General features: G+C 36.0%; 1 protein-coding gene across 1 annotated transcript; it reads left to right on the forward strand.

Annotated features, from left to right (window-relative positions):
* The first annotated feature begins 33,684 nt into the window (after window positions 1-33,684).
* efnb1 (ephrin-B1) lies at window positions 33,685-76,923 on the forward strand. The gene is made up of 5 exons (XM_051109513.1): window positions 33,685-34,723; window positions 52,088-52,365; window positions 70,020-70,112; window positions 70,472-70,633; window positions 73,698-76,923. The coding sequence occupies exons 1-5, from the start codon at window positions 34,605-34,607 to the stop codon at window positions 74,081-74,083; spliced, it is 1,038 nt and encodes a 345-aa protein (XP_050965470.1). The 5' UTR covers window positions 33,685-34,604; the 3' UTR covers window positions 74,084-76,923.
* Window positions 76,924-144,179: the final 67,256 nt, after the last annotated feature.

The raw sequence follows: 144,179 nt of genomic DNA on the forward strand, positions 1-144,179 counted from the left end.
GATGTTTACATATAGTCCACAAGACAAAAAAAATAGCTGAAATTATTAATATAACCCCCTTCAAAAGTTAGTGCTGTGTGTGGTTACCTGGATGATCTACGACTGTTTTTTTGTTTTGTGATGTTGTTCATGAGTTTTCCAGCATCTTTTGCATATTTGAACCCTTTCCAGCAGTGACTGTATGATTTTGAGATCCATCTTTTCACGCTGAGGACAACTGAGGGACTCAAACACAACTATTCAAAAAAGGTTCAAACATTTACTGATGCTCCAGAAGGAAACATGGTGCATTAAAAGCCGGGGGGTGAAAACTTTTGAACAGGATGAAGATGTCCAAATTTTTTCTTATTTTGTTGAAATATAATTTTTTTCCATTTAGTACTGGAAGATACAGAAGATACTTGCATGTTTTCTGGAAGACAAATTAAGTTCAATTTACCTTGATCTTAAAATTCAAAAGTTTTCACCCCCGGCTCTTAATGCATCCATCACAAAACAAACAACAACAACAACAACAACAACAAAAACAGACATAGATCATCCAGGTAACCACACACAGTATTAAGAACCAAGGGTTCCCAAACTTTTGAAGGGGATTATTTGAATAATTCCAGCTATTTTTTTGTCTTGTGGACTATATGTAACGTTTTTTTTTTATGTAAAATATTTTACTCAGGACAGTACTAAATAAAAAATAACATGCATTTTGTATGATCTCTCTTATTTTGTAAAAATTATTCATATTTTCACAGATTATGCAAGGGGTTCCCAAACGTTCGCACACCACTGTATAAAGATATAATATTTTCAGGTCCTCAGTGTTTAAATGAATGCAATATTTGAGCATGATGGAAAATGAGGTTGATTATACATAAAGAGTTTATGGCCTTTTTTCTCATGCTGAGCTATCATATGGTTTCTGATGACTTGGAATATAACGCACAAGTATATGGATTCCATTTATGGTCGTTTTATGGAGTGTTTGTCATTTTTATAGTTGCAGCTGTCCCATAGAAAACAAAATGATTATTCAGTGACGATTAAATTAAATCATGACAGAATTTCCATTCATTATCGCATTTTAAAGTTCAAACTTGTGTAAAATCCTTTGAAATGACATGAATATGGCACCAGAAATGAAACAAAACAGAATTAAACTGTTATACTGTAAAGTCAAATTAGGTAAAGGGGTTACATATGATGGCACTGAATATTAAATTAACAGCATAGTTAAAAACAATGAAATCAAGCTATTCACTCTATGAATGCAATATTCTAAGAACCTAAAAGTATTGCTTATACATTTTAGATGTTGACAATATCTTTTATTAATGCTTTTATTTGGTAAGGATGCATTAAACTGATCAAAAATGAAAGTTAATTTATAATGTCACAAAAGATTTCTAACTTAAAAGTTCTCATGGTTTCTATAAAAATATTTATCAGTACAACTGAAGAGTTACTTGGACATAAAATCAACATATTATAATGATTTCACAAGGATCATGTGGTACTGAAGACTGGAGTGATGACTGCTGAAAAATCAGCTTTGCATCACAGGAATAAATTACATATAAAATATGTGACCCTGGCCCACAAAACCAGTCATAAAGGTCATAATTTTTTTTAAATTGAAATTTATACATCATCTGAAAGCTAAATAAATAAGCTTTCCATTAATGTATGACTTGTTAGGATAGATACAACTATTTGAAAATCTGGAATCTGAGAGTGCAAAAAGATCTAAATATTGAGAAAAGCTGTCCAAGTTCTTAGCAATGCATATTACTAATCAAAAATGAAATTGATATATTTACGGTAGGAAATTTACAAAATATCCTCATGGAACATGATCTTTAGCTAATATCCTAATGATTTTGGGTATAAAAGAAAAATCGATCATTTTGACCCATACAATGTATTTTTGACTATTGCTACAAATATACCCATGCTACTTATGACTGATTTTGTGGTCCAGGGGCCACATATTCAACTACAAAACAGTTATTTTATATGTCAATAATATTTCACAGCATTACTGTTTTTACTGTATTTTTGATTAAACAAATGCAGCCTCAGTAAGAAACTTTGCTCAAATACATAAAAAACCTTATCAACCCCAAATATTTGAACAGTATTCTAAATTTCTGTGTGTGTGTAAACTTGTTCACTCCGAACAGGGTTGAAGGTTTCAACAGGGGCAGGTATACTAATAGACTAGCATCAGATATCTTGAATTAATCCAGTCCTAACACAACAGCCAAACATTTCAGCAGAGAGTACAGCCAGACATGAAGCCAGAGACCATAGCCAACAGAATCGGGAGCCAAAGCGAGGCCGGGCCGAGCCCTGTTGCAAACCCACACTCAAAGAGCTGGCTTACAATTCCCTGCGCTGTCAAGTCCCTGTTGGACGGGGAAAAAGAGGCTCGGTGACAGCGAGACAGCAGCACATGTATGCAAGTGAGAATGGGTATGCTGTGAAAAATATCATTTAATTTCCAAAGCAAACAGTCATCAAGTTCATGTACAAGGCAACACCCACACATACACAAAACACAAAGACGGAGAACTATCTGCGGCCACAAAAACAATATGGTCCGGTATATAATGTGGTTAACTGATTGAAGGCCTTTTTGTGCGTCCTTTCACTGTTCGCTCAACTGTAAAATGATTTGAAATAAACAGAAAGCAATCCTTTTTTGTGGTTATTTAGATTCGCACAAACAAACTGCTTTTTTCTCTCCGTTTCTGTCCCTCTTGTGTGAAGCTCCAGCTAAAGAGACAGGAGAAGGGTGTGCGAGTCTTTCCCGGAAGTGGTTGGCCGCTGGGTTGTGTCTCTGATTCCAACCCCAAGGAACAATCAGCGGGAACTTTTACACAGACACAGGAAATGAAGGGGTCAGGCGACACACACACACACACACACACATAACATGTCATGCTGTACTGCATGCAGCTGTTTGTAATTCACACTCTTGGATAAATAAAAAGGTTGGTTTTGGGATGTTTGGGAAATCTAAAGGAGCAGCTGTATCCTCTCAATATGAACAGAGGAATAAAGGTACACACACACACACACACACACACACACAAATGCTTTCTGGGTAATGAATATGAGAGACATGAAGAATGAAAATGTGTATGTTGCTCCTTTGATGAAAGAACTGAGAAAAACCACCAGATGAAGGAAATGTCCAGCGATGTGTTTTCTTTCTAAATGATCTATTTCATCCTAGCTCTCTTAATGAAGGTCTGAAACATGATTTCATCAGCCACGATAAAGAGAGAGCATTTAGAAATGAGTGCACTATGTGTGTGTGTGTGAGTGCGTGGTTATATGAGATGTTCGGCGTGCACGCTGCTCTTGTCTCAGAGCCACTTAGCTCTGAAAACGGAGAAGAAAATCTATCCGCCCCTTTCTTCTCCGGCAACCCTGAAATCAATCTTTTGTGCAATGAGAAATTTGCATTTATTTGCTTGGTTACCTTCACTAAACAAGTCCTAGGAAAACATGGGATACTGATCATGCAAATGCTGGAAGTGTCAACATAAAACACACATCATGTTGATACACTACATGCAAACAGTCATTTGCTCACACACTCTAATTCTGGGGTTTCAGAGAGACTGAAAAGCAATAACAAAGTGGTCAGTTCTTGTAATCAGACGAACAAATAGAGAGGCTTATTTATTTTCTGAGTAAAATTCCCAATGCAACACATGCCACATTTTGTGAAACACTATAGCCATAACAATATGTACAGTTTTCAGATGCTAAATACACTGAGTTGACGTCAACATGAAACAGTATTCACAACCTATTTAACACAGCAATGTGATGTACACTACCGTTTAAGCATTCTTAAAAGTTTTTTCTAAAGTAAGTCTTTAAATATTTTGAAATACAGTAAGCAGTAATATTATGAAATATTATTACAATTTCAAATATCTACTTTCTAAATTCAAATAAAAAAAATTAGCAGCCAATACTCCAGTATTCAGTGTAACATAATCCTTCAGAAATCATCAACGTGCTCATTTTCAAAAGAACAGCACTTATTTAAAATAAAAATATTTTGTATCTTTATAAATGTCTTTACTATCACTTTTACTTTTCATAAATAAATAAATAAACCTTACTGACCCCAAACATTTAAAAGGTGGTCTATTTCCAAGTAAAAATAACTAAATATTCTGTGAGAAAAAAAAAGGGAAGAAACAGATTTTATCCAAAGAGGACTTCATATACCAAGATGTAGCCAGACATGAATTACAGTAGGGGGAGCACAGGGCACAACCTAACACTTTTTGACTTTCTCAGTTTGTGTAAATCTACGTGGGGTTCAGAGTATAATTTTTTGTCTGGTACAAATATGCAGCTTTGTTTTACAGTGTATACATTTTTCATTATTTACCTCAAATGAATGGAAGTGAAATGTGACAACCTGTAGGTGGGGTACATTGTAACATGTGAGGGGCACGTTGTAATATGACCAAATGACAGCTAAAAATATTATATGATCTGATGAAAAAATATACAAGACAAACTAAAATATTTTGTCCATAAAATAAATATAAAATAATGTCATTTTTTAAGAATTAAAAATAATCTAATTTTGGTGAACACATTGCAATCATGCTTGGGACAGACCTGATCGCAACACACAGCTATACAGTATAGTTCAAAACAATGTGTGCAAATGAAGAAACACACTCCCCTCCCTCCACACACAGCTCTCATAGAACACTAGACACATAAACGAGCCAAAATGCTTTAAATTTCTTGAAATAATCATTTCTGAACATTAACCATTGATTGTCAGTCTTTATTCACCTGTTTCTTGTGGTTTCTTATTAAAACTCATAAAAGTAGATGGTGTAAATGACCTTGCTAATGTCATAGAATATAGTTCTAATAATAGCGGGGCAGATTGTAATGCAGTGTTACAACGTTCCCCATCTGCGCAACTGGAATTTAAAACTGGTTAGTGTCTTCTGTTAGTCAGCGAAACATTACAAAACTATCTAAACTGATACATAACAGATTGGAGATTAAAATAAAAGCAGATTTGTCTCATTTTAAATTAATACTAAAAATTTACTTCAGCCAGAAATTTACTTTTACTATAGTAAAATAAATATTGGGCAGTATCTCTGAAAGATTTTTGAATTTTGGCACAGTTTTTTTTTCGATATAGTGTTGATATGACCACGTGTTTTCTAAAAAAGTTACATATTTTTAAAACGTGTTAAAACTAACGCCACGTTAGTTTGTGCACCGCACTCCCCTATATGCAGTTATTAGTTAATTAGTTCATTATTTAGATTATTTTAAAGACCATACTTAAGAAACTTCTAAAATGTTCATTTAAAATAATCAAGAACTTGGCGGAAAGCAGCAGGATCGGCATTTACACTATATCAGCTAATGTGTCTGCTGCTTTTTGATTCTCCAGCACAGGCAACAGAAAACGCAACACGAGCTGAATGCAATGACATTTGTAAAGCCTACGACACTGAGGCGCCATTTCATTTACACAGAATCACTTCAGAACTTTTAAAAGCCACAAAAGCAAAAGGAAACACTCACACTCACAAAATGTACAGTGCTTGGTCTCAGCATGACTGTGCACTCATGCTAAAATATAAAATGGTCTAAAAATGAATCAAAAAAAGGAGTACCTTTTATAACAGAATGAAAAGTGCACTGCTGTTGCCTTCCAGACACTGCGATTTCATTTGTGTCCATCTTTGTCATCAGTATCAGTGTCCTTACTGCCATTACACACCATATGGCCTGTGGGATGTCTTCTCCCACACACGCAGGTCAGATTATTCCATCATGTGATGAGTCGATGACTACTAAAACAATCATTCAAATGATATTTTATAGTCGATTATTTTAGTTTGATTTATTTCACTTCCATTCCATCTGATACCAATTTTTTTTGCAATAACTCTGTTCTAAACTAAAAGCATGCATGTGAATTTTAAATCTAAGTTGTCTCAAAGGATCAGTTCACTCATGAATTAAAATTTCCTGATAATTTACTCACCCCATGTCATCCAAGATGTTCATGTCTTTCGAAAAGATAAGAAATTAAGGTTTTTGAGGAAAACATTCTAGGATTTTTCAGTGGACTTCATTGGTGGCCAACAAGTTGAAGCTCCAAATTGCAGTTTCAATGCAGCTTCAAAGGGCTGAGGAATAAGGGTCTTACCTAGTAAAACAATTGGTCATTTTCTAAAAAAAAAAATACAATTTATACTTTTTAACCACAAATGCTCATCTTGCACTAGCTCTGTGATGCGCGTCTATGACTTGACGCATTACGTTAGCTCTTTGTCTGTGTTCTCTGGTTCAAAATGGTGGGGTAGAGTGAAACGCTGAGGAACTTTTCTACTGACATACTTTTGTAGGCTATTTGTCCGTCACAGACGCGTCTCTCTCTGATCACTTAAAACTTTAAATTAACAAGGCTTAAAAACACGTGCAAATTATAAACTTTCGTGACGATGCAGCAGTGGTCACGAAAGTAACAAATTGGTCAACTGTCCCAAGCGTCTTTCATGCTGGCCCTAGGCCATCGGGCACTCCTTATTGTTGAGCCCTGAACTCCATGTCATTTTCTTCTCCAACTTCAAAATTGCTTGGCATTGTTGTTTTACCTTTATTTGTAAAGGGCATTTGAATTTCTTTGCACATTCGCTTTGTAAACACTGGATCTGTACTTTCACCTATGTCACGCTTGACCTTTCCAGCTTGACTACTTAATCCGTAACATCGAGCTAGTGCAAGATGAGCATTTGTGGTTAAAAAGTATATACATTTTTATTTTATTTAGGAAATGATCTATTATTTTCCTTGTCGTAGATCCCTTTGAATCGTGTAGAGTCCTTTGAAGCTGCACTAAAGATCCAATTTTGACCTTCACCCCGCTGATCCCCATTGACATCCACTATATGAAAAACCCTAATTTCTTTTTGACTGAAGAAAGAAAGACATGATCATCTTGGATGACAACTGGGGTGAGTAAATTATCAGGAAATGTTAATTCTGGATTGAACTAATCCTTTAAGCTTCATTATAGCATGTTAGCTCACTTATTAATTTAAAAAATACACTATATTAAAAACACAACTATCCTTTTACAGGTACACCAAATGGTAAAATAAAACTCCATGGCTTATTTTTCTAGAATGTGATACTCAAGCTGTCTCTCCATTACCTCATCCATCTTATCAGTGCCTCACCGCTTGTCTAAGTGCATAAATTGGAACAGACATGTGACAGACAACATTTAGTAACACAGCAAATTCCATTTAAAGACTTATCTGAGAGAGATCATAAGAGTATGTTATGTCTCAAGACAGTTAAGTCAAAACTAATTTGAGGTGGGAAGGACTATGAGGGGAATTTACGATCACATGAAATAAACTTAACAGCCTCTCCTCTCTAGATACAAACCTCAGTCTGCCTGTTTGGGCATGGCTTGATGTTCACTCTTATGGCAGACACAATTGGAGCAAATGTCAAACAATATCTGAAATCACACATGAGTATGCAGGCAACAAATTCTACATGTTTAAAAGGGCTGCAGCTTGTAAGTCATCTCCAGTCTACGAAAAAACATGTACAGACACAACACACACAAATAGAAGAGAACTCATATCCCCAGTCAAATTCGGTGTCAGCCCAGTGATGAAATACAGTTTTATGTGAACGTTTGGGAACCCCTTGCAGAATCTGTGAAAATGTTAGAAAGATCATACAAAATGGATGTTATTTTTTATTTAGTACTGTCCTGAGTAAGATATTTTACGTAAAAGATGTTTACTTATAGTCCACAAGACAACTGAGGGACTCAAACACAACTATTAAAAAAGGTTCAAACATTCACTGATGCTCCAGAAGGAAACACTATGTATTAAGAGCCAGGGGGTGAAAACATTTGTAATTTGAAGATCAAGGTAAATTGTACTTAATTTATTTTGCAGAAAACATGCAAGTATCTTCTGCTGTTTCCGAAGGGCAGTGCTAAATAGAAAAAAAAAAAAGATATTTCAACAAAATAAGAAAATTTTTGACATTTTCATCCTGTGCAAAAGTTTTTACCCCTTAAAGCATCATGTTTCCTTCTGAAGCATCAGTGAATGTTTGAACCTTTTTTTAGTAGTTGTGTTTGAGTCCCTCAATTATCCTCAGTGTGAAAAGACTGATCTCAAAATCATACAGTCCTTGCTGGAAAGGGTTCAAATATGCAAAAGATAAAAAAACTGAAAACTGAAGACTCTGCAGGACCTGGAGGATTTATCTGAAGAGCAGTGCTCAGTTTAACTCTTCAGAACAAACAAGGGACTCTTCAACAACCACCACAAAACAGATCATCCAGGTAACCACATACAGTATTAAGAACCAAAGGTTCCCAGACTTTTAAAGGGGTTTATTTTAATAATTTCAGCTATTTTTTGTCTTGTGGACTATATGTAAACATCTTTTATGTAAAATATCTTACACAGGACAGAACTAAACAAAAAATAACATGCATTTTGTATGATCTCTCTTATTTTGTTAAAATTATGAACATTTTCACAGATTCTGCAAGGGGTTCCTAAACTTTCGCATAAAACTGTAACTGCTGTTAAAAAAACAAAACAAACGACTAAAACATCAATACATTCTATTGTAATCACTAATGTCCACTTTAAAATGTATAATTCTGAAACATTTTGAAACAGACTATTTTCCTTTCGGAATCTTTTATATTCTAATCTGACCTAGTCAAACGTAGAAAACACATATCACTGATGTTTTATCGCTCTGTTTTGTACCACAGTAGGCTTGTTGAAGAAAACAATAAAAGACATCACAGCGAAGCACTGAAAGGAGTGTGCTTTTACAGTGTGTGCAACAATCTGTGCATGGGAAAATTCGTCACGGTTACTTCTTCATCTTTTTATACAGTCTTTAAGACTCCAGAGACATTTTTCATGGAGGATGTTTAAAGCATGATAGCAGATTGAAATTTACTGTATAATCAGTTCTCATAAGGTTAGAAAAAAAAGCATTAAGTCTCAACCTGATACTTCAATGGTAAGCGTATTTTAAGCTATTAAAAGGCCCCATAGGGATCCCCCAGACTCCGAAGAGAAAACGAAGGTTTAGCGGTTTCACAGAAACAATGAAAAGTTTTGTGTTACGCTATACTTCCTAATAACGTTCATAATCCCTTTAGCTGGCTGATATCATCACATCTACTGAAATGAAAGGGATCCTGGAGAGTGAATGAGAAGTTATCACTGATTAAATTCATTTAGGCATATATGGTATAGTAAAACCTCTTTTAAGCCAAAGGATCTGGAGATCCTTGAATTATGTATATATAAATTTGTTTTTAAAGTAAACAGCACAGGAACCTGAACTGCATGAGAATTTAATCAGCGTGCCAACACCAGTCATACTTCAGACAGAAAAACATGTCTGTTTTTCTGCTAAATATGATCTATTTTGATTAAAAACGGATTTTGATTCCAGATGTGTGTGAGTTCCAATTCACATGCCAGTGTGTCCCATTGGCTCATTGGGAAATTTTCTTAGTAGTTAGTGTCAGACAAATTAGCCTGTCTCAGGATATCTGGCTTTGAACTGTAGTGTTGGAGAGTTGCCCTCATAAGTAATAGTATAATGTGCATGAAATATACTGAACAAGCAGACTATTAATATAGAAAATGGATAAATGCAAAATATGTGACTCTATATAACTTTTTTTATACAAAAAAAAAAAAAAAAAATCCAGCTGCAGTAGAGTAGAGAACACTGAATTTATCATTACTATTTATCATTTGTGATGTATTAAAAACAGAAACCCTTGAGTGTGACATAAGTCTGACTACCAGCTGTGTCCAGTGGCTCATCACTGATGTTTGATGGGATGTACAGCTGCTGGCCTGCAACTGAACCTGTGTTTATATTTACAGCCATTTTATGTCTTTAATGGACAGAACAGGAGACAGACAGTAAAGTAGAAGGAAAGAATGGAGGAAATGTGATCAGGAAATGACACAATGTCCCCAACGAATGCCACGTGTCACAAACGTGCCATCGTTTGCTACCACTGTATCTCTAAATCTCTAAATATAAAATGTAAACGTAAAGTGACATTACAGGTGGAAAAAAACACAAAAACAGAACACCCAAAACCCTTTCCCCGAAGTCCTGCCATGGAAAGGTTAATCAGCACTGATTTTTCCCAGGCGGGGATAAATCAAGTTGTTTATCCTAGTTTACTAGCTGGGTTTTACTCTTATGAGACATTTATTCCACTGCTGGCTGTTTATTTATTTGTATATCAGACACGAAACTCTGTAATCAACGTGATTCAAATGGATAACGGCTCACAGAAGCCGAACGAGGCGAGTCTGTACATGTGCGTGCATGTTTGCATTTGGCCTTTGTATTCATGTTTTTATGTATGCGTGAGGTTAGTTAATCAGTAACGCTTCATACGCAGATAAGCTTCCACCCTCGGGATCTTAATCTACTTCTGCACCTTTCACACAGGAAACAGTTACACTCTCTCTGTCTCTCAACATCCCTCCAATCACATCTGCCATCCCACTGTGTTATTTAAGTCTTTACATTACGTCAGAGATTCGAAAATGCAGAAAACGTCCAACTTAAACAACACAGAGCCAGACAGATGTGTGTAAGCCACAGAACTTGAGGTATTTACTGTTTTCGTACATAATGAGCTTGTCCAAAAGCAAATGTTACTGTCTATGTGAAAAAGCTTGTTGATTTTTGAAAGCATGATTAAAGACAAGAAGAATTTGGCAGTAAAAATGATCTTTTTATCTTTCTTTCTCTAATGTTCAGTTATAAAGCAAAGCTCATTGGGTCTGATAAGGGTTCTAAATACATTTAACAGCGAAGATTACATTACACAACACAGACTAAGCAAACACTGTAAAAAAATGTACTATCTACTTTTAAAAAAAAATTGGTAACAATATTATGCATAGTATATTCTGAGTAGTTTTTAAGGCTTGATTTCTTTAATGGAATCTATCTAAATATAATCATGTAAAATCTCCTAAATTATTTATTCTATGACACAACACATTTAATATTATTAGTGAAATGTGCTCATTTATTTTAAATTGATTCTCAAAAATCTGTGATTTTGAGTAAGGCCTATTTGTATTTGACTTTGGGTTATCTCGTACAATTGAAAGACCGCATACAGCTAGACAGATCAAGTAGGAACAAACTGGCATTAGCAAAGCTACTGCCCTGTGAACAAAGCATCATGTCTCATAGTGTTAGTACATGCAGTTCTCCACAACCTAATCATAAGCTCTACTCTTCTGCACAATAGAAACGACAGAAACTTTAACATATAACAGAAACTCTTTCAAATGTCAAACTAACTGAACATTAAACATTAACAGATGTTTCCTTTCGCTCAAAAACATAAAACACTTAATTTCAATATTTACTCTCCATATCCAGCCACATGCAAAGCATGAGGGGAACTAACAATCACCGCCAAAACAAAACTGTGTAATTGAACTAATTCTCCTAAAATAAATAACCTTTCTTCCTTAATTTCATCATCTTAATCAGTTCCTCAATTCGAGCCTCAAAACTGCCTAAGTTTCCTTAAAAAAGGAGGGAAACATCTTTTTAACAGTGTTGGGCGTAACGCATTACAAGTAACACGAGTTACGTAATATTATTACTTTTTCCAAGTAACTCGTAAAGACACATTACTTTTTAATTGACAAGAAAAAGAGTTACTTTTTTCAAATAAGTAACGCCAGTTACTTTTCCCCCCATTTATTGTTTAAAAGCTCTCCTGTCCCCATGTTAAGATAAATCGGGAGTAAGATGTTCTAAAATAAATGTGAACATGCATTAATTCATCTCACTTACAAAAAACAGATTCAGTATTCCTCAAAATGAATAAAAACAGTGAAATTCAACCCAGAATATGACGCAAACCTGCAATAATTAAATATGTTAAATAATGCAAGTATCCTTTATGCATTTAATATCATTTTATTAACCGATGTCTTCGCTGCTGACCTTCGATGATCCAATTCACTCATACTAATAAGCAAAAATTACTCAAGATAATCTAACATTTGTTTTCCTTTTTTTATTGCTGAAGAGTTGACATTTTTTTCTTCTGCAGTCTACTGTACAGACATGAATTTACTTTTCTCAAAGCCTGAGGTTTTTGGTGTGAAAAGGCTTTTAGATTTGCCAAAAATAGTATTTAAAAACAAACAAGCAAGCTCTGCCCAGATTTAAAAAGTAACGCAAAAGTAAAGTAACGCATTACTTTCCATAAAAAGTAACTAAAAACGTAACTATATACTTTTTAATGTCAAATGCTCAATTGGCCTTACTCTCCCTGAACGCTGTGTATTCTAGCTCAAGACAGTTAGGGTATGCTGAAAAACTCTGACCGTATTTTCTTCCTCTCCCTATTTTCTCCCTAACACTAACTTCAAAAATCATTTCAAAATCATCCTACATTTTATGAAGTGAACATGCAAAGAAGATCAAACACCCTTAACAAAAAAGGTAAAACAGCGATATAGGACAGTTTTGAAGTTGAGGGAGAAAATACAGTCAGAGTTTTTTGACATACCCTAACTGTCATGAGCTAGAATATTCAGAGTTCAGGGAGAGCAAGACGAGCGTTTGACATTAAAAAAATATTTAAATTGTATTATTTTAATGAAAATAACCAATCGTTTCGCTAGATAAGACCCTTCTTCCTTGGCTGGGATCATTTACAACCGCATTTGAGATCGTTTGAAGCCGCATTTAAACTGCTTTTTGGAAGTTCAAACTCGGGGCACCATATCAGTCCATTATATGGAGAAAAATCCTGAAATGTTTTCCTCAAAAAACATTTCTTTATGACTGAAGAAAAAAAGACATGAACATCTTGGATGACAAGGGGGTAAGTACATCATCTGTAAATTGTTGTTCTGGAAGTGGACTTCTCCTTTAAGTCCCGATGACACCAACAGCCACTTCTATCGCTACATGTCGCTAGTCTCTGTACTGTGAAGTTGCTCGTGGGTGTTTCTAGTGCTGTTGCTCTTATGTTACTGGTAGACTGCATGTCTGTGCAATCACAGATTATATATATTGCTGGAAAACTAAGATATCATTCTAATTTGACTAGGAATTTGTTTTCTTATTGCTAATAAATAACATTTTGCTTTTGTACAGTGTTCAGTGTTGGGGAGTAACTAGTTACATGTAACGGAATTACGTAATTTAATTACGAAATACATGTAATTAGTTACAGTTACTGAGAAAAAAAAGTGTAATTGAATTACAGTTACTTTCGAAAAAAGTTTTTGATTACAAAGGGGGTTACATCTGAATTATTTCACATACACCCACATACAGATTTAATTGACTTCTTTCATAAATTGCATTGACTGCTCTAAAATGAGACACCAATGTTTCAGGAGTTTAGGACACAGAAGAGGACGCATGCTTATTTGATAACGGTTTTATTTCCTATTTGGGTTTATGCATATACTTTATTTTTTAAGATGAATTGTTTCTTGAACTATGCAAACATTTGATTTCAAAACCAGTATCATATATATTAAACTATTTCTTGTTATGATTTCAAATCTGTATTTAACCTCAGAATGATCTGTAAGTAAATAAAAGGTGTTAAGTTTGAATTTGTGTTGGCTGTGCTTTAAATTAAATTATTACACGGCTCTGTTGAACGCTTGATTCTGATTGGTCAGTCATGACATTCCAAGGTGTGTTATTCCCCAATAACAACTGATAAAAGCTAATAACACAGACTCATCCGGGCAACTTAAGTCAGGCCTATACGCTTGATAGTTTTTCTTGGTGGAAGCTTTGTGTTTGGTTAGCTAATAAAATATTAAAACTCAATATTAAAAATTCAATATTATGTGTACAATTTCTTAATTCTGTTATATCGTGGACTCGCTCTATTCTTTCATCCAAACGCAGCTGCTGCCTTTTTGTTTTGTACACTGTAATGAATTATAAGATAACTAACAAACTAGTAGTCTAAGTACTAGTACTTAATTATTTATGTGGTGAAATGTTGTGTAATAAAAGTGGTATGACTGCACTCTATCCCTTAAATGCCTGTCTGGTTTGAACTTGCCGCTGGCTAGCAACTGGTTTCTTAACTGAAGCTTTGCGTTCAAATATTTCTACTGAGATCAGTGTTTTGTGTCTAATTATTTACTTTTGTGGCAAGCAGCTGTGTAATAAGCGGGATAATGTACATCCAGCCAGTTGTTATCATGAAAAAAGGTGTATATTATCCCTTACTTATTATAATATTAATTCAAGTGATAAAGGATTTTGAAAGTCCCACAGTAATCAGTGTTGAATACTACTGTAAGGTTTCAAAATGATTAACAGTTGAAAATATTACAAATTTAGAAAAGTAATCAAAAAGTAATCAAAAGTAATGTTACATTACTTTAATAAAGTCACTGAAAAGTTACATTACTTATTACATTTAAATAGAGTAACTTGTAATCTGTAACCTATTACATTTCCAAAGTAACCTTCCCAACACTGACAGTGTTGTTATATAAACTACAGAAATGCTAGTGCATTACATCCTTAACAAGATGAACAGCATACAACTTAAAATCCTGTCAAAATAATTTGAATTTGACAAAGTCTATTTCCTTGTTTCTACTAATGAACATAGTGCCAAAGATGCTTATTGCATCTCATAACCACTGAAAAGATAGCTGATGGTTTCCTTTTGGCAGACAAGCATGTATGTGTTTACAAACAAGAATGATGTTTCCTGTCTTGCCTGGACTCGAGGTGGCTGACATTTGAACTTCACTGACACAGTCTTTACTCTTAGCTGTCACTCCCGCAAGTTGCTCTTCATTTACATAAAGTTAAACAATTCTAAGCTTTCTCAAGTGGCTGGGAACGCCTACGTTCGCTACAGAAGTCGGCATTGCTCACCGATGAAAATGAATGGGATCATGTTGCTTTGTCACCGTGTGCCGCAGGTGGTGTGAATGGGGTTTAAAGATAAAGTTTGTGCATGTGAATATTAAAAATGAGTTAAGTCAGGAAAGAACTTGATTAAAAAATACACACCAGATACAAGCACAGTGACCTATAGCCCTCAAAAATGCTATGCATAAAAAAAGAAAGAAAAAAACAAGTATGCGTGATTAATCACATCCAAAACAACTTTTTGTTTACAAAATATATGTGCATACTGTGTATATTTATACAGTAAATGTTTTGAAAATATTTACATGTATTGACATGTATACATTTATATTAATCTAATTGATATTATATATAAATATTTTTGATATATAAACACAATTTGCTTTTAAATATAAAAATGCATGTGTTTGTTTATTTATATATACACTAATAAATATACACTGTACTCACAATGTGTGTGTGTGTATACATAAAAAATATATCTAAACTAAATAAAAAAACTAAAAGCAAAATAAATAAAACAAAGCAAGTTTATAAATAAGTAAATAAATAAATGAAAAAGCAAGCAAATAAATAAATGATCTAAAAGTTTTACTATTTGTTTGTTTGTTTATGTCTCCACACCAGAAATATTAAATCCAGCCATGGATGCCATGTCCTGTCAGAAATATTTTTTCTGTCTGGCAACAGAACAACTAGTTAGTAAAACCGTAAAACAGCAAGCCTTCTTTAGTACCAACTGACTGAGCAAAGCTGTTTGAAAGCAAAAGTAGGAGACAAAGTTTATTGAATAATCTTAGTTGCGTATGTTTCAATGCTCAGATTTCGTCAGACGAACACAAATCCAGAAACTAGTGTTACTGCTACACAACAACATTCCAAAAACCTTGAATTTCCATAAACATTTCCACTTATCTCTTATTCATGAAGACAAACAGCCCCTGAAACCACACATAAAAGCCACACCGACAGGCATCTGAGAATGGCTCGATTTGAAAAAGGGGATATTATTTTTACAGATTAATTAAAAACCACTGCATGGATTTTTATCATTACAGGGTAGATTTGTACATACACTGCCAACACACATTAATGTTCAAACAACATGAAAAAGTGAATTTAGCATCCGATGACCCCTTTAAATGGAATAATAAAATGATTCAATGATAAATAATTAGAAATGAATTTAAAAAAAGAAAGTGAAACAACACAAATGTATGGTGGTTCTCTTGATGCAAAACACAGACAGTTTGCATTTGAGGATGCTTAGACCCCTCAAAAACAACAAATCAAGAAATTATCAAAAAATATACATATTAGCAAAGAAAGAAAGAAAAAGAAAGAAAGATGTGTATCTGTATGAGATTAAGTGCAGAATAATGAAATGCTTCCCGAACTGATCTACTGCAGACAGATCAAAGTTCTGCTCTTCTCTCTCTCTCTCCTCCAGAACAAATGGAATATTGCAGACGGTTTATCATTCCAGTGATGAAAGCTAACCTAAACTCACACAACGACCCTAGACCGACGAGGTGTATATCACTCTGTTTCTCTTCCCCTCTGGAGAGGAGAGTCATGCTGCGTGCTTTTGGGTCTCCTCCTCGCTGATATCACTCCCCCACCCCCATCATCACCCCTAAACACACACAGCCAGGTTGTTCTCTCATCTCCTGCCAGGTTTTCGTAATAATCCTGCTATTCAAATTTTTTGGATGAGAGTCTGTGTGTGCCGAGTTGTGTGCGTATGTGAGCCTTTGCAGCATTAAATGAACTTTGCAGAGGAGCAAGACTAAGATAAGATCATCACAGATTCAGGAGAGGAACTTCTAGTGCATTAGCAAATACAACATACATAAATCATAAGATGAATTTGACACCGCCGTGATGGACTGTAATGTCTCGTGACACACGCTTGCGCAGATAAATAAGGAGATGACAAAGTACCTCTTCTAAATGACAGCTGAAATTGGGCTTGAGAGCTGAACTGGTGCAGGAAATGAGAAACAAACTGTCTCTATTCAGTGTGGGGGCTATGAAATACTGTCCCATTATTGCGTCTCTGTCTATAGAACACAAGCTCTAATCACTGTCACTCCCTCCTCAACGTCTTAATAAACTGGAGACAGACGGAGAGAGAGGGTCTGCTGGGATCTAACTGAATTCGAAACCTCTCATAAAATATGAAACATCAGCGCTCGCAGCTCCCACTGCAAAACGGGACCCGGCAATCGCAGAAGCTAAAGAAACAAATAGAAGAAGAGAACATTGATAACATAAGGAAAGAAAAGGAAGAATGCTTCTCAGAGAGCATGCTGGGAGCTCTCAGTGGGGGGGTGGGACAAGAGGAGGGGTGGGGGGATGGGCTTGTTTAATTGATGGATGCTTTGTCAGGAGCTATGTGCATGATAATGAAGTCAGTTTTCACAGACCATGTCATGTTGAGGCCTTTATTAAACAGGATATTTACAGAAAAGTTTCTGATTTTCATTATTACTAGCAAAAACTGTGCAAATTCCACACGCTCTAATTAGGAAACGTCTCTCTAGCCAAACATTACTCTTGCTACACATATAAAAAAGTAACTGGTGTTTGCCTGTCTACTCGAACGAGGTCTTTTAGTGAGGCGGCAGGCATTCAGAGTGTGTGTGCGTTTCGGCATTTTTGCTAGGAGGTCTAGGAGCCGCTTATTTTGGCTCCTTTTAGTGAGGCCAGTCGCTTATTTTGGGCTTGTTTTGTCAGACTAAGTCGCTAGCTTTTTCTAGCGAGACCTGCTAACAATGTTCATGGGATACAAAAGGAGCCCATTTTTAATTTTAAAGTAGATTTTATTGTTTTCCGTGAAAAGTCACTTTAAAAATATTGCTATGATCTGAACAAAGAGTTCAATTTTAATTGTCTATGATTTTTACACTACTGTTCAGAGATTTGAGATAATTTGAGATTTTAATATAATAAGGTTCATTAGATAATATTAGTGCTCATCAAATAACACTGAAATAATTGATAATAATAAGAAATGTTTTTGAGCAGTACACACTACAAGTCAAAAGTTTTTGAACAGTAAGATTTTTAATGTTTATTTAAAGACTTCTCTTCTGCTCATTATACCTGCATTTATTTGATCCAAAACACAGCAAAAGCAGTAATATTGTGAAATATTTGTACTATTTAACATAACCGCTTTCTATTTGAATATATTTAAAAAAATCTAATTTATTCCTATGATCAAAGCTAAATTTTCAGCACCATTACTCCAGTCTTCAGTGTCACAGGATCCTTCAGATATCATTATAATATGCTGATTTTCTGTTCCATTTTGTTTAATTATTATTATTATCAATATTAAAAATAGTTGAGTACATTTTTTTCAGGATTCTTCGATTAAAGGAAAGATCCAAAGATCAGCAATTATCTGAAATAAAAAGCTTTTGTAACGTTATACACTATACCATTCAAAGCTTAATTTTTTTTTTTTTTGGTTGGAGAAATTATAGAAAATAATACTTTTATTTAGCAAAGATGCTTTAAACTGTTCTTCTGAAATTCTACTCTTCTGTTTTCAACATAATAAATAACTGTTTTTTGAGCAGCAAATCAGAATATTAGAATAATTTCTAACGGACCGTGTGACTGGAGCAATGACGCAAAAAAATCAGCTTTGAAATTACTCTTTGACTCTATCAGTATGAATTTTCATTATTTCTGAGGAAAATTACAAAAAATAATTTGCCTTGGGACCAAACTGCCCATAGATGAAGAAACACCCATTTATAAGACAAAAATAAAGAAGTACCAACGAAACATATTTCTGCATTTTGCATCATTAAAACACCAGATAGTCTAAAAGTGATGCTAGAGTGATGTTTTCCCTATGAAACAAACTTCAGCTCAGTTCTGATTTACTTGTTTGTCATTTTTACAATACCAATAGTCTAAAATCAGGTCAGAAAGAGTGACAGTGGCAAGGAAAAACTCCCTGAGAGCCGAGAAGAGACATGTCTGTTATGCTCCAAAGCCACAAATAGTCATTGTTTATGGTCACCTGTCAGAACGCACCCTGTCCAAAGTGCCCGTGTGCATGCCAGTGTCTAAGGGGCTAGAAGAAGGTTAGAAGTGTTTAAACTCATGTTTCACTTTGTGTGTAATCTTGTGTGTGAGTATGGGCTGCATATTTATAAAGCTGTGCTGATTTAGTGCACTGAGAATGTGTACATGTGTGCATGTATGTATGATTTAATAGTCAGGTCATGGACAGGTGAGACCCTACTCTGAGTAAGACGAGCCAGACAGGTGCAGCTTGTATAGAGCTGTTGTCTTTGACACAGCAGGGTGTGTGTGTGCGAGAAACAGAGGAATGTGTTTTGATAAAGATAGCTGTAAACAGAGAAAACCTGTCACTTGCCCATCTACATATACACACACACACACACATACACATCTGGAATGTTTGCCGTTAACCATGTAAATTACATTACAAGGCAAACTAAAATTACACGTTCAGCTTAGATATATTTTCAGAAGCTTGACATTAACGTAATTATTCCCACATCTCTTGCAACACATGCAGTACATACGCTAGCCCTGCTGGGAGCGACAGACGGATTGAAGTTATTTTTGAGGTTCATCACGTTGCAGCTGTGAGATGACCTTGGTATGTTTTTTTCAATGTGCATTTGTGTTCTGATTTTAAATCAGTTTATAATGACATAATGACATAATGACATAATGGAGGTCATACGTTTCCACTGAACAGCCAAGTGACAACAGCCATGCCAGAATCCGCTACACTCAATTAGCGGTAAAGACTTAAGAATGAACACGATTAAACCGCATCGTATGAGATTTAGATTTTAGACTACTGTAACTCTACTCAAACGCATCTACGCTCATCTACACACACACACACACACACCTGAACAAACACACACAAACATCTGCACCTGCAAACACACACACAAGAATTTTGGAGTCTTTTTTCAGGCACGCTAACCTTTTCCCTGACCTTCAAGGCTAAATTTGGATGTCTGGACATTGTCCTTCCTCTACAAGACTTTAATAACAGAAAGCCTAATGGCTCTTACAAACACACACTCACCTATACTGACATAATTAAACACACACATACACACACACACACACACACTCAAGAAGGCAGGATATAGACCTCAGGATGTTTTATTTTTCTGTTTTGGCTGCTTGACATTAGCTACCCTGCACTTTTGTGTCAGCATGTTGGACTGATATGCCCATTTTCACAAAAACACTAACCTCACGGTTCCCACGGTCATGGACAACTCGTGATTTCAAGACCAGGAAAAGTAAAAATAAATTGTTCGAGCTATACTCAGCTCATTGTTCTGGTTATACTCAATATATCAGCTACAGATGTTTTTTCTTCATGCAAAGTAGTTGAACTAATCCTTACATGTAACCCTTTAAAGGACTAGTTCACTTCCAGAATAACAATTTCCTGATAATTTACTCATCCCCATGTCATCCATGATGTTCATGTCTTTCTTCAGTCTAAAACAAATTAAGGTTTTTGAGGACAACATTCCAGGATTTTCCAAAGCATGTGCTACACAAGCTTTTGTGCATAAGAAGTATACAATTTTTTATTTTCCGAAAAAAAAAACGACCGATCGTTTTGCTAGATAAGACCCTTCTTCCTCGGCTGGGCTCTTTTAGAGCTCTTTTAAAGCTGCATTTAAACTGCATTTTGGAAGTTCAAAATCGGGGCACCAAGTCCATTATATGGAGAAAAATCCTAAAATGCTTTCCTCAAAAACCATAATTTCTTCACGACTGAAGACAGAAAGACATGAACATCTTGGATGCAAGGGGTGAGTACATTATCTGTAAACTGTTGTTCTGGAAGTGGAGTTCTCTTTTAATCACAAATGCTTGTCTTGCACTAGCTCGACTTAACATATTATGTAATCACATTGGAAAGGTCACGTGTTTTTAGTTCTTCATCTGTGTACTTCGGTTCAAAAAAGTAGGGCAGTGTGATCTCAGTTTCTCCCCCAATTTCAAAATCGTTTTTTGTTGGATTTAGTGATACATTTTCAGGATTTTTTGATGAATAGAAAGTTAAAAATCAGTATTTATTATAAGTTTTTGTAACAAAGTACAAAACTATAAAAATTATACTGAAGACTGAATGCGCATCCCAGAGCCTGTGCTACACGAGCTTTTGTGCTTAAAAAGTATAAAAGAAATATTTTCAGAAAAAAAACGACAGATCATTTCGCTAGATAAGACCCTTCTTCCTCGGCTGGGATCGTTTAGAGCCCTTTGAAGCTGCATTTACACTACATTTTGAAAGTTCAAAATCGGGGCACCAATGAAGTCCATTATATTGAGAAAAATCCTGAAATGTTTTTCTCAAAAACCATAATTTCTTCATGACTGAAGACAGAAAGAGACGAACATCTTGGATGACAAGGGCGTGAGTAAATTATCTGTGAATTGCTGTTCTGGAAGTGGACTTATCCTTTAATGAAAAGTCTATAACATACTTTGGTTAAAATCTCTCAATGGTAGTTTAAAACAACACCCTTTTATCTTGTCAAAAGCAGCTCTGTTCACAGCGAGCCATTTTGGACCATATCCATTTAAATGCTAATGAGCTCAGCTTACCCTGCCCCTTTCTTCTGTGCGGTGATAAGCAGTTTTCTGAGACTGTAAACTTTAACCGCATCTAGCAGTGTAACTTGGTAACTAGCACATAATTAGGAAAGGGCGATTTGCAAAGATTCATAAAAAAACCTTATACTCACTTCTTCTGTAGGTGAAGCTGGATCACGAATGATTCGCATGAACAGATGCATCCCTTCAAAAACAAAAGTAATCCTTTGCGTCTTTAACGGCTCAGATGTTGGAAGTAAATGATGACGGCTATGTTCATTATTACATCCAACAACAGAACACCTCAAATTGCAAACCCTGCTGCGGCATCGAAACAATGGCGGACAGTTTACAGCTCATTCAGGGTGGGTCTATGCTAAAACGCGTGTCAGTCAACAATCACGGGAGGGACCTGGGCCTGTGTGATGTCACATAGCCAAGAATCTGAGAATGGCTTGATCTGAGAAAGGGGTTAATATTTATAGGAATTTAAAACTGGGTGGATTTTAATCATTATAGGGTGGTTGTGTACACACATTTATGTTTAAACAACATGTAAAAGTGAATTTTGCATCCAATGACCCCTTTAAAAAATCTTACTGACACCCAACTTTTCATATACACTTACATGCATGCATACATACATACACTCACATACACATACACACACACACACACTTTGTTTGTTTTTGTGAATGCAGGGGTCATTCCATAGGTGTAATGGTTTTTATACTGTACAAAATGTATTTTCTATCGCTGTACACCAACCCTTCACCTAAACCCAGCCGTCACAGGAAAGTGTACATTTTTACTTTCTCAAAAAAAAACTTAATCTGTATGATTTATAAGCCTTTTGAAAAATGGGGACATGGGGCAATGTCCTCATAAGTCACCCTCTCCTTGTAATACCTATGTCATACCTATGTCATTATACAAATTTGTGTCCTGATGTGTCATAAAAAAACACACGTAAAACTAAGCTGACATCCCACTGCTACTTTGATGACAACAACAATAAAAAAAAACAGCTGTTTTCTCAATTTCGAAAACATAACAATGCAAGCACAGTTCTTATCTATCACTGTCAGGCACACACAGATGGAGTGAAGTTTGATGAAGTCATCACTCAAACACTTAGATAGTTTACCAGCTAATTCAGGATTAGTATTCAAATGTCAGTCAGAGTAATGAGAGAAACAGCTTAGCACTGCGACATCATTAGGCTTACTAACTCCATTCACTTCACTCTCTCTTTCTCTCTCACAAACACACCAGTGTAGAGGAGCCAGTCAGAGGTTGAATGCCAATTCACACCATTCTACTCTATTCTACTTCACACTAAAGGTACATTCTTCACTAAGAAAGATACAGGAAAGTGCATAGTTTTAGTAAGCAGTAAAAACCAAACGTTATAAAAAAACTGCATGTTTACGTGTTCATGTAAATTCTTTACTTTAAAATACATTATTATCTAACTTTTAGGTTAATTTTTTTTATTTTATTTAGCCTTTTATTCCCCTGTATTTTTACGACCTTTTCTCTTTCTCTTGTTTAGGACAATATTAGCGCTAAAACTGTATAGTGATCTAGGATGTTCTAATTCTAATCTTGTCTGCCATATAGAATAGCATGCAAATTGTTCATCAATGAGAGTCTGATTTACCATGTCCACATTTTAACCCTGTGAGTAACTAAAACCTACTAACCGAAGCGTCTAAGCAGGCCAAAAACAAAGCCTTAACTATGAGTTACCGTCTACATCGGTAATACATCTGTCCAGACAGAGACAGAACGAGAGAGGGCCGGTGATTAATTCAACTGTAGTTGTCATAGTAAGGTTGAGTGAGATACCACAGGTCACGAGTGGGTCCATATCATACCCTCTCACTCCCTTTTCTCTGGTGTCCTCCTCCTATTTCAGTGATCCACCTTTCCACATCCTCCTCCCACCCTCCCTCTCTCTGTCCTTGGTGAGCGCTGAGGCGTGACACTGTGTGTTTGACCTCAACAGAAGTATATTCTAAGTATAATAATTCAAACCTCAATCTATCCTCCCACATGCACTGCCCAACATTCATTACTCTGATTTAATAATTACATTACAAAGTCAAAGAGTAAACGATGATAAACTTGGATTAAAGGGAGGAGGCGAATGAAACTCAGCTGGGCTCGTTTTAACAAGACAGCTGACCGTTGTACATTACAAACATAAGTCAACATTAACTATTAACCATGAAAATGACTAAATTAACTATTAACTGTACATTACAAACTTGACTCTACGTGTAATGATCAATTGCAACATTCTAGACATGCACAATGCTACAGCTCAGATAAATCTACACTTCTGTTTTTTTTTGTAACGAAATCAAAACCTTTATTTAGAAAGTATGCATTAAAATCATCTAAAGTGACTGTAAAGACACTTACAATGTTAAAAAAGCTTACTGTTTTAATTTTTAAAAAGTAAAAGCATTTCCACGTAACTGTTTACAATGATAAGCAATGTTTCTTAAACCAACATTATTCAATATTACTGTTTTACTGACTAAATGCAGCCTTGGATGAGCATTAGAGACTTGAAAAACATGACAAAACAGTTAACGGTACTATGTATGTAACTCTGTATAACCGAGATATATCTGTGCAACAAATACAGATTTAAATTCCAAGCTAAAGATAATGAATCCACTATAATAAATCCCTCTGCAATAAATATTGCTCCAAAAATGGCTCCCTCACGGGAAGGAAACCAGTCAGATTGCTACTTTCCTTTAACTTTCCGCTACCATTGATTGGATGGATATAAATACCCATATGTCCTTAGAATCGCCCTTTGCAGGTCAAACACACCATCCAACATATCTTAAGTGGGAAGATGAAAGCTACAATGCCAAAAAAAACTGACAACAAAGCTTTTTATGATATCTATGAGAAGTGACATTTTCATATTGTCTCTTTGCTAACTGCCATTACTTAAAAGTTGATTGTTAACATCCGTAGTTGCCTGAAGCGGTCTGTTAACCTCTCCCAGCAGTCACTGGGCACTTTATTTAAAGACTAACACAACTTCAAAGCGACTCTTGCTCAAAATATGTTTACATGATATTCATATGTAATAGGTTTTAATCTGTGGAAGTCTGGTAAACTGTATACTAAACTGAAAAATGTAAAAATTGCTTCATTTTGCTTTATTCACACCACCAGTCAAAAGTTTTTGAACAGTAAGATTTTTAATGTTTTTTAAAGAATTCTCTTTTGCTCACCAAGCCTACATTTATTTGATCCAAAATACAGCATAATCAGTAATACTGTGAAACATTTTTACTATTTATAATAACTGCTTTCTATATGAATATATTCTAAAAAATAATTTATTTCTGTGATCAAAGATACATTTTCAGCATCATTACTTCAAGTCTTTAGTGTCACATGATCCTTCAGAATGTTCAAGAAACTTTTTCAGGATTCTTTGATGAATAGAAAGATCCAAAGATCAGCATTTATCTGAAATAAAAAGCTTTTGTAATATTATACACTATACCACTCAAAAGCTTGGAGCCAGTTAATTTGGTCACACTTTATATTTGGTGGCATTAACTACTATGTACTTACATTAAAAAACAAGTACAATGTACTTGTTGTGGTCATATTTTATTGCAAAACACTTTTGCTTCTTTTAAGGTGGGAAACGGGTAAGGTTAGGGACAGGTTTGGTGGTACGGGTAGATTTAAGGGTGGGTTAAGGTGTAAGGGATGGGTTAAACAGTGTAAAAGTACAAAATAAAAACATGTATGTACACAATAAGTACACTGTACCAAATGATTAATTTAAATGTAAGTACATAGTAGTTAAGGCCACCTAATATTAAGTGGGACCATTAATTTTTTTTTTTTTTGGGAAAGAAACTATAGAAATTAATATTTTTATTTAACGAGAATGCTTTAAATTGATCAATTGAAGGTGATTATAAAGATATTTATAATGTTACAAAAGATTTCTATTTCAGATAATACTGTTCTTCTGAACTTTCTATTCATCAAAGAAACATTTGATGACCTAATGGTGCTAAAAATTAAATCACATTTTAAAATATCTTCAAATAGAAAACGTTATTTTAAATAGTAAAAATATTTCAAAAATTTAGTTTTTTCTGTACTTTGGATCAAATAAATGCATGCTTAGTGAGCATAATAAACTTTTTTTTAAAATCTTTTGAATGGCAGACCTAAAAACAAGATACACAGGTAAGAAAAAGACAAACGGCTGGTACTTCTAAAAAAGAATGAGGGGAGAGAAGAAGGGCAATTTTGTCCTCTTTAAAAAAGGAGTGTGTGCGGGGATGGGCAGTAGTAAATAATGTCTGACCAGGCAGACAGCAGCAGATAAAGTGCCTTTATCTGGACAGAGGAATTCTTGTGTTTGAACACACACTAACACACACTATACATGTTCCCACAATGTCACACACACTCCTACCTGTCACTCAGAATGATTGATGTGTACTCCGGCACTCCCAGGCCTTTGATAGGGAGGGGAAGAGGCGGGGCAGTAGGAGGGGGGCCGGCTCAATCGGTGACATCTGTCCCCTACTTCTGAGGAACAAGAGAAAAACACACATGCACAGTCCCAAATTTACACACTCAGTCTTTTTTTTGCTAAAAAGAGTAACCTGTGTTAAAAATGCGTAAATGTGGCTTGGGAACTTCTTCGCTGGATACGCACACATCTCACTAGCAAAATGACACCGACAAAGCAGTTCACTTTGAAAGGCGAACTACTTATTTCACCCTTTCTCACAAAAAAATATACGCTCTCACACACACACGCACCTAAATCCACAGCTGAGAGGCAGTTCAGCTCCATTTACTTACACACTGTGCCACTTAGACACGCTTTACTGCACCCACTAATGAACACATAGAGGCTCTCACACACACACCACGAACAGAGTGGGGTTAATGAACGACAGGGTCCTTTGCTTGCTTGGCACCTTTAAGCTTGTGAACATAATTGGCTTGTATTGTATTTCAGTCTCGTTAGAGCAGAAATCTCAGACACAATACGATTTTAGCGCCCCCACGAAATTCAGAGCAGCTTCTTGGAAGTTTTGTTTGACAGAATTTTTATTTCACGCAGTTTACGTGTCTGTATCCGTATCTATGTAGTCAGAGAGTCTAGACATTTCTAAATAAGGTAAAGAGTATTTCTGTACTGTTCATTATGTTTAAATTCTCAATATTATTACAGACATTAGAAAACATGGTTTCGCTGAAAAGGAGATGCAGGGTTTATTTTTAACCTCACCAAATCTTTCGGTAAGCGGCGGACTTTCAAAACACGACTGTGTGTGCAAATGTTGAGTGAGTGATGTTAGTCCGTTTTTATGGATATGGGAGTTTTGTTAACTGTCATCTTGTACCGTTATGTGCACACACACACACACACACACACACACAAAAAACCATTTGAGGAGTTCACGGCCGGTATGGTGGGGTCAAAAATGAATGACAGGTGCTAAAGAAACAGGACAGTCGTTAGAGCTCAAGTTACAGAAGACACACACATGCTCATTTGTACAGACACGCACTCAAAATCATACACTCATTAAAACCTATACACGAACACACACGTGCACACCGAAAAAAAATCTTTTACAAATGCTGTGAAATCATCTCTGGCGTGAAACCATACACATAAAACATCACAGTTATCTGTAATGTGAAAAGAGAGGGTGATGTAATTCACAAGGCTCCTTTCAAAACAGCCGTTCGCAATCACATCAGATTCTTTCATGATAATATCTTATCTATCACAGACTATAGCTTCAGGCAACACCACAGAAACAGAACAGAGAGAGAAAAGAAGAGACTGATATCTGTGACTGGACATCTCGGTGCCAATGTATTGGGCTGTATACATCCAGATACACACACAGTTACAGCATAATTACATCAGACGTCTAAACTAATATCTGCTGGCTGATGTGTGACCGTCTTTAAAACTGGTGCAAAATGACACGCAATAGGATTTGCCTATATTTTCTCTCCTTACAAAGAGCAAGAGATACAAGGAGAGAGAGAGGGACTGAGAGAGAGAGACAGAGACAGAGAAATATATTAAATTACAAAGGAATGTTGGATAATTGTGTGTTGAGAGCAGTGTTCCGCTTTCTGTCCTCTGTGTGCGTATTCATTTGTTTATTCATGAACAGCGCAGTCAGTCTGCCGTGGTTTGAGTAGCTATAAAACTAATAGATTTATAATGATCAGTGAAGAGCATTTCATCATGCACTCTCATTAAGCATGAAACACATGTTCATCTATCTTATTCTTGTATTTCTCAAGATAGAGAAGTAGATATATGTGGAAATAGCTTAAGTAAACAATGAAACGCTCATACCAGCAGTACAGAAAATAATATCCTGTCTGTTTCTCAATATACACTACATTCTTGACTGATTATGAAATTACATTGCAAAATCTGTCTGTATTGAACCTGACTGAGGTTTTACATTATATTTGAGTATAAAAATTGTAAAACATTTTTGCATAAAGATTAGTACAGTCTTTTTAAGTCATTTGTAGTCTTCATATTCAGTTTTAACGTTAACGTGCATTTAAAATAACAATGTGGGTTGTGCACAACAAACTTACGGTTGTTGCTTACGGTTCAAATGTTTTGTATGTTCTTTATTAAATACAGAGCTGTTTTACTCAAGACGCCTACATAGATGATCATAACCAATGTCCATCACACTTGCAGACTGATATCTAATTTTTTTACTCTTCTTTTCACTAACATTTAGATATTAAATTGAATAAAACCCAACAATAAACACAACTAGGTTAGCTGATTACCTTAAAAGTCAACAGATACCACCATCAAATGGCTATTAACACTTTCCCACTTTCAAGGGGAGTTAATGAGACCTATTTTCTGGTTTGGTCAGGTGAATTTGACATATAACCCATTATAGAATATTCTGTAACACTTTACAATAAGGTTTCATTAGTTAATGTTAGTTAATGTATAAACTAACATGAGCAAACAATGAACAATACATTTATTACAGTATTTATTCATCTTTGTTAATGTTAGTGAAAAGTTGTTCACTGTTAGTTCATGTTAATTCACAGTGCATTAAATGTTAACAAGCACAACTTTTTAATAATGCATTAGTAAATGTTGAAATTAACACTAAGATTAATAAATTAATTCATTCTTAGTTCATGTCAACTAAAGGAATTAACTAATGTTAACTAATGAACATTATTATAAAGTGTTACCAAATATGCATTTAAAAAAGTGTATATGTGACCCTGGACCACAAAACTATAAGGGAATCTGAGGGTGCAAAATAATCTAGATATTGAAAAAAAACAAAAAAAAACAAACAAAAACAAAAAAAAACCCCAAATGAAGTCAAATGAAGTTCTTAGCAATGCATATTACAAATCAGAAATTAAGTTTGGATATATTTACAGTATGAAATTTACAAAATATCTTCATGGAACATGATTTTTGGCATAAAAGAAAAATCGATAATTTTGACCTATACAGTGTATTGCTGGCTATTGCTACAAATATACCCGTGCCACCTACAACTGGTTTTGTGTTCTAGGGTCACATATTTAATTTTGCAGTTTGCAATTTAATCAAGTTTTAAACTATTTTTGCTGCATATATATATATTTTAAACTTTACTACATTAAATTCTCACAGTTTTTATGCCACGCATACTGAAACTATAATGTTACTGTTAATGTAATTCAATCAGATTCAATTCCTTACACTTTCTCTTATTTATCTTTCTCATGAACATATTTTATTCTTTGTGTAAATATTTTAATGGCATAATTACATCCTAAAACAGCATCTTATACGCCAAAACTTGATCTTGACAGATTTCTTTGCCGACAGCATTTCAAAAGAAACCACAAATAAAGCTAATTATGCTAAAACTGAGGACAGAATGAGTGGAAGGTCTGCGTGTAGGTTTAGCCATGACACAATGCAACAAAAATCTCCCCGTTGAGACGTAAAACAACAACCCAGCCGACTCCGTGTCTGAACCGAATGCAGATCAGTGGTTAAGAGTAACCTGCACACCGAGGTTAAAGGTTATTGATCTGCGATTGATCGGAATCCTGTCAGGTTTAAATGGAGTATGTAAGTGCAGCGTGGAGTCCATTAGAAATACATTATTTAAGAGTCAGGAAAGACGATCAAACCTGAGACACAGACACTCGTACAATGACATGAAATCAATACTGGATCCATTTGCCGAACATAATGGGTTTCTTAAACAATCATTAAGGGCACTTAACACGACTTTTATTTAGTACTTGATACATGCAAGCGCACAGATGCACACACACATTTCTTCTTCTCCAACCTGTTGTATAAGAACAAAGGTAGCAATGTGTGTGCGTGAGCACCACTGTCAGAGTGGAAATGAAGATCCGTCACAGTCGCCACCACAATTTCACGCCAAGTTTACCGGTTCAGACACGCACGCACACACACACTCACGCACACACTTATTCACGCATAGTGACACACAGAAGTTTTCTGAGCCCATTGCTCACCGTGACAACCAGATCATCTGCCTGTGGCTGCGTTCCCAGATACACATTCTCATACAGGACTGGCACACCGCATACGGGTCCATGTGCGTGTGTAGGTGTCTAGTTTTGCCAGTGTACAAGTTCTTTTTTTTTTACTAGGCTGTATGTGCATGTGTAGGTGTGTGTCTCTTTTTGGCCCAAGCAAATGTTTTTGTTGTAATACTGTGTTCTCAGTGTGCTGAGCCGGGCCTATCGGGGGCTTTCTGGGTGGGGCAGTGTTGGATTGTCATTCATGATTCCCTACTGACTGAGTGTGGGAGAGAGAGAATAAGAGAGAGAAGTGTGTGCTGGGGTGGGGGGTGTGTGTGAAATTGGCCTATTATCTGCTTGAATATTCCATCAACACCCTCCTGAGTTCCTCCATTACAGTCATTCCACCTCCTTGTCACACACACACACTCACCTACTCCAGCGAAACTATTCCAAAACATTGTTTAGTTAATCTACTGTATTTTGAACCAAAACCAAATCCAACATCACACAATGTAAGGCGTTCGCCCACATACGTGCACAAACATATGCGCCTTTATGTACATGCATGTGACTGTTAACTTAGCTTAACCAACAATGATGTAAATTAGTAGCCTAATATTAGACGCAAATGAGAAGGAAACGAAGGAAAGTTTATTAGGGCAGGGTCACGTTAAGCCACCATCACCACCCAGTCGACTTTATATGAGCTTTGGGCTGCCTGGTAACAAATGCTCAGATATTAACGCTCAAGCATGTGTGAACAGGAAAAACAGGGTGTATATAGATTGACTATATATGTATGTGGTCTAAATGGTCATGAAATATGAAAGAAATTGAAAAATAAACATATACATGTATTAAAAAGTTTTAGGTCTGTTTTTTAGATTAATATTTATATTTAGGAAGGACGCATTGATCAAAGGCAAAAGTACAGACATTTATAATGTTACAATATATTTGTAACAATTTGGAACAAAAAATCCTGTTCTTTCTGTTCATCAATCCTGAAACATTTATATGTTTTCCACAAAAAATGTCAAGCAGCACAACTGCTTTCAAAATATAATAATAAGAAATGTATTTGAGCACCAAAATCAGCAAGTTAAAATTATTTATGAAGGATCATATGACACTAAAGACTGGAGTAACGATGCTGAAAATTCAGCTTTGCTATCGCAAAAGTAAATTACATGTATTAAAATAGCAGTTCATGATAAACTTCACAATATTACTGTTTTACTGTATTTTTCAGCAATAAAAATTATATTAAAAAGATAAACGGCAAGTATAAAAGACTTCACTAGAGAAAAATAAATACTAAAATGTATTTAAAATACATTTATTTTATGCTAAGCATACTACAAATACATTTACATATTACACACTTAATAAAAATACCCTGCAATTGTACTTTTAGTGTACTAAACTGGTATACTTAAAATCTGTTAAATTGACTAATTTTGTACTTAATGCACTTTAATTGTGCAAAAGTAGTGCTGAAGTCCAACTAAAGATATACTTAAGTATATCTGATTGTGTTAAAGTGGAACTATTGTAAGTATACTTCAGGCATTTAAAGACCAATGTCATTTAAAGATCATACAATCCTCATCAATAGTGACATTAAAACATATTTTAGGCTTAATACTAAGAAATGTGCCTTGTGCACAATAAGTACTCTAAATAAAGTTTAATCACAATTTTTCTATCAGTAAGTCTCAAGCAAAATGTCAGTTTTTACAAGGGCTCTTTCAAAAATGTAAAAAAATCTTACTGGCCCCAAACTGTTGAAATGTAGTGCATTTATATGCATGTGCATGCTTTTTATCAACTTTTCCTGCAAAGTTCAAAGTGCTTTATATATATGTGTGGGTCTGTGAGTCCATGTGTGCTTTTGGTTTATTAGTAACTGTGTGCAGACCGCAGTGTGGACATATTAGTGAATAGCTGCTGACAAATGCGCTCCAGTAATTTCTTCTTGGGTGTGTGTGGTTTTGCTCTCTCTGAGCTTGTTGCAACGAATATTTTCAGTTCAGGCTCGAGGTACTAAACGTCGGATCATCTCAGATACAGAAAGAGCAGCTTAAAGAATAGAGGAGAGGAAAAAGAGGGCGTGTGACTGGCTGAAAGGTCTTATACTCAGGCTAAGGTGGAGGGGCTATATTTAGCTCGGAGTACTGGAAAAATAAGAAAAGGTCAGATAATTGTACTTATGCAAAAGAACATGTGAATCACACAAAGCTGCATAAAGAATCACAGAAAACACCAAAACGTGCCTCTGATAACTAAACGTCATCTATCATTCTGACAAGAGATGATGACGTTCAGCCTTAAACAGATCACATGACTGCATATATATCATTTTAAATGCATGGCTCGCTCTTTCAGACCTGATCTAAATGTGGGTAATGAATAAACTGACATTTCACACACACACAAGAGCTTAAAGAGTAAAAGCTACACCGCACTCATGTTATCTAAACACACGCCGGAGGACTAACCCTCCTCAAGACATATGGCTCTCCACAGAAGAACCACACACACACACGGATTGGATTGGATGTATAGTAGATTGACAGGACACCATATGTCACTCAGAATCACATCTTACTCAGGGAGGAAGACATACAAATTAGTCACAGACCTTACAGTCAGATTTGCCATCAGTCATGGGCAACCTAAATTATTAAGATATAAACTAGGTCAATTTTAATTCACGTCATATGTGTCACCGTTTGTTTTAGAGTATACTGTAGTAATGCTTTACTCAAACAACAACAAATAAAAGCTAAAATGTATAATTTATAGTTTGAAACATTCAAATTATTTTTGCAGTCGATAGGGGGCGGTATTGTCTACTGAAAGGATTAGCGTTATCTTTGTTTGACCATCAAATATCATTAGTGTCACTCTCTTGGATGTCTTTGGGATAATGATCCTAAATCTGTTATTAAACGCTTTTACGGTGAAGACCCGTGTTTTCAGCTGTGAGCCGTGAAGCGTTGTGAATATAAAACAGACTTACGTATTCAAATGACTCCAGAAAAAGACTCCAGAAAATGATAAACTAACCGAGAGGGGAAACTAAAATACAACATGAGAGATAAACGTACGGAGTAGCCATAGTAACGAGCAGTCAGCTTTGCCACGCGCTGTCTGAGGAAAACATTAATTTGCGGCATAGTTAACTTACTCTGCAAAAAAAACTTAAGACAGTCAATATCTTAAACTCTTCTGAGCATCTTATCTTTGAGGAAAAATACTAGACTTCACTATATGTTTTTGTACATACATCAGTCTCGCAGTTGAAGTTCTCCGAAACTCGCTGTACTGAGAGGGACACCATGTTGCGACGTCGCTCTAAACGTGCGCTCTGATTGGTCTCTTTCGAAACAGGGCGGGGTTTAGAAGCTCGGTGGGAGTGGAGGTGATGGATCGCGAGCCACTGCGCTGTGAACGGTGTGCGGGACTGACTGCGGACGCACCGGATCCACGGTTGAGCGCCGAACAACTCCAAACAAGATCCAAGGCTAAAAGACGAGTCATTAACTCGCAGAGGAAGCACCGAACTGCTGGAGTTCCCCCATCTGTTTATATCCTTGAGACGAAACTGAGGTGCACCTTTTCGGCACGCCAGCCAGGAGCGGACAGTAGCTGATATCCCGTCTATCAGCATGCACTGAAACGCCAGAGCTTACAATAGCAGCAAAACTCGGGAGTTTACTTTTCATGGTTCTCCTTGAAAGAAAATCCAAATGGAAGTGGACAGACATTTTTGGCAGTCCTGTGACTGACAGTTAAGCTTTGTTCGTGGAGACTTTGAACATGGATATAGGTCGATAAATTTCGGACAAAAACTGTTGCATATCTAAAGCGCATCTCTATGATCTGGGATCAAAAGCGAAAGGAGTCTAATTTTAAATCTGACACATGATCTGGACCGGATTTGTCCACCAACCCGAACCCCAACACGGGATTGATGGTCCTTATACCTGTGTGCATGTTACTCACCCCCTATCTGGCGTGATTTGACCTTTTGTGAGGCTACTAGCTCAACTAATAGATGAGTACAATAAAACAGTTACGCGCTGCCGTCTACCTAAGTGCGAGGTAGCAGCGATTTTGGTAACAGAGAAACGTTGGCCCAGAAGCCGCCTGTGCAACGTTGTGCTACACCTTTTTTTTCTCCTACAGGCAACGCTAGAAAAATTGGATTTGGAAGTTGAGCCATGGAGCCCCTCCGCTTGGACGCCTAACCTACTCTGTTGCATGTGGTTCGGCAACCCGGAGTACAGTCGATCGAAAGGATCTTATCTTCTTGCTGGCTTGTGTCTTTCCGAGAACCGCGTAAAATGGCTGGAAGTGACGGCTCGTGGAAATATTACCTCTGGATTCTGACAGCCATGTGCAGATACGCGTTACCCGCAGCCAAATCACTGGAGTCTGTCGTGTGGAATTCGCAAAATCCCAAGTAAGTGCACGAACGCGTGTGTAAAATCTCGTAGAAAGAACACGAAATGTAGCCTACAGTCTCAGATTAGTGATATCAATAGTTTGACTTCTGCTCACGAAATAGACGTACAGTTTAAGCAGTCCGATCTGAAAATCTCCGCTACTTGTATCACGGCTCGCTCTCCGGCATGATGACATGAAGCTCTCGCTGAGCGCACTCTCTCTCCCGGGGATATAACACACAGCTGTCATACTCCACCGCCGCCTCTCATCAACTCACAAAATCCCTCGTTGAGCGGGGATTCGACAACACTTTCATGCTAGTACAACTTCGTTAAATGTTTATGCGAAGGATCGTAATTTTTAATAACCTCTTGGCTTTCTTAACTACGAATTCGGATACATATTAACGTGTGGCCTTGACGCGGGCCTAATTTCTCCGTTACATACTTTTACAAATTAGATCTATGCAGATCTGCTAATGTTACGCTTTGTTTTTTAGTACGAAACTCACTCTCTCTCTCTTTCTCGGCGTGTCTATCTTTTCTTCTTTTCCCATGAGAGGGGAGCTGACGCTCCGCCACCGGCCTGCCCAAAATCCCGGCGGCCCGGTGGCTCTTGCGCCTGTCACATTGGTCAAATCAGAGTTGTGTCGAGAGAGTTAATAGGTTTTTAAGCGGGGGTTTCCTAGACGCTCATAAAATCTCCCTGATTGCTCCTCATAAAACGTTCAAGGGAGCGTCCAACATGTTTACTTAACCTGAATAATGACTCGAGACGCCACTGAAGCTTGACTCAACAGAATAAGAAAGCTCATTGTTTAAGTTTGCATTCGCAAAAGTCATCATGATGTGCGTATTTTTCAGCTCAGTGAAAAACCACCAACATGATATGTCTTGTTTTGCACTTTAAGCATCTGTGTGGAAAACTGGCTGCGTCTCAAAACCTAATGAGCTGTCTACCCTGACAGCATTTTTTGGGCACCTAGACAGCATTTTATGCATCGTAGGTTCGTCTTGGTAGGCAGCTCAAAAGGTTTTGAGACACAGCCACTGAGTTATGAGCGTAAACAGGGGGACAGGAATAGTGCACATGTGTTTTTCATCTCGGGGGGAATATTTTAATTAAGGAGTCTCTCGGTTGGCCTTGTAAAAGATGAGCGAAAAACTTGAAAACTTTAGCATGTGAGAACCCGAGAGGCGACGCGAAAACATAAATTGTGCTTATAATACTAAAACCGCATCGTAAATTACAAATGAACATACGTTTATTTTGTTTTGTGTTTGCATTTTTACTGTTCTCCTGCTTAAACTGAGTTAGGAAGGAGAGGACGGAAAATAAAATAGTTAGCTGGTTAGAAATTGGGAACACTTTGTAACAACTTTCCTGATTAAATATAGTTAAACGTTATTACATTATCTAAAGCTTAACAGATGTGTTCTGAAACATTTATATATTAAATACATTGATATCTTTTAAGCACTGTATGACGTTTTGAATTACTTTAATACAGTTATTTTACTTCTGTAAGTTTTACTAAAATTAATTGAATGCAGCTTCTTAATTCAGACATTTCATATACATCTTTTTCATTTATTTGTAATGTTACATTTTTGCAAGTTTGCATTTTTTTATACATGTTGAAAAATAACATTTTCCTACATGCAAAGCACTTGGGCCTTCAAGATTCAAAGTACGGAAAATTAACGTTTAGAGTTTTTTCATTATTATTTTATTTTAATTGTATGCAGGAGTTAAACCCATTAGAGATATCTTAAAAATCAGCAACTTTTGAGCTTCTCGTCCTGCGAGGAAAAAAATTCAGATCAGTCACTGGAGCCCCTCTGTGTGTGGATTGTTTAACTCGTTGAAACAGCTTTGAGCTTCACGGCACAGCAGATGCTCAAACTGGCCTGGTCTGTTTTACCACAGTTGCTGCATGTTGTTTTAAGTACTTAATGTTTATTTACTTACAGACTCTGTATGTGCGTGTATGCACCTGTGCATGAGTGTGTGTGTTGCTTAGTCCCAGGTTCAGAGACCCTGAAGAAAAGAAAATTTCAAACAGTGTGTGAAGTTGAGAAAAATAATATCGGAGTAGTTTATTAGTGAACGTTTCTGAGTTTAACCAGAGGCACGTCTGCATATATCAGTCTCATTAAAACAGCGCAATATCTCGATGCACGCGGATGAATTGGTCGTTGAACGCAAAGATTATCTTAAGCACTCTCATAAAGACATATGGGCCTCGGGCAAACACACTCTCTGCAGCGGACATATGGGAGCGTCCACCACCACTAAGTCCAAGTCACCCTTTAAACCTCTTACCAGACTCACAGCAGCAAGGCCATCATACATACACACGCTCACACACTCACACACAGACGTCTCTCTTACCCATAATAATGTGCCATTTGTGTTTTAGGTCAGACTACTCTCAGACTGAATGCGAAATATAATTGAAGGACTGTAAAATTAGAAAAACTCGGCCTGCGTTCTCCACCCCTCAGCACTCTGATATTTATATCAGCAAAACGCAAAGTTTACTGAATGCAAAAGCTACCGCTGCGTTTTCTGTAGAAGAAACATTTGGTGGAACAAGAGCTTCACTGATTTATTCTGTTGACACAATTATGTAAATTTAATTACTTCTAGACACAACTACACATACGCGCTCACGCACAGACTTACCGCTGGTTTCAGATGTATAATTCTGTTCCTATCTGCATGGTTCACAGCTATAATTTGGACTGAGAAAAATGTAAAAGCGACACCCCTCCCCTCCCTTCCTCTGCCTTGAGGGAAGAAAAGAGAAGTGGAGTCTGCTGGGAATGGAGAGAGAGCGACAGACAGAGAGAATAAAGTAGCTAATCATTGGGACAATTATCACATTGAGGCAGAGATTTCAGGTTATATCTTATTCCCCTAATGTGTCACACACTATACGCCCAATCAAACGCACACACAAACAGCAAAACGAGGACTCGCTTTGCTTCCCACGTACGTCATCGGATTCTTCCAGCTTCGAATTAATATAATTTTACTACATTCAAGTTCTTGGCAGCCACTCGCTTATCAAGTAAACACTCTAGCTGCTCAGAAACAATTTTCTGATGAACGGCAGCAAATTAACTCAATTTCTTTTGGATTTTTTAAAGACAAAGTAAGTGGGAATCCATGATGTATGTATGAATGTGCCTGTGTGTTTTGGCCATATTCCAGTGCTAAGGGAGGAGATGAGGAGCTAATTGGAAATCTGTCTCTCATTAGCTCAAAAATGCTACTGAAGTACTTTACTTGTGTGTGTGTGTGAGTGTGTATTCAAGCGTACAAGTTTGTTCATTTACCCAACAGTCTGTGGTGCACAATTAGTCTTAATCAGCAACTTCTATGTGCACATATAACCGTCTAAAGCAGCAGTTAAACATCCTGTTTAGCTCGTGAACACTCTTTAAAAATGTACAAAAAATCCAACACAAACTGCCTGAAAATACTACTTTTTTCTGCTAGAGAATATTATGAAAAAGTGTTGTTATGAATCCCACTCTTCAAAATAGCTTTCAGGTCATACAGCTTTGGAAATGACTTGAGTTTTACTAAAAAAAGAAAGAATTTTCAAGCAGTCGGTGTTGGATTTTTAAGAAATAATTAAGGAATAAAAGAGAATTAGAGGAAAGTGTGAAATAAGCCTGCCAATGTAGGCCAGACTTAAACCTGCATCCTTGTGAGCGGCTCCGACCTGTTGCTACAGCCTGCGCTGACTGATTTGCCGCAACTCGTGAACGTCGAAATTTCCAAAAGCATTTTTTTGGGCCTGAAAAATCTGATTACGATGACATGAAAAGACATAAATGACCTTTGACCTCCTAGGGGATCATGTTGGCCTCGACTGCGATCAAAGTTACGGATTTCCACGGACGCCTGTGTGACTGTTCGGGAGCGTTTAGGACATGTTTGGGCGTATATTCAGTCATCCACAGCAGTAATAATTACTCTGAGTCGTGTTACTTTCAATCATGTGTCCGTGTGCATTTACGAGTGTGTGCGCATGAATGTGTGCGTGTGTTTGTGTATGCATGAGTTAGTGTGTGTGTATGTCATGATCAGTGGTGTTATAATAGGAGTTGACAGTGAGGAGATTAACTCTGTCAGAGTTTCAATATGTTGAACAGCAAGAGAGGACTCACGCAGACTCGCACACACACTTCCCTCTGTCTCAGCCGGCATTTCCACAACAGACCTGTTCCTCTCTGAAGTGTGTGTGAAGTGGCTTTTGTTCCAACGTTGATAGCATTTCACGGTGTTGTGGATGTTTGTCAGAGTGTGTGTGTGAGTTGGGTTCTATATCCCGAGTCTAACTATGTCTACAAAGTCTGTACATTTTAACGGGGATTCAGTTTGCAACTTAAAACCCTATTTCTGTAGTCGTTATATAACGGAGAGAGAAAGCGAGAGGGGTTGGCGTGAAACCTAATTTTTATTGTACATCCGTGTGTGTGTGCGCGCATGGGGAGGGCTTCATTAACAACAGTGCTTAAGTAACAAACGCACATTGTCTGTCCCTGACCAAGCATGACCGCTGGGCTCTCACAGCCTCCTCAAACGGCTCTCACACGCACAGACGCGCTCCGAGCCCAGCGCCCGTGTTGTTTTAAGGACTGTAATGTTTGTAGTTGTAGGCTCTGTTGGAGCACACGACGGAAGAGGAGCAGTGGCAGCTGCTGGGGGGGTTTACTTAGCTATACTTTGGGGACAAAATTGTCCCCAGAAGTTAGCTAAATTTTGACAAAACCTCCCTTTGGGGAGGCCCAGGATATCCTCAGAGGTCAAAATCAACTAACTCAAAAGGCTAAAATGTTTCTATTAGGGTTTAGGGTTATGGTCAGTGTGTTGTAATTATAATTAGCTTTATTTATAAACAGCAGAAGTCTGTGCCGGAATGTCGGTGTTTAGATAACTAGGTAGACATGTAAACACAGGCTTTTTTAGGGATTTCTGTGACGTGTGCTAATTATTTAAAGGGACAGCTGACCCAAAAATAAAACAAATTTCTCATCGTTTACTCACCCTCACATTGTTTCAAACCCGATTTGTTTTCTTCTGTGCAAAGTAAAATATATTTTGAGAAATGCCTCTTTTTTCCCCTCATAGACGTCAGTAACTGAAGAGTAATCAAAATTGTAACAACATGAGGTTGAGTAAACTATGACAGAATTTTTAGTTTTGCTTGAAATATTCCTTTAAGGTGGTTTCCGTGGCTTTATGAATATGCTAAACATCAGTGCACAGATATAAATCAGACTTTCACAGCAATACCATCTGATAACATTGCTGTATCATGGTACCGCCACATTGCGTTTTTGTAAACAACGAAAACTTTTTGTAAACAGTCCCACTATACTTTTTCCTTCGTCCTGTATTTATCCTGTACCACCACCAAAATGACAGTATTGTGCCATTTCAACTCCTTCCAGAGGTTATCATTACTTTACCCAAGGCCTTAACTTCTAAAGTTACAATGGGAATTCAAACATCAGTTACTTACCTTCATATCTTTCCAGACTTGTAAGATTTTCTGTCTTCTCTGATGCACAAAATGCTTTTGTATTCCAGAATATCCAAGCTACAATGAAAGCAGACACTTTTTACTATCAGGCTTCAGTAGGGGCAAAAACACAATAAAAGTACAATAAAAGTAGTCATTTTTACTCATGCGGTATATTCCTGTCTTCTGAAGCAATATGATAGCTTTGTGTGAGGAACAGACTGAAATTCAAGTCAGTTTTCCCTGAAAATTCTCCCCTCCACCAAAGCACTTAAATATCTTTTACACAATTAACCATTCGAAATTTCTTGCCCCGAAGACACACCGAGTTTTTTTTGAACGTATCGTTTTGAATGAGATTTGAGAACCAATAATTTGTCTTTGTCCCTTTGTCCCTGACAAAGCCGTCGCGTGGAATACAGGCGCATGAGTCAAAATGTACTTTTATGATCTTTTTGTTTTTAGATTAAATTATTGCAGCTGTACATTTATTTGTCCCTTTTTTAATGTAATATGTGACCCTGGACCACAAAACCAGTCTTAAGCAGCACGGGTATATTTGTAGCAATAAATAAAAGTACATTGTATGGGTCAAAATTATCGAAAAATCATTAGGATATTAAGTAAAGATCATGTTCCATGAAGATACTTAGTAAAGTTCCTACCGTAAATATATGAAAACTTAATTTTTGATTAGTAATATGCATTGCTAAGAACTTCATCTGGACAACTTTAAAGGCGATTTTCTCAATATTTTGATGTTTTTGCACCCTCAGATTCCAGATTTTCAAATAGTTGTATCTTGGCCAAATATTGTCCCATCCTAACCAAGAAATACATCGACAGAAAGCTTATTTATTCAGCTCATATCATATGATGTAAAAATCTCAATTTTAAAAAATGTACTCTCATGACTGGTTTTTGTGGTCCAGGGTTACATATATAACAAAAAAATATTTAAATTTAATTATTTTATTTTGTAGTTAAACCCATATCTATGGTTCACCCCATTCAAACACATGACAAACACCCAAAGTTTGCTTAGAACGCAACAAGGGTCACATAGGTTGCAGGATAAAGTCACTACAGTGCTGTGGTTCAGGGTGGATGCTTGTGTTTATCATTATAGGGCCGGATTCCCGTCTCTCTGTAGCTGTAACTGTTTCCTCTCTCCTTCTTCTGATCAGTCATTATGCAAATACCTAGACTCATAAACTACAAACTAACCTGTGACGTTAAACACCAGTTTCTTTTAAAGAGGCAATAGAGCGCTGTATCATCACGATTAAACCATCTCATGAAAGATCTGACCATAATGTGTCTCTCCTTAACGACACACATACATGCTTCCCTTTTGTGCAACAGCTGCAACCTTCCCTGCAAAGTGACTTTGGAAATCTGGAGAACCTGTCACACACACACACACACACACACACACACACAACAAACACAAGGGCGTGAGGTGGGAAATGATTAGCGTTCTGTAAGGAGAGGTTTGCGATCTGTTGGTTCCTTCACTTCTCTGTGTGCACATTCACACACTTGTGTTTGCTTTCTCTTTTGGCTTTGTGAGACAGTACACACTGCTGGATTATGGGTATATATATCTACTCTTAACACATTTATGCTCGCATGTAAACAAAAAGAATCATTGCAAGTCTGCTTAAATTCTGCTACGTATAGTCACACACACACACACACACAGCGGGCCATCAGTCACACCCTTTTAGAGTTCAAAGCTCCTCCATCCTTTTTATCCACTTTCCAGTCGACAGCTCAGACCATCACACTCACTAAACCCATCATTCCTTGCCCGCGTGTGTGCGTGTGTGTCCGGAGAAATGGTCACGCTTTCAGTCAGCTAAATGCTGCTATAAAGCATCAGAGACGCTGAAGTCTCCAGCCTGCTTTCATCTGCTGCTGATCTGAGCTCAGCGCTCTCTGCATGCAGTTTCAAATCACAATAACCTTTATTAGCTCCAGCTGACCTGAGAGCAGATCTCTCACGCAGAGGTTTTAAGCTGCTTAGGGTTACCTGCCATTAGAAGACTTACTCCTGGACGCACACCGGGAGATCAAACTCTAGTCACTGATCTTAGGTCTGGTTGAAAACACACAAATATCAGGCTCAGGACGCCCACAGATAGATCAGGCTGAAAGCTGTTTACTGGTCTGGGAGCTGTGGAAAGCTGCTTTTAGGGATACGTCTGAATCAGCCATTTTAAAGGCTCATTATTATTTAAAATGGAGGGGAGAAGGAGTTTAGAGCCATTATTGGTGAGACAGTGATCTCTGCCTGCAGCTGGACAGAACAAATGGAAAATCTAATTATAAAACAATGCTGAAAACACACTTCACGCACACACATCCGCACGGCTAATTCATAAAACATGAGCAAAAAAAGTGTTTGTTCATTTGTATGTGTTAACAGGTTTGGCTGTGCTTCTGAGGCCTACATTTTAGAAATGTCCTCACAAATGCAGTGAAACCTGTTAAAAACAAAAAGGAACCTCACTACAAGAAAGGCCTATAAATCAGGTTTTACTTTAAATCTGCTGATATCGACAATATATCGGGTTTGTGCAAATGAATGCAACGTTTTTATAATTCTGACTGATACTGCTAAATTAACTGATAAATGGACAGTTTTATACTGTTTAAAAGTTTGCATTCATTAAGATGTAACAGTGAAACATTTACATTGTTACAGAAGATTTCTATGTCATAATTGCTGTTCTTTTAAACTTTCTTTCATCAAAGAACCCTGAAATAAAATGATCAATATTCCACAAATATATGAACTGTTTTAACCTTCATAGTAATGTTTCTTGTGTATTAAATCAGCATATTAGAATGATTTCTGAAAGATCATCTGAAGACTAAAGTAATGTCTGCTTTCATCACAGGAATAAATTACATTTATATTGTAATAATATTTCACAATATCATAGTTTTTACTGTATTTCTGATCAAATAAAGCAGACTTTGTGAGACTTTACTCAGAAAGAACACTAAAAACCAATGGGAAAAGATTTTGAAAAAAGCCACGTTACATTTAATAGCGTTATTAAATTGTTTTGTTTCTAAAGATTTAACTTTAGATGAACCCTTTACAATAAGGTGTCATTTGTTAACACATGTAATAATGTAATGAACAATACATGTATTACAGTATTTATTCATCTTTGTTAGCGTAAGTTAATAAAAATACAGGTCTTGTTAGTTCACAGTGCATTAACTAAACACAACTTTAGATTTTAATCACGCATTTGTAAATGTTGAAATCAGTATTAACTAAGATTAGAAGTATTGTTCATGTTGACTTATGTAATTAAGAAATGTTAACTAATGAACCTTATTGTAAAGTGTTACCGCATTCAATAATCTCAGTGTAATAGAGGAAATAAGCATCGCAATTAAACAGTGTTGACTGATAAAATACCGCTAAACACGTACCGGTATCATCACCTGTTAAAAAACCATTTAATCTGAAATGTTGTCACTATGGTGAAACCAAAATGTAAGATGTTTAGTTTCTGAGGGTAAAAGGTACAAACACTTATTCTAGTCTACATTACCATGACAGACATGCTGAAACACACACACATAAAGTGTGATGATGGAGTTGTTTAGTGTCTAATGACAACTTGTCATTGTTCGCTTGTTGATTTTAGTTCCCAAGAGTGTCTCTGTCACTCTTATTGTATTTCTAATAGGTGTAAATATGAATCAGTGATGCGGTCACAGATAACTATACATTGCTATTAGTAAAATGACAATTTTGTCATTGTGTGTGTGTGTTTGATTTCTTTTGCTGTTTTCTCCCAGGCATTTCAGAGTGAGCTGTCAGCCAAGTATAACCTGTTTGTGTGTGTGTGTTTGCAGTTGCTTTAATTGCCCTGTAATGTGAGATTCTGTGAGAAAGAAACACACATAGACACTGAAACTCTTTCTGCATCACTGTGACCTGTGACTCGCACACACACACCCATACACACATTAAGAGCATAGATATTATACTCAGCGTGTGTGTGTTTAACGGTGGTATCCTGGAGGAGCTCTGGAGGAATTCATACCTTTCATCTCACACTCAGACAAACACAATACTCCTGACAGTGAGTGGGAGAGCAAATATGTGTGTGAGTGTGTGTGTGTGTGTGTGTGTGTGTGTGTGTGAGAAAGAGAGAAAGAGAAGACAAGACGAGAGAGACAGACTTTGACAGAGAGTGGAGAGACAGAGTAAATATGAGCATTTCTGGCTGCGTTTTTTCCCTTTACACCCTAAATATATATACTGTCTGCCATAGCAACTGCTACTATTGTGCCATCGCATTTGGAGCTCAGGCGAGGAGATTCGTAAAGTTGGTTATGAATGCTATTATTAATTAAATTAATGCTGTTTTGCGGTTATAGATAAGTGTTATTTAGCAAAACTGTGGTGTTGCCATCCACACAAAAGTTGTAACACATTTTATACACTCATTAGTGTTGGAAAATAGTTTGAAATGGTAGCTTACTTAGGTTGGACTGCAGTCAAGCTGCCCTTTTGGAAAAAAAAGTAGCTAGCCACATTTTAGGTCATTTGCAGGACAGACAAAAACATTTAAATTATGTCAGACTAGATTATTTGTTTAGAAAATCAGAAAGATGCTAACTTAAAATAACTTAAAAATACACAAAATATACCCCAATTTATAGAATGCTTTTAATATAAATAAATAATAAATATAAATATTTAATAAATTATAAATACTAAATAAATAAATAAAACATTATATATATATATATATATATTTTTTTTTTTTTTTTTATTATGTTTTTATGATTTTACTGTGTTAGTTAATTTTGTTTTTGTAGTTTTTACTTAATCAAAATAACCCAACTGCAGTTTGACTGCGATTAATTGAAATGCACAATGAAAAAACATGATTTTTATATGAAAATCATTAAAAAGTTTTTGCAAATGAACTACATTAATAAAAACTAAAAACTAAAAACTATGTTAACATTAAATAACTATATTAGTTATCATGAACAATATTTATATTGCATTTGTTAATCATACTTAATATTAAGTTCAAAACTTACTAATACATCACAAAAGTTAAAGTTGTATCTGTTAACATTAGTGGTAACACTTTACAATAAGGTTCATTAGTTAACTACTTTAGTTAACTTGAACTAAGAATGAACAACACTTCTACAGCATTTATTCATCTTAATTAATTTCAACATTTACTAATGCATTATTAAAATCACAAGTTGTGTTTGTTAACATTAGTTAATGCACTGTTAATTAACATGAACTATGAACATTTTTATTAACATTAACAAAGATTAATAAATACTGTAATAAATGTATTGTTCATTATTTGTTCATGTTAGTTAATATATTAACTAACATTAACTAATGGAACCTTGTTGCAAAGTTACCACATTAGTTAATGTACTGTGAACTAACATTAACATGAATATTTTTATTCACTAACATTAACGATTAATAAATGCTGTAAAAATATAATGTTCATTGTTAATTCATGTTATTTAATGCATTAACTATTGTTAACAAATGACACATTGTAAAGTGGGTTACATTTTATTTTAAGGTGTCCTTGTTACAGTGTAATTATACAGTACTGAGTAATATTATTAACTAAATGTACTTACTATATGGTTACGGTTAGGGTTTGGGTTAAAGTTACTTGTATGTAATTATGCATAATTTATTGTTATTATATTAGTAAGTATGTGTAACAGGTAACAAGGGCACCTTAAAATAAAGTGGTACCGTAAAATGTGTAGTGGTATTGCTTGTAGTTATTTAGCCATTTCACATATTACTGTTATTATCTGTTTGCAGCAAAATGAACAGGTTCTGTAAAGTTGGTAAAACTGTACAATTAATTTTTGTCCTCTCGTGTGAATTGGGAGTTAAGGAGATTTTACAGTGGCTCAAGTCATTGTTTCAGGGCTGAACAGATGTAAGATATCTTCTTGCACTACGGGAAGACCTGTCATACAGATGTCTTCCTGTAAGCTTGATGTGAAACGATCAGATGTCACAAGAAACTCATACAGCAGTCCAATAAAACAATATGAGTCAATATGAAACTATATAAGTCAAGGGTATTGTGATCACCGCTAAAAAATGCAGAATGCACTGCATTGTGAACTAAAATATTTTTGTTATTCTTTTGTGGGTGATTATACCTGGTGATTTCCACCCATACCACCAGCACCACTCCTACACGGGGATCAGGGCGAAAGGAAATGTTATGACACTGGTAAACAATAAAGCGCAGGAGTTCTTGTGAATTCTGTCATATTTGCAGATCTTGATAGTTCAGTAGGGAACTTTAGCTTGACCTCTAACCTCTAGCCTGAAAGTAATATAAGTGAAAAACTGCAGGAAGACAGCAGGAAACGAATCAAGTGAAACAATGTACTTTTGTCTGATTGTGTGACGGAGGGTTATCATATCGCTCCAAGGCCGACCTGGTGCACTATTGCCCGCTGACTAAAAATCCCAGAAATCCCATTCTGTGTTTCTATCACATAGGATATGAAAGGATTAGCCTATATGTTTAGATGAGGATTTCATGCAGGATATGAACCTTCAAATAAATTTTTAGCTGTGTTAAAGTACGAAACCGGTTCTTAAATTAAGCAAATACTGTTTTTAATTAAATCAGGAAGAAAATTTCAACTTTTTTCGGAAGTAGGTTTTAGTTTAGCTATACTTTAAGAGCTAATTTGTCTTCAGATGTGATCGAAATCTGACAAAACCTCAAAGTGGAGACATCCAAAGATAAGGTCTTTTGTAAAAACAATATAGAAATGAAGTAAATGTGTTTTATTCTAAAAATGCTAAATGTTTATCTGAAGTGTGTGTGTGTGTGAGAGAGAGAGAGAGAATTAATGAGGATGGGGGGCTCTGCTATGGAGATTCCTCATCTCTCTTAGACTCCATTCACTCATTTCTCTCATTCTCAACAAGATGCCCAAGGCTCTGTGTGTTTTTTGAGTGTGTGAGTTTGTGTGCAGTTGTTATTGTGAGTGGGATATGTGTAAGCTGTCGCTCGCTCTCTCTCTCTCTTTCTTACTCTCGCAGACAAAGAGCCACTTGTAGGAGCTCTGCCTTGAGAGTGGACAATCACATGACCACCACACTCTATACATACACCCGGCGTCTCCACGCTGAGAGTGTGCGAGTGTGCGAGTGTGTCTGTTTAATGAGAGATAGGTGACTACATTTTCCAGTTGGATATGTTACACACCAAAAATAAGACTGAACTTTCCAGTCTTTAAATGTTAAAATAAGGCATGTGTGTTGTGTATATACGAGTTGCCGTTGTCGGTCCATTGTGGAGGTTAGACTTAATGCCAAGACATGTGATTACAGCCCCTTCTCAGAATGTAGTCGCTTGTGTGTTAAGAGGTGTCTGTGTCTATGTCGCTCTCTCTCTCTCTCCCTCTTGAATGAGGCTGATTTGCATGGCTGCTGTATTCAGTATTTAATTGGTGCCATTCAGTCCTGGTCTAATCCCGTGTTCACTTGTTTAAAAAGCGAGGAGGCCTCTCATTGAGTGTGTGTGTGTGAGAGAGAGAGTGTATGTGTGCAAGCTTGTGGGTCTAACTCAGTTTCACACAGTGCACAGAAACTGAAGTGTATATGTGTGTGTGTGTGTGTGGATAATTACATTTACAATTTGAATTAAGACATCTCCCCCACTCTCTAATGTCTAACTGATTTAATTCAATTTTATACAGGAAATGGCGTTTGTTTATTATGTCTGGCTGTCTAGAACTTTGTTGTTCTTTGTGCCTTTTTTTAATATTTTTAATAAATATTTTTATGGCACAAAGGATATTTTTGAAATATATTTTATTTTTTATATTTACTTAATTACATAAGGAAAACACTTAAGGGTAACGTTTATTGATAATATTATTGAGAATTATTAGGATATCTTATGCGATATATAATGGTTGTTACTGAGTTATAAAGCAATTTATTGAAAATTTTATATTTTATATATATATATATATATATATATATATATATGTATGTGTATGTGTGTGTGACCATGGACCACAAAACCAGTCATAAGGGTCAATTTGTATAAATTGACATTTATACATAATATGAAACCAGAATAAATAGGCTTTCCATTGATGTATGGTTTGTTAGGATAGGAAAATATTTGGCTGAGATATGATATTTGAAAATCTGGAATCTGAAGGTGCAAAAAAATTAAAATATTGAGAAAATCGGCTTTAAAGTTGTCTAAATGAAGTTCTTAGCAATGCATTTTAGTAATCAAAAAATAAGTTTTGATGCATTTATGGTAGGAAATTTACAAAATATTGTCATGGAACATGATCTTTAATTAATATCCTGATGATTTTTGGCTTAAAAGAAAAACTGATAATTTTGACCCATACAAAGTAATGTTGGCTATTGCTACAAATATACTTGTGCTACTTAAGACTGGTATGTGTATATATATATATATACAATTTCATAGCGCTACCAAAGTAAACAAGTGTTAATTGAAAGAAAAAACACCCTGGTTGTTTGACTTGTCGGACGCACACAGCACAAACGCATGGCGCATTCACACACAGGCACACATTCAACTCCTTAACTTCCTGTAGGAACAGGAAGGGTTACCTAAATGATTTTAAATTTGCTGGTGAGATCTCAGAATCAGCACTGTGTGTTTAGGGAGTACACTGCCTATTATTGAACCCCTTTAGCTTCCAACACACACACACATTCGCAAACAATCCCTCTCAGGTCCTGCTTCTGAAATGTTCAGTCTGCAGCAGCTGCTGATTTGACAGGAAGTGATGAAGTCTTTTCTTTAGAGTTGAGGAGGTCAGATTCCTCCTCCTCCTCGCTCGCTTTCTCTTTCTGTTTCTGATTTGTTCAGTCATAGCCGGCCGTCAGAGGAAGGGCACGAGTTTGACATCTTCATTGATGGGGAAAAAAGAGAGGGATGAAAAGAGATCTAGAAACAGAGGGATAAAAGAAAGGGATAGACAGGAACAGAGACGAGGCCGCAGACAGAGGAGGCAAATGTCACACAAAGAGTTTAACCCTGCAAAACTCCTTCAGTCATGCAAATCTGTCATTCTCTCACGCGCACACAGATATTCTCCAGTTCGGCATGTCGACGCCTCAGATATCTGCTTTTATTAAGTGCTACAACATTAAACGTTAATCTGTCACCTGCTACCTCATGATATGATAAACACAGCGTATGTATGTCAGGATTTAAGACGCCAGATTAGCATTATTGGGTCTTGCCAAACTCAGTTTGGTGTCAATTTCACTCTCTCTTTAGTAATACTTAAAATAAATAAAAGTCTAAAAAAGTCTTTAATAATAATAACAATATATACAGAATCTTTTTTCATTGGTTTTTAGCATTTTATTTTCAGTGTATAATATCGTTTAAAAGTCTAGTAATGGTTTTATGCTCACCACAAATAGAGTAAATTCATTAATATTATAAAATATTACTCCAATTTAAAATAAAAGTTTCTATTTTTATGTATTTTAAAATGAATTTAAAATACTTTTTCAGGATTCTTTGACAGATCGTAAGTTCAAAAGAACAGAATTTATTTAAAATTTAAATATTTTGTAATATTGTAAATGTCTTTTGCTGTTGAACAATTTAACAATTTAATGCTTATTTGTTGAATAAAAATATTAATTTATTTTAATGATTTTTTTTTCAGTAAGTTTTTGACCCAAAACTTTTGAACAGTAGTGTGTATATATACACTACCAGTCAAGCGTTTTTGATTTTTAATGTTTTTAAAGAAGTCTCTTCTGCTCACCAAGCCTGCATTTATTTGATTCAAAGTACAGCAAAAACAGTCAAATTTAAGTTCTATTCCTGTGATTTCAAAGCTGAATTTTTATCATCATTACTCCAGTCACATGAATCCTTAAGAAATCATTCAAATATTCTGATTTGCTGCTCAAAAACATTTATTATTATTATGTTGAAAACAGCTAAGTTGAATTTTTTTCTTTTTTTTTTTTTGGTAAAATAGAAAGTTCAGAAGAACAGCATAGAAATCTTTTGTAACATTACGAACGTCTTTATCATCACTTTTGATCAATTTGAAGCATCCTTGAACAGCAAATCAGCATATTAGAATGATTTCTGAAGGATCAAGTGACACTGAAGACTGGAGTAATGATGCTGAAAATGTAGTTTTGATCACTGGAATAAATTACATTTTCAAATATATTCAAATAGGAAGCAGTTATCATAAATAGTAAAAATATTTCAGCTTTTGCTGTATTTTGGATAATAATAAATGCAGGCTTGGTGAGCGAAAGAGAATATGAAGAGTTTATTTGCAAAACAGATAATTGTTTTTTTAATATGTTGCCATGTTTTTATTTTGTTTTATTCTATTAGTTAGCTGTATTTTTAATTTTTACTTTATATCAAAATAACCTAAATGCAGTTTGATTGAGATTAATTGTAATACACAATGAAAAAACATTGTTTTTGAAAGATAAAAAAAAATGAGTATAATATTTATAGTGCATCCCCACTGACATTTTAATCACTCTTCTGTAAATCCTGAATTTACATGCCACTGCTGTTTGCTTTGTTTTTCATGTACATTTTTTAGTTACTGATGCGTTTCCTCTCTGCTCTTTTCAAAAAACTGTAAGCTATCATAAGTGCAGTGTGTGTGTGTGTTTGTATTCTTGTTTATACGAGTCTATCTGTTCCCATTGTTTCCCTTCTTCTCATTGAGAACATAATTGTGCTTCTCAATGGCTGTAATCACTCAGTCATAATTGGATTTCACAATCCTGTACACACCTCAGACACAGACACAGGCACGTGAACGCACATACAGTGTATTTTATGAAAAGACGAAAGCCTGTGCCCCACTAAAAGGTTTTTGTTGTTAATCCGTCTGTGAAGATGTTTTGTACGCTCTTATGTGTGTTAAACCAGCGAACAGCCCGCAGGGAGGAGTGTGTGCAGGAGTGCAGAAATAACCAGCAGAATTGCATTATACAGAGACAATATTTGAGTTTTATCAAGACCATATATCAGTTCTCCACTGATGTGTTTTTTATTTAAAGGCTTTGTATATTTACTTGCCATTATGTAGTATGTGTCCACGTCTTTTGATTAGAGGGAGTGTGTGTTGTGTCTGTTCATATGTTGTTTGTAGTTTTAGGGGATTTTTGTCTAAGTGTTTTAGTCTGTGCGTATGCGTATATAGTTAGGGCATGTCTGTGTATTTGCATTTGTTCTTGTGTGTGTTTGTGTGTGGTTAGCAATAAAATGTGTGAAGGGCTGTGTTGCAATCATCTCCCTGTACACACACACACACACACATGCATGCGCACACACACATTCTCAAGTTTGAGAATGAATCATATATTCCCTGAATGTGCAAGCAGTGTTGATCAGCACATGAACCATAAATTATAAACTCTAATAAATAAAGTGAGATGCTTCACTTTCCCTATCCAATAAATCCTAGTCAGCAGATACAGCTCCATCTCTGTCCAGCTCATTTCTGACTCGGCTCTTCTGTTGCTCTGTTTCTTTAATATTTGGAATTGTTTTATATTTTGAAATATGTTATTAAAAGGAAAAAAGGAACGGCGATAGTCCCTCTGGAGCATTTTGTGGAGGATTTTGGCAGTCTGGAGGGCTATCTGAACCCAAGTTTTTCCTCTCAAGATCGTGAAGTCCGCCGAGATGCAGATTCTACTGAGAGTCAGAAGACTTTATAAATGTGTTTGTGATTTATTGTAACTTTGTGTGCTTTGTGTTGCAGGTTTGTGTCTGGGAAAGGCTTGGTGATCTACCCAGAAATCGGTGACAAACTGGACATTATCTGCCCCAAAGGGGACATGGGGAGACCGTATGAGTTTTATAAACTCTACCTGGTGAAGAAAGAGCAGGCCGAGTCTTGCAGCACCATACTGGACCCCAATGTGCTGGTGACCTGCAACAAACCAGAGAAAGACATCAAATTCACCATCAAGTTCCAGGAGTTCAGTCCAAACTACATGGGACTTGAATTCAAACGCTTGACAAACTATTACATCACCTGTAAGTAACTCCAGTTTTACTTTTAGGAATCTTTTTTTTTTTTTTTTTTTTTTTTACTATCAGAGCATATTTGCAAAAATTGCTGTACACTTAAAAGGATCACCATATCTACCCCCTAAAGTAGTATATACCCTTAAAGGTATAGTTCACCCAAAAATGAAAATTCTTTCATTAATTACTCACCTTCATGTTGTTTCAAACCTGTAGGAGCTTTGTTCATCTTCTGAACACAAATTATGATATTTTTGATGAAATCCGAGAGCTTTCTGACCTTGCATAGACTGGCAACAACTGACACGACACGAGGCCTGGAAAGGTAGTAAGGACATCATTAAAATAGTCCAGGTGACATTAGTGGTTCAGCCTTAATTTTGTGAAGCTACGAGATTACTTTTTGTGCGCAAATAAAACTGTAAATACACACAAAAAGTATTCTCATGTGCACAAAAAGTCTTGTAGCTTCACAAAATTAAGATTGATCCACTGATGTCACATGGACTGTTTTAATGATGTTCTTACTACCTTTCTGGGCCTTGAATGTGTCAGTTCTGTTGCTGTCTATGCATGGTCAGAAAGCTCCTGGATTTCATCAAAAATATCTTAATTTGTGTTCAGAAGATAAACGAAGGTCTTGGAATGACATGAGGGTGAGTAATTAATGACCAAATTTTCATTCTTGGATGAACTGTCCCTTTAAGGGTTAAAAAAAAAAAAAAAAAAAAAAAAAAAGTTCTTTTTAATAGGGTACTGTCCCATTGACAGGTTGTAGTACTCTTAAGTAAACACCTTTTAAACATTTTTTCCTGAGAGAGTTGATTCACTACTAAAAATCCCTAAAGATGTATTAGATTTATTCGATTGTAGTATCTATTGTATCTAAGAATTTTAAATTAAAGAATTAAAGAATTTTAAAAACTTTAATTTTAAATAGAAGTTAATGAGAAGTCCCATTTTAGATAGCTTGCTAAATGTGTTTGGGTAAGAGTTTGCCTGCCGTATGGGGTCCAAATGTCCCCAGTAGAGTAGTAAAACCAGAAATGACATTGTAGGGACCAGCCAAAGGTCCTCGCTATTGTTTAATTTAAACCAGAGACTGTGTGATAGTTTGGGGTATGGTTAAGAATAGAAAATATCATTAGCTTTGTATAAAAACAATGGAAGTCAATAGAAAGTATGTGCTTGTGTAATATGTGACCCTGGACCACAAAACCAGTCTTAAGTCGCTGGAGTATATTTGTAGCAATAGGCAAAAATACACTGTATGGGTCAGAATTACTGATTTTTCTTTCATGCCAAAAATCATTAGGAAATTAAGTAAAAATCATGTTTCATGAGGATTTTTTGTAAAATTCCTACTGTAAATATATCAAAACGTAATTTTTGATTAGTAATATGCATTAGTAAAAGCTTCATTTGGACATCTTTAAATGTGATTTTCTCAATATTTTGATTTTTTTGCACCCTCAGTTCTGTCTCAGCCCAATATTGTCCTAACAAACTATACATCAATGGAAAGCTTATTTATTCAGCTGATAGATTTCGAAAAATGGACCCTTATGACTGGTTTTGTGGTCCAGGGTCACATACATGGAAGCCAGTTTCTGCCTTAGACTTAAAAACGGATTATTGAAATAACACTGAAAATGACAAACACCGTTTAAAATAAGAAATAAAATCACAATGTGACACATAAAGTCACAACTGTGGGAAGCGAAGTCGCAATTATGAGAAATAAAGCCACAGTTACGACAAATAAAGTCGGAAAGGCAGGAAGAGGCTTCCATAGTAATGGTAATATGGTTGTGTAAATCTGTAAATGGCACAGTCAAGCTTTTGTGAAGGAGGTTTTCAGTAAGCGATGATTTTCCAGCCACAAACAGCATGCAACAGTTGTACTGAAGCGCTGATTAATCATTCATTCAGAATTAAAGATTTCTAACACGTCCAGCATAAATGCATGCTAAACCCTTTGCAGGGAACAGCATGGTGAATGTAACACGCTCTTTCTGTCCCCTTTTCTCTATGGCTCCGTGTACCCACCCCCTTTTACCCCGCTGTCTTTTTTTAACTCTTTCCCCAAGGATGGTGGGAGGGAAGGAGAGACACTTTCAGTCAGGCATGTCTCATTGGTTGTCGTGCCTCACTGAGTTTTTGGTCTCTTGGCCATGATGCCCAGACATGTCCCATAATCCACTTCACCTCTACTGACCCATCACCACAACTACACCCCCAGCAAGCAGCAGGGCTGCTATTAGATCCAGTAAAACGCTCACACACACACACACACACACACATACAGACTCCCTAGCAACCAGCTTCCTTTATCTCGCTCTGGTAAACAGGATGAGTCTGGTTAAAATAATTTTGCTGAAATGTGTTTGTGTTCTGGGTTCAGTGGTTTTTTGCTGTCTGGTCATCTTGTTTTCACTGGTCAGCCGAGTTAATAACTCAGCGAGAGACTTTAGAGCGTGACAGTTTCACACGCATCCGTTCGCTTCTCAGAAAAAAGCCTCTTGAGTAGCGTTTCTATTGGTATGTCACATTTACATTGTTTACATACAGCAAATCCCTAAAGTGAGTGTAGTTTGGCATCACTAAAGATGCTTTTCAATATAAACCTCCCCTTGTGTGTGTTAAATGTAAGCAAGATGTTTCCAGACGTCTAAACTGACCACTAACTAAAACTTTTTCGAAACGCACACAAACTCAGGGAAGCATACTGAACTAATTACACTCTCAAAATCCCCAAGTAAAAAAGCATTTTACTGTGTACTGTGAAACCCGCTCTGTGCGTCCTGCCATTTCTTGTGGTTGAAGTTTATGGCGTGTTTTAATTATGACATTTATGATATTTTTGTTCGCTCTCGATGTTAATGAAATGTTGTCTTGTGGTTTGATAATGAATAGCTAGCGTTTAGCTTGTTCTGATTGTGTGTGAGCAGATACACGCTGCTGCAGACCTCCCTAATACTGACAAATCATCACGCGTCGCTCTGCCCACCCGCCTTGAGCGTGTCTGTCAGGCTTTTTCAGTTGCTACAGTGTCACTCCAGGTGCTTTTTATCCATCCATGAGAATCTGCTGTTTTTCCTGTCACTATATTTGCCTCTTTCGGCTTGGGTGTCGAGTTTCTTTCTCTCAGCCTCTGTGCCTTTCCTGTACCCTCAGTACGTTGATTTCTGTGATGCTGACTAAGTTTCCTTTTTTGCAGAGCTCAACACTCACCATATCGTCATGCCACCCGCGTCGTACCCTTAAAACGGTCCCTTAAATCCTTTTCTACAAACCACTGTCGAGCCGTTTTGATTCTGTCTTTGTAGTTCAGCTGTAATTTCAATTCACTTATCAATTCATGGGAAATGTTGTAATTTGAATCTGAACTCATCTAGAACTGCTTCATCTAGAAGTCTGAACACTTCCCAGAATACTCAAGTCAATACTTAGACTATGTAGGTTCTACAGAGGTTCAGCGCACTGGCTCCAGAGGCCAATCCAGCCACTGAAATCTCCTCGCTCTTTTCCTTTATCCGTGTAACTATTTGTCAGATCGTCTCCAGTCTGTCTGCAGAGGTTCTTTGAACCAGGCCGGGTCTGCGCTCTCGTCTCTCCGTCTCAGCCTCCGAGCCATACATGTGAACTTTCTCCCGTCGAGCTGTGCCGCAACAGTTAGCTCAAGTGACCCAGAGACTTTGTACTGTGCACTGAAATAATTATTTTTTAATTTGTATTTTTCTCTTGTTTTCCGGTAAAAATGTCGAAACATCCTTTAAACAATATAAAATTAACAAAAGTATGTAAAGTTATAATCCTTGTTTCCAAAGAATACAGCTTGCAATGATTTTATTTTTTTTTTATACCCCATTGGCATGTTTAAAATAAATCTCACATAATCGGTAACACTTTACAATAAGGAGTCATTTGTTAACATTAGTTAACGTATCAACTAACATGAACGAACACTGAACAATACATTTTTTGCACTATTAATCTTTGTTAACGTTAGTTAATAAAAAAAAAAACAGTTTGTTTGTTCATGTTAGTGCATTAACTAATGTTAACAAACACAACTTGTGATTTTAATAATGCATTAGTAAATGCTGAAATTGACATTAAGATCAATAAATTCTGTAGAAGTATTGTTCATTCTTAGGTCATGTTAACTAATGTAGTGTGTTACCTATAAATATAACTAAATTGTTTATGTGGTAACACTTTACAGTAAGGTGTCATTTGTTAACATGTTAATGTATTAACTAAGGTGAACAAACAATGAACAATATTTTTTATTACACTGTTAATCTTTGTTAACGTTAGTTAATAAAAGTGCAAATTATTGTTAGTTCATGTTAGTTCACAGGGCATTAACTAGTTAAACACAACTTGGTTTTAATACTACATTAATAAGGGTTGGAATTAACATTAAAGAAGATGGTGTAGAAGTATTGTTCATTCTTAGTTCATGTTAACTAAAGTTGTTAACTAATGTTAACTAATGAACCTTATTGTAAAGTGTTACCATTTATGCTTAAGGCTAAAAAGTGAGGTTTGTTTAAACTGTGGGGAAAAAAAAAAAACTTTCTTAACCTTCAAAAATGCTTTATTTTTGTTTTTGTTTGTTTTTCATGATTCTGTCATGTAAAGTCTGTTACACTAATGTTTACCATAGTAAAATTGTTCATTAGTATTTTTCTTTGTTGTTTTTTAATAAAATTTTAGGATTCTAAGTGTTGACACGAACAAATTATATTCAGATTTGTTTTTTGCAACAAATGTTACCAAACAAGTATTATTTAAGTATTTTTGTTTCCAGGACGTTTCGTGTTTTTTTTTTTTTTTGTGGAAAACAAGATGAAAATACTGAACTGATTAAAAAAATAGCTTTTGTAGTATGGAGCTCATTCGGGTGATAAAAGTTCAACCCATCAAATAAAAAGGATTTCTCATTTTATAGGTTTTTTTTGCAATCAAATTCATTTAGGCATGAATACAAAAATATGCAGTCCTTTTGACATCGCTGTCATTCATGCATGAAGTTATGTGTGTTTTTATTGTTTGGTTTTTTTTCTACGTCTGGATTGGGGTCAGTAAGTCTGTGCTTGGTCAGATTCTGTGTCTGTTTCTAATTGTGAAGGGAGATTCGGAGAATTCGCTGTCTTTTATTGCCTGATTTTATTCCAGTGTGTGTTCCAGAAAGACATTGGGCTGATCATGTCAGTCACTCTTGTCATGAAGCAGTACAGGTTTGAAATGAATCCCGGGCCATTGTGTAAATGTGGATTTAATGCAGAACCTGTTGGTTGAGATTGATTTGAGCTCTCACGATTCAGACATCAACTTAAAAAGCATTTCTAAACGATTTCTACGTTTTAGTGACCTGATTGTGATGTTTACATTGACAGAGATCAGCTCTAACCCTGCCATTTTTTTTATTGATTTAGAAACCAAACCACCAGCCATTTACTCATTCATCAAAATTTTAGCTCCATAAACGGATCTTGCTGAAAGATATCAAATTGTCAAAAAAGATGTGTGTGTGTGTATGTACGTGTGTTTGAGAAGTTGATTTGAAAAGCATGACAATGGAAACAGTACCGTCATACAGTCGAGGGAGCGCTAAAAATGATGGAAAGAGAAAAAAGCAAGGGGATGGAAAGTGAAAAATGGCGAGCAGTCACAAGATTTTGCGATTATCACTGCATGAAATGCACGTAATGACCAGAGGAGGAGGAGTGTGCGGCTGCTAGAAAGGCTCTAATGGTTTATGCAATGTTTTCAGGATTAAGGGAGTTAAAAAGGACTAAATTAAGGGTTGTTTAGGGTCAGCTTCTCTTCCGTGTGACTGCGTCGAGTGTGTGTGAGCAACTATGTGTTCGGTTCTGTGTGTATTTTTGCGTTAAGGCTGTGTCAGCAACATATGATTCTGATTTCAGACAGTCCAGCTTTGAAGTAATTCTGACCAAACCGCTGCACCAGAATGATGAGTGTGTGCGAGTTGTGTGTGTGTGTGTCTGTGTGGGTCTTTGTGTAACCTCTCACCATAACTGTCTCTCAGGCCACAGCTGAAGTATGAAAATGAGTGGCTTCATTTCGCTGTGGTCGCTCTGGGGTGAGAGAGGTCAAATATCACATCGAACTATGTGTGTATGTGTGTGTTAGATGCCTGATTTAAACTACCCCTTTAACGTGCACAAAAACTAAGAGCAAATGCTTGGTTTTAGCCGCTTTGTAATGTGAGAAGAATTTGGCTCCTATTGCAAATGGCTATTGAATAGCAATCCAATATCCAGTCAGCCTGATATCTTCAGCTCTCTGAAATGTTTAACCCGCTACTGCAAGTGAAAGTATAAAGAATGCTGTAAATAGAACATTTTGTAGATTTTAAGTTATTTTACACAGTTACACTAATGTTTATTGCACTAAAATTGTTTAATAGTGTTTTTTTTGCTGCGTTTTTGGTTATTTTGGTTACACTTTACAGTAAGGTTCCATTAGTTAATGTTAGTTATGCATTAACTAACATGAATAAACAGTGAACTCACATTTATTACAGTATTTATTCATACGTTAATGTTAGTTAATAAAAACACTGTTGTTAATTCATAGTGCATTAACTAATTTTAACAAGCACAACTTCTAAGTTCATGTTAACTAAAGTGGTTAACTAATAAATCGTATTTGTAAAGTGTTATCGTATGTTTAGTCTTCTGACATGAACAAATTGGTAACACTTTACAATAAAGTTCATTAGCTAACATTAATTAACTACATTAGTTAACATGAACTAATGAACACTACTTCTAGAGCATTTATTAATCTTAGTTCATGTTAATTTCAGCATTTACTAATGCATTATTAAAATCACAAGTTGTTTTTAACATTGATAAATGTATTAACTAATGTTAACTAATAACACCTTATTGTAAAGTGTTACCAACAAGTTTGATAGTGATTTAATCTTTATATGAACAAATATCAAACAATAGGAACAAATGTCATTTAGCAATTCTAAAAAATCTATAAATCTAAATTGTTGCAATTTTGCCTTAAAGCAACATGCAAGCAAGCAAGCAAATGGAGGTATAAGTTTTAGGTTTTTCAAGTTTATTTATTTATTCATTTTCTTGAGATTTTTTTTTTTTTTTTTTAATATTATTAACTTAGGTTAATGTGTCCTTAAGACTCCTGTGTAAACATCCACTATATCTGTATATCTATCTATCTATCTATCTATCTATCTATCTATATACTTAGAATTTTTAACAGGGATTTCGTTAAAGCAGAACTTCAGATGCCAGTTTCTAACGTTGGGTTCTTCTGAAGGATATGCAGAGCGTATTGCACACAGCCAGGAATAGCACAAGGTTTGGCAGACTTTCCAGCATTTTACTCTTATCATTAGTTATTCTGGTGTTTGGAATAATAGTATCTATCTCGCTTCCTCTGAGTTACCTCACTGTGACTGAGTGGGCCAAATTTCTGAACTCTGAACAGGCATTGTTGACGTGCAAATGTGAGGTCAACTGAATAATAAACTGCGTTTTTTAAATTATAGCGAGCACTTATTGTAAACATTCATTCTGAATACTTGATACACAAGAGTGAGACACAAGCACACACTGCAAATCTGTTGTGCTTTGCAGACAAACATTGGATGAAAATTTCAGTTCTGTGTTTGTGGTATATCTTGACCTCTTTGGCAAGTACTAGTACAAAAAGACATAGTCAGCTAAACAACTTTTTCTCCCCTTTGAGGCACAAGCGAATAAGAGAGAGAAAGAAAGAGACAGAGAAAGAAAGCAATATAATACAGGGAGTTCATCGTTCTTTGTCTTATGGGACGTCGAGCACCAGGTGCACCAAACCGAGCAAGATTTCTGCTGTGTGTGTGTGTGTGTCATTCTGTCTTATGATCGCTGTGTATGGATGTGGTTGCTGTAGTAATGGTCACTGTTGCTGTAGTGATGCCCATGCGGATGTCCCAGTAGGCGATGAAGGTCAGTGAAGCATGATGGGTCACACTACCCATGAAGCTAATGCATGTAATGAGTGTTTGTCTGTGTGTGTGTGTATTAGAGAGACATCAGAACAGAGACTAATTGACATTTAATTACAATCCCATTGTGCACAATCTCCGTTCTCTCTCTAACACGCACAGGTTAAAAATATGGCAAGGGCAAGCAGGTCTTCAAGGTTAGGATCCGAATGAAACGTGCTTCTGTACATGTTGAGTTCTGGGAGATCTGGATTACTGCTGTAGGGAACACACACACACTCTGCTCTCCCCTCTGCTTCATTAATCACAAAACACTTTACCTAGAAATGCTTTTAATATGGTCTGAATATAATAGGCATAATGGTCTGTGCTGTTGTTTTGAAATGGTCTAATTTGCGAGAACACAGATTACCATCTACGATCAGTAACAGAATGTGCTGGTCATTTTCTTTACTTACAGATAATTTGAGAGAATGGGTGGTAGTGTTTACTAAAGAAAGACAGAGGTAAAGAAAGAGGAAAGAAGCAAACAAAGAAACATTAAAAAAGGAACATAATGAAGAAAGGGTAAAATAAAGAAAGAAAGAACAGGAAGGATAGAAGGAAACTCAAGAAAGAAAGAAAGAAAAAAGAAAGAAAGAAAAAGAAATGTAGCCATAAAAGAGAATGAAGTAAAAAAAAGAAAGAGAAAAGAAGGAAGAAACGTTAAGACAGAAACAATGAAGGAAGGATGAAATAAACAGAAACAAGAAGGAAGGATAGAGGGGGAAAAAAAGAAATATATCCATATAGAGAAGAAAGAAAGAAAGAAAGAAAGAAAGAAAGAAAGAAAGAAAGAAAGGATGGAAGGAAAGTCAAGAAAGAAAGAAACAGAAAGAAAGAAAGAAAGAAAGAGGAAAGAAGAAAGAAGCAGAAAGGATGGAAGGAAAGTCAAGAAAGAAAGAAAGAAACAAACAAACAAACAAATTATGGAAGGAAACTACAGAAAGAAAGAAAGAAAGAAACAGAAAGGATGGAAGGAAAGTCAAGAAAGAAAGAAAAAGAAAAAAGAATGGAAGGAAACTGAAGAAAGAAAGAAAGAAAGAAAGAAAGAAAGAAGAAACAGAAAGGATGGAAGGAAACTAAAGAAAGAAAGAAACAAAGGATGGAAGGAAACTGAAGAAAGAAAGACAGAAAGAAAGAAACAGAAAGGATGGAAGGAAAGTCAAGAAAGAAAGAAAGAAAGAAAGAAGAAACAGAAAGGATGGAAGGAAACTAAAGAAAGAAAGAAACAAAGGATGGAAGGAAACTGAAGAAAGAAAGAAAGAAAGAAAGAGAAAAAGAAAGGATGGAAGGAAACTGAAGAAAGAAAGAAAGAAACAAAGAAAAAGAAAGAAACAAAGGATGGAAGAAAACTGAAAAAAGAAAGAAAAAGAAAGAAAGAAAGAAAGAAAGAAAGAAAGAAAAAAAAGGATGGAAGGAAACTGAAGACAGAAAGACAGAAAGAAAGAGAAAAAGAAAGGATGGAAGGAAACTGAAGAAAGAAAGAAAGAAAGAAAGAAAAAGAAAGAAACAAAGGATGGAAGAAAACTGAAAAAAGAAAGAAAAAGAAAGAAAGAAAGAAAGAAAAAGAAAAAAGAAAGGACAGAATGGAAGAAAACTGAAAGACAGAAAGAGAAAGAAAGAAAGAAAGAAAGAAAGAAAGAAAGAAAGAAAAAAAGAAAGGATGGAAGAAAACTGAAAAAAGAAAGAAAGAAAGAAAGAAAAAGAAAGGATGGAAGGAAACTGAAGACAGAAAGAAAGAAAGAAAGAAAAAAAAGAAAGAAAGAAAAAGAAAGAAAGAGAAAGGATGGAAGGAAACTGAAGAAAGAAAGAAAGAAACAAACAAACAAACAAAGAAACAAAGGATGGAAGGAAACTGAAGAAAGAAAAAGAAAGGATGGAAGGAAACTGAAGAAAGAAAGAAAGAAAGAAAGAAAGAAAGAAAGAAAGAAAGAAAAAACAAAGGATGGAAGGAAACTGAAGAAAGAAAGAAAAAGAAACAAACAAACAAAGGATGGAAGAAAACTGGAAAAAGAAAGAAAGAAAGAAAGAAAGAAAGAAAGAAAGAAAGAAAGAAAAAGAAAGGATGGAAGGAAACTGAAGACAGAAAGAAAGAAAGAAAGAAAGAAAGAAAGAAAGAAAGAAAGAAAAAGAGAGAAAGAAAGAAAAAGAAAGAAAGAGAAAGGATGGAAGGAAACTGAAGAAACAAAGAAAGAAAGAAACAAACAAACAAACAAAGAAACAAAGGATGGAAGGAAACTGAAGAAAGAAAGAAAGAAAGAAAGAAAGAAAGAAAGAAAGAAAAACAAAGGATGGAAGGAAACTGAAGAAAGAAAGAAAAAGAAACAAACAAACAAAGGATGGAAGAAAACTGAAAAAAGAAAGAAAGAAAGAAAGAAAGAAAAAGAAAGCAAAAAGGTTGGAAGGAAACAAAAAAGGAAGGAAGGAAGGAAGGAAGAGGAAAGAAAAAAAGGATGGAAGGAAACTTAAGAAAAGAAGAAAAAGAAAGTAACAAAGAAAGGAAGAAATGAAGAGGAAAGAAAAAAGAAGCAGAAAGGGTAGAAAGAATGAAAACTGTAAGAGAAAAAACTGAACGAAGTAAGGGCACGAAAAACAAAGAAACGAAGGAAGAAAACCAAGAAATGCCAACAAAGAAGAAAGAATGGAAAAAAATGAATAAACAGAAAGAAGGAATCACACAAACAAAAACAAACAGGAAGAAAGGAAAAAAAGAAACAAGCTGCAAGAAAGGAGTGAGTGGTTACATGATAGAAGTGTTGAATTCCATCAGTCCAGTGATCCATGGAGAGAGAGAGAGAGAGAGAGAGAGAGAGAGAGAGAGGAACAGCAGGCCGAGCCTCCTCTAGTTTCATTCGTCTCTTCGTCAAACCTCATGAGTGTGTTGGTTCATTTTGAAGGATTTTCTACTGGAACAATATAAGCTTTGTTGAAGATAACAAACAATCACTGCTAAAACACACACACCATTAGGACAAACACACTCACGCTAAACCTGTTTGCAAAGAAGACAAATTTATGATTTTGGTATTCACGCTAAGTTCTTCCGTCTGTACTTGGATGTAGAATTACCGGGAAGTCGGTGAGGCTGGATGGTTATTGCATTTTAATTTTCTTCCACAACACACACACACACACACACACACACACTCCCATTGAGCTGCTCGTCCTGCGGATTTAAAGGTCGGCCGTTATGCGACTGCTGGACCAGTGCAGCGATCTGATTGGATGAGCTTCTGGGAGCAAAAGAAGATCTAATCTAGCTGTGTCTGATCTGATGAGTTGTGTACATGTGTGTGTGCCTGTGAGTGAGTGTGTGTTAGAGTGACCTGTCATTGGCTCTGTGTGTCATGTCGACTGCATTAGAATGAACACTGACCCAAATCTCACAGACAAACACACATGCTCACCCACCGAAAGCCTGAAAACCTTTAGCAGCTCCATTATACATCGTTTGTCTGTCTCCCACAAAGCAGTTTTTCAGATCTTTCTGCGACTACAGTGGTCTTTTCCCTGAAGGCTCAGACCGGAGCCGTTGGCTACTGTGGCTAACTCACTCAACGGAGCGGCTTTTCCGTCTGCTCTTTGTTTCAGTTACTCATCAGTCAGAGACTCGAGGGAAACAGCACTGAGCTCTGCCGACTGAAACGTAAAATGTTACAGTTGTCAAAAATATTCGTTTCGAAAGTCTGACTCAGCTGTGGTTGTGAACATTTGAAGCGTGTTCATTGAGGTTTGGATACTCTCATTCTGTGAGACGTGATGGGGGAACTTCAGCTCAATCAGGGCCTGTCACGTTGATTTAACAGCTGCATGATCACACACGAAAATATGGTACAAATCCTGAGCCATGCAGCTGAATATTCAACGCTTGCTTCAAAACCAAACTATTATTCAGTCCTTGATGTTAGAATCTTTAATATTTGGGGGAAAAGAAAACGTTCATACTATGACTAGAACTTCCCAAGTCTCTTAAGCTACTGTATTAAATTATTATTAATAATAAAAGTATGATTTCATACAGTGACTTAGGAGACTAGAATAAGGAATTTTAACAGTACGACTATAATTTTACAAATATTATTAATGTTGTTGTTGTTATTATTATTATTTGTAGTTTTTGTTATTAACAACAATACTGCCTTTCGTTACAGTGACTTAAGAGACTAAAAGAAATTAATTTTTTATTTATTTTTCTTTATTTTATTCATAGGAAATAAGAAAGAAAGAAAGAAAGAAAGAAAGAAAGAAAGAAAGAAAGAAAATATGGCCATAGAAAAGAAATATATATAGCCATATAATAAATATATATAGCCATAAAAGAAGAGAAGAAAGAAAGAATGAAAGAATGAAAGGAATATAGCCATATAGAAAATAAAGAAATAAAAAATATAGCCATAAAAGAAAGAACTAAATGAAGAAATGTATATAGGCATAAAAGAGGAGAAGAAAGAAAGAAAAAGGAATATAGCCATAAAAGAGAAGAAATAAATAAAAGAAATAGCCATATGGAGAAGAAAGCAAGAAAGAAAGAAAAAGAAAGAAAGGAATCTAGCCATATAGAAAGTAAATAAATAAAGAAAGAAATATAGCCATAAAAGAGAAGAAATAAAAAAGAAATAGCCATATAGGGAAGAAAGAAAGGAAGAAATATAGGCCTAAAACATAAGAAAGAAAGAAAGAAAGAAAGAAAGAAAGAAAGAAAGAAAGAAAGAAAGAAAAAGAAAGAAAGGAATATAGCCATATAGAAAGTAAATAAATAAATAAAGAAATATAGCCATAAAAGAAAGAAAGAACTAAATAAAGAAATATATGTAGGCATAAAAGAGGAGAAGAAAGAAAGAAAAAGAAAGAAAGGAATATAGCCATATAGAAAGTAAATAAATAAATAAAGAAATATAGCCATAAAAGAAAGAAAGAACTAAATAAAGAAATATATGTAGGCATAAAAGAGGAGAAGAAAGAAAGAAAAAGAAAGAAAGGAATATAGCCATATAGAAAGTAAATAAATAAATAAAGAAATATAGCCATAAAAGAAAGAAAGAACTAAATAAAGAAATATATGTAGGCATAAAAGAGGAGAAGAAATAAAGAAAGAAAGAGAAAGAAAGAAAGGAATATAGCCACACACACATATATATATAATCATAAAAAAAAAAAAAAATAGCCATAACAGAGAAGAAATAAAAAAAGAGAAGAAAGAAAGAAATATAGGTCTAAAACATAAGAAAGAAAGAAAGAAACAACGAAAGAATATAAAACAGAAGGAAGAAAAGGAAAGAAAGGAAGAATGAAAATTTCTTCTAGTCTTCCTTACCCTTCCTTTGTTCTTTCTTTCTTTCATTTATTTTTAAGCATATTCATTTTCTTTTAATTTTCTGCTCTTGTTGCTTGTTACTGGTTTTATCTGCCTTATTCTTTATTGTTTTAGTTTTTTTTTATTGTTTTATTGTTTTAGTTTTTTATTCTGTATTATTATCATTTTAACTTTGAAATGCTTAATATATATTTCTATTTTTATGTGTAATTTTATGTAATTTCTTTAAATCAACTTTTGCATTTTGGTTCTGAACAAATTATTAATTAAAATTATACTTAAAAATTATTATTACTTGCTACTAGTTGTCAGAACAGGGTAGCCAAATCCATTACATGTTTTATTTTTTATATATATTATCTGCTGTCATTAAATTGCATTATTTACCCAAAAATTCTTTTGAAATGGCCATTATCACTGTATATCTGTCTATCACTCTCACTGCAAAGCTGCGACCTGGAAATACTGCTCCAAAAATACTGTAATAATACTGTGTTTTGGTTGTGTTTTTCTACTTCAGGGATTGTGTACAAGTCTAGATATGTGTGTGTGTGTGTGTGTTTGATAAAATATGAGGCAGGCATGAGATGGCTCCATGGTGGCAAAAGAATACAGCTACAAACAAATGCTGATACACACACACAAAAAGCACACCCACACTATATGTCAGTCAATAAGAGATGCTAACTGGGGCGACACTATATTTATTGTGACAAGACTGAATATTTCATTCTTTGTCTCTCTCTTATACACACACACACATACAAACACATAGAGGCAGATGGTAAATCCCCAGCCCCTTCACATTTTTCTAATGTGTGTTTACACCTTGTTTTAAATCTAAATCATGTTAATCTCCCAGCGTGGCCCTTGGGGATTTGTGTATTTGTGTGTTTACGCTCTATTCTTTTTAGAAATACCTGCTTTGTTCTTTGTAATGATTTTGCTCTTCTTAGAATTCATTTCGACATGAGTCTGACTAGAAATGAATCGTCTAATTCCATCCATGCAGCAAATTTACTTTTTTTTTTTTTAGTGCACAGGGGCAGGAAACGATTAAGAGCGAACTGTTCTGACCAGCTAAAATCCAGCAGTGATGTAGTGACAACAGAATGTGGCCACAAAAATGCTTCATAGCAAATCCATCCTATTGCTAACAGTACACAGGGTGGGATTACCCTGCCTGTCTGGAATGTGTGTTGTGTTTTAGCCTGGAGTGAGTGTGTGCTGGAGTCAGGATGGGGTGTGTGTGTGTGTGTGTGTTCGTCTGTAGAGCAGCACCGTGTGATGCTATTCCGTCGTTGGCACGGTGACAGGTTGGCATGGCGCTACCGTAAGGAGACTGGCACTCTGCCTACTGCCATACATCTCAATCTGCATGACATCATAGCAGCTCCTAGCAACCACACACATCACCCCTCCCCCATACACGCCCACAAAGGGCCATTCACAAGCACGGTGCCCTGGCCTTTCTCCCTCACTGGAGTCTCTCGTCGCTCTTTCTGAGCACAGATCCATACTGCCGCTATAAAGTTTCATAAAGCCAATACTGGTCAAAGCTGTGGTAACTAGAAGAAAGAAAAGACTTTCCATTGCAAGTGATGATAATGTGGAAACGGAAGGGTAAATCAGTAGTGTATTTTTGCTCCAGACAATAAAAAAAATAACAAGACAGCCAAATATTTTTAGGGAATATTTAAATATTTAAGAGCCAAATGACTGTTTAGCTGCCAAATTACAGAATCTGTCATATTGATGCTCTCATTGAAGTGATCCTTCCATATTAATGCCACACTGTTTTTTAAAGAGATAGTTCACCCAAAAATGAAAATTCTGTCATTAATTACTCACCCTCATGTTGCTTCAAACGCGCAAGATGTTCAATCTTCAGAACACAAATTCAAATATTTCTGATGAAATCTGAGAGCTCTCTGACCCTGCACAGACAGCAACGCAACTGACACATTCAAGGCCCAGAAAGGTAGTAAGGACACCAATAAAATAGTCCATGTGACATCTGAGTGAACACGCTCTAAAGACTGACACGGAAGGAAAGAAATAATTGAATAAAGTCGATATTTTTGTTGTCTTTGCGCACAAAATGTATTCTTGTAGCTTCATAAAATTACGGTTGAACCACCGATGTCACATGATGGTGAGTAATTAATGGCAGAATTTTCATTTTTGGGTGAACTGTGTTAAAAAAACAGTTGCATTAATATGTACGGATCACTTGAGCGCATAAATATGACAGATTCTGTAATTTGGCAGCTGAAAAGTAATTTGGCTCTTAAATATTTAAATGTTCCCTAACATATTTGGCTCTCTCGTTATTATTTTATTGTCTGAAGCCCAGCAAAAATAAAATTAATGACAGAATTTTCATTTCTGGGTGAACTACGCTATTAAGAATAGTTCTGCCTATTAAAAAAAATATATTTTCAAATTGCGTTCGTAATGATTTCAACATCTATAAATTTGCTATGAAGAATCTTGAATTAATGGTTAATGGTTCAGTTCAAATCAGACATTTGACAAATTGTTAACAGTTAATTAAGGGAGTCAGTTGCGGTATCTGTAATGAATCTGAATGATTCACTCAAAACAAATGATTCTGATTCAGTCTGCTTACTCACTAGCAAGTTTACGATCTGTTATCACTTAGTCATTAAAACAAACCAGTTTATTAGTAATTTGTTTGCAGAATGGGTATCACAGCTTGGTCAAATGTATTTTTTTTGTCATTTTTGTTGTTTCATTTTTGCATTTTCAACTATTTTAGTTGCTAAAATACATTGTATGGGTCAAAATTACAGATTTTTCTTTTATGCAAAAAATCATTAGGATGTTAAGTAAAGATGATGTTCCATGAAGGTGTTTTGTAAATTTCCTACCATGACTATATCAAAACTTAATTTTTGATTAGTGATATGCATTGCTAAGAACTTCCTTTAGATAACGTTATAGGTGATTTCCTCAATACCAGATGTTCAAATATTTGCATCTCGGCCAAATGTTTTGCTATCATAACAAACCATCCATCAATAGTAAGCTTATTTATTCAGCATAAATCTCAATTTTAAAAAATTTACCCTTATGACTGCTTTTGTGGTCCTGGGTCACATATGCTGTTTTCCATTTGAATTTAACTGTTTTAAAATGAATCATGTTATTTGAACAAGTACATAAAACAAGTACTCACAGTTGCGATACACCTAACATGTGTGCAAACACACTATGTACACTACTTACACAAAAAGTACTGGTGTACGAAATGATTAAATTTAGCAAGAAAACATAAAAAACTTTCAAATTAAAATGATCTTGTTTATTTGACAGTTAAGAAAAAAGTTAAATTAAAGTGTCAACTCAAGTGAGGACTCCTAGTCTGTGTGATGGCTGTGAACGTGCGTGTTTTTGTGAATAAGCATATTTTTTTTTATCTTACCTGTTCTATAGTTCCTCATTAGTGCTTCCACATACACACATGCACTCTCAGCACTTCTCACTCACACCTCTTAATGAGCACGAACTAATGGAAACTAATAATGTGTATGTGTGTGCGTGCGTGAAGTTGTGCGAGTGTAATTGGGGGTTAAATTGAATGAAGGTGGATCACCTGCTGTGACAATATCGGTTTATTTAACTACATAATGGGAGTGTGTGTTTGTGTTTTGTATATATACGTGTGTGTGTGCCCTGCTCACTTTCTCACACTTGTGTCTTTCTCAGACACACAGCAGAGATGCAACATGGCCCACACCGTGGCATATTTTTAGGCCTGCCCATGTCTCCCATCTCTCAAACTCACAGGGATCATTCTGTAGGAAACATTGAGGCTTCTGGGCCTGCGCGAGAAAATTCATACACATGGCTTTTCTTACTGCACGGCGGTGTGTGTGTGTGTGTGTGTGTGTGTGTGCGCGTGTGTTTGCGCATTCCCATGGGATCAGATTACTATCAGAGACTAGTAACAGGAGAATACACTGGAGCTTTTTTCATCTTGTCCATATTCTGAGACACACACACAAACGTTAGTTTGTTTTTGGATGTTTCTAAGGTAATATTAGGTTGCAATGTCTGATTTAAGGGCTAAATGAGCATGTCCTTAGCCAAAGACCATGTGTATACGTGTGTTTGCATGTGCTTGTGTTTTGCGCGTGTGATTTATAGAGGTAAATTAGGGTTTCCTTTTCCTGCCTTGGTTTGCAGCAAGAAGTCCAATCAAAAGTCCTATAAATCCAAACCTAATTCACCACGACAATCACAAAACCCCTCTTTTTTTCTCTCTCTTTCTCTCTCCAGCAACTTCTAATGGAACACAGGAGGGGTTGGAAAACAGAGAAGGTGGGGTTTGTAGCACGAGATCCATGAAGATCATCATGAAAGTGGGCCAAGGTGAGTCACACACACATACCTTCTTTATCTTCAGCATGTCCAAAGGTAAAGTCATTTAAAACTCATTTGGTGGATGATTAAGTCAGCTGACTCATTAACCGCCAATTAGATTGCAGTTAAACATTATCTAAGTTAGCATTACTTCATACCGTCCACACAGTTTTTCATATACGTTCACACGGAACACACATAGTTTTTGTACTAAGATTTGGTACTCTGACTCATAAGAAGAAACAGGAAGTTAGACATAAAAGGATCATAAAATCTAAACAAATACATTCAAACATATGCTGTACTGAAATTCATTTCCTTGAATGTTTTTGTTCCTAATTTGTTATGTATGTGATCGTATGTTTCAGATCCAAATGCACCAGATCCAGATTTACCGGACCTCCCAGACCAGGACCGGGACAATGAGATCAAGGACCCAACAACCAGCCCTTCCCGCAAGGCAGATCGAGATCGAGATCGAGACCGAGGCAGAGACGCGGATGGGAAAGGATCCGTAATGCCCGGCAAAGGTGAGGAAATGCAAATCATCTGCTGGTTTGGGATGACGATTATGGTGTTCTCCTATAAATGACATTGGATGTTCGGAGGACAGATTGATCAGAGTTCAGCAGCGAAGATCTACCACTAAGAAAGCCAGCTTACGAAATGCAGCAATGCAGAGCTACTGCCTCCCTCAGGCAGCTGCGTGTGTGCAAGAGAGAGACAGGAGTTAATGTAGCATGTCTTTATCACGTCCTAGCAGCCATTAACCTACGGGAGGTCTAAACTTCATTAGGAGAGAAAGAAAGAGAGAAACAGAGAGACAGAATCATTAGGAAAGAACAGAGAGATTCACGCTGCATCTCTGCAGTGATCACATTGCACAGACTGTTGAGGTCAGATTCTTCAGTTCTGAGAGGACACATTAGACTCTGACGTTAACTGCTATTGCATCTTCTCAAAATGGGCTAGTCGGTGGGTTATATGAATGACTCGTTGACTAATTGGTATAATTAAGCTAGGTTCAGGATCACATGATTCCATTTGGACATTCTTCAGTTATTTAGTCTGCTTAAACCCCTCCACTTTCTTACAGTCGACCTCAAGCTCACAGTCAGATCTGCCTCCATCCAATCAACCACCAACTGAAAGTCCCCACCCTATATTCTTTCTGTGTTTTTACGTCAATGTACGTCACAATATGGAAAAATATCTGTTGCTACTTCTATTTCATTGTGACTTGCAACTACATTGGCATTCAAATGTTTGGGAACAGCAAGACCTCTTTTGAAAAGAAGTCTCTTATGCTCATCAAGGCTGCATTTATTTGATCAAAAATACAGAAATTTCTATTTTAATATCATTTCAAATATAATGTTTTTCTGTGATGCAAAGCTGAATTTTCATCAGCCATCACTCAAATCTCTGTCACATGATCCTTTAGAAATCATTCAAATATGCTGATTTATTATTTTTTATAATTATCCATGTTGCCAAATATTTTTTGAAACCTGTGATACTTATTTCAGGATTCACTGATGAATAAAAAGTTTAGAAAAACAGCATTTATTCAAAATATAAATTAGTGCTGTCAAATCCAAAATAAAAGTTTGTGTTTACATAACGTGTATGTGCTAAGTATATTTATATGTATATATTAAAATACACACATACATGTATATGTTTAAGAAATAAATGTAATATATGTTTATATTTATATATAGTATAAATATTAATACATATATACGTGTAAATATTTATTAAATGTATGTTTATGTATTTATATATACAAATACACAGCACACAAACATATATTATGTAAACACAAACTTTTATTTTGAATTCAATTAATCGCAATTAATCGATTTGACAGCACTAATGTAAATCCTTTCTTACAATCAAGTCTTTGCTATCACTTTTTAGCAATTTAACACATCCTTGCTAAATAAAAGTATTAATTTCTTTAAAAAGAAAGAATAAAAATTTACTGACCGCAAACGTTTAAATGGTAGTTTATATTGTTACAAAAGATCTCTATTTTAAATAAATTCTTTTCTTTTTTTTCCTTTTTTATTAATCAAAGAAGAAATCACAGAATATTTGTCAGAATATCTGTTTCTAACACTGATAAAAAATTAGCACATTATAATGATGACCCTGAAGGATCATGTGACACTGAAGACCAGAGTAATGATGCTGAAAATTCAGCTTTGATCATAGGAATAAATTAGATTTGAATGTATATTAAAATAAAAAAATGGTGTTTTACATCAGAATAATATTTCAAAATATTACATTTTTTCCTGTATTTTTAATCAAACAAATGCAGCCTTGATGAGCATAAGAAACTTAAAAATCTTACTGATCCCAAACTTTTGAACGTCTTAAAACACTTGTGATGTCACACACATCACAAAAGTGCTGCACTGCTTTAAAACAGTGAATTTAATGTTAGAGTGCTTTTTTTAAAGCTGTGAAGCTAAAGCATAGTAAGCTGTCAGCATGCTAGAGCACCAATACTAAAATACATGTATCAAATGTCAAATTTTGAAATACAAACTACCAAAATTAGGGGTCAGTCATTTTTCTTTTAAAACTGTTTTCACAAAAATATTAAGTGCTTTCAACATCGATAATTGCAAGAAATGCTTCTTGAGAACCATATATTAGCATGATTTGACTGAATAAATGGCTGCTGAAAACTCACAAGGAATAAATGACAAAAAACTTTGAACGGTAGTGTAGATAGTCACCCTCACTAAATGATGTTTGATAACAAAGTTCGGGAGGAGCACGATCAGATAATCAACTAATTTGGCTAATTAGGTGCAACTCGTCTAGGTAATCATCCAATCTAGCAGAAGTCATATATATATGCACACAGCCGTCTTACCTCCGTCATTCGACTGTTTTTCGGCATCCCCCCTCCACCCCAACTCCTCACTCTTAATCTATCCTCATCCCACACTTGGGATGGGGGGAGTTCTCTGGGTTCGGGCCATGTTCCGGGCTCGGAGCCCTCCCCCAGGACAGCACGCCAAAATATGCTTACTGTTTACTCAACCAGATTAGATGTAAGGGTGAACTCGTGAATCAACTACTGGATGACTAGTTGACTATTGTAATCCATCCCTACTATTAACCTACAAATGCAAATTTTCCCATTGAAATACCCAGTTATACTTTTCATTGCTAACATTGCTGGTAGTATTGTTTGAAAGGATTATTCCAATCTGGGTGTGTGTTGTTTAGTTTCATACGGCCGTTAAACATAATTGACAACAAGGATTTTATTGTCAAGCAAAAATGTGTATTCATAATGCCTATTTAGCATGGGTAGCTGTTTCAGCTGGCAGCGCAACAATAAACTCAGCAACAGTTTTATTTACTTTAAAAGCAGCTCAGTGCCAATGCTAACAAACTCAGAAGTTTGTTTCTACAGCCATCGTCAGTTATCTTTGCCTCAGACAACAGAGAGCAACTCTAAACTCTGATAATGGGAGCGTGTGTTGCTAACGTCATTCCTATTGATGAAAGAGCAAAAACAAGTGTGCAACGCTCATAATGTTGTTTTTTTTTTTTTCCTTCTTTTAGACACAAGAAACCAGGATAACAGTCCCGGCTCGGTGGAGGGGATTTTCGGCTCCAAACCGGCTCTCTTCGCCGCCATCGGAGCCGGCTGTGTCATCTTCCTCCTCATCATCATCATCCTCATCGTCTTGCTCCTCAAGCTTCGCAAGAGAACCCGCAAGCACTCGCAGCCCAGAGGCGGGACTGCCCTGTCACTCAGCACTCTGGCCACGCCCAAAGGAGCCGCCCAGGCCGGCTCAGAACCGAGTGACATCATCATCCCCCTGCGGACAACAGAGAATAACTACTGTCCACACTATGAAAAAGTGAGCGGAGACTATGGGCACCCCGTCTACATAGTGCAGGAAATGCCGCCTCAGAGCCCCGCCAATATCTACTACAAAGTCTGAGAGAGCGAGAGCGAAGCAAGCGCAATAAGAACTCGTTTTTGTAAGGTATCCTGAATCTTTTTTTCATTACCTAACCCCGTCTGCTCCGTGTGCGAGAGGATGGAGAGGAAGAAGAGGAATGAAAAAGACTACGCGGATGATATTCCTCTCAGATTTCCTTCCCTCCGTCCCTTTTCCGAACACTACACTGTGTGTACGTGTGTGTGCCGGTCGCTCTCGACGTGTGTGAAACGGCAGAAAACCTCCCCAAATTGCGTGGCACTCAGGCACGGACTTCACTGCTGAAGAACAGCCGACAACCAATCACAGAGGGACGCTAGAGTGACATCACAAAGCAGGAAGCTCTCATTTGTGTGTTTTTTTTGTACCGTTACGACTCTTCGCTTAGTTTTTTGTCTCCTTTTCATCTCTCAATCCATCACGGTGTTTTGTTTTTATCAGTATCAACCCGATTCTTGCAGCTTTCACAGTGTGTCGCTCAAAGAAAATGTCTTAAACACTGTTACGAATGCCGCTCTCTTCCTCACACACTCAATATGTCCTCTCATTTCCTCGCGTCTCTCCAGACACTCATTCTTTTTTCATGCTGTAGAGGCAATTGAACAAAAAAAACACACTCGCACTCAAACACACTTTGGTGTTCACGGGTCAGTAACAAACAGCTTCTCGGTGGAAAAGCGAGTGAGTGAAATAGGGAATTTAATATGTAAACACCAGTGTCAGACCTTCCACAAATCCCAGTCTGCTTTTTGTTCATTTGAGAATCGTTTCAGTTGAAATTGTCTCTCCTCTCAGCCGAACACAAGTAGTTATTTGCTATCTGTTGTCAGTGATGCGTGAAGTGCTGAATAATATTTGTATCTTCTATTTTTTTTCTTATTCTATCTCCCAAAGGTTTGTAGGTCAAAAACATCTTTAGGGATTTGCCTCTACACCATGAGCCTATGGCCTCTTTTCAGTCACAAAAACATGCTAACTCGTATCTTTGCATAATTTAGTCCACTAACATGTCTTTCTTTTGTCTGTTTGGATGTAGACATGGACTCTAGCAGTCCCATGCAGAAGCCAAAAATCCATCAACATACAGAACACGTGAAATTATGCCTTCACCTCTCCCTCCTCTCAGATATGCACATAAATTATCCCTGTTTGCGTACAAAAAGAAATCATCCACGAATCAGAGAATCAAAACAAGCTCACCATATCATCTTGGAAAATCTAGTGCTAGATCTATTTTTATATGGCCCGCACGTGAAATGATAAACAGCAAACAGTGGCGGCAGGTGTGTTTACGCCTATGCTAATTTAAAATTAGCAGCATTTGCATCTGGCCTCCGGCGCAGCCAATCAGAGGAAGCCCAATATTTCTCTGTAGCTTTCTCGTAAAATAGATTTTTAAAATAAGATTTCGATTAGGGTTGGGTTTTTTTGTTGTCGTTCTTCTTAATTTAGTTTCTAAGGCCCGAGATTATGTAAATAATGTATGTTGGGAAAAAATGTTGAATATAAAGTTCCATTTTATTAGAGACCCTGTTAATGAAAATATAATTAGGATTTTTGAAAATGCAAAAGCTTTTGTAAATAGTCTTTTTTGGAAAAAGACATTTTGTAAGTAAAATGTTTCCTGTCTCATGGTTTTCTCTTTTTATTTTATTTGACTTTTCAGTTTCAGTTGGGGTTTTTTTGATCAAGGAGACTTAGAAGTCCCTCAACAACGGGTTTTAAAAGGTCAGCCTAAAGCAGCAAAAAGACATACAAGTCCCTTCACATAAACACACGCTGAAACACGCTTCATCCTCCCTGTTTCACAAGGGGATGGTGGTATTTTTCGTTTTGTTTTGTTTTATTTTTACAAATGCTGTGATGGAACCGGGTCAAATATTCCATGACATGGTTCATGGAGGAGGAAAAGAGGAGACAGAGAGTTATTACTCAAGAAATGCCTACATACACACACACACACACACACACTTACTCTTACTGACTGACCCACCAGTCATTCTTATAGCACACAATATACATGCATATATATATAAACACCTTCAGATACAGGGCAAGCACCAGCAAACTACTCAAACAAAACTAAACCAGCAACAGCTTGTGCAACTAAACTGAATATTTATGTGTTTGTCTGAGCTGTTCACGGCAGGTCTTTAAGATTGACATTAGAAGAGCACTTTTTGAAATTCATGACTTTGTTTTTACACAGAAATGCACATGGGTGCACTGACCGCACCAGTCAGCTTATTCAAGTGGATCAGTCGCGGCATCACACTGCAATAAAATCATTTACTTGCATAGTAATTTTGTCTTGTTTTCCCAGTACAGATATCTAAGCTTTCAGAGAAATCTAACAGATTTTGGTGAGGTTTGCGATTTAAAAAATGTAGATATTTTACTGGATTTTTTTTTTCGCAGTGCATTAATAAACGTCGACCCTAATTTTGCCATAAACAGTGGTTTTCTCTGTACACAATTTAACAGCAAAAGCTGTGAATAGATTGTGTAGTTTTATGGATCTGCACTGCTGTAGTGGGATCTTATTCAGTCTTTTGCTCTAGGCCTTTTACAGCTTAGCTTACAGATTTGGTTCGCGGCACTCTTAACAGCTGTAAGGCATACGCTTCCTTTGACGTTTGTCTGTACCATAACAATAAGGTGAAAAAAAAAAAAAAAAGTCAGTCATGTTGTTTATCAGATCAGACTTGAGGCTTTGATTCTTCTTTAATGCTGCGGTCAGACACCTGTGATGTTGTGTGGATCTTACTGACATCTGTTAATAACATTTCTCCCAGTGAGGTTGACTTATTTGCGGAGAACTTATTTAAAACTCACGCAAACAGACGCGCACATACACTCGCTCATACACACACTCCCCTTCAGGCAAAGAGACAGATTGGTGGTGACTTTTGACCCTGTAAGGATTATCACAATATTATGAGAGAGACAAATCTAATGAGAAAACCTTTTCCCTGGCCTAGATCCATCCCATCACACACAGTTCATCCACTCGTTCACAAAATTTACTTGTTCATGGAGCGGGTCAGTGCAGTGCTGAGGCCTTAGGCCAACCGCGACTCCCACAAAAAATGTTCACAAAAAAAGCTTGTGCTGCACAACGTTTCCTCCTGCTGTTGCTGATTTTTTTTATTATTATTATTCAGTGAACTACATTATTATTGTTATAATTTTCTTTTACTAAGATTTTGTTGCAGATTTCAGTATTATTAAGTTTTGATGTATGTGTTGGCAGTGCTGACGCCCCTGCGGCGACAGCGTTTTTTTTTGTTTTGGTAGAATTCACACAGTGTCCTCAGAGTTCCCCAATATATGACACTAAAGCCAAGTCTCAGCCCTCAGAAAGCGTTTTAAAAGGATAAATAAAGTTTTTTCCTATGGAAGCCGCTCGCCTCTTGTGTTTCTGACTGCTTGTTTGTGTGAAAGACGCAATGAGAGAGAATGAATGGATTTCAAGTGTTCACGTGTGTGTGTTTGCAGCAGACACTTTCTGTCTAATGTACTCATGCTATATGTCAGTTTTTCTATCTTCCATACACACAAACACAAACCGTGCTGCTGTTTCAAACACAACAAGCTGTCTCTGCGAGTGATGCTCTCTGTGTCACAAATATTTCATAATGCCTCTGGGTATCTGTCCCCGGCCACTCAAGACCCGCACACAAACACTCTTGTTTGACTTCAGCGCATTAAAGTTTCAGTGAGTCTATAGTCAGTCAGTGGTTGGAGTGCAGAAAGCACTCTGTCTCATGTCTATTGGCATTTGTGGGAAATGTCTGTCATCTGTTGTCTGCTATTTTGATGTGGGTTAGCATTATGCTATATATATATATATATATATATATATATATATATAAAAGGTTTAAACCATATTTCAGATTTATCATACAATATCATTTTTGTTGGACCAAACACTACACTAAACCCTAACAAAAACGGTTTTTATTTTTTCCCAAGTTCGGTTTAAATTTTTCTAGACTCTGTTTTAATGGTTAAATAAAAAATATGAATCAAAAAGCATGACTAATTAAATGACATCACAGAAATACAGTATTGTGTATTTACATTTCTTCTTGTAAATAATTTTTCTATTAAATATTACTTTAAAAATAAGCAATAAGCCCAAAGAAGCCTTGGTTTACAGTGAATTTATAAGAGCTAAAGGGCTTTGTTAGGCAGGACGCGGGGCTTATTGCTTTTATAAAACGGTTATTCCATATACATAGTAAGGTTTCACAAAATAAAACAGAGCAAATAAAGTCAGAATCAGAATCAAGGACTGGAACCTCTCTGTTTTATAATAATAATTTTACTATTAGTAGTAGTACTATCATTAAATTAAGTAATATATTTCTGTTACAATTTCTTCAAGTTAAACCGAACTTTCATTTTAATGGGTTTGCTGTGAAGACCTTTAAGTTTTTGTTTGTATAGACCACGTATAGACGTGACAGTTATGTCACTTGCAGCTGCGCACATAGTGGTGGCAGAAAAACACTGGTAAAAAGTGGAGGAAAATGGGTGAAATCCATGGCATAAGAAGAAAAAAACTAAAAACAAAATTGTGCCTTTTGATGCCAGAATCAGAATGCAACATTTTTATAGAATACTGCCAGCAAAGATGTTTTTTGAAGTTAAACGTAGACGTTTAATTGGACAGACTATGGATGAAAAATGCTATGATTACTTCATATTTTATAAAACAATATGTCTACATAATATCCATATATTCTCTTCGTAGGGGAGGCATTGTATTAGCCCTACAGTTACAGCATTTTACTATTAACATTTTACATAACATTTATTTATTTTATCTCACAAGTTTATATCTCCTAGTTCGGACTTTATAACTCGATTTAACTCAACAATAGTGAGCTTGTCAATTCTCAGGGGGAAAAAGTCAGAGCCAGGGAGAAAAGAGAGGGAACTAAGATTTAATAATGGAGAATGAAGTCGGAATTTTGAAATATAAACTCATATTTACAGTTTTATTCTTTTATTCCAAGGCTCTATAGACCTCTACTTGAAAACAGTGATTCATCACTGTTTGCAAACACTGAACTGGTCTATGTGATACGACAATAGTTTTTCTCAAACGAAACAGTAAAATGCTCACGAAGTGACTCAGATCAGTTCTAGAGATTGTTTATGTGTTCTTGTAGTCATATAATGAGGCAGCAGAGGTTGAAAACACAGTGAGCGTCAAGCGCTTCAGTATGTGTAGTAAATGAAACCGCACGTCTGCACCATTTATTCACACAGAAACACGCAGAATATGCAGGATTCATATTTAAATAGCATTTTTGTGGTTTAATATTCACAGACACTTGTCTGTATGGTGTTTTAAGTGTGCTGACCTACTTTTGATTTATTCATCTAAAATTCAGCAAATGCCACGACATCTCACGTTATACAGTAAATTCCATTTTTATGACCGGATTCCGCAATTCCCTCCGCATTTTCCACATCGTGGAAATCATAGGGCCCCACTAACTGATAGTGTAAACAAAAGCAAGATAAAAGATAACATTTTCTGAAGCAACCAAGACATTTTAGCTTGCTTTTACAGTTACTCGTAATTAAAAGCTCTGCATCATAAGTGGAATGCTGTATCGGGTGAGCTACTTAGCAAGTTTACCACATCAGAAAATCCATACATAGACTATGAAGGGAATATCTGCAGGAATGTGGCATACAGCTATTTTGACCACTGGTTGGGGTTGAGTAGTTCTTCCGGATGTAATGATGATCATGACAAACTAGTTCAGCAACAGAGACATAATTGTATTTAGGAATGACATACAATTTACTATATTCACTAATATATCACGAAAGTTTGGTGTGTGCGAGACAGAGACACAAGGAGAGACTTAGAGAGTATTAGGCAAGTCATGTGACAGGTGATCAATCTGCACAAGACTGATATTAGATTTACTGCCCACTCACCCCTGGTGCATTCTGGGTAAATGCCGTGGGCTCCGCAAGCTTCAATCTGCTACTATTACAGCCCCCAGAGGGAGGGAGAGAGAGAGATTCTACAGAGAACCGGAGGAGGGAGTTCAACGGGTGAAGTCAGACATCAGTGCAAACACTTGAAAACACCGAAAGAAAGAGAAGGCAAGATATACGGAATTCTGTGAAAGATTGATTTTATTTTATCATCAGTTTGATGATGGAGCGCTAGATGGAAGAGAACAATCAAGCCTGAAATCTCTCGTCTCGTCAGTAATCCAATCAGACTCCAACACTGAACTGCTCCCTGCAGCTGCCATCAGATCACACTTGATTATTATCCTGAGAAATGGTGTCCTCCTGTTTCCAGACACGCAAACTTCCTGTATCCTCATAATTTCGCATTTCAAAATGCTCAACGGCTTTTTAAATATGGGTTACTTCAGCTGGTTGAACATTCGAGTTGTATAAAATGTAAGTAAACAGGTCGGTGCCGATAGCCTTGTGAGCAGCACGCCGACATACAGCGCTGTTGCGCTACGGGCGTCCCGAGTTCGAATCCCGACTCAAGGAACATTTCCGATCCCGCCCCCTATCTCTCTCCCACTTCACTTCCTGTCAGTTCTGATCTGTCCTATCCTAATAAAGGCAAAAATGCCAAAAAGGAGAAGTAAATAAACAGGTCTAAGAGCAAAATGTGAATGTGTATTAAACAGGCCTCATTATCAGTCATTATATATTCATTGTATATTAGATATGATATAAAAAATATATCTTGTATATTATAACAAACTCTCTAAGTCGATATAAAATGTAAAAAAACAAAAAAAAAACAAAATAATTTATTTAGCACGGATTAATTCTATTGATCAAAAGTATGTCACTTTTGATCAATAGAATTAATCCGTGCTAAATAAATTATTTCGCGTTTTTTTTTTTTTTTTTTTTACATTTTCAGATTTACAGATTCCCAATTTAAATAAATGCTGTTTTTTAAAGATTTCTGAAGGATCATGTGACACTGAAGACTGGAGAAATGACTGAACATTTACAGGAATATATACATTTTTAAAACATATTAAAACAGAAAACATTTATTTCAAATTGCAATCATGTTTTACAATAAAACTTTATTAACTGTATTTTTGATCAATATATTTAATACACAGTATATATCGATTTTTGACAATATAATTCCATTTGACAACTTTAACGTCTCAGAACAATTTTGTCCCCAAACTATAGCTTAAACCCTCATAGGTAAACAAACTTTGTTGTGTTTTATCTGCCATTGGTCTCTCTGGGTGTTTGTGAACACTCAGGACGCAGGAGAACGCTTCATATGTGGCGCTGTAAGAGTTCAGAGAGCCGCAGTCGGGGAGTAACATAAATATTGAACTATAACGTCTGCTACCTTGCAAAGCAAAGAAGGAGAGATTGATGCCTGGAGAGTGAGAGACAGACAGAGATGGAGGACGAAGGATTATACAGTTATTTCATTCTCTTCCTCTATTTTACTTGGTTTAATTGTTAATTATTTTTTAACGAGCTCTGTAGAAACAAGTCTTTCCTCCTCTAAATCACTGTTTCCTCCACTCTCTCCTCTCTCCCTTCTCTGCGTAGGACACTTTTAACAGGGATCCCAGCAGGAGAACTCTCTTTCTCTCACTGTCTCTCTGCTCTCTCTGCCCCCTAACTCACTCTAATTCCCAGTGATCTGTAGGGGGGAAGTTTCAGGGTGGTTTCATTCATGTCCTCTCATTTGTCTATGTCAGTGAAGTAGCCTCTCTCTCTTTTTTTTTACCTGAATACCTGAAGACTTTGAATTTTTTTTGTGAAATGCACTTGAAACTGTGTGTGTGTGTGTGTGTGTGATCATGGACCACAAAACCAGTCATAAGGGTAAATTTTCAAAATTGAGGTTTATACATCATCAGAAAGCTGAATAAATAAGCTTTAAGAATAAATATGGTTTGTTAGGACAGGACAATATTTGGCCGAGATGCAACTATTTGAAAATATGGAACCTGAGGGTGCAAAAAAAAAAAAAAAAAAAAAATTGAAATATTGAGAACATTGCCTTTAAAGTTGTCCAAATGAAGTTCTTAGCAATGCATATTACTAACAAAAATTAAGTTTTTATATATTTACGGTAGGAAATTCACAAAATATATTCATGGAACATGATCTTTACTTAATATCCTAATGATTTTTGGCATAAAAGAAAAATCTATAATTTTGACCCATACAGTGTATGCTTGGCTATTGCTACAAATATACCCGTGCTACTTAAGACTGGTTTTCAAGTCAAGTCAAGTAGAGCTTTATTGTCATTCCGCTACATGTGTAGACATACAGTGGAACGAAATGTCGTGTCCAGGGTCACACACACACACACACACACATATATATCTGTGTGTGTGTATTTTGTGCACCGAGTATATATTAGAGACATGTCATTTTAATTAAGTCACTACTATAATTGTGTAAAAACACTGCTAACACTTAATAAGGTTCAAAAGATAAAATTAAGTAATAATAAACATTTAAGCAACAAGGTCAAAAAACATTTACTTATACTTTATTAAAATCAAAAGTTGCATCTTTTATTATAATTTAATTGACTTCAGCTAACATGAAATATCTAAGAACAGTTGTTGTTTTTTTATAACATTAACAAACATTAATAAATAGTGCAACAAATATACATCTAGTTGTCAGTTAACGCATTAACTGGGACCTTACCTGAAAGTGTTACCAAAATACCAAGATTACACAGAAGAATCAACACAGTGTAATATTTTTGACAGCAATTGAGCTTTATTTTATGTGTGAAAAATGTGTCGATGCTGAAATTATTTAGATTATGACAATTATGAAGAATGTGGTAGCAAATAAAACTATTATATGCGTGTGTGTGTGTGTGTGCGCGCACTCTATAAACACACAAAAATAGGCCTAAATGTTGCTTTTTCTTGATTACATCCACACAAGTGCACAAACTTGTCTCTCTGAAATATTGCATCATGCCAACATTAAATCCTAAACTGTAAATCATTAATTGTTTAAAGGGTGTGTGTTTTAGTAACAGAAATTCACTTACGCATAACAGAAATTGCACAAGGCAGTCATATTTTTTGTACGTGTCTGTGTGAGTTTTAAAGGAGGGTGACTGTATGAAAAGTGGGACTGTAGTCACAGAGGTTCATCTGGAGGCGGCCTGCTCCACTGGCCATTAAAACTTAATGTATTTATGATGAAGCCGCACGGACATGATAGCGAAGATGAGGAACCTGCTATACTTCCTCACTCTGAGGCTGAAACGCTCGTCCAGAACTCGCTGAACCTCGCTCTTAAATTCTGTCTGACGCTGGAAAACCAGCCTGCTGGAAATGTGACCTAAATACCACACCACATGCTCACCGAGTCTCTCTCTCTCTCTCTCACACACACACACATACACGTCCACAGCAAATTTTGCCTGCTCGCCCCTCGGCCGGCACACACAACATATCCGACAGCATATAAAACAGATGAGAGGTCATGAACCGTCCAGAGCATCTTTCTAATGAGAGAGTTTATGTGCGCACTTATTTAAGCAACTCATTTCACTGCATTCATAATTTTGAGCGTCTTCCAAAAAGGACTTGTTGAGGTTAAAATAAGGTGGGCCTGATAAATAGAGCATTTCTACTTAAAAAGCGCATATGCATAAATGCGCATAAATATTATCATTTATAATCCAAAAATAAAAGACCGAAACAGAACGACTTATAATTTTCTTGGAGTCTGGCTGGCTAAAGTCTTGGCTGGACTCTGACGTTCTGCTCACTGCATTTCATAATGGTGGTGAACAAACTAGAAAGTCTAATTCAGGGATTACTTTCCAAATGCACTGCAGCAGGATTTCACATTACATTAAGAATATATAAATGAGGGGTTTATGACTAAAGATTGAGTTGTTGTGTATTTTGTAGGTTTGAGGCAAATGGAAAAACTTGGAGAGGCCTGAAAACAAGCAAGAAAGAGGCTCTTGTAAATCAACAAGATTTGTGCAAGTTATTGAGAAAACCCAAGATTTATTCAGGATGTGAAACATGACCAAACCCTGTTCCAAATGAGTCTTGACCCATATGAATCATTTGTTTTTTTCTCTCTCTCTCAAGGAGAGGTGCTCTACGGGTCAGGCCTTTTATTGCGATTGCCATGTTGTGAAGTGGACGTCTTCAAATTTGCAAAGGCCAATGAACTGTAGCCATTTAGATTTCGCTTCTGAAATAGTGCCTTTAAACAGATAAGTTCATGAACCGCCACTGCATCCTGTTTTCTGTCAAAACCTTTTGACAAATCTGCACCGAAGGAGCAAATTCTCAGCAGAACACCCCAAAAATTCACCAATCATCAGTCCATTTATGTTAATGTTGTTATACGTTGTATACGAGACCCAGGCGGCACTGCTGACAGCTAGACTTATAAGCTCATCTTGGTATCATCTTGGGAGACCGTGAGTGTTTAGAGTTTTGATGAGGTGTGTGTATGAAGTTAGATAAGATTATTTATGTGACTGTATAAACCAACTCAACGTTACGTCCGTGAGTCTCTCTCTCACACACACACAGATCTCTGTGGATACAGTCCGACTGCCAGGCTAGGCGTGTCAAACTGAAGCCAGCAGAGTGGAATCACTGTTTCAGCAGGCTTCATTTGGACAATGGCTGATCTTGTTTATAAAAACCTGATATTATATTTTTAAAAAATATGCATCTCTTGCCATTCCATAATTTCTATGTGTTTGTGTACGAGATGATCGCATTTCTTGTTTTCCTGGAATGGCTTAAGACTGTCACACAGATCTGCTCTGACTAAAACAAACTCTCCTTCTCTCTCCTTTTCTCTCTTTCCATGCAGCTGTCAGAAGATAAAAGGAAAGTGAAAACAACAAACTGATGTCAGAACACAACAAATATTTGATTATTTACTTGAATATAAAACAAGAAATAGTACTAGGGGTGGGGAAAAAATTGATTCACAGTTGAATCGCGATTCAGTCTTCTAGCGATTTGCTAAAAAACAACGTATTCTATGGAGCCACTAAAGGGACATGGTTAGCCGCGCTAGCGGTAGTCTAGCCTGTTACATTAGATGGGATTTTCAAACTTTTTGGAGCCAGAGACCCTTTACAGGGGAGAGGATTTTCCAAGGACCCCTTCATAATTATAACAGTGTTTAAGGCTAAAGTTAATGAGGGTCAGAATAATGAACATTGTATGATTGTTTTATTGGTGCAAGCATAATATAATTAAATTCACCATATTTTCTGGAAAGTTTCACCAGGTCAGGGGAAAAAAAGTTGCATGTAAGTCGAATTTTCCTATAATGTAAACACTAATAGGCCTAAATAAAATGAACGTTAGGAAATATGACAAACGCTAACATGTATTTTGTTTCCCCTCACTCCAAATAATTAAAACTTAGTGGCATTCAAAACAGAACAGAAATAAATGCACATATATTAGGGGTGTAACAGTTCACAAAGTCACGGTTCAGTTCGATAGGACGGTTTTGTTGTTGTCATTTCAATCAATTGATGCCGGATTGCAGCTAATTTGAAAGTGAAAGTAAAATGCGCACAGGCATGTACAAACTATCTAAAAGCGAACCTCTCATTCGGCATGAATCATTTTCATGAGTGAATTGTTAGATGCGGTGTGGTTGCTAAACTATTATTTATTATATAAAGAAGTTCTCTCATGTCCAAATATCTGCTTAAAAGAGCATCCTTCACATAGCCTACGCTAAAAGTGTTTGGAAAAACACCACGGCATCGTGATGCTCACACTGACCGGCAAAACCTACATATTGTACAACAGACAAGTTAAATTGAGTCACCAAATAACTTTTGTATGTTTAGTTGTCTCAAAGTTTGACAATGAAGAAGCTGCAACACTTAGATTCCTTATATCAGTGGGAAAAAAATATATATCCTTCAGATAAGACATCATTTAAAACGGTCTATTTTGTATTCGCTTAACTTCAAAATAACAGTGAAATGTTGCACTTTTGTAAAATAAAGAACACAAACCAAATGAAATAAAATGAAAAACTCAATGACACTGCCTACTTGTCACACAGACAGGAGAAATATATTTGTGATGCGATCTGGGAAAACCCGTTGGATGTCGCGCTGGGACGTTTAAAGAAAAATCGAAAAATAGGTCGAATGTCAGTTTTTTGTCAAAATTAGGTTGTCATTAAATTATTATTCTATAACATCTTGTCTATCATCTCTGAAAATATCTCAGCGAAATTCACTTGTTTAGTGCAGAAAAATTGCGATTTATTGCAGCAAGCAGAAATGACTGTGTCTTTCTCTTATGTTAAGAATGCGCTGCGGAGATGCTTTCCCTTAACACCACAAAAACAGTTAACCTATCAAAATAAACCACGTAACATATTTAGTAAAGGCGTATCAATTCACATTTTCTGCCAGTCCTGTGTAAACTACGGAATGCAAAGTTTATTTATTTATTTATTTATTTTAATATCGTAAGATGGCGGAGCGCAATGCAGTCTGAAGTACTGCAGCGGCTCACTTAACTGATTTTACTCGTCTCAATCTGCTCAATCTTGGTGATGTCAGTGCCCAAAACGATGTTATTATAGAATATTTAATATCCAGAGATGAAGGATTGGATGATGAAGTTACTAAAGAGGAGGCGGAGTCCGATGACAGTCTGTTAAATGCACAGTGCGCAAACAGTTGCACTGCGCTCGCTTTTACTACAAGGTAGGCTGCGTTATTTGTGCTATCTAAATATAAAAGGGGTGGTCAAAAGTTCAGAGACTATGTCCATGACAACGGAAAACAGACGTTAGTCTGTTTGTGTAATGGTGCAGTATAATGCTCCTGACTTGACAGACAGCTCTCTTTAAACCCGCTAAGTGAAAGCCGTCTCACTTTAAACCTGTTTTCGATCTGTTCCTAGATCGAATCACATTTATAAAAACCTTGAAGTGCCCACTTTTAAGTGTTTACATTTTGCTTATTTGACATTAAGCATTAAGTCACTTTAGAATATGAATTATAGCACTTTTCAGAAGATAAAAAAACATGAGTTGCAGTCAGAAAAAAATATGATAGCCTAAAATAGCAAATTGTTTTGCGGACCCCCTGGCTTTGCTCCTGCATTAGAGTACATAATACAGTATATATTTCACTTACCACATAAACAGAGTAAGGAGAGATGACTGATACGATGGTGAATGATTTGCAGATGCTGAGCACCACTGACAAACATCTAATCTTGTAAAATATATGGTAAGTAGGCCTACTGTCGCAAATCTTGAAAGTGAAAGTAAAACACAAACGCGCATTCAAAAGTGGTTTCAGTGCCCCGCAAATTAATAACGGCTCCCTGATGCCTGCAATTTGTGTACAGTTTAATTACCCAATGATATAATTGAGAGAGAAAGCACTGAAATATATTTTTTTCCTCCCATCTTGTATTTAGGGGTTTTGTAGTACGTCATTATTTTTCTGAACACTGTGTGATCGCATTCAGACGCATCCTAATGGGATGGTATTTTAGATTTATTAGGAAGTTAAAAGTTAATAGGAAACACTCATTTTTTGAGTCAGACCTACCCATACTATAGACTGGTGTGTTTTTGTATTAAACTATTGGTGCGTTTGAGTCCAGTGTGAAAAATGGTATAAAAAATTATAAATTGTGATTAAAAATGGAAAAATCAAGAATCGATTTGAATTGATTCCCACCCTTATTAAGTACGTCATTCCTTCATTGTTGTACTCAACGGAGAGAAAAGGCAGTTTTGCACATATCCCAATGCAGTCACGAGGGGATAGAAAACATGAGGGATTTTGTTCACAGCAGAGTAAAGACTTGGCAAAGAAGAAAGTGACACTTAATGCACCGAGAGCACTGTAATCATATTGGTTTTCATCAGCACATTATGGTTTAGTCTTTCCATTTCATCTGTTCCTACCGGCTGATGAAATCATCACAATGCAATATTTTGGCCTTTCTTGAAAGTTGTTTTGTCTAGAAAGCATCTGCCAAGAATCTGCACTACTAATGATGATATATGAAATTAAATTTGCTGGTAACTCTGCCAGAACAACCACTGTAAATAAGTTTCCCCTGTAAATACAAGACAGCATGGAAAGTAGCATGTTTGAAGCATCACACATCTGTTTGCTACATTAAAACGTGCATTAAATAAAATTCAATAAATGCCATAAAATATGTCAAACTATCCTGGCTTTGGAGATTTTACGAATTCTACTTTTGCTTCTGTGTCAAGCTATTTTCTAATTTAGTTCCTTGCGGACTACGAACCTCATCCATTTCTTCCATCCCTATTCTCGTCCTATGCATTATATTAATTGGCAAACTAGTGAAATTTATTTAAAGAGAAAACTCTGCACCAAGGAGCTCATTTAGCACTCTAGGATATTTGAATATTAATCACAATTAAGATGATGAATGGTACATGTGTGCTAGTCCTATCTGTGGAGATAAATAGCATTAGCATGTGCCAAGCATATTAAAGTTGTGTTTCAGGATAAGGCAAATTAGCTAGAGAGATGCTAATGCTAACTTGGCTGATGTGTTGCTGTACAGTGCCTGACTCAGGTACAAATCATCTGTCCTGCAGATGATTTCTGAGCTCAATCCAGAGCACTCATGAATGTTATGGGAGGTCGTAAGAGGTTGTATAGCGGTGGAGTGGCTGCCAATAAACTTTAAAACAGTAATAAGGGGTCAAGGTGCTAGGACATTAACTCGACCGGCTTTGTGGCCCGTAACTTTTAGGTATCACCAACAGACTATATTGGGTGAGGAGGTACATGTTATGTTCCTCATATTAGGCAGCTGTTAACACATGCTTTACAACCAGGGAAACCGCTGGAGCAAATGAGATAAGTTTACTAAAGCGCTGCCAATTTTTTCGTTCTGATATTTTTTTTGAGCATACACATTTTTTCTCCACTCCACTTCTATATATATAGAATGTACTTGTTTAGACTTCAAATATGCATTTTTTAATAACAATAACATCTATTTGAAAATTTGCTTCAATGCTTTCATAGATGTGAGCTCCAGGGTGTCATCGGCCATTCAGCGTTCATGAACCCGCCCAGAGCAGCCTTACCTCAGCCAATTCTTCTGGAATTTGCCACTGGTTCTGATGTCTCTATAGTGGTTAAACATGAGATACAATTCATTTTTGGTAAATCTAACGGACAGTCTTTGATTATTTTATTAATCTACTATTTGTTTCAGAGCAAATAGTTTTGGCTGAGGGCAAAATCTCATCACGTAATATTTTATGTAAATTTAATGCTGTATTTCTGAGCGCTGCCTTTGTACTTTTTGACTGAATTGCCTAGCAACTTTTATGATGGCTGATGTTGTTTATTAAATATTATTATTCAATAAATAATATTTTATATAAATAATAGTACTATTTAATAATAGTTTTTAGTATTGGGAAATGGTGCGTGTGTTCATGATGGTGATTTTAGTTACACTGATCTGCCATTAGATAGAGACAATATACCGTTTTTATGAGTGAGTCAGCAATAAAGACTTTTATATTGAAAAAGACAAACAGGGTTGTAAACAAGGAAGTTATTTTTAGTTTTTCACACCTTGAAAGATGCAGCCAACAAATGCACTGAGCATCACTGTCATCAGGAAAATCACCCTTAACAGATGAAAGGATAGTATGACAAAGATATCGCTTTCCTCAGCAGACATTAAAACTAATGTTTTGTTGTGAATATGAGATGAATAACGAATGCTGTATCAGATGTAGGTAATCACACTTGCACAGTCCTTCCCTCTCATAATAATAATACAGTATAATATAATACAGTGAGCTTTTAATACCAACATAGGCTCATTGGAAATACATGCATCTATATACATTTTTCTGCATAACTGAAAAAAAAAACGTACCTATATATACAAATCACTGCAGTATCCAGTTGAAATGAACAGTAGAGGCAGTAAAACTCCAACAACTTTTAATCCTTTTCACACAAAGTATGATTCACACACAGTTTTGATTATTAAAGCCTAATTTTCACTCAATTACTTGCAAAACATTCTGTTATAACTTTAAAACAATTTTTACATCCAGTGCAACTTGAAAACTGATACTTTTGAACTTTGTTGTAACATATACAGCTTCATACGCATACGTTTCTAATTCATTACAGTAGCTCCTGCGATACAGCACTGCACTAAGTGATGAAGAACTCTGGTACAAATGAAACTGCGTGAAACCCCATGAATCCACGGTTCAACGGCTCAAATCTGCATAAGAAAGCTATAATAGCACGGCTGCATCAACAAATGTGTTTTTATATCACTTTTGCATTTGTTAACTCTGTTGGGTAGGTTTAGGGTTGGGTTTGGTGTAGAGGATATTTCCAACACGATAGAGCACTAATCTTTAGCGACATTTGGAATTTTGAACAGTCGCAATACGTACCTCAAGCAGAGTAATAAAACAGCAGCAATACATGCCTGTACCAACATAATAAAAACATGCCACGGTCAGGTATTGAACGTGTGTTTTAGTACCACTCTCTGGACATAACACTTTAAAACTGCTGCAAAACGTGCAGTAAGGTACATAATTACAGTGTTGCAGAAATGTATATAGAGGCACGTATTTTAAATGAGCCTGGGTTGTTTAATACAGTAATACAATAAGCTTTCAATGAAGCAACTCAACGTAACTAGTTGAAGTGACGTTTTCAAATTAATAAAGGAGGCTTGGGCTCAGCTGTTAAAATGTCAAACTTGAGATTTGAATCGGCTGCACAAAAGAGCAATGCGATATTGCTCATATATATATTTTTATCATTTGGATTATGTGCCTGAAACCATTATACAAAATGGACATTGACCTTAAGAAATTAATTTATGATCAAATATGATAAAATCCCAGAAACAAGCAAATTAAAAATAATAATGCTGTTATTAAAATTGTAATGTAATGGAAGCATTAATAGTTCCTTTCTCCTGTATTGTGACACACATCAGAATAAAACAAATTATGCCATTTGTAACCACAGAATAGTCTGTAGTTTCATCGTAAGATCAAGTTATGATGTTAAAAAATGTAAAAAATGAAATATACTGTATGGGTGAATCATTCACAATAAGAACAGTAACATCCATTTAGTAAATATAAGGTTAATTTTCATTTCATATACCTTCAAGTAAGCATTGTGAATATATAAATTACATTACACTGTGAAATTGTACAGAAAGCAACATATCAAGTTATTTGCTTTCTTATACCATAAGCAAACTGAAACCCTCTCTTTGTCAGAATGGAAGCGAAATAAATGATGCCTGACCTTTTTTTCTCTGAAAGTGCTATTTTTGGCATGTTAAATGTTTAAATATTTTGAATGCAGTACACTGTTTTAAGACATAACACAATAATTAAACAAGAAACAAATGAAAACACTTCCTATGAAAATAAAGAAGAAAAATAAAGTAACACAAGTTATTTATTTAAAAAACTAACTCTGATATTTCAGTGTAAATTTAACAAGTACAGTGTCAGTTTACTTGCTTCTCGAAAAGGTCATCTAATTATGTATCACGTTATTTGAAAACATCATCCCTAACAATTATATTAAGATGTCTGGAAAAAAACAAAAACAAATTTAAGTAATCCCTGACGAGTTTGGTGGAAATTCAATCTGAATTGAGCTCTGATGCACTGCAATGTAAAACAACCCCTGCTCATGAGAAAGACGATGACGCCGTCTGTCTCGTAATGCTGCTCACATGTTACGAGCGTCTATTTAGAAATCCTGGACTGATCCTTTTATCCTTTTGTTTCATGTAATTTAGACTCGCTACATGTTCCACCACAGCTCGCCCACTTTGATCTGACCGTTAACATTTAATCTTTACCGTGTCCTCAGACAACACAGTGTGCTCACGCTGCTCAACCCTACGGTTACGCTACGGGAAACACGTGGCATTTCAACCCAACACACAACTAACACGCAATACACATGAAAATAATCCAGGGCTTTCCTTAACTAAAACTAAGGCCATAGAAAACATGACTTGACACTAAATAAGCTTAAAAAAGTAAAACAAAATCTAAAAATAAAATTTAAGTCAAAATATAAACAGAATTTGTGTATCACAGAGCGATCACCACTTAGAGAAAGAACGTCTTTGAGGAAAAAACTTTAAAAAGGAAAATATATAAATAAATAAAGAAAGAAACATTACATGCAGGGTATTAAAAATTATGCTGGGAAAACTGTCATAAATTGTCAGCATTCTGAGTTACTTTGATTCATGCATTGATCCGTGTTGTTCATAACATGATGTATTATGCAGTGCTGCAATTTTATACCGCCCTCTGTTCATTTTTAGCAGCAAGAAAACTGATTTCTCATCTAATTAGTGTGACATATTATTTTTCCCATGCAGTACTTCTCATTAATGATCAGTATTTCAAACGCTATGGCCAGTTGTGCGGCTCACTAATAACGTTAGAGGATCAAGCAGCAGAAACGCCTACTGGCGACTAACAGTACAGCGACCTGATGATCTCCAGGGATAAAAATCACACAAGACTGCAAGAGAGAGAGTAGTATAAGTCTGTTATATGTCATGGTATAATCTTAGCATCACAAATAAAGCCTTTAAAGCCATAAAATCTGACTGTAAGGAACACAGAAGATCTAATTATGAAGCAGCTTCTTGGAACAGCCATAACCCTTAAGGCTGCAAACCCGAGCAAGAGATTGCTGGAAACAAAAGGAGAAATAGAGTTACAGTAATTTTTTTTGCTTATACTGCGGATACTTCATTATAGCATTTTTTTTCGGAGGGTTCTTAAGAGCGTGAAATGATCTTGCATTTTTCCACGGCTCAGGATAGTTACCTTGGGCTGTATTACAAAAACATCCAAAGCCAGAACCCTAACTAAACAGAACTTTTTCAAATTATAAGTCAAGAGATAGAAAGTTTCTGGTTGACAAGTCACATGGCATTTACGGCTGAGGTGAGTGATTAGCCCAACAGTTGTGTCCAGAACCGAGTGTCTATCACAGATTTCAACATTGAGATGAATGGTAACGCTAACATATTACAGACATCCTTAATTTACAGTTCTTTGGAAAGATGATTCTTTTTTAGTGCTTGAACAGGAAATATTAGATGACTTTACACTTGCTTGCTTCTGCCACTTTTCTTTCCAGGACGCATGACATGAACTGGAACGGATGCCGTGCGTTTTAGAGAGCTAGCTGCTTAGACGCGAAGCGGTCACAGAGAGGTCTGTCCTTTGATAAAGCCTGTTTTCTATTCTGTTAAGCACTCTCGGTCACATAATATCAATGACAGCTACAGACTTCTCTTTCTCACCCCTCACACATACAAATATATATACAGCTCATGAATATGGTGTTAAATCTGGGCTTGTCAGTTCTGATACTACTAAAGCTGTTGATAAGAGCCAAATAGCCTCGACAAAGGACAAATTGGCCCTCAAAAAAAACACAGGAAAAGACAAAAAGTGCATTAGAGAGATGAAAAAGACTCTACATCTACAGCAAGGTTCAAAAGTCCGTAAGGAAATGCTTTTATTTTGCATTTTGTCTAATTTAATTATACATTATACTGTTGGTATAGCAATTCTGTGAATAAAAAATGTTAATGAATTCAGAATTGGTTTCCCCTTTGCTTTAATGCATGAACTCAAACCAGAAGTTCATGTTCATCAGCATGTTTTGACAATGACTAAAAGAGCATATTGTGCTTCACTGGTTTCTAGTCACATGGTTCATATCACAAATATAGTTATTTGATTAGTGACCTAGAAATAGTGCAGAAGCCTAATGTTTCTTAGCATACATCATAACATCGCACTGTTTATGTTTTAAATAGTGCGGTCAATTGCTAAAAAAATTAATTAATCGCACTTAATCCCATCTAACATCAAAGTTTTTAAATATGCTTTTATATTCAATCTTTAAATGAATGTAAAAACAACATAAAGACAGTACATGTGTTAAATTTGTTTTTTATGACTGAAGGTGAGTACTGCTGATATCAATATTACTGATGTCTCTAAGAAATTGTTCTTTTTTTCCTAATATTTTAACATTGACTACAGCCATTCAACATTACAGTATAATTGACCCTTCGCAAACAGCTTGATTGACAGGCGATTTGACCAATCATGACGACGAATTGGCCATTCTGTCCGACAAACAAATCAGACAGGAGAATAAATTAACTTCAGTGGGCTTAAACTTGAAAAACTGTGTGTATTAATGTTCTGATGTTCATTCATGTTTTTTCCCCCTCGTATTTTAAGTAAATACGAAAAGACAATCAGTTCACGTGTCAATCCAATAAGGCAATACGCTGATCTGTCATGACACATTTAAGAGCCACAAAACGGTATTTATTGCTTGAATTTCTTACAAAAAGACTACATTTTAAAGCTGAGACCTTGTTTCATACCAGAAGTAACCTGCTCTGTCTTGTCTGTTGGCATGTTGTCAGTTCCCTCTTTGCTCCGTGTTGTATATTTCATTGTGTAAGAACATGATGTGTAGTGTGAGGGTGCCACTGTTTATCAGACATAGCAAAAGTACCTAAGGGTGGGTTTTTGTGAAGGGTCAATTCAGAGCTATCAATTTTAACATTTATTAGACTTTAAAAAATAACCTCTAATTTAAGCGAACTTAAAACAATCTTATTTGGCTGCTATTACTTTAAGAGCTGCCGCTGCTGAATGTGACATGGATCCGTTGCGCTCCGTTTCATTCACGCTTTAATAAGAAATAATACAGGCTACAGTGTGCGCCGCCACATTTGTTCATGCAGTTGAAGTGCGCGTACTACAAGCACAGTATAACAGCTGACAGGACAGGTAAATTAGTTTTACTGACATATGGCCTAAAATATGTTATCTGACTGCAGTTCACTGTTGAACTACTGAAGCTCCCTCGTCACCTGTACCTTTCCTGCGCTTGTTTGACTAGCATCTGGCGCTAAAGTGAAGTTGGAGTGCATGTCTGAAAAGTCTCCCATTTGATATGGTCGTAAAGACATTCTGCAACTAAATATACACACCTCTTTTGAAGAAAAAGAGGCCAGCCCTAGCTCGCCCCTGCATTAAAGGGTTACTCCATCCCAAAATGAAAATTTAATTACTTACCCCTCTGTTGTTCCAAACCCATAAAAGCTTCGTTCGTCTTCAGAACACAAATTAATATATTTTTGATGTATTCTGACAGCTCTCTGACCCTCCCATAGACAGCAATGTAATTAACACAATCAACGTCCAGAAACGCAGCAAGGAGATCGGTAAAATAATCCATGTGACATCAGGGGTTCAACCGTAATTTTTCTAAGCTACAGGAATACTTTTGGTACTCAAGGAAAACAAAGTGTGTCAGCTGCAACACACGGATACATTGTTTTTGTTGAGATGAAAGCGTAAATAAACTTAGAAAATGTATCCGCGTGGCACAGCGGACACAAAACAGCAAACACCGTTTGCGTTGAGCGAATACTCTCCGAAATGGTGCTACAGTGAGGCGGAGAACACGAATTGAAAAAAAAAAAAAGTCGTTATTTTTGTTTTCTTTGCGTACAAAAAGCATTCTCATAGCTTCATAAAGTTACAGTTGAACCCCTAATGTCACATGGATTACTTTACCGATCTCTTTGCTATGTTTTTGGACGTTGATTGTGTTAATTACATTGCTGTCTATGGGAGGGTCAGACAGCTGTCAGAATGCATCAAAAATATCTTAATTTGTGTTCCCGAAGACAAACTAAGCTTTTACAGGATTGGAGTGACATGGGGGTAGGTGATTAATGACAACATTTTAATTTTGGGGTGGAGTAACCCTTTAACTGCGTTAAATATTTTTAACGCCGTTAAACTGGAAAAGTTAATCACCTGCGTTAACGCCCTAATTTTGACAACACTAGTTTTAAAATTATCCATAAACTCTGTTTACTTAATTTTTTCAATCGTTTTATTTTCTATGTGGACTTTTGAACCCTACTGTACAGTTTATATGTTTTGTCCTTTATATTATACCTTTCTCTTTTGTACTCAGGCTGGTACATGTATGGCTGTGAGACTGAAATGTCACTAGTGTCTCATCCTTTAGCATCAATCACAAACACCTTCTATTTCCTCTCCATCTGTCCTTTCCTATGGGCAGCTGCTGTCTAAAGAGCAGGGTTTATTTTCCATGTAGCCGAGACAGTTGAGGTTTATACGTGTCCTAAAATCACTGACCCTAAACTACCGCTGGTGTAAATAAACATCTGCCTGGTTTGTCTGAACTCTGTTATATATTTATTTTGCCAACAAAAATGATCTGGAAATGATGATTCATGAACTAAATATAAAAAAGTGAGTCAGTGAGGAAGAATATTGTGGAATATAAACTCTGGAACACTGGCAAGATAAACGCTCTTTGAGGAACTAAAACCCTGCTGAGAGCAGAGAGGCATAAATATTTTGTTGACAAACAGGCATGAAAATATGACATCAGAGCATTTTATCACAATGACATCTTTAATTAAACTGTCCACGAACACCGTGGGAGAGAAAACCACTGCTGCTGCAGTGTGTTTTTGCCAGAATCTATCTTGAAAGATGTATTTAACTGATTTGAAACATAATATAGAAACTGTTCCTGAGCTTTGATAAGTGCACGTCTCTTGTGGATAATGATTAATTAGTTTGATTCAATAATTCAGTTATTTTTGTGCAAAAAATAAACGCTATACGATGCTAATTGCGGTTTAATGACAGTGTTCAATGACAGTATCTCAGAGTGTCATTTCTTCACAAGAATTGTTTGTTTATTAGTTTTTAATATCAACTTTAGTGAAAATCACGTCAATTTGACATACCAATCCACTAACTTTATTTAACCTTGGTAATGCTCGTCAACATGCAGAAGAGAAAACGAAGCGAAGATATGAGGATGAATACCGAACATTCAGAAAGAATTAGGAACTTGTGTGGGAAGGTATCTATGTCTGCTTTGTGGCGTTGTAATGTCACAACTTAAAATATCAAATTCAAAGCAACGCCATGAAACAAAGAACCCATCATGTAGAGCAGGTTCAGAGGGTGTTTTGAAAATTGCAAACAAAAGAAGTTTGTCAACTTGATTCCTGAGCTGACTAAGGATGAGTAACACTGCTACACAGACACTTAAGACAAAAGTACTTCCCACTAAACTTTCCCATTAAGCATCAGTGTAGTGCATTAGTTTATTGAATCAAAACATCGCTTTGATGCCATTTATGGACAAATCGTTCTTTTGGAGTTCTTTTAAATGAGTGTTTATCAGACTGATTGAGTTAACTCACTAAATCAATATGTATATATAAATGGACTAGAGACCTGCAACTCAAAGCTCAAGTGAGCTAATAAATTTAAGTTAAAGAATGTAAAATGTCTGGGAACATGCAATGGCATACAAGAACCAATGAATCATTTTTTAACCAGTTGTTAGCATCAATAATAATAATACAATTAGGAATACCTGAGCAATAGAGATCAGCACATCAATACAACTAATTGGTAATAAGCAGGTGTTATTTATACACACCAACAGTTTTACGAGAGTTCAGATTGTTAGAAGTTGATCATTATGACTTGATCTTTTATCTGCGGCAGCTGAACGTGTGGAATTTTAAAATGAATCAGTCGTCCTGTTTTAAAGTTCACAGTGGTTTAACTAGTCTGCCTTAATCCACTTTCAAAGTCACACTGCGAATTTATGGGCTACCCTCTGACCTTATGAATTACAAACACATGCACACACAAACACGCACACATACGGGAGATCAGAACCAAAAAGGAACATGTGTAGGCAGCGAGAGGGAATGGGTGCATGGATGATGTCCAGACTTCACAGTCTTCAAAAGAGAAAGAACAAGATTAAGTTTGTGAATGGAAAGAAGACAGAGAGACGTGGAGATATGAAACGTAGGGTTTGATTTATAGCTTAACCCATTTCATTTTTTCCAGCCACATTTTCATCTTTGCTGACTTTATCACATTCTTCGTATAGAACTGACTTTATGCTACAGTAGCTGTAAACTCACACAACATTTCTGTTTCTACTCTAATAAAAGTGTTAACCTGCTATTATTACCTTAGGAGAACATTTCTACCTCGATCTATAAAATAGCTTCAAGGTTCATTCTAATGTGTTTAGGTATTTTCAAGTTGGTCTTTATTGGATAAGACAGTAAAGACAAAAAGGAAATCATAGGGCCAAAAGAGGGTTGCAATATTGGCAGAGAACCTTGAATAATTCATTTAGATTAATCAATTAATTAAAAATGTCAGTGAAGTTTGGAAAAAAAATAGAATATACAATATTTCTATACAATGGAAAAAAATTAAACTGAAAATATAACCAAGGATTTACTTGCTTACTGTACTTTACTTTAAAATTCTGGCATTATTTACTCACCCTCATGTCATTTCAAACCTATGTGACTTTATTTCTGCTGTGGAACACAAAAAATGATATTATAAAGAATGTTTCAATTGTTTTTGTCAATACAATGAAAGTCAAAGGTGTGAGGTCAGTTGAGGGCTATCAAGTATCAAGCGTTGAGTTTGTGTGTGTATTTCATGTTTGTTTGTCTCATGAGAGTTCATGTGATAGCTGTACATGTAGTGTTGTCAATAGTTTGGCATGTGGTTTTCCATGAGATAAATCTCTGTTATAATATGTGATGTAGCACATAACATTGAACCATTTAAAATAATGCAAATTTCACAAGTCTTTTTTTTTATTTATAGAACTTAAAAAAAAATCACTAATTATTACAACGGCAGCAGATTTTAAGTCATGCCAACATTACATTTTCAGTTCATTCAAGTGAATTCACACTTTTGAATTAACTTGAAAAAGCCATGGATAAAGTTGTTTAGTATGTTTTACATACGTTTTTTTAGTTTAAAGTAATCCATTACATGTTTTAGGTAATCTAATCAAACTACTTTTGGATTACTTTTAGATTACCTTTGACCTAACTTTGATTTAAATGAAATCATTTTGTACCGTATTGATATAAAAGTAAAAAAAATAAACAAAACCTATTCCATTCATTGTTATTAACAACATAAAGTTCATTAAACATTACATTACGTCAAGGTTTCCCAAACTGAGATTCATGAAGGAACTGCAGAGGGGTTGAGAATTTAATAAAATGCTAATATTTAATTACATCACAAAAATGTAAAATTAAAATACATCATTTAAAAAGAATTGTGTTTGAAAAAAACTTCCAAAGACACAATAATACAAGGTTAAATAACCAGCTGAGTGATAATTCAAATAAAAATTAATGTGTTCATCAGTTGTTTATGCAGTGTTGAAATATTAAGAAAAATCTTATTAGACAGAAATGAATTTTTGTAAATCCAGTGGTCAAATGCTATTTGGCCACCTGACTACTGACTAGTCTTTGTGTGAAAGTCCACTAAACTGGAAGACTGGAAAACAATAGGCTATTTTAGAAAAGAAAACTGAAAATATAACAAAGATGAATTATGGAGAATCAATAATTTATGAATAATTTATTGATATCGTATGAATAATATGTAATCATGTAATCAATAAAAAAGTAACTGTAGTTTGATTAAAAGTATTTTAAATGTAAAATAATCTAACAATTACTTAATTTTCGGAATCTGATCACGTAATCCAGATTACATGTGATCAGTTACTACCTAGCACTATATATATATATATATATATATATATATATATATTTTTTGCAGTCCTCAGTCATAACCTTGAATAGTCTCGGATGTGCACCATAGGTCCATCCCATATTTGGCTCCCACAGGCACAGTGTCCTCATTAGAGATAGTTCCTCTCCGCAGGAGAATCTAAAGCACAAACGGCAGAGAAGAGCATCTACGGCTCAGACAGAAGGAAGAACACTTTAATAAATCTCTGTGGCCCATTCAAACACACACACACACACACACACACGTACACACGTTAGACTCGAGTTTATGGAGGGTGACACACACACATGTGGCTGAGATTAAGTGATATCATGTATCAACAGTGATGACTTTACCAGAACTCACATTAGTAGCAGGCATGACACTACAGATATCACACACACACAGGAACACAGTATAGGGATTTTCCCAGCCAATCAATGCATAAAGATACTCATGCTATCCAATTTTCAGTTTAATTCACTCAAGATTTCCTACAATTCAAAATGAATAGTTTGCAATTACGTGTGGAGGAAATAGACAAAGAAATCTTGACAGTGTGTGTGTGTGCACAATGTGTTTGTTTATGTGTATGAATGCCTGTGTACATACGTATGTTTAATTGAAAGTCTATGTATATTTGCAACAGATGGAAGTTGGATATCACAGGGCAAACATAACACATTACATCATTATTATTTCGTACACGCACACGCACAAACATATTTGCACACACAAATATAAGCAAACAAATCATTCTACTGTATATGCGTGTGTGAACTTCCTATTACAATTAATTCTAATCTAATTATAGTCATTACAGACTAACCCTAACTGTAATTTTAAGCATTTTTAATTTTAATTAAGGCATGATTTACTCATTTCCCTCTTAGGGCGAGCCCCTCAATGTGGTTTGGTCAGGTTATGGTGTTCTTCTGGGTATGCTTCCCGAAATTTTGTCCTCAAGGACAAAAAAACCTGCCCATCTGCAGACACACGCATGAACACAAGTGTTTGCCACACACACGGACACAGGTTTTGCTATTCTTCCGGGGACATTTGCAGAAAATTCATTCCCACTAGAAAAGCAAAACCAGCCCATGTGCGTGCAGTCGTACACACACTCACAAACCATATGTCAGAAACCTTGTTAACGCTCAACTAAACACCGCTAAACAGAGAACAGGTAAATAGAGCTGTTCACCAACATTGTCCACAGACAAAAGACACAAAGACAAAACATGAAAAAAATTAACATCAAACACGTTCTGAGCCTGAAGGATCTGCTCAGCTAAACGACCGAAATCAATAAAACAAACAAGTACAATTTCATGAAGATCTAAATAATTAAAAACAAAGCGTTAAATGCCGGTTTCTGGTTAATTTTTAAAGTAACCCTGTGTCAGAATTATTTATGTTATTTGTAAGCGGACACACTTGTGAGAAGCAAGTTTCCAGTTGGAACAAATCGACTGCAGTTCCGTGCATGACAAAGACACTAACACAAACTCCTGAGAGCCCCCAGATATTACATTAATTCAAACGTACAGTTTTAGGTCACCATCTTGTATACAAACGGAAAAACTCTAAACTCACAGCAGCTTAGAGCATCAGTCCCGAGCTCAGTATACAGTAGGACATTCAGAGGTCATTTTTCCAAACATCTTATAACCTAAAGTAACAAATTAACATGAACAAAGTTTGCTTCTGTGCGCTTGCAAAAAAAATCCAAAGTTCTCATCATTATTTCAGCCCAGAGGACATTTTCTCTTACTTCTGTAACTAACACACACATACTCCCCCACACACACATAAAACCCCGGAGCATAGTCTAGTCTCAGTAATTAAAAACGGGAAACACCTTTAACTTAAAACTGAAGAACTTTGTGTGTGTGTGTGTGTGTGTGTGGTGTGAAACATTTTTCTGGTTGTTCCTGTTCTAACCTGTAATCTGAGGAGTGTATCTTTCACAATCCTTTAAACTGAGTAGAACAACTGCCAACGTGGAGGATAAATCATCCAAAAAAAATTCTGTCTGCTGTATGACCGCAATTTACAAATGACTTTTCAGTCAAATATGTAAATATTTCTGTAACTGTGACTGTGAAGCCACACCAAGCAACGCAGCACAGAACGTGTGAATGTTAAACCATAAATTTAAACATCTATCACACACATTTTTTTAATTCTTTTTTTTTGTTATTCATAACATTTTTAATCAAGTTTCTGTGACACTGTAACTATAAAATTGTCATTGATAAAAATTATAAGGTGGTCCTAAACAGTTTTATTTTGTTCATATAAACACAATAGTACTGAATTAATATCTGCAGAAAAAATTACCCAGCACCTGGGTAAAAATATGTGACTCCGGACCACAAAACCAGTCATAGGTCACACCGGTATTTTTTTAGCAGTAGCCAATAATACATTGCATGGGTCAAAATTATCGATTTTTCTTTTATGGCAAAAATCATTAGGGTATTAAGTAAAGATCATGTTCCATGAAGATATTTCGTAAATTTCCTACTGTAAATCTTCATTTTTTATCAGTAATATGCATTGCTAAGAACTTCATTTAGACAACTTTAAAGTGGATTTTTTCAATATTTAGATTTTTTTGCACTCTCAGATTCCAGATTTTCAAATAGTTGTGTCTCGGCCAAATATTGTCCTATCCTAACAAACCATACATCAATGGAAAGCTTATTTATTCAACTTTCAGATGATGTATGAATCTCAATTTTCAAAAAATTGACCTTTATGACTGGTTTTGGTCACATATTAAAAATAACCTAATAAAATGACCCAACAGGCTGAACACAGCATTTGGGTTAAAAACAAACAAACAAAAAACAGCATTTTTAGAGTGTGCCATTAATACTGGTGCATCTCTAATTTTAAGTATTAATAACTTAGTCTAACTTAATAATTAAGACTGAAGGGAATACCCATAAGCATATAACATTATGAATATTAAAAAAAAAAAAAACTTTAAACATGAACTTTAAATCACAGTTCTGTCTACTAGTAACTAGTAAACTTTAAGTTCATTCTTTCAGAAGACTAAAAAAATTGAAATACATAAAAAAAAATACCAAGAAGAAAGATATGCAACTCCTAGTTCAAGTTTCTTGAGCCAGTTAAGCACAATCTAAAAATGCTGGGTTAAAAACAACCCAGCGCTGGGTGAAATTTGGACAAACCCAGTGACTGGGTTGTTTCAACCCAGCTGTTGAGTTAAATGTTTAACCCACCCTTCTGTGCAGTTTTACTTAACTCAACTATTGCTTAGAAATTGATTAAAATGAGCCCAAAATAAGTTGTAAATTAAAAATCAGACAGATAATTACTAGAGGTGTTAAAGAGAAGTTAAACATTTATTAATAAGCAATTAAAAAAAAAAAGTTTATTTTATTATTATTCATTCAACTTGTTAATAAATGTTTATTTATTGAGCATATATATATATATATATATTTATAAGTTAATTTCCACCCTATTTTGGGTTCATTTTAAGTAAGAAATATAGCAATTTAAGCAACAGTTCTCTAGCGAAAAAGAAATACACATTTAAAATACATTTATTTTATGCTAAGTATACTACAAATACATTTACATATTATGCACTTACTACACTGCAGTTGTACTTTTAGTATACTAAACTGGAATACTTTAAGTCTGCTAAATTGAAACAACAAATTTTGTACTTAATGCATATTAATTGTGTGGAAATAGTGCTGAAGTCTAAAGATACGTGATCAACTAAAGATACGTGATAAGATGATTGTGCTAAAGTGGAACTATTGCACGTACACTTTAAATATTTTGGATTTAAAGATCAATATTATTTCAAGATCATACAATCCTCATCAATAGTGACATTAAAACATATTTTAGGCTTAATATTAAACAATGTGCATTGTGCACAAGCAGTACTCCAAATAAAATTTAATTACAATTTTTATATCAATAAGTCTCGAGCGATATGTCAGTAAATATGTTAAGAGACTAGAATTGAGTTTTTACTATTGTTAAGTTAAATAAAACCACCCACCCGCTGGGTCAAAACAACGCATTTGCTGGGTCCATATTTCAACCCAGAATTTTTTAGATTGTAGGTTTATTTTTTTTTTAAACAATGCTATTAATTTTCTCTTCTTTTCTTCAAATCAGTCACGCTAACTATGCTAAATGTCCTCAATTTGTGTTTTCTTTTGTGTAGCTATCACAAAACCCCCAAATTCACAGTAGAGCAAGAGAGAGAAGGAAAGAAAGAGCGCATATGGAAATGATCACAGAGATGTGATGGTTAGACGGAAGTGGGGCTTTATGATGGAGAGGAGCCTACTGGAGTTTGTTCTCGTACGTCTCTATCTAAGGCCTGCTTTGGGACGAGGAGAGGGGAGGAAAAAAAACGCTTGAGACAGCACAACGTCTCAGCGGCAGCAGAAGCAGAGATAGTGTGCGTGCTTTACAGTAGATCGCTCTGCCATACGCGTTCACAGCGTATGGACGGTAAAGGAGATTCCGCTCGGAAAATACTTTAAGCTCAGAAACAGATCAGTCCCATTACACTGACCTCCTGCCGCAACCCCACAACGACGCTCCTTTGGCTTCCCCGCGCCTCATAAGTGCACTCGCTCGCTCGCACACACACACACTTTCATTACACACTTTCTCGAAGCGGAATGAAAAAAGGTGATAACATATGTCATCCCGCAGACGTTTGCAATTTCCGACAAATATGCAGATGCACGGGCGATATTGCTTTGGGTCGTGCACCGTGTGTTGAGGTTATTGTTACTCTACTGTTAAAACTGTTGAACTGCTTTAGTTCTCTGTGCTTTGGGGGGAGAAAATCTGGATCATATCTAAAGGGAACACGCAGTCACCGTGTCTTTCTCACGGGCCGTAATCCAACTTAAAAAATGAACGCTCACACATACACCTCTGCAGGGTAAAATCTGGGCTCGGCTACAGGAGACCGAGGGGGGAAGTGTGGGATGATTGGTCTGATTAACAGTTAAATGGATCCAGAGGGCAACACATCACTAAGAGTATTGTTACCCTATTTATATAACAAAACACATCCTGCACTTAGATAAGAGAACACACACATGCTGTTTATCTCTTTCTTTGTTTTTAGATAGGATTCGGTGAGCGCAGATCAGGATTGCAGGAAAGCCTTTAAGGTCTGTGGTGAGGCAAGTTTAAACGGTTAGAGTGGCGTTCTGCCAGGTCAGGTTGGCACCTCATAAACCGCTGGAAGTGGATAGAGCTACGTTCGCGTGTATGTGTGTGTGTGCATGCACGTAGGTGGATGAAATTTAGCTCTCAGAGATTATGGTTCAGCTGTAATTTTACCTTTTATTTTAATGCTTTATTTTGCTAATGGGGTTTCATGTTTAAGCAGCGTTAATGACATGGAGACACCTCCCGAATGAAAAACCTGTGTGCGCAGCGAGTTATTCACGAGCCATTGCGTTTGCTTTTTCTTTTATGAATGTGGCAGTCACACACACACACACACACACACTCTCTCTCTCTTTCGGAATATGTGAAGCAGGCTTTTTTTTTTTACAGGAACTTTGTTCTCCTAAAGAACATTTCTTTCTTTTTCATATTTTTGTATTTTAACTCTTTTAACTTTTGCCTTTTGTTCTTCTCTCTGTTCGAAGGAACAAGTGTAGTTGCGCTGTCATTCTGTCTGCGGATCTATTTGCGCTAACTCTAAATCAGTTTAGCCAACTAAATAAATACTACAGAAAGTGTTCTGATCAGATCTGTTTCAAATCGAAGAAGTTTTTTTGCTAAATGAAAACGGACAGAGGCAGATTTAATGATTTCAGCTGTTCGGAAAAATGACAGAAATCCTGCTTCCGTATCCAGAGATTACCATCACACACACACACACACACATACACACAGTAAGAAGGTAATTGACTGAGTCTTTGCACCTGTTGTTAAAGTGGCTTGGAGGATCCGTAGCTAGTCACGTCAACATAGATACTCCGATACAGTCAGTCATGTGTCTTCTAGAGGACAAATCTCTGTAGGTCTTCTATGAATTCCTCGGTTGTTCGAAGCACTCTCTCTATGTTTTTTTGCTACAGTTGAGAATGTGAAGACAGATATTCTATAACCTGCTAAAAACTAATGATTTGATTTGAGTATAAAAAAAGTTTTAACTAAAATCTAAAATATGCAAAACATATTCATAAAGGTGGCAGTTGTTGCCTTAAAGGGACAGTTCACCCAAAAATGTAAATTCTGTCATCATTTATTCACCTTCATTTGCATTTTTTTCTCTTGTGGAACACAAAATAAGATTAAAAGAAAAAAAAAAAATCTGTGTTTTTTTTTTTGTTGTTGTTTATTGTATGGACAAAAACACCTCAAACTAGGGCTGGGCGATATGACGATATATCAGTTGACATCGATAAGCATCACAATAAATGTCAATTTTTTATTTCTTTCGAGTTTAAAGGCAGATTTTTGCTACAATGTGAAAGCTGTAAAAACCAGATGGTTAATTGTGGCTTTAAACTATTCTTTATGGACAGAGCATGACAAACACTTTATGTTTTTGAATTCCTTACACTTTTTTCCCAGTCATTCTTCCTTAACAAAACAAATAATTTCTTAGTTCTGCATGCTTTAATGAGTAATATTGTTTCAAATCAAGAAACTGGTTTGTGTTGCCTGATGATATTAATAATAATATAAAAATTTTTGTCTCTTAAAAATACACATTTGATATTAGCTTGAGTTAGGATGTAGATGTAGATTTATGTTCATTATCAAAATCAGTAATATCCGTAAAAACTGTAGCAACCTCATGGTTTATATGGTGAAACGTAATTATTCTGACTGTTTGAGTTTTTTTTTTTTTTTTTTTTTTTTTTTTTAAATAACCATTGCTCTACCATAGTAGCACAGATTTAGATCATGATAATAACAGTTAAAACCACAAACATAGCACCTCAATACCATGATAAAAATGTAATATGGTTTGTAGGTATTTGTATGAAAAACAGCAGACTAAATGTTTTTGGTATAAATGCATAAACGCTATAGCTTAATCACAAAAAAAAAATACTGTAATTATATTCCATTACTCCTCCTTCAATACATTTAATACGTCTACATTAATACTATAATAAAATGCGGCACAAATATACCCACATTTCTGACACAATACCACAGTGCAGTTAGTGCTACTGAAGTAAATCTATGATAAATTATGGCGATTTGTAGATTAAAAAGCCTTCTGACTGTATCGTTGCGCACAGTGTCTCTTCTGTTTGTCAGTGCCGTTTCATCTGGCCGAGTCATTTGTGTTCTTCACTGAATTCAAGCGCTTCACACTGGATCTCACAGCGCTTTTTAGTGACCGAGACTCATCAGCGAGTGAACGCAACTGCAAGTTCGCGTCATGCCGCTGAATCAAGATGTGAATCAAGGCGTGCTTTAGATGACTAGCACTCTTTCATTCCGTCTTTGCTGCATAAACATTATATCGAACATATCAAACTCTTGTTATCATTTACCGAGGAAATTTATATCGCGCAATAATTATCGTTATTTATGTCTCACCCAGCCCTATCTCAAACATTCTTCAAAGTATCTTCTTTTGTGTTCCACAAATGAAAGAAAACCATACAGGTTTATAATGTTTACATTTTTGGGTGAAATATCCCTTTAAGGAATTATTTCCACTTGATCTACCACTTGAAATTAATTTCGCCCGTATAACTGAATAGTTTGTTCAGTTTTATTAAATAATATTCAAGGCGCGCTCTCTGTTTTTATCTTCTATCCTCTCCCTCTCTCAGTTGCACTGTTTGCCCATTTTTCATTATACGGTTTAGTTGGAACACTTCAGAGCACTTTCTTTTAAAGATTAAGATGTCTTCCAAGAACATGTCTATCTTCTGCCTTCCTATATTCATATGTGACTGTATTTGTATGTGTCAGTCCTAAATCAAACACAGCAGCATGACCAGCCCCCGCTGGTCTAACCCAGCGATACACACACACAGAGTCAAACACACACTCAGGGGCCAAAACCCAGGGAAGCGGAACAATTGCTGGCCTCCAGAAATCATTTAGAAACTCCTTTACATCATTTCTGACCAAAATAAGCAGTAGAAGTGCATTTAATAGTGTTCACATCTGTGCGTCTGTGTGTGTGTCATACCAATGAAAAAACAAACACAACCATTTTTTCCCCTCTTTCATGCTCGACTGCAGAGCGACGCAATTCTAATCCGGACTCACACGGTCATGAAACTACAGGAATTCGGTGCGAGTTTAATGCTGGACACAGACACACTCACATCTGTAGCCTGTTACTGAAAGCAGAGAGGTTATTTCAACAGGGTAATGGAAATAATGGCCACCAACACACGTATGCTGACACAAAACACATTTACACACACACACATGCATAGCAGGAGGAGGGTTAGGAGGTACAGTGCCTCATGCTGACCTGTGTCAGTGTGATGAGGTGCAGTCATAAAGATAAAGATGGAATTTGAATCTGAGTGGATCCACAGGATACGTCTGGGTGTGGGTGTGCGGTAGAGTGTCTCTCGCCATATGAAAAGGCCAAATTTCTGAAAATGTCATTATAAATATACTAAAACCTCCTACAACCAACTTGTAAAGGGCATTTATTATTATAATTATTTTATTACATAGACATAATTAAAAGTGAATTTACCTTGAAAATGCCAAGACATTTGTAAAGACTTAAAGTAAAATGACTTTTGTTAGTACAATTTAATATTTGATTCAGTTGTACTAAATATAGTGAAATCTTAATCATTGTTGGGAAAAGTTACTTTAAAGTAATGCATAACAATATTACGTTACTCCCTAAAACTAATTACGTTACTTAGTTACTTTTTTATGGAAAGTAATGCGTTACTTTTTAAATTTGGGCAGGGCTTGCTTGTTTGTTTCTAATATAAAAAGTTCTATTTTTAGCAAATGTAAAAGCCTTTTCACACCAAAAAGTTAAATGAAAAAGCCTCAGGCTGAAGGTAAAGTAAATTCAAGTCTGTACAGTAGAATGCAGGAGAATGATCTACACTCTTCAGCAATAAAAAAAAAAAAAACAATGAAGCACAAATGTTAGTTTATCATTTTTGCTTATTAGTATGGCTGAACTAGATTATAAACGTTCAGCAGCAAATACACTGGTTAATAAAATGGGATTAAAAAAATGAAAAGGATATCTAACGTATTTAATTACTGCAGGTTTGCGTCATATTCTGAGTTTGCATTTCACTGTTAGTTAATTTTGATGAATACTGAATCTGTTTTTTGTGAGTGAGATGAACTAATGCATGTTTACATTTAGTCTAGAACTACAGTAATATCATGTTCACACAGCGAACACAACGCCTCTGTACTTCTGATTTCTCTCAACATGGGGACAGGAGACTTGTCAGGAAAACAAAGTAACTGGCGTTACTTATTTAAAAATAACTCAGATATTTTCTTGTAAATTAAAAAGTAATGCGTTACATTACTAGTTACTTGAAAAATGTTATCTATAAGCTACGCAAAATCGCGCTCATAATCGAATGCAATTCATCTGCGGTTTTGAGTGCGATTTTGCGTAGCTTGTCAGTGATTTACGGCTCTGTGTATTAATTGCAGCTGAACGCACGTGATGGAGCTTTACTACTAATCAAAGTACCGGCTTCATTGACTAAGCGCGCCTAACAATCTCATGCGATAAATCGTGCAGCCCTAATCTGATTATGTAACTCACGTTACTTGTAATGCGTTGATCTTAATATATTAAATGTATTAAATGTTTATGATTTCTGACTTCTTACAACTCACAATTTGCAATTTTATATCTCACAAATGCAAGGTTCTATCTCACAATTCAGACTTTGTATAACTCACAATTTGCGAGTTTATATCTCACAGTTTGGACTTTATAACTCACAACTGCAAGTTTCTATCTCATAATTCTGAGAAAAAAAGTCAGAAAAGTGAGATGTAAAGAAAAAAAGGTCAAAACTGAGATAAAAGGTCTCTTCATTTTTTTATTCGGTGGCGGAAATGGGCTTCAATTTTGAGTTTTTGACAAGTCTTGAGAAGACTTTTTTGTTACATAATTGTATAAGATTTGTTTTTAGAAAAGTTTAAAATGTATTTGCATAAAAACTGTACTGTATTTTGTACTGTATTTTATGCATACTATTTTATTTATTTATATATTTATAATTTTACTTAAAAGTGTACTGTATTAAAATATAAGCAAAAAACAAATCCTGCACTCAAATGAAAAAAAAGTGCTTTATATGGTAACATCTGAATAAACTGATTTTATTCAAATCATAAAAAAATATTAATGTCACTGAATTAGTTCAAATACATTAGGTTACACCAACAAAATATAAATATAATAAAATTTAATAAATCAGGTAGACATCTGTTACTTTAACTAGTCTGGCAAGACAAAACTCTCCCTGCGAGTTCAGGCTTAATAATTTAAATGTAAAATGAGATGCTCATAAAACATGTTCAATCATATGATCCAGCCCTTAGGTGTCGTAACACCTTAAAGCAACAGACAATGAACGTAATCCCTCAGCCCATGAATCACAACTCACAGTCTGGGGAATTGTTAGTTATTATTCCACTGTGGTTCTAGTCTTATGATCTACTCTGTCCAGCACTAACAGTGACTTTCATGTGGCGTCCTTAGTTGCTTTACAGTCACCAGTTGATTTGGTGTTGTAATGGGCGTACTGCTTATTTATGTTATACGACTTCTCCAGATGGGTCAGTGATTCAGAGCCTTGATATCATAAGACCTCTGCCGTTAAATCTTCCGCAGATTTCACACCCTCCCTTCAAAATATGCAGCTGTGGGGGATTATACGAAGAACGAGGAGGCTGATCTGAGTCTCTGGCGTGACGCAACCGGCAGTGTAAAAATACGACGGCTTTCGATTGGTTTGTTTAATAGATTCATTGGGAAAACAAAAGGCCGACATGATGAGACTACACCCACATGGGAAAGACGCCCTCGGCTGATATCAAAGGAGCGGCGAGCCAACAGAGGATTGGCAGAACTCTGGGTTGCACCCAATGATTGTGTGTCTGACACAGATGCCAAACGTTGTGTTTACCCCACGCTGAGCGCCATCCATCAGCCGCTCCGGAGCTCTTCAGTGGCCTCCACCCACAATGACAAAGAGTCGTGGCGAGCATTGCTAAATAAAAAAACTGTCTGTAATGTGAATGTGTGTGTGTGTGCGCGCTCCAAAACGAGAACAAAAACACTTTGACAAACCTGTGCTAAGTGGAAGGAAAACAAAGATGTCTTCGGTGACTCATCATTTATCTCTCAAGTGAGTCATTGTTCATTTTGAAGAAAAATGAGGGAGGATGAAAAATTAGTTCATGACACAATATGCATTTAAACTGCGATCCTATTACTGTACGCCACCTTTATGGGCCAAGCTTAGACAATACGTAAAATCTTGAGGACGTTTAATTCAAAACTCTCTAATTATACTGAGGCAGGCCATCAACAAGCAGAAATCCTGTCATTAATGCCAATTACAGTGTAAGTCAGCCTTGCTGAACTGCTAACCGAGCTGCTATGGGAAAACTGCGAGAGACAATAAAAACTAGTTTATGATTTGCCCTGAAACACTCAGATCACCACAAATGGCTGTATGACTCTGCTGCCTGGATTACAGGAGCTTTAACTACAGAAACTGCTTTTCTCACAAACTTATCATCTCGAAAAGTGTACGGTTAAAATGTCAGGTGCTCTATCTGTGCACGTTCATTAACTGTCAATTTTGATTATGATGGAGCTTTTTATAAAAAAAGTTACTAACATTATGTAATGCGTAACAGCTCATTAGTTAAAATACAGTTATATAATTACCATTATTATATAATGTCTGCATTACATAAAATCTGACTTAATGAAAGTTATTAAAAAGTTAATCTTAAAATAAATATGATTACACATTCTTATATAACAATACACAGAACTAAGAAAAACACCTGTGGTACTGTGCTGGTATATAACTGACACAGTCACATACATTTTAGCTTTTTTTCTGTCAAGTAAAGCCTTTTCATTGACTTCTGTTATTTATGTAGACTATAATATATTTTCTATTCTAAACTTAACCTGCATAGATATTTTGTATTTAACATGCTCAATAAAATATCATTTAGTAAGTTCATTGAAGGGTTAGTTCTCGTAGCTTCATAACATTGCGGGTGAAATACTGACGTCACATGAGCTATTTTATCAAATGTCCTTACTACCTTTCTGGGCCTTGAGTGTGTCAGTTGCGTTGCTGTCTATGCAAGGTCAGAAATAGGGCGGTTTAACAATTAATCGCAATTAATCGCATCCAAAATAATATTTTTTGTTTACATAATATATGTGTGTGTACTGAGTATATTTATTATACATAAATACACACACACATTTTCTTTTATATTTAAGAAAAAATGTTATGTTTATATACTGTATGCATGTGTATGTATATATACATAATAAATATACACAGTATACACACATATATTATTCTGTAAAAATTACCATGAATTTAGTGGTAAAACTGTAAAAATGCTACAGTAAAAACCTGTTAAATGGTTAATGGTAAGTTGCCCTACTATATACGGTGAAAAACTGTACTGGATATGGCATGTAATTTTACGGTAGTAAAAAGTGTTTTCGGAAGTAAAAAAAAAAAAAAAAAAACGTAAAATTTACGTTGGGAATTGACATTCCCAGAATTCCCTGTGTTACATTTTAAATTAGATGTTTTTTGGTGAAATAAATATGTTTCTTCTTAGTTTTTTTTTTTTTTATCAGTTTTGTACATTAGGGTTGTATGTTACATCTACTGTTGTTAAATGAATGTTCATTGCATTATTTCAGTTTCGTGTGTTACCATGATGGTGTTTAGTGTTTGTATGAAAGACACTGTGTGTCTTCTATATACGTTAGCGTTTAAAAGCTGCTTGTGATTGGCTTTGGTTCATCATGTGACTTTCTCATCACTTTCTCATTTTGTAAAGTGTATTACAAAACAGATTTCAGTACTTCAATAGGTTGGTATATTAACATTATATCAGTTAATGAAATTACGGTATTTAAATGTAAATTAAGTTAAAACTGTAAAACCTAAAACATTGCTACCATATTTTTACGGTCAAATTCTGGCAACCACAGCTGCCGTTTTTTTCCATAAATTTTACGGATTTTTTTTTACAGTGTATGTAAACTAGGGATGGGCGATATGGGCTTAAAAAATTTTCATGATAATTTCTGGTATTTATTGAGATGACGATATCAATGACGATAATTCAGGGATTCTTATTTCTTTAGAGAAAAGTATTATCCTTCCTGTTTTTACCCAAAATAGAGTGTTGTGAGCATTACTGAGTACACATGTAATGTAATGACTGTTTAATTCACTGAAGTATTTTTTTTACTACTTGTAAGCTCCTAACGCCAAGACAAATTCCTTGTGTGTAATACAACACCCTTGGCAATAAAGGTCTTTCTGATTCTGAAGCCGGAGGACACCCTTGCGCAGAAACTCCACATACGCTTTATAGCAGAAGTAATAATACTGACAATGCTTCAGGAATCTCTAATCCAGTTATCGCTGTAGCTGAATAAAATGCAGATAGAGAAATATTAACTGCGGAAACTTGAAGACAATAAACATACGATGGCTACAATATATGGTTTATCTGTGTTCTTCAAGCAATCTTGGTATTTTATAAGGATAAAGTACATTAATACTGCAATGCTAATCGGCCTTTATAATACTATAAAACAGTATGATTTCAGCCTCATTCTGTGATATGAAACCACGTCTGATATCAAAAGGTTATTTCAAACACTCAACTGTGTTATGAAGTTAATTTGGAGAAAAAGCATGTCAATAAATGATATCATTGTTGGACAACAGGTTTGTAAACAATCTTATACACATGCAAAACTGCATCGCACACGTGCTACTAGTACATTATTTGTAGACTACGTTATTCAAGGCTTAGACCAATTTTTGTAGCACTGTACAGTTTTAACCAAACCAGTTCTAGATTGAAGCTCCTCATTTAGCGATATGCTAGTTTCACGTCCGCCCTCAGCATCTCACACAGAAATATGTCAACTTATTATCGCAGGAAGACTAACTCTGTAAAAAAATTCTACTGGTATATCGCAAATGATAAGATATCGCCCATCCTTAATGTAAACAAAAACTTTTGATATTGGATGTGATTAATCACATTTAACAGCACTAGACAGAAAGCTCTCAGGTTTCATCAAAAATATCTTAATTTGTGTTCAGAAGATGAACATAGGTCACACAGGTTTGAAACGACATGAGTAATTAATGACAGAATTTTCATTTTTGGGTAAACTATCCCTTTAAGTTGTTTTCATTTGGTATGTGATTTTAGACTTTAATATGCTTGTAGGGACATTTGGTCCCCTACAGTGTAGCCAAAATCTGAACCCATCCACACTCACACACTCACACTTACACAAAGCGACAAGTATGACAGAGTGATGATATTTGAGGAAACTCTCAGAGGCAATAAAAGGGAAAATGAGTTCCATTGCACAAAATCATGATGATTCTCTCTCCTTCCCTCCCTCCCTCCCTCCCTTTCGATCTTAATCTCTTCCAAGTAGAAAGCAGCAAAGGTGGCAGAATAATGAGCTCTTACCTAGTTTGAACGTCCCTCACACACACACACACACATACACAGACACACACAAGTCCCTGCCTCGGCCTTGGCTGCAGTCGGCAGAGACTTCACCAGCAGTGAGAAATATCAGTCTTCACTCCTAAACGCTTATAAAAAGGTCTGGAAGCTCTTTTCACTGTCACATAGGTGTGTGTGTGTGTGTGTGTGCATAATACACACTTTAACCCATCTGCTTGCCAGACACTACACAGAACCCACTGCAGAAATAACTTAAGACTAAATGAAAATAAATGCCCCTCATCATTCTCCATCATCAAATATATCACCTCTCTCTCTCTCTTCCTCTGAGTGTGATGGGAGTTCATGGATGTTATGCTCTCTCTTAGGACTACATCAATCAGCCCTGACCCGCCTGGTGGGCTCAGAGTGTGTGCTTGTGTTTTATCTTCAACAGTTCGCATCTTCTGAGATATCACAGAGAGGAGGGAGAGTGGGAGAGGTTATTTAAACAGAGCGACAGAGAGAGACTACAGTATATGTATGCTAGGTTGAGTCAGCACTTATGCATTTTTTCGCTGAAGTTACTAAACGTGTGTGCGCTGTGTGGTGTGTGTGTGAACACGAACGGATTACTCATGTTTTGTTCATTCCTCTGCTGCTCGTCACTGTTAATCAGACACGTCTTAACTGATCCTGCAATTTTGCAATTAGTTTGCAATAGAGAGCTAAAAAAATAAAATAACACTCTGCTTTGTAATAACTTGTCTGAAATCCAGAACTTGCACTGCACATTTACTCTGTTGTTTTAGTTAATAGTGTCTATAGAGAAACAGCAGTATCATAAACTGTGGCTGGCAGCCAAAGACTAAACACCTGACAACAACAATCAGACGTGTTGTACCTTTTCACATGCCTCCCGTGAATTTTCAGCCAGATGGATTTTCAATGCATTTTTAACTAGACAAAATGGAAAATTAGGTTAAAGGAGTCACAAAATACATTTAAAAAAAAATTATCTCTTCTCTTAAAATGAGCAATTTTTTTCCTATCAAAGAGAGTCATAATTTAGATATAAACGGTTATTTTCTACCCTGAATCAAGCCCTCTGTTCTGAACGCTCTGCTTTACTGCTTTTTCACTATAACAGCCTCCAAGATTAATTAATCATGAAAAGTGTTGAATAAAGCGTTATAGTTAGAACTGTTCCCATTGCATCAAAGGTTGCACCACTGCAATTTAGCCAAATGCAGTCATGTCTACTGAGCCCAGAATGCAATGATCTCCTTGTTGCAACGTGATTTCCACACGTTGCAATTCCAAGTCCTTTGATATCTTTATGCGAAGAACAGAGTAAATCATTAGGCATTAATCGCTGAAAATGATCTTGCTCCCACACATATCACATTCAAAAAGATACTCCCAAACTTTCGGTCACGATACGCACAAGACTCCATAGCATTTCACAACCAAACTGACGTAACGCTTCTTCTGGTGGCAATTTTAAATTTGTGCACAGACTGCACACAGGATGAGCTTTGTGGCGGATAGAGACGGCGAACGCGTTCCTCTCGGAAATCAATCGTTTTGCCTAGGAAGACTTGGGATATTAATATTTTTAAATACACTGTGACTGTAGTTGTATCTCCCTCTTATATCCTGTGTTTTATATTGAAAAATGGTTATGTTTAGGGGCCGGGGTTGGGTTATGTGTTCATAATTGTGTAAATGAAATTTACATTGAAAAAAAACACACCCCAACATATATACAATAATGGCAAAATTATTACCCAATATGTAATTTAATCATGATGATAAAATTCCCAATGCCTTTCGTGTCAGCATATTGACACCAAGGTTTTCTTATTTGAAGCAATGGAAGACTCTGCATGTGGAAAAATGACGCCAAGGGGTCCTGACCAAGCGTCAATACGTGACGATTTGGGAGTGAGAACGTGTTGTGATTTCTCCCAAATCTCACAAATAATGAACACAAAGAAAGCACTATGTAAATAAGAGACTTGTTAAACGCTGTATGCTGTTTCATTGACTATAATGGAAATTTTGGTAAAAATGCAGAAATCAAATCAGTGATAGGCTCACGCTGATCTTGAATTGTCTGCTCCAGTCAGAGAATGATGTTTGAGCACTTGCTGTGTATAAAATAACCACAATAGATATATTGTTTTCAGGCTACAGAAATAAAAAGCATGAAGTTGATCGTTTAGTGACTGGCTTGATTTACTAATGCATAATCGGCAGTAAACCACTTTGTAACAAAGAACGTCTGTACGTGAGGCCTTGCATATTACACCGATCCCAAGTCATGATAGAAATCATGTCTGCATTTGTGATTGCAGAAACGACAAACAAGAAACGCTACTCTACACTGCTCAAAATGTTTAAATAGTCAGTAGCAAATTCTTTAAATATGAAAACGTACTCAGAAGCGTCAGACTGTCCTTGCAAAGTTGGAATTGCCCCACTTTATTGAAATAGCCTTTGTGCACAGCCGGCATTGTAGGCTACTCTCCCAGGTTCAGGAAACAATCCTCCGTAAAATGCTCTGCACGCATTTGCGTTGTACTGTTCTGGAACAGTGTTGTAAATATAACTTAACCGAATTTGGAAGGCCAAACAAAATAGTTTTCGCATTCACAAACAAAACACACAGCTTCTGTAGGTGACGGGTGAAAAAATAGGCTTGTTCGAGATGCATCGGCAAAGTACCACAAGAGCAAATACAAGAGTCGTCTGCTCTTGTGGTACTTTGATGTCATACACTGATCATTCTGTGCAGCGCCGCTGCATCTCAAACGAGGTTTGAGATTTTAATCGTTGCAACTTTTACAGGTTTTATATATGCACAAACAGTTTGTAACACTAAAGACAAAGGAAAACATGAAATCGCATCATATGACCCCTTTAACTCAACTAGTGCTTAAAAATGACAATTTCTTGCTTAAAATGAACCCAAAATAGGCTGGAAATTAACATTTATTAATATAATCAATAAATTAGCATTTAATAATTTATTAATATTTATAGTTAAATAAAAAAAAACAACATTTTTTTAAATAATACAAATAATAAACGTTCACCTTTTGATTATTTTGATTATTGCTGATGTCTCTTGTGCTCTTTTGAAACAGCCAGAATACTTGTTTTAATACAAGGGTCTTGAATTAATTTCTGAATTAATCAGTAATTTGAATGATTTGCTTGACTGAATGATTCAACGACTCACTCATTAAGCTAGTCACTTGCTTTATTCACTTTGAATGAATCGGTGTATTTGAGTGAATCGGGTGAATAAATAATGAATTAACGATTCAATGTCTTTTAAGAATCAGAAATAACTCTTGTATAAAATACACTGGGTCATATGAGCTGGAAAACAATTTCTGTATGCACTTTCCTTAATAAATGACCAAACAAGCAAACTGAAACAGATATGTTTCCTTTAGATGTACATTTAAATTCTGAGGAAGTGACATTTGAATCCACATTCAGCTGGTCTGTTTCCTTTTAGTTACAGTTGTGAGCCAAATAAAAGAAGTGCAGTGATGGCTGTGGAGCACCTGTGGTGCGTCTGTATGCGATATGCCCATTGCACGGGAGACTTCTCACTTTACGGCACACTCAGGAGTCTGTCTTGATGAATTGTCTGTGTAAATCAGAGCGGCATAAGTTAGAAACATCTGTGGCATGAAGATCTAACCAGCGCAACTTCCTTACTGTCAGTGAAACAGTGGCATTTGCATAGCTTACTCGCAGCGGATACCAATAACTACTTTCTGATGATCTTTTGATGAAATATGCAGCAGGCTGATGTGATGTAAACTTTGTTTATACTACAGCCTGCTACAGATTTCATCAAAAGTTTTGATTTCATCAAAACTTTGTTTACATTTCTTCAGCCTGCTGCAAATTTCACTTTGTTTACTTCACTGCAGAAATGTGTTTTGATGTGTGCTCTGATGAATGAATATGTTCCTGCTTAACTGCGAAGAAGTCTGTCATTCTAGAGCGGTGTTTTAGAGTACCAACATAACACATGCCAGAATCAAAAATGGTAAGGTTTGTCAAAGTTGCCACCTGGCAGACATCACCCGTGTTATTAAGCTGCGGTGTGCATTCAAGCAGCATTAGCGCAAATCTGGCATCCGACATGTACTCATCATTTCCTCTCTCTATTCTCTCAGAATGCGCTAACATAAAAAGTAGATGCTGTGTGACACAGAGACTTTAAACAGACAGCCATTACAGTAATAAATTCACATGAAAGGCCACGGTGGGTAATGAGAACCACAGTATCCTGCAAGCAGATGGCTCAAAAACATCATATCCCACAGAGAGAGATAAAGAATTCAAAGCCTTTTGAAACACCTGCTTCAGTTCAACCCGCAATTGCTCAGTTTTAGCACGTCACCAACTGAGCTAATCAGAGTCTGTGCCCAGAGAGGTGTTTACGAACAGAGCGCTTCTGAAAATCATCTCCTAATCAGAAGCAGAGAGGACCAACACATGTACGGACATTCCTAAACACAATGTTGTGTTAACAGACTCGTTCTGGGAATCTCTTTCAGCATAGTAGCTTAATATTATTAAACAGTTCTCTGGAATACTTCATTCCGATTGGTTAATCGACGCATTCAGTGGTCAAATGTTTCATAAAATTCACGACGTCCATGGCTCTTTCAAAGAAAGAGTGTTTTTTCACACTCGCTCTCTCGTTTCTGAAAAATGCAAGTCGCTATCTTGCGTCTCAGTCACTGTTTTAAGTGTAAATCACCTCGGAGGATTTTAGTAATACTATTACTGTTGTAGTAGGACTGCGTGATAAATCCTATTTTATCGCAATCACAATTTCTGCTTTTTTTGATTAAGCATAATCGTTTGCCTGTTGGTTATTTACCCTAAAAACGCTTCATTTGACATTTGCGTCATCTTGCACTAGCAACAAGCCGGCTTTCATGTTTGCGGTTGCTAGATATCATGAGCCTGATGATCTGAAAACAACGGCAAACATGCAAGTTTGGAAATATTTTGCTCAAATTAAAGTGTAATACAGCCAGTCTGTTTTCATTCATGTGGTTGTTTGAGCTATTTACCACAACTAAATCTGCAAGCAAACTTTAGTGATGAACTGAAATAAATCCGAACACGAGCCTGGACTGTACTGTTTGTGGCTTTAGTTGTTGAATAAATACACGCAACCTCTACATTACAATACAAATTCATTTTTGTTGTTGTTTCAATAGAACGTTTTGAATCGCTGAATTTAGTACTAGGAATTTCACTGGTTTAGCTTCTGAAAGAAGCTTTTTGTTGTACCATTTTTTTAATAATATAAAGAGTATATTCATCAGAAATCAGGAAACCAGATGTGGTTCATGTGAGTTGATGTTCTCTTATGTGAAAGTGCAATAATTCTGATGAAATGTATTCTAAAGTAATATAATAATATTGATTAATAATAATTGTGATTATAATTTGTGCACAAAACTATTATTATTATCAGTTTAATCATTATTGTGTAGGTCTATGTTGCAGTGTTTGTCGTGCTGCTAAGCCAATTGTTTTGTTCAGTGTAGAGTTGTTGCAATATACCAGCACTGACAAACAACATGATATTTAAAAATGAAATACTGATATTGTTAATACTGCGCATGTGATAATATCATACATAACTCTCTTGTTGGCACTCCAACATTGTAGGTGGCAATATTGCACCTTAACGCTGGTTGCCACCCGTCATTAAAAGGCGATGATGCCGTGTGTAGCTAATATTGCTGCCAGTAATCATGTTGGAGGAGATGACAGACGAAAGTGAGATACCGTACCCCCAAAAAAAAGTTAGCTCACCAGTGTGGGAGTTTTTGGACTGTGTAAAAAAGATTGGGTGTTAAACACTCCATTCTGCAGGAAATGCTAATCAACAGTACATTTTATTTTTGTATGCTTTTGTATGCTCTTATTTTTCACTAAAGATGTATGTTATGTTAAATCAAAATCTCCATATGGGCTATTCTACAGAACTGGTCCAAAGTCAGAGTTTGAAATGTCTTTAAAAAAAGTGCCTTTTTCAAAAAAATTGTATGTACAGTATGCAATATCCAAGGTACACATTTCTAGTAATTGTGCAGTTAATTATCAAACTGTATTTTCTGAACGTTTTGGAATATTTGTCCTCTCCCTAAATTTGTCACTACTGAAACACAGTAATATAATTTAATTAGAATGGTTATATTTACCTATTAAGATTTTGCTTCCATCTAGATTGTAAATATATTTTTATGCCATTTTATTACTTTTTTTTTTCAGAGGTAAATCCATAATTACATTTTTAAAAATATTTCAAGGGTAATTTATGATCATAACATCTTAGTTGAGAATTCAGTATACTTTATTTTTGACTAAACATCCCATGTTTCGGTAGTGACAGTAATTTTAACCCATTCTGTACTAAAATACTACTAAAACATACTAAAGTACAAAAAAATTGCATAACTGTACTTAAATTTTGTTTATTTCCCCCAAATATGAGGATTATTTGTTCCCTTTTGTCACTACAATGATGACATGTTTCAGTCGTGACTGTTTCGGTAGTGACAATTCTATGGGATAACACTCAAAAAACAAAGATGTCACTGCCGAAACTCCACCAAATGTTTCGGAAGTGACCATTTTAGATACTTTTGAAGCTAGCTCAAAGATGTTAATCAACACATGGTTAGCTAGCACAGTTCTGAACAGTGGTATACATATAAAAACTTAATATTGTGGAATAACTCCCAAAAATTATGCTTAACTGCAGAAAAAAGATGTTCGGTAGTGACGTTCCTTAAAGTTACATACAGATTTTTTAGACTTTTGAACACATTTACCTCAAAATGATGAGACCTACCTTCTTACACCTTGTAGCTATGAGAGAGGGCGACACAGGAATATTTCCTGATCATTAATTTATTGGTGTTGTTAAAATCAGTCTCGGGCCAACAGACTAAAACATACACTGCAGCAGTGAAGTAAAAAATGTGGGACACACTTTTGTACAAAGTTTTGTAATTTACAAAGAAAAAACAAAAAATGTAATGGACAGATTTTTTTCCTTAGCAGAATCTTTAAGATAATATAAACGTAAGAATATAAAATCAAACTGAAATTGTCACGTCCTTGTATTTAATGTCAAAAAGTCTTTACTGGTGAATTACCGCTAAATTACCGTTAAGAGTTCATGTGTTAACAGGACCTTTTAAAAAAATACCGGTAACTTAATTTCAGCAATTTACCAGTAAGGAAGTTTACATTACCAGTAAATTACCAGTATGATGCTGTGTGTGAATGCAGAACAAGATTACCGGTATGAGCACATACGAGTTCAGAACGCCCTGACGTAAGACGTCTGCTCTGGGCCAATCATAGCATTCTGACACAGATGACGCATTCACTCCGCACTGTGTAGTTTGGTTTGAAGTCGTCTAATCCAATGTCTCTAGCACAAAAGTGCTGCATGAATGTGAATGTTTGACACAAAAATTAAAACATCAACAAAAACACTGACCGCGTTTACCCTTCCATGTTTACAAACACAACACAGGGAGGCGCAGCTGTTAAGAGCTGTCATTTCTGATTAATGACATCACAGAATTTACCAGTATTTTGAAACAGATATGTGAATGGCGCTTTACCGGTAAAAAGATTGAACGCCGTTGCCCGTGTGAACAGCCCATATTTGTATTCATCAGTAAAGTTGTTCCAGTAATTGTATGGCAATTTACCGGTATTACTGTGTGAAAGGGGCCAATATATTATTCTTTATACTATATATACAGTAGGTGTGACCCAGTTAATTATCCACGTGATGTGAATATTTTATTTGCGGTTTACTTATTTAACCAACTGTGTTGCCACCCAGTGAAATCATCAAAACATTAAACCTTGTTCTCTTTTATCTGAACCTGTCAGGGCTTAACTGAACTCAGAAAGGGCTGCACTTACTGATCTGGGAGCAGTTTGCTTTGATATTCATCACTGGGTTGACAGCAGAGTGTGTCAGGCTTCTGTCTGCTCCCTCAGAGCCACTGTTTGCTTCACTTGACTTCAAACGAGCTAGCCCAAAAATACAAAATACACACAAGACAAACAAGCCAAGAAAAGGACAGAAGGACAAGGAGACTGTTACAAAAGACCCGCTGTCGTGCGATTCCCCATGCTGCGCAAGGTCTGTAAAAAGCTGTCTAACCTGTGCAACACTGTGCCAAGTCTGTCAATACATCTGATCTACGAAATCTGCGAAATAATTAATTTAGCGAAACACGTGCTGCGATGCTACGAAAAAAGAAATCACAATGTAATGCCCATTAAATGGAAAACCTGAACTTCCTAAGGTTTTTAACTCTGGAAACAGAAATATCTGACAGCACTGAAACGTTTCTCCCCCATTATTAAGGAAGTGTTGCAGGAATGTTATACTGTGCCTGCAGCAATGATGAGGAGGTAAGAATAGTTGACACACTTTTGCAAAGTCTGATCGTTTTCTCTAGAGGGACACTGGGACATCTCGCACACACACACAGACCTCTTTTCCCCCCGGTCTGTTTGCCTGTGTGAGCAGGGAAGATCTCATTAGACCTTGATAACTGGGCATCCTGGCACACAGTGTATACAGGTGCGTGTGTGAACGCTAACTCGCTTTCATCAGGAGTATTTTTGCTCACTCAGTTCTAGGTGAATGCGTATTCCATTAATATTAATACACTCATTTGCGTGCCTGAGTGGGACCCAATATGGCATCGCTCATTTAATAATTAATTGGAGTTTTTGCATATTCATGAGTGTGTCATTCCAAAGCGCAAGGTTTTGGAAGCCAACAGATGCCACTTTGAGCTTGTTTACCTCTTAATTCAGGCCACTGAGATAAATTCTCCCATTTTAGTCAATGAGTTGATCTGCCTGAATGGTGCAAACCTAAAAGGCGAGACGAGAGAGAGCGAGAGAAAGGGACTGCGTGAGTCTTTGTAACATCAAGCTCGCATTAGAGCTTGAAATGACAGTTTGAAATGTGACTGACAGTTTGACATACTGGAGTTGCCATGGTGACAGAGAACAAGACGCAGACAGATTCTTTTGAGTAATCACTCAAGAGGGTGTTTAATTAAAGTGACAGATTTCTGTAAAATATTAAAAGAGGGATGTGATTCATTTAAGAATCTCGCCAGCGAGTTTGAGTCACGGAGGTGACACGAACAAGAAAAAAAAAATCTGTGGCACAGCACTCGCTGTTTGATTCCTCGGGCCTGGACCGGTTCCCAAACTTCAAACATCCCAGTCGGGATTCTGGCAAAAAGAAAACGAGCGGTCTGTCGGGCCGGGGTAGTCCAGACTGCGTTCGCTTACTTTGATGTGATCCCCAAAACTTGCATATGCCGAGAGAATGTGTGTGTAACTCGTCCAAGAGTCATGCAGTGGGCTCTTGGCTCCGTGTTCGGGCTGATTAAATGATGATCGGAGAGTTTTAACACTTAGGCCTGCGCTGCTTCTGCTGCTGCTTCGTTCTCTGAAGCCAATTAAAACAAAGCAGCAGATAATTACTCCCCCCGTGGGCTTTAATACCAGGGTGTGTGAGAATGCTGATTAACTGCCCAAGTAACAACCCTGAGTGTGAGTGAACACTTGTGAGATTTTATCCTCTTTGTTCCTTGCTGATTGCGGCGTTATTGGTGTGAAAATAATGGGGATGTTCAATTGGTTATGAGGTGTGCTGCTGAGGCCCCGCTACTTTGTTCTCTCACTCCCTTTCAAGCTGATGGAAAACATTTATTACCTGTTGTTCAGGAATGCTCTCCATGTTAAAGCACATGTGCAGCCTTATTCAATAAGCCTTTCTAAGGTATTTTATGCACTCCCTGAACCCTAATTAGATTCAAGGATTACATCCGCGTCCCCGGGAGGAAAGAACGCTGGATTCTATAGAGAACGTTGTGCTATCATAACTACATCTACGATCACTCAGTCTTGATTAAGTCCCCAGACTCTGGCCATCAAACTAGCCTTACATGTGCTTTTGCACTGTGGAAATTTTATGACTGGCATATATTACATGAAGGATGTGGGATTGTCAGGCATGCTGATACCCATTGTCACCGAATTTTCCATATTTTCCCAGTCATTTTGGCTTGCCACCTGGCTCGAGGTCAAACTACAAATGCATGTCTGGTTGTAGGAAGTTTGATGCAGATGTTTAAGGATAGTTCAGCCAAAAATGAAAATTCTGTCATTTTCTCACCCTCATTTTGTTCCAAACATTTAAAGCAAGATCACACTACTTCGATTCACATGCATGCAAATTTGTTCCAAAGTTTGGTGAACTCGCCTGCGAATTCATATCAAGTGAAGACTTGTGACCTCTTACCTGATTAAAAAAAATGGGAACTTTAAATCTGCAGGATTGCAGCACTGTGGAGTAGATTGAATATTTTTACATTTTGGATGTAATATATGTTACATTGAGTAAAGCAGGGCTAAAGGCACACCTTAAGAAAAAATGTGCTGTTCACTGCGCCTAAAATGTATAATTGTAGAAAAATATAATATGTTTGTATTGAATATTTATGGAGCAACAAATTTAGTGTGACAATGGGGGGCCTTTTATCCCACACACAAGGTAAAAGGCTCACCAGCATGGGGCAAAAGGCACACAATATTAATATAAATACTTTAGCTAAAATAATGTTTTTTTTTAAATAATGTCTAAGATAATACTTGTTCAAAACAATCACTTTAGCAAAGCATATACTATTTTCTATTTAAAAGAATAAAATACTTAATTTTTGTATTTTGTAATAAATATATTGTCATTAAAATATATTATTATAAAAAATATATTTTGAAGTACAGAAACGTTTTAAAAAGTAAAGATTCTGAAAGAATTGTAGGAGATCACATAATAATTTGATATAGATTTACAGTAGAAACAACAAATTCTATTTTATTATATGATATGATTCATATCATGTTTTTAAATATGATGGTTTCATTATAAACACGGTAATTATCTCTAAGAATGGACACCCAACACAATACGTGACCCTGGACCACAAAACCAGTCATAAGTGTCAATTTTTCGAAATTGAGCTTTATACATCATCTGAAAGCTGAATAAATAAGCTTTCCACTGATGTATTGTTTGTTAGGATAATATTTGGCCGAGATACAACTATTTCAGTATATGGAATCTGAGGGTGCAAAAACATCAAAATATTGAGAAAATCGCCTTTAAAGTTGTCCAAAGTTCTTTGCAATGCATATTACTAATCAAAAATGAAGTTTTGATATATTTACAGTAGGAAATTTACAAAATATCTTCATGGAACATGATCTTTACTTAATATCCTAATGATTTTTGGCATAAAAGAAAAATCTATAATTTTGACCCATACAATGAATGACCAAAAACGACAGAGTCACACTACACTTTTCAATCCACTGATTCCATTAACATGTATGCATATTCTTACCAAAGTTTGATTAACTCGCCTGTGAATTCGTATCAACTGAAGACATGGGATCTCTTACCTGATTTTAAACAAATGGAAACTTTAAATCTCCAGGATTTAATTTTTTAAAGACGTTTTTAAAGACGCTGCAGGGTGTGATGTCACATTACCACCGTTGCAGTGTGCACAATTATTGTCTCTACTGTTGTAACAGCTTTATAGTGGTACTTTTCCCACTTGAGTACACATTTGAAAAGAATTCAAAGATTTTTCATGCAGCTCTTTTCCATAAAAAGTTCACAGTGATCAGGTCATATCAGTACTGCACTTTTGGTGATCTCCAAAAAAGTGCAGTACACCATAAAATTAGGCCAGACAACTCGCTGCATGATGCACACGCTGAAAGCTACAACTTTGGTCTGTTTGTCACACTACGCTTCCGCATGGCTTCTGAAGACTTGGAATATCGCAAGTCGTCTGGCCTAGATTCTTCAGAATTCGAAACAACATGAGGGTGAGAAAAATAAGTGTCATTTTTAAGTGCATTGTTCCTTTGATTTCAGGGTTCATTTTTCACACTAAAATAAAAATTCAATCATCATTTACTCATCTTCATGTGGTACATTTTCAACCCTTAAGCAAAACACAGAAAGAATACGTTTCAGCTGTTTTTGCTCATACAATGAAAGTTAACGAGTTTCAAAATTTTTGAAATAAATTCAGAGGTAACTTGTCTGTGCATACTGATCATCAAGAGCTTTGTATCCTGTTTGTTAAAAGGCAAGGTTTATTCATAACAACGCTCTAATGTATAATTAACAATCAAATGTGAACTAAAATCTCAAGCATTTTAATTAGAATTCAGGATACATCATTTAGAAGAAGGAAAAACATTTTTAAGGAAATTATTCCCCTGACCTCTCCTGCTTGAACTTGCAGGAGTCTAGCCAGCACCCAAACATAATTTTAGCTCAGTTTAGTTACAATGAAAGCTTTAGAAATTTTCTTTGACACCAACTCAGCGACACCCTAGCCCTACACACACATACACATACACACACACACACAGACAGAGTCCTCTCTAGTCATGCAAACCTTCTTAAAGAATCGGGTGGACCGAGACGATCCAGCCTCTAATATGTTATGATTTCTTTCTGCCCAAGGAAAGCTGACCTTTCTCCTTCGTTCTTGTTTTGTATTTCATGTTTTCTCTTCCATGTTTTTGTATCAGACGAAGAGCAAAGAATGGGGAGGGCAAGCGAGAGATGGAAAGGAGGAGTCAAATTAACATAAACAAGCTAAAACACGATGAGAGAAATTAATCTGAGCGTATTCTGATCTATGATAAACCAATTTTGTCAAATTAAATCGAAAGGCCTGATCCTCCTCGTTCTTGTTGGCATGGCTGGACTTTTGAATGTTTTTGATTAGCTCTGTGTTGTATGGACTCATTTCTTTGTCTATTTTCATTATTGTTATTTTAAGCCATCAGGATGGAATTTGTTTAATGTAGTTGCTCATTAGTAGGGTAATTATGCGTGTTTAATCTCGGTGCTGATTGGCCCCCTAACCCCTCACTTCCTGCCAGCATTTAAACACTTCGCCTGTCAATCAATTAATCTATTTTGAGAACTAATGGCAGTGTAATTACCATAATTAACCTCAAGAGAGGGAGGGAGAACAGAGAACGACAGAAATAAAGAAGAAAGACATCTGTACGCTGATCTTCCATGTTCCTTTCTCAGCCACGTTTGACTCTCTGAAAGATGTATTTTCATTGGCTGACGAATGCAGCATCACCATATAATCCATAGTCAATGCTAATCACGGTCATTACATTCCCTTTCTTCGCTTGTCTTGGAGCACAAGTGGCTCCTATTGATTTTCACGGGAGCCTGTCACCTTAATACTTGGTGATGAACTTGTGTTTTGTTCCAGTGCCATTGAACACACGAATCTATTGTTCACCAGTGACATATCACATATAAAGGCTTTCAATTGGTTTTGTGAACTTCCTACATTCCCTTCTGCATTCTAGGTGGGTCTATTCCCAAATCTGATATGAATTCTTTCAAGCTTAATGCTTCTGGCTAAGAGCCTGACATTGAGAGGGTATGCTTGGTGTGCTCTTAAGGAATATTGTGTGAAGGGCCTGCGCGTGTGTGTGTGTGTTCATGCAGGGCCTCTGGGATTGTCCTGCTGTTGGACACGAGCAATGAAATCCCTACTCAATTATACCAGTACAGCCTCCGGACACAAGGACACATAGACACACACGCCAGAGCCATATTGCATTAACCCTTATCAGACCCCATCCTCTCTAATATTAACCCTTCAGTGCTCACTTTCAGTTCATTAATGCCTCCAGGCCAAACCGTCGTCCCACTGACATTACAACTGCCACCGCTACCTCACTAAGATCACACGCACTCTCAGAACACCGAAATGAAGCTACACTATGACTGCGTATACACTAACATTCAAAACTTCAAGGTCGGTAGGTTTTCTTTGTAACGTTTTTGAAAGAAGTCTACTACGCTCATCAATGCTGCATTTATTTATCAAAGAAAGATACAGAGCGAGAGAGTTTTATATACCATGCAGAACTGACACACTACTTGTAAACAATATTCTTTGCTGTATTTTCCTGTCAAAATAACGGAGTTCCTTTGGAATTCTTCAGCTTTTAAGAACCGCCGGTTTCTCCAGTAGTAGGCGGAACTAACACGCAAACAACAATCTCATTGGCTGGCGCTTACCTATTATCTTACCTGTTTTGATTTCAGCAAGTCAGTTCGAGTGAACGCAGACAACGTGATTAATATTCATGAACCCAGCAGCTCATTAATCCTTGGTGCATTTTACATTGTTATTTGTAGTAGAATTTGAAGTAGTTTTGTTATCTTACCAGTGTTATATCTTACCAGTGTTAGTTTTTCCCCTTCTTTTTTATAGAAACACTAAATTACAAATATTTTAAGCACCACCACAAGTTCAAGTTTAGTCAACAGGACAAATATGCACTCATATATGGTTATTCTAATTACTAAAGTTCTCATTACTAAAGTATAATGCTAAATTATCATAATGTCATATTATAGCGCTTGACTGACTGATGTGTCAGATATTAAAAAACTGTGCCATTAAGCTTTATATATATATATATTTAAGAACTGTCAAACGATTAATCGCATACACAATAAAAGTTTGAGTTTGCCTAATATATGTGTGTACTGTGTGTAATATTATGTATATATAAATACACACAAATTAGTGTAAATATTTAAGAGAAATATGTTATGTACAAAATATATATTTTTATATATAATACAAATTATATAAAAATTATAAATACATATACTTGTAAATATTTCTTAAATATATACATGATACATGAATGTGTTTGCATTTATATATATACATAATAATCAAACACAGTACACACACATATATTAGGCAAACTCAAATTTTTATTTTGTATGTGATTAATTGTGATTAATCGTTTGACAGCCCTAATGTATATATTAATATTAGTCTGGTGAGTAAACCAAAAATGTAATTTATTTAAATGTCGTTCATTTCACATATTTAATATTGGGGGCATCCAAGTTATTTGACATATTTAAACTTTTGGTTTATTAAAGTAACACAATTGTCACTTCCCCTGTTAATTAGTTGCTTTTAAAATGATGTAACTATAATTACTTTTTTAAAGTTAACTAGTAACTATAACTAATTACTTGCCCAACACTGATTGTGATATTATTACACTTTCAAATAGCGCTTTTATATTGTAATATTTTCTAAAATGTAATTTATTCCTGTGAATAAATTTATTCCAGTCTTCAGTGTCACATGTTCCTTCAGAAATCATTCTGATATGCTAATTTGCTGCTCAAGTAACATTTTCTATTATTATCAATGTTTGAAACTGTTTCTATTTTTATGGAAACAGTTATGTATTGTTTTCAAGATGCTTTAATGAACAGAATGTTTAAAAGAACAGTATTTCTTTTACATTTTATAACAAAAGTAATCAATTTAATGCATTCTTAATGAATAAAACTATGAATTTCTCAAAAACTTTTTTTAAAGGTGCTATTTAATTTTTGAATACTATTAAAGTATTACAAAAATACATATTAAGAATAATGTTAATAAAAATAATAATGTTTTAAAAAAATAAAGTTTTTACAATATTGCTTATTTGCAGGCTCTGTTTGCACTGTTTTCTGTTAAACCGCTTTTCTTAACAGCACTGAGCCTAATTTACAGAAAGAAAGCATGCTTGCAGCGAAAGAATGACAAGGATTTAAAGTCTCACAGTGCAGCCTGATTTAACTGGATTTTCTTTTTTTTTTTTGCAGAGTGCAAAAGTCACGGCACAACTAATGAATTTGAACTAAATATTTTATATAATTTTTTCCACTGCTAATTAATAGTCGATATGTAAAACAAGATGATAAGATACCAGGCAAGGCGCACTTTGTTATGGATCACAGAGAAATTCAGAAACTGCCCTGCTGCCCAACACATATTATCACTCTTAGAAATATTACAGTCCCTTGCCAAAAGCAACAAGCAGAGTCCTGCTCAAACGAACATGAACAGACTGCAATTTTAATGTTGCCAAAAGCATGCTCTGTCGAATCAGCAATAACTGCTCAGAGACACTAACTCACACACATACACACACACCGATGGCTTCGGCTATTAATAATTAATGCCTCATAGATGCTTATGTATAACCATAACACACACGTTCGATCCACTGTATGAGTGTCCTCTCTCTCAGGCCTTTATTTAGTAAATAAATTAAAGAAAATCATATTTATATGTCAGAACCGCATGCAATCCACACCGCCTCGGGTCCTTCTGCTTAAACCATCCGACAGACAGAAATGGTGCTGAAAACCGCTGCTAGGATGAGAAGGTCAGAGATCTGTAGCGGCTTGCAGGAAAAAAATGTCTGCAGAGATCAGAAAATTCACCCTACCCTCACCAGCACTGTTTCCTAGAAAACGTTTCACTCCTCATTTGCATCAGTTTTGATGAGACGAACATTAGAACAAAACATCCATAAAAGAGAAAGAGAGAGAGGGTGATTGAAAAAGAGCTCGCATCTGTAGAGGTTATGCTAAATGAAGGTTAAATTGGTTTCGCTTGTCACAGCGCATAAACAGCTGAGGATCCACTGCAGGGCACTTAGAAAATCCCAAACCCCACACATACACACACACACATACACACACATACACAGAGTGACTGAATTTCATTATTTTAACATCTAATCAATTCTACACAGATATTTCTATACAGATGCTGCATATTCATCATCCTAATCATCATTACAGAGAACAAATATGTGTATACAAACACCCAGCATGCCCATCTGTGAATGAGCCCTCATGAAAACCCAGCTGCGGGAAGAGGCGGAGATGGGGGCATTTCTTCCGAAAAGCTTTCAAAATATCCAAATCCAGACGCATCCATTAACGACAGAGTCCTTTAACCCGTCATGCGATTTGGCTTTGACGGCACATTATTTTAGGCATCATCTCCAATGAGAAATATCATTAATCTTGCAGCGCTCCGAATATTGTCCATCAAAACATCTCCGGAGTCATCAGATATTTTGTCGGGCTTAAGCATTCCGGGCTTTGTCTCAAGGTCGGTGTGTGTGAGGGTGCATAATCACTGTTCCTAAGTGCCCTAGAGAGGGATGTCAGCTCTAAACACTCAAACGGATACTGACAGTGTGTTTACCCGCTAAAACATTCCTTAATGCTCTCGCAGAGAAACAAGCGCATTCTCCAAAACCCTCCTACCGACAGTCAAGCCCTTAATCTCGTGTCTTCCACCGTATTCCTCTACAAGGTGAAACTTGTTTTGACACAAACACACACGGCAGGCGAAACAAATCGGCACTTCGTATTTATCAAATAAGGCCAGTAACTTCTGTTTGTAGACTGATTAAAATAATCAGCACCTGCTTTAAAGTATCAACGGTGTGAACGTGAAGGATTTAATTCAGTTTGACTGGGCCTTTATGGACTCCTTCACGGCTGATAGCAATAGAATGCAACAGAATTTGGCTGCAGAACGTTATGCATCATGACAACCTCTACAACAAGTGGCGTATTGAACTGTAAACGTGCATGTGTGGTATCTGCAAGCCTTCGTTCCCAGCATATATTTCATACCCTTGATAATCAGCTTGGCTCTGTCCCACCATGGAGCTGTAACCTAGAGGCATGCCAATCTGGATTTTGATCTGGATTAGGCATCCTGTCAGCTGCATTCCTGAAAGTGAACTGCACTGTGTGCTCTAGAAAGAGGCAGCGGTGGCTTGCCAAGGTCACCTGGCTCTTACATAAGATACAGACATAAAATAATTCTCGAGTATACTGTAATATGCTGCTTCTTAACTATATTGCTCAAATCGTAGAGGATTAGTTGATGCCTGCGTTCAGTCGGGGCTTGTTTTTAACATAAAACATTCCAAGGGGATGTTTTTGGTCACTGTACATTAAATCTGGCTCAGAACACAATCGTGCATTGTACATCGATTATGTAGGAGGAATGAGCTAGGTTGGCACACGGACACATTACAATGACACGCATACATTTAAGTAGGAGCGCTGTCATTAAGAAGATCACCGGTGATTCAGCAGTATTGGCTGTGTTGACATTCAGATCAAACAAGAAGTTTAAATTGATTAACTTACAGCTTAGACACAATATTACCAGTTACCTTGTCTGTTTTTATTCCTCTGAGGAAAATGCCGTTTATCTTGAGCAATACAGCTGTGGAGGGTTATTCTTGAATGAATTAGTGTTATTGAACAAATCAACTGAATAAATGATTTGTTGACTCACTTATTAAAGGAGAAGTCCACTTCCAGAACAACAATTTACAGATAATGTACTCACCCCCTTGTCAACCAAAATGTTCATGTCTTTTCTTCTGTCAAAAAGAAATTGTGTTTTTTGAGGAAAACATTTCAGGATTTTTCTCCATAGAATGGACTGATATGGTGCCCCGATTTTGAACTTCCAAAATACAGTTTAAATGCAGCTTCAAACGATCCCAAATGCGGTTGTAAATGACACCAGCCAAGGAAGAAGGGTCTTATCTAGCGAAACAATTGGTTATTTTAATTTAAAAAAATACAATGTAAATACTTTTTAATCTCAAAAACTCATTTGGCTCATATTCTGGCTCAAGCCAGTTAGGGTATGTCGAAAAACTCCAATCATATTTTCTCCCTCAGCTTCAAAAATCATTTCAAAATCATCCTGCATCGCTGCAGAAGTACCGACCCAGTCTTTACAAAGTAAACATGCATGAAAGATCAAACACCCTTAACAAAAAAGGTAAAAGAGCGATATAGGACTATGTTGAGGGAAGTTGAGGGAGAAAATACGATTGGAGTTTTTCGACATACCCTAACTGCCTTGAGCCAGAATACACAAGACAAGATGTGCATTTGACATTAAAAAGTATATAAATTGTATTATTTGTATGAAAATAACCGATTGTTTCGCTAGATAAGACCCTTCTTCCTCGGCTGGGATCATTTACAACCGCATTTGGGATCATTTGAAGTCGCATTTAAACTACATTTTGGAAGTTTAAACTCGGGGCACCGTATCAGTCCATTATATGCAGAAAATTCCTGAAATGTTTTCCTCAAAAAACATAATTTGACTGAAGAAAGAAAGACATGAACATCTTGGATGACAAGGGGTGACAACATTATCTGTAAATTGTTATTCTGGAAGTGGACTTCTCCTTTAACACAGATTGTGTCCCTCACTACCTTATTCAATGGTTCAACAATAAGGTTCACTAGTTAACTACATTAGTTAATATTAACTAAGAATGGACAATACTTCTACAGCATTTATTAATCTTAGTTAATTGTAATAGTAATTATTAAATTAACATTAGTTAATACACTGTGAACTACCATGACCAATGAACAAGTGTATTTTTAACATTAACAAAGATGAAAAAATTCTGTAGTAAATGTATTGTTCATTGTTCGTTCATGTTAGTTCTCACGCGAGCCAATCAGCGAAGAGCTTATTGACACGTCAGGTTGTATCAGAAAATGGAGGAGAGCATTATTGTAGCTTGAAATTTATGATATAGGTAACTGGAGCATAAAAAACTCTGAAATTAAAATCAGTTGTAGTGGTGGTTGTATTTTATTAGCATAGCTACAGAGATGCCAGTGTATATACAGTAGTAAAATGTAACACACACATATATTAACGCAGGATTAATATTCATTCGCCTGTGAATATTAATTCACAGGCGAATGATATTAATTAGTGATGTGATGCACATATTCACTTTATGTTTGGTGTGAACACACCATTACCATTACTTTTAAAAGTAATGCATTACAATTTACTACTTTTAGTAAGTTACATTTTATACTTTTTAATGTGTTACTTTTGAGTTACTATTTTTCCATCTGGGCTGAGCTTGTTTGTTTTTAATAAAAATTTCGGGCAAAAAAAGCTCTTTCACACCAAAAAGTGAAATGAATAAGCCTAGGGTGAAGGAAATGTAAATCAACTTCTGTAGTGTAGAAGGCATAGATCATACAAACCTTTCAGTTGTACTGCCATTCTGGATTGCATGAATAGGATGAAAGAGAAGACAGTTCAACACTCTTCTGCAATTAACATATACAATTTTTCTTATTGGTATGGTTGAATTAGATCAGCATCAAAGATACTGGTTAACAAAGTGGAATAAAGGATATTTGTGTTATTTAACATTTAATTATTGGGGGTTTGCAACATATTCTGAGTTTCACTGTTTTTACTAATTTTTCAGGACAACTGAATCTGTTTTTGTGCAAGTGAGATAAGTAAATGCATGTTCACATTTACTAGTTGCAATACTTTTACTAGTTACTTGACAAAAGTAATCCGATTACATAACCTGCATTACTTGTAATGTGTTGCCGCAACACTGCCTATCAATGACTGGAAATGACTAACAATGACTTTGCAGGCAGGATTTGAGCAAGAAGGTACCTCCAGAAACTGAATTTGGACAGGCTTCTAATGCAGCCTAAAGGGTTAATGATCTATAACAGCTTAGATGATAGCTAAGCAAATATTTAATTACCACAATACTGTTTATTACTAGAAATAAAATGAAAAGTTGAAAAAATAAATAACATACATTTACACACACACTGATCACCAACCATCACTCAGATGCCATTTTATCATTTAGCCCCACTGCCACAGAATTGGATCAGATGGCTTCAAAAATAGATCAGATGAAGGCATTTCAGCAGACAGGATGTATAACCTGCAGAAGTCAGTGAAAACCACTAATGCACAGATGTACAGAGCCCCACACATGGCAAGTGGGAGACAAAGAAAAGATATTGTGGCTACAAATTTCAATTTGTTCTCATTAATCCCCTCATTTCACTTCAATCAGGGCCATGATTTAATTAAACTAAGGAGTGAATTAGTACAACATAAACATGATTTAACTAAAACAAGGGAAGAAATTAAGGCAAAGTGACCATTAATGAGTTGTGGGAACTAATTCTTAATTTAACGGCTACAGTATTTATTTTTCCTGCATGGCATGTGTAATGTATGTGTCGTGATGCTGTTATCGAAATTAAGCAAAAATAAAATAAAAAAAAAATATTAAAACTAACTTAAAAAAAAAATGAAAATCTTGAAAAATGAAAAAACTGATGTACTAAATTTACCCAAACTAAAACTACAAATAATGAAAATAAATAAAGCGAAACAGAATAATATTAAAAAATGAATTAAAAAGCATATAACAAAATGATTAACACAAACTAAAATAAAAAAAAATTATATACAAATAAGTTTAAAATATTGATTAAATACTATACACACAATAATAAAATAACAATGCAACCTCAGTGCTGTTGGTCTGTTATATAAGTTTACTTGGAACATCACTCAGTCAATCAAATTGGAAGACCGGATCTAGGTGTTATATAGTTATTCGGTTTGTGGCACTATGAACACAAAGGACAATGTGATTATGTCTCTATGTAGTGCGGGGATAACACTATAGTTCATGTAGACTGGAAGCTCTTTATCACTGCTACATTTGTGCTGAGTTAATGTATAAAAGTCCACTGAGAGCTGCTCAGATATTTCTTCCTAGAGGTTTTCCCATGAAAGCCATTTTGATAACAACTGTGAGTGCAAAGTTACATCAGAGCAGCACCTTTAAAATCCTCTGAGCTTCGTACACATGTCTTTCTCTCTCTCTCTGCATAAATATCAGAAATATGTCCTTTCAGCATTAGAGAGAGTGACCCTGCATGGAACAGGCCCAAACACACACACATACAACACACTCGGGCAATGTTTTCCGCTTTCAGCAGCGCTGGACGGAGACTTAAATCTCAATGTGAATATTTTATGTCTCTCTGAGCTGCTAATGCCAGCCAAGAGGAGATATGCTTCTAAACTGCACACAAAACACACTTTCTTCTCTACTTCTCGCTGTTTATCTCCAGGAAATCAGCATATGGTATTATCATTTTCATTTCAGACTGATATTTACTAATTAATGAGAAAGACAGAAAGAATTAAATTTCTAATAAGGAGAGAGAGAGAAATTATCCTCTTTTGCTCGCTATACAAATAAAACAAAATGTGTTATCTGATATCAGCATTCCAGTGAGTCTAACATGGGTGGGGGGAGACTTTCCATTGATTTGCCGTGTTTGTACCCTAACACATATCTCTCACATAATCCATTTTTCTTTTTTACATTTTTAGTATGTTTTCTGTTAATCTGTTTTTCTCACTGGCCACACAATGTAGGCAGAACCTGACTCCCACACACATATGCTAACCGAGCTATGCAAATGAGGACATTCCCTAGATTTCAGCTGTTAAAATAAAAATAAATAACTGCTTCAAAACACCACAGCTAATAAATCAAATTCAAACCCTGAACTTTGAGTTTTTTCATTACCTTTTAATGATATCCCCAAAATCCCCTTATATACAGTTTTATGCAAAAGTTTGGGAACCCCTTGCAGAATAATTGTAACAAAATAAGAGAGATCATACAAAATGCATGTTATTTTTTATTTAGTACTGTCCTGAGTAAGATCTTTTACATAAAAGATGTTTACATGTAGTCCACAAGACAAAACAAATAGCTGAAATTATTAAAATAAGCCCCTGCAAAAGATTGGGAGCCCTTGGTTCTTAATACTGTGTGTGGTTACCTGGATGAACTTTTTTGTTTTGTGATGGTTGTTCATGAGTCCCTTGTTTGTTCTGGACAGTTAAACTGAGCACTGTTCTTTAGAAAAATCCTCCAGTTTTCCAGCATCTTTTGCATATTTGAACCCTTTCCAGCAGTGACTGTATGATTTTGAGATCCATCTTTTCACACTGAGGACAACTGAGGGACTCAAACACAACTATTAAAAAAGGATTAAACATTCACTGATGCTCCAGTAGGAAATGCAATGCATTAATAACCAGGGGGTGAAAACTTTTGAACAGAATGAAGATGTCCAAATTTTTCTTATTTTGCTGAAATATATATTTTTTTCAATTAGTACTGCCCTTCGGAAGCAACAGAAGGTTTCCCGGAAGACAAATTAAGTACAATTTACCTTGATCTTCAAATTCAAAAAGTTTTCACCCTCCGGCTCTTAATGCATCATTTTTCCTTCTAGAATTTACTGTTTATTCATTGTAATTGTGACTTCTTACATTTGTGACTTACATTTGTCACAAAAATGCCACAATGCATTTATTTTTCTTATAATTGTTTTTATATCTCACAATTTGATGCTATATGTTATTCATTCATTTATTATTTATTTGTTTATTTTAGCTTAGACAAAATACACATACATACACACTATCAAAGACATACAGAGTAGGGCTGCACGATTATGACAAAAAATCATAATTGTCGATTATTCCTTTGAAATTGCAATTGCGATTATTAATTATGATTACAACAATTTACATTGAATGATGTTTTGAATAGCTTTATACTATTGTTTAAAGCAACTACATGCCACATTTTTATATATAGTTTCTTCAAAAATAAAAAAAAATTAAAACAATGATAAAAAAAAAAAAACCTTAAGATAACCTGTAGGAGAAATCTTAAAGGGGTCATCGGATGCCCATTTTCTACAAGTTGATATGATTCTTTAGGGTCTTAATGAAACGTCTATAATATACTTTGGTTAAAAATTCTCAATGGTAGTGTAAAACAACACCCTTTTACCTTGTCAAAATCAACTCTGCAAATTTAAATTTAAATGTTAATGAGCTCTGCTTGCCCCACCCCACTCTTCTCTCTGAGTGATGAGCCTGTTTACTTTAGCCGCGTTTAACTTGCTAACTTACGTTATTAGGAAAGGCGATCGCAAAGATTCATAAAAAAATCCCTTATTCTCACTTTTGCTGTAAATGAAGCTGGATCACGAATGATTCGCGCGAACATAGACGGATATATGTAGATCGGGAGGCGCATTCCGTTCACAAACAAATGTAATCCACTGCATCTTCAACAGCTCAGATGTCGGGAGTAAATGACCACTATGTTCATTATTTCATCCAGCAACACAACACTTCAATCGCTCAATCGGAGATATTCTTGTCTAACTTACATCCCTGCTCCAGCATCGAAACAATGGAGGTCGGACTGTTACAGCTGATTTAAGGCGGGTCTGAGGTAAGATGCTCACGTCGTGGGAACGACCTCTGTCGGTGTGACGCCAGGCATTTGAAAAAGGGGATATTATTTTCACAGATGAATTAAAAACCACTGCATGGATTTTTATCATTTAGGGTAGATTTGTACATACACTACCAACACACATTAATGTTCAAACAACATGTAAAAGTGAACATTGCATCCGATGACCATTTTTAGAAAACAGAATAATGTAAGTGGATTTTTTTTTCTTTTAATTGTGCCTTTGAACAATTCCATAATTGTGGCATCTGTAATTGTAATCACAATTAGAAATTCGATTAACTGTGCAGCCCTAATACAGAGATATACACTTTCAAACACACAAAGACTCCCACTATGCTACATTTCTTGCTGGCGTTTGCAAAATCCTGGAAACCAGTAGCACCATTAGCACCGCACAGAAACCGAGAGGAATATGAATATTTGTCATACGAGAAGGGAGGAATGCAGATGGCTGATTGACTTGAGAGTGTCAGCAAGAACAGGTTAAGCATGAACACACACGTACAGAGGTACATGTGTTAGCGCTACAGGAAGTTATAATGGTGGGCATAGTGGGTAACTATGAAAACACTGTAATCAGCTAATCAAAGCCCTTGAACACACGCACACGTACACACAAACCCTCTACTGTAGGCCTAAAAGCACATTCAGCCTAATCAAGGTCTTTATGTAACCCAGATATGCCTCTGTTTCAGGCACCCAATATCCATCACACACACACACACACACATGCCGTGCGGCTACTGTAGAGTCAGGCTCTGTTCTCTCTCTGTGTATCTCAATGATTCTGAGCATATAATGAAGATAAATGAGTATTGCCAGACCACCGCGCTCCCTCGCTCACTGTCGCTCCTGTTCTGCTCTGGGAGAGGAGGAACGGGGCCCAGAACTCTGGTTATGGCTGGCATTTGCCAAAAATCATCTCTCGGACTCAGAGGGAAAGATTAATTTATTCTAAATAAGTGCACATTGATTTTTATAGCCGTGTTCTGTGCGGGGGAATAAAGACTGTGAGTCATTATAGGAACTCGTAGAGGAAAGTATGTCACACACAAACCGATGAAGGCAAATAAAAACAGGCTCACGTAACATTCATCACCAGGTAAACACATCTGCCTCTACGTCCCCCCCCCCCAATCCGTGTGAGCGGCGCACCTTTGTGTACCTTTAATGTCTCTTAGCTCATCTCTCTTTCTTTGTTTCGCTCTCTCTCTATCCACCTACAGTAAGATTATAAGCCATGATAAATGTACTTTAATTCGCAGACGCTTTGATATTGCTTTTCACTGGCCAGAGGCTGACAAACACACAGCAGCACAGCAGTATTACAACACTGCGGCTGATAATATCTTTCAAGATGAGATGAATGATTAATACCCCAAATAAACGAACAAGTGGTAGGCAGAGCGGGGTTTTTTTCTTTTTCTTTTTTTTCCGCACCCGCAAGCGCTCAGCACATCTTCAGTACTTCACTCTGGCCCTTGAACACAATACAAATAATGCAATTAGGTTTGATGCGTTTATGCTTTCGGTCCGTCTAATCTAATAGCGCGACCGTTCCTGTCGAACCGCTCAGGGCCTGGCGAATCCGATTCAGATGTCTCGCCATTGGGTTTGCTTTTACTTCAATTAATTATGGCCGGCGAGATCCTCATGTTCCATGTTCAGAGAACGTGTGATCTTGTTTTTCATTTTAAATTCAGCGCTTGGGAGAAGGACAGAACATTTAATGCATCTTTCGACTCACGTCGTGATAATGACTCACCACAAATCGCAGGCAAATATGCAAATATATTCAACTATGAAGTCATCACATTTTTTCAATTCTTGTGACAGGCGCACCGAACACTAGAGGCAGATGAAACGCCTCATGAAAGGCCGTTTCCCTCTGAAAAAGTGAACCAAACAGAACTCTTTTATGTGTTTTCATCTCATTGGTGGCTACGGAGAGGTGAGATATGAATAATAATTCACATCAAAGTGAAAAACCACTCCTTTTTATCCGGTAAATGCGACATTAACAGATGAATTATGGATCAACTCAAATTTACCCAGAGTTCTTCGTGTTCCAGCTCTCTGTGTAAAAGGCTTACAGTTGTCCAACAGATTTCTTCAGTAATCTCATCCAGAGCTGACGTATGCTCCTGACCCGCTTCCTCTTTAACTGACTACTGACCCACTTTTGCACGCATACACACACACACAAACGGGTCACTTGGAATTAACACAACTTAGATCATTTCAGATTTACTCAGCATCTCCTTGCAGCGAAAACACAAATGTTGCCTCCTGCACTCTTGTGCTCCATTTTCGGAAGACGGCTTTAAAACATTTGGTCAACTCCATGCAGCCACCGACACCACACGCACACACACACTCTGTCTCTCTCTCCCTGGGGCACTAGAATACCAGGTTGCCCTGGTTACTGATTCTATGGGATGCCAGCCTGATCTGATGGAACAGAATTAAAGTGGCTTTTGTCTGAACCAACACCAGAGGCCAACACACACACAATAGAACACAGACACACATATACATAAAACACAAGCACACAAACACACTTGAAATAATTCTAATTTCCACATGCTGTGCACATAGCGTTTAACCATTTCTTTCTTTTCTGTCCCCTCTCTCTCACTCTGAAGAAATGACTCACGCATGAGGTTACAGAGAGATTGTGTGTGGACCGAAATAGCAAAGTGAATCAAATTGGCCTGTGTGAGTCAGTATCCTGTCCCTTCACATTGGACATTCTCACACTCACAGTCGAAAGAATCTTTTATAATTGCTTTGGTTTTTGGTTCATAGACTCTCCATTTTCAAAACAGCTGACCTATCCGCATGCAAAGAAACCTAAAACCTCCACAATTCAGATTCTGACAGAGGCATTTGATCTGCAAGCGCAGTTATTGTATATTCATACAGCTAATAGTGCAGTGTGCAGCTGCTGGCTAGCTGATGACAAGCTCTCCAAGCTAAATCTCCAGAGTTCTATCTAGTTAAGCATAGCCATTAATATCCCGTTTCATATGGCGTAATGGGATGTCTGCATTACGGGATTCAAGGAACTCTACTCCTCGCAAGGTTCACGACGCTTTTCATCATTCGCACCATGTCTAAAAATGATGCATTTCTCTTCCTCTTGAGATGAGGGGTTTTCAGCATCAAAAGAAAGCAGGTTCATCGCTAAAAATCCATCCATTTGCAATATAACGTGTTCCTTCGGGTCACGTATGGAAGCCTGTTTCTACCTCAGAGTAAAAAAATAAAACAGAGCATTTTAGAGATAATAAAGTTGTATTTGTATGTTGCAATTACAAAAAGTCATACATTTTTTCCTTTAATCTGAGGTATAATGAAAACAAACAAACAAATCAATAGTTTTAAAGAAATTAATGAAGTTTCAAAATAAAAAATAATATCACACTGTGAATAATGTGACGTAACAAAGTAACAATTATATAGTAAATAGAGTCACTTTAGCAAAAATTAAAACAATTACATTTTTATTCTGTGGCATTTACACACATACAGTAGATACATTGCTGTTCAAAAGTTTGGGATCAGTAGGATTTTAAGTTTTTTCTTATGCTCATCCAGACTGCATTTATTTGATCAAAAATACAGAAAAAATAACAATACTGTGAAATATTTTGATGCAAAATCGCGTTTTTCTATTTTAACCCTTTAACTGTCACTCCCATTTTTTAAAACAGACATAAAAATGCACTATTCAGACTTTTGATGTACATTTTCCGTGGTAATGCAATGTCTGATTTTAAAATGCCTTTCAAAGGATGAATTCTGAGATTTTAAGTTTTGAACTGATATATAATTTCTTATGATTTCTAAAGCGTGATAGGGAAAACAAAGAACGTCTTTTGTGACAAAGGTCAGAACTCATGTTATGATGTAGATTTTTTAAGTTGCACTCTTGACAGATGTTAATCTATCTGCTTTTCATATATAATTTCCATCACAAAAATATGGTAAAATATCTATTTAGGAGTCTTAGAACTTTCCAACAATGTATAGTTTATCATGATTAGATTAGGATTTATTTGTTTCATGGTGAAGTAAACACCTGGGGGACAGTGACAGTTAAAGGGTTAATACATTAAAATCTGATTTATTCTTGTGATCAAAGCAGAATTTTCACCATCATTAGAATACCAGCATTTAAAATAGAAATATTTTCCAACAATATACAGTACTGTTCAAAAGTTTGGGGTCAGTACGTTTTTATTCTTTCTTTTTTTTGAAAGAAATTAATGCTTTTATAAATTAATACATTTTATTTAATACAAAATAAATTGTATACATTTTATTAATCAAAGAAAAAAGTATCACACGTTTCACAAAAAATATTTGGCAACACAACTGTTGCCAACATTAATTCTTGCCAAGAGAATTCTAATAATTGATTTCTTAAGGATCATGTGACACTTAAGGCTGGAGTAATGGCTGATGAAAATTCAGCTTTGCATCACAGGAATAAATTAAATCTTAAAGTATATTAAAACAGAAACCATTAGTTTATATTGTAATAACATTATATATACACAAAGCAATATTTATACAGTTTAAAAAATTATCATAAATATGTATAACTATAACAAATACTTTAAGCAGTGTCAGATATTAATTAGCAAAGTAAGCTTCATTGAAAAATACCAGAGAGGCAGTTTTACACTGTCTATTGTAAACTGTCTATTGTGAATCAATGGAGAAAAGGAATTAAAAGAAAATGGAAAGAGAAAGAATCGATTTGTCTGACTGCAGGAAATCTGTCTGAACAAACAGGTGGAAGTCCTAAATTACCCCTGTCCTAAGAGAACCTCAGACAGCAGACAATAGGGCCATCTTGGGTAAACCAAGAGCCAGCCAGTGGCGAGGTAATATCTGAGCATGTGTGAGTGGAGGAGTGTGAATGCTGTCTCTGTGTGTGTCTGTGAGTGTGTGTGATATTCAGTCCTCGCAAACAAATTCTCTTTTATCTTTTTATGTTCCAGCCTCATCAGTGATCAATCTGTGTGGAGTGAGAGAGGGTTTTTAATGACATCTTCCAGATGAGGAATGGTGTGAGTGTGTGAAATGCATCTGTGTGCTTCTGTCTGACTGTGTGTGTGTGTGTGTGTGTAATGGAGAGAGAGAAATGTGATTATGATGCTGGATGAGGATCAGGCTTAATATGGCTGCATCAACAAGAGACAATAAAGAGCTACAGAGGTTGGAGAGGCTGGTATGGGGGTTTGTATTTGAATAAATGAAAGTATTACTGTAATAACGCTGCTTTGCT

This window comes from Labeo rohita, chromosome 5 (assembly GCF_022985175.1).
Source record: "Labeo rohita strain BAU-BD-2019 chromosome 5, IGBB_LRoh.1.0, whole genome shotgun sequence".
NCBI classification, from domain to species: domain Eukaryota; kingdom Metazoa; phylum Chordata; class Actinopteri; order Cypriniformes; family Cyprinidae; genus Labeo; species Labeo rohita.

What these genes read in the sequence shown, in the direction of transcription:
- efnb1 (XM_051109513.1), top strand. Translation starts at nt 34,605, where the DNA reads ATGGCTGGAAGTGACGGCTCGTGGAAATATTACCTCTGGATTCTGACA. An exon ending in GACAAACTATTACATCACCT is followed by an intron (nt 52,366 to 70,019) that starts GTAAGTAACTCC and finishes TTCTCTCTCCAG; the next exon opens with CAACTTCTAATGGAACACAG. An exon ending in ATCCGTAATGCCCGGCAAAG is followed by an intron (nt 70,634 to 73,697) that starts GTGAGGAAATGC and finishes TCCTTCTTTTAG; the next exon opens with ACACAAGAAACCAGGATAAC.